Below are 144179 nucleotides of genomic sequence, written 5' to 3'. Positions count from 1 at the left end.
AAACTGCACTATGCCTCAGGGACCTACAGTCTATCCCACCCCTACCTTTTCCACTCTTGCTTCCTTAGCATTACCACCTACTAACATATTGTGGTATTTACTCATCTCTTACATTTGATGTTTTTCTGTGTGTCCCCCTTAGAGAATGTATGAGTTCCACAGGAACATCAGCGGTCCTTCTCTTGTTCACTAACATATTCCAGATATATAGAATAGTGCCTAGGACATAGTAGAAGCTAAATAATTATCTGCTGAATGAAGAATTCAATGAATGAATGAATCTGTATTTTATTTGTGAAGCAGCTGAGGCACTCCAGGATAAAAAATTTGACAAGCTGTAAACAAGCAGACCCCCTTCCTTTGGTACACATTTCCCACTGTCTCCGGAAGGCATATCCTGTGAAACTTGTTGGTAGAGATGCTGAATTCTGAATTGATGAATCTCAGAAGTTAGAAAAACCACCATTTCAGAATGATTAAATTTTAAAGACAGGTAGATAATCAGAAATGGAGACTAATCCACAGTCATGTTGATGGCATCCAAAATAAGGGCAGAAAGGAGTTGCCGTCATGGCGCAGCGGAAACGAATCAGACTAGGAATCATGAGGTTGCAGGTTCCATCCCTGGCCTCGCTCAGTGGGTTAAGGATCCAGCGTTGCTGTGGCTGTGGCGTAGGTCACAGACTCGGCTCAGATCTGGCTTTGCTGTGGCTGTGGCTCTGGTGTAGGCAGGTGGCTACAGCTCCAATTGGACCTCTAGCCTGGGAACCTCCATATGCCGTGTGTGCAGCCCTAAAAAGACAAAAGACAAAAATAAATAAATAAATAAAATAAGGGCAGAAACTTAAGGAAAAAGAATATAATTACTTCTGTGTTTCCTAATCAAATTTCTTTACATAGACTATCATTTATTAATCATAAACTTAAGATGTATTCAAATCATGTTGCTCATTTGCATTGTATTATCAAGTTTCCTTTTTAATCTTATAAAGACTTTTTTTAACTTCTCTATCAACTAATATTCATTTACTTTTATTCCAGGTTCATTTTGTTATTTTTCTCTTTCCCTGTTTTCTACAACTTGCACTTCATTTTCATTAGTTTTTCAATTATACTTTTTTAAATCGTTTTACTCTTTCATATATTTTATGTGGTATTTGCCATAGTTTATCCTTTTGTTCAATGGGCTTAACTCTTTATTTAGCCAATTAGATGTTTTTTTCTACATTTCTCAACTTCTTAGTGCCTATATATTTATATATTGCTTTTCTTGACTGTACTTTTTTGTAATAACTACTCCTTTACATTGAGCTGTTTATTTTATTTTATTTTATTTTAATTTAATTTAATTTTATTTTATTTGTATTTTTGCCATTTTCTTGGGCCACTTCCACGGCCTATGGAGGTTCCCAGGCTAGGGACTGAATCGGAGCTAGAGCTGCTGGCCTGCACCAGAGCCACAGCGACGCAGGATCCGAGCCGCGTCTGCAACCTACACCACAGCTCACAGCAACGCTGGATCCTTAACCCACTGAGCAAGGCCAGGGATCAAACCCACAACCTCACGGTTCCTAGTCAGATTCGTTAGCCACTGAGCCACGATGGGAACTCCGACATTGAGCTGTTTAGAAACAGTTCCATATAATTTGGGAATTGATTCTACTGATAATTCTCCTTTTATTTTAAGACGAAATTTTTGACTGAGATTGTATCCCATTTTTTGTTTATATTTGATAATTCCATGTAAGTAAATATTAATTTTCTTTCCAATCTATATATCTTTTATCTCTTCTTCCTTTATTCCTCTGGTTAAAACTCCTAGTACTATGTCAACTAAGAGTGGGAAGAGGGACATCTTTGTCTTGTTCTTGATTTTAGGGAGAAAGTATCGTATTTTACCATTAATTATAATGGTAGTTATAGGGTTTTTTTGTAGAGTATATCAAGGGAAGGAAGTTTTCCTCTATTCTTCATTTTCTAAGAGTTTTTATTATGACTGGGTATTGGATTTTGTGAGGTTTTTCTGCACCAATAGGATAATATGATTTTTCCTCTTTAGACTGTTGATGTGGGAGATTACACTGATTGGCTTTTTAAGGTATAATTAACTTATAATATAATTCACACATTTAAAGAATAAAATTTCATGGATTTTACCACAAAGTTTTGAATCATCACCACTAACTGCAACACATATTATTTACTCCAAAAATAAACTCTATGCCTTTCAACATTCGCATACTTTCTCCTCACTCCCTAGTCCCTGGAAGCCCCTAATCTGCTTTTCTGATTCTATGTATTTGCCTATTCTGGATATTAATATAAATAGAATTATATAATATGTGGCTTTTTGTGACTGACTTCTTTAGCTTAGCATGGTATTTTCAAGGTTCATCTGTGTTGTAGCATATCTCAGTATGTCATTCTTTTTTATGGCTGACTTGTATGGATATACCACATTTTGTTTATCCATCCATCACTTGATAATTTGGGTTGTTTGAACTATTTGGCCATTATGAATAATGCTGCAACAAACATTCCTGTCCAAGTTTTTGTATGAACATATGCTTACCATTCATGGACTTCTAAGTATTGGGACAGCCTTAAATATATAAAAGAAACACCACTTGGTGGTGGTGTGTGATTCTTATCACATGTTGCTAAATTTGATCTGATAGTATTTTGAGGTTTTTTTAATGTATGTTCATGAGAGATTTTGTAGTTTTGTTTTCTTTGTATTGTCTTTGTTTGGTTTTAGCATTTCTACTGGCCTCATAAAATGACTGCAAGTATTCCCTCCTCTTCTATTTTCTGGAGGACATTGTATAATATTGGTCTTAAATTCTTCTTTAAATATTTAGGGGAATTGCTAAACATCAGTGAAACCATCAGGTCCTAGAGATTTCTTTTTCAGGAGCCTTTCCTTTCCCTTTCAGGAGTTCAATTCCTTAATCATTATAGGACTATTTAGATTGTCTTGGTTGAATTTTAGTAGTTAGTGGGTTCTAAGGAACTGGTTCACTTCTAAGTGGTAAAATTTATGAACATGAAGTTGTTTGTAGTATTCTCCTCTTATCCTTTTAATGGGTGCAGGGTTTGTAGTGCTATTGCCATTGGTGACAGTGGTGATGTGTGTCTTCTATCACATTTGTCAAAGATTTATCAATTTTATTATTTTTGGAAAAATCAGGTTCTTGCATTGTTTTTCTCTTTTTGCATTGATTTCCTCTTTTCAATGTCACTGATTTCTCCTATTTATTAGTTCCTTCCTTCTGCTTTCTTTGGGTTAATTTTGCCCTTCTCTCTCTCCCTCTCTCTCTGAGATAGGAATTTAGATTATTGATATGAGACTTTTCCTCTTTTCTAATATATAGCACAATAAATTACTGTCTTAGTTCTACTTTAGCTGTGTCCCACAAATTCTGGTATGTTATATTTTCATTTTCATTCAGTTCAACAAATTTTTTTATTTCCCTTGAAACTTCCTCATTGACCTATGAATTATTTAGAAGTCTACTGCATAATTTCCAGATATTTTGATATTTTCTAATTTTCCTTCTGTTATTGAATTCTAGTTGATTCTGTTATGGTCAGAGAGCATACTGTGATAGGATTTCAATTCTTGTAAATCTGCTGAAATTGATTTTATACCCAGGATATGGTCTATGTATGTGAATGTTGCATGGCACTTGAAAAGAATGTGTATTTTGTTGTTAAGTGGATCAATCTATAAAAATCAATTAGATCCTGCTGGCTGATGGTATTACGCAGTCCTTCTATATTTTTGCTGATTTTCTGTCTAACAACTCTATCAGTTGCTGGTAAGGGATATTGAAGGGCCCAACTGTAATTATGAATTTGGCTATTTCTCCTTTCAGCTTTATCGGGCTTTTTGGTTTTGTTTTCCTTATATTTTGAAGCTCTGTGGTTTACTACATACACATTTAGAATTGCCATGCCATCTTGATGGATTAATCCTAGTGGAAATAAATATTATCAAGCTCTATGCTACAAATTGGGATAGTTCCAGGCATTTTGCGATCAGAGCAAATGAGCAGTTCAAACAAATTATAAATGTGTAAAATATTGATATATTTTTGTTTTTTCCCCTTAAATAGATTTCACTTTTAAAAATAAGTTTTAAAAATAAGTTTCCAGTAGTGGCTCAGTGGTTAATGAACCTGACTAGTATCCATGAGGACGGTGGTTCGATCCCTGGCCTCACTCAGTAGGTCGGGGGTCCGGTGTTGTCACAAGCTGTGGTGTAGGTTGCAGACGTTACTCAAATACTGTGTTGCTGTGCCTGTGGTGTAGGCTGGCAGCTGTAGCTCTAGGTAGATCCCTAGCCTGGGAACTTCCATGTGCCATGGGTATAGCCCTAAAAAAACAAATAATAATAATAATAATAAAATAAAAAATAAAAATAAGTTTTAAGTTCACAGCAAAACTAAGCAGAAGGTACAAAGAGTTCCATACATGCCCTGGCTTCACACAGCACAGACTCCCCACTATCAACAACCTGTACTAGAATGAGACGTTTGTTACAATCTACAGCCTACATTGATACATCATCATCAACCAAAGCCACTAGTTTACAACAGCTTGTTTCTTGGTACTGTATATTTTATGAATCTTGACAAAAGTATTATGACATGTATCCACCATTATAATGACCTACAGAATGATTTCACTGCCTTAAAAATCCTCTGAGCTCCATTTACTTATCCCTGCTTCCCTCTTAACCCTTAACTGCTGATTGTTTTACTGTTTCCTTGAAAACCAGAGTTTTTTAACCTAGCACTGCAGGGGGCGGGGGGGGGGGGAGTGGCACCCATGTTACCATGGAAGTTCCCAGGCCAGGGAATGAACGAGTGACATAGCAGTGACCCAAGCCATAGCAATGGCAATACTGAATCCTTGCCAGGCCACCAGGGAATTTCTAACCCAGCATTTTATATTAGTTAAGTAAGATAGGTTAACTGACGTTAACATTCAGAAAATATATAATACTACAAACTCATTAAAAATATTTGTTTTTTCATATAAAGTCTAAAACAGCTATAACTAATTGGAGGGCATCTCTTCCATGCGGTGATGCACCTTTCATCTAATGGTTCTGCCTTTTTTTTTTTTTACTTTTGCTTTTGCTTTTTAGGGCCACACCTGCGGCATGTGGAGGTTCCCAGGCTAGGGATCAAATCGGAGCTACAGCTGCCAGCCTATACCACAGCCACAGCAAAGCAGGATCCGAGTCACAGCTGCAACCTGCACCACAGCTCATGACAACACTGGATCCTTAACCCACTGAGCGAGGCCAGGGATGGAACCCGCAACCTCATGGTTCCTAGTCAGATTTATTTCCGCTGTGCCATGACGGGAACTCCTGGCTCTGCCTTTTTTAACATGTGGTCCTCATATTCATCTACATCACAGAGGGGGAAAGAATGTGGAAGATAATGTGTGAAAGATTTTTCAGGGCTAGGTCTCAATTGTTGTACACTTGGTAAAACTCAGTCTATGATTGCTTCCAGCTGCAGTCGAGGCCAGGAAATGTAGTCTGGTTGTGTGCTCAGGAAGAGAAGGAAATAGGTTAGTAAACATCTAGCCAGTGTGAGTCACAGGTCTATGGATCCTGAAAAGATCCATGGATAGACTTTAAAGGGGGTTGTTTAAACATTTAGAAGATACATATTAAATGTTGCCTTCATGTGCATTTTACCGGAATGAGAGAGAGAAGGACTGGCCCTGATTAAAAATATGTTGAAAGGAGTCAGATTTAAGCTGAGACCTTAACACAGGTAGAGGTGAGGAGGGGTGGGTATAGAAGGTGAGGGCAATCTGGGCAAAGGCCCTAAAGATGGGAGGTTGCAATACCTGCTTGCATAATGGTCAAAAGCTCAGACTAGTTCAAGTTTTGAGTTTATTTGGAAGAATACTCAAGTAGTCAGAAAGCACATACTGACCCCTCTTACATGCCAGGGACTATAGTAGGCACTGGCTGAAAACAGAGGAAGAGGGACAATTTTTAAAAGTATGTAGAGTGTGGCTAGGGACAGGCAGGATGCAATTGGAACCTACTACAAGGCCACCAAACCTTACCTAGAAGCTTAGAGGAGACATCCTAGAGTAAGTGATATATAAACTGAGTTCTGAAAGACAAGCAGAAGTTAGCTAAGCTAAGAACAGACAGAGGAGGGTCATATTCCAGGCCTGGAGGCATAAGAGGAATATGGAGATTCTAAGAACTGCTGCTAGAAGGTCACTATGGCTGAGGCCTTTGCATTCCCCTTGAATGCAAGAGGAAGACAGGCATGAAAGTAGACTAAAAGAAGAAAACAGGGCCCAGATGCAGAAGACCTTATAAGTAATGTTAAACTGGAGTATTATTCTCAGGACAACAACAGAGGTTTTAAGCAGGGAAGAAGAAGGGGTAAACTTGAATTAAGATCACTCCACAGAATTCCCGTTGTGGTGCAGTGGTCAACGAATCTGACTAGGAACCATGAGGTTGCGGGTTAGATCCCTGGCCTTGCTCAGTGGGTTAAGGACCCGGCGTTGCCATGAGCTGTGGTGTAGGTTGCAGACACAGCTCAGATCCCGAGTTGCTGTGGCTCTGGTGTAGGCCTGCGGCTACAGCTCCGATTCAACCCTTAGTCTAGGAACCTCCATATGCCATGGGCACGGCCCAAGAAATGACAAAAAGACAAAAAAAAAAAAAAAAACACTCCAGTTGCAGTGCAGAAAATGGATTGGAGGAAAGCAAGACTGGATGTAAGAATACTGTCCAGGGGCTATTGTAATAGTTCATGGCCTAAATGATAGTGGCCTAGGCCATGATCATGGTGGTAAAGACAGAGAAACTAGATAGATTTGAGAATTGAGAGGAATGAGCATCAGGATTTGGTCTTTACTGGCTATGGAGATTGAAGGAGAAGTCAAGAATGGCTACCTGGCTCACAGCCAGAAAAACTGAGTAGAAGAGTAGTGCTATCTAATACTGAGCTAAAAAGCAGATTTTAGCTGAGATTTCAGTTTGGGAAGCTGAGAGGTTGAATTTTAATTACCAAGTGGAGACTTCCATAAAACAGTGGGGTTCATGGGTCTGGCACTCAATGGAGGGATCAGGAACCACGATAGAGATTTGGGAACTGTCAACAAGGTAGCAGAAATCTTAGGAAAAGATGAGATGTTTAGGTGCAGAGTATGGAGTAAGTAGAAAGCAGGCCCAAGACAAATCCTTGAACATCTCAAGAGTGATAGGGACACTGAGCATGCAAAGGAGACTGAGGCATGACTATGAAGCAGAAGGAAAGTGGAAGGAAGATGGTGCTTTGAGGAGCAGTCATAGGTGCCAAATCCTACCATGGAAAAGTGGAATAAGGATAAAAAGTGCTCCTTCGGTACAATGATGAAAATGAGGACAATTTCAATGAAGAAAGAGAGCCTACAGGGTCTCTGCAATGTGCACTAAAGAACAGACAACTATTGGAGAAGTTGATGTGGAGTAGAAAAGAAAGAGCAGTCACAAAATGTCGATGCACCATCAAGGAAGCATTTCTGTGTGTTAATTCAGGAGTGATTTGAGTCTGTTGGTGAAACAATTTCATGCACTTGGAAGAATGTACCAGAGTGTGGAAGGCCTGGAATTCCAGGTAGGAGACTTTGTTCTTAGACAACTGGGAACCATAGCAAGCAGGAGAATGACTTGTTCCTTGAAAAAGACTGATCATGGAACTGGGTGTTGCTGCTCCCAGGGGACACCCTAACCTAAAGAAACTCACCCTGCCTTAAAACAAAGCAGATGTTTCCTTTGGGGTTCTAGGTGAGGGTGTCAGCCAAAGCTTTCACCATGCTTTGGTGGCTGTCTTTGCAGCATTGCTTCAAAGTTATTATCTAACTATCTTAGTTTTCATACTAGGACAAACATCTTTGTTAAGGTCTGTTTAGTTTGCAATGGTTCCAACCTTAATATCATTACAAATAGATTTTTTTTTTTTGTCTTTTTCTAGAGACACATGGAGGTTCCCAGGCTAGGGGTCGAATTGGAGCTGTAGCTGCAGGCCTACACCACAGCCACAGCAACGCAGGATCTGAGCTGTGTCTGCAACCTACACCACAGCTCAGGGCAACGTCAGGTCCTTAACCCACTGAGCAAGGCCAGCGATCGAACCCACAACCTCATGGTTCCTAGTCGGATTCGTTGACCACTGAGCCATGACAGGAACTCCACAAATAGACAGATTTTTAAGCTAGCAGTCAGCTTGCCTGGTGATAAAATGTAGCCAACTCTTAAGTTTTCTTTTTGTCCTAAGACCCTTAAAGCAACTCTTCTGCCCCAGTGTATCAAGTTAGGCAATAAACAAGAGAAGAATGAAAGAGAAACTTTATTCAGGTGCAAATTAATGTATTCTGTGGCTGGGTGAGGGTGGAGGTGATTACTGAGTTTAGAGGATTTAAAGGAACAATCCCAGACATATATTTAGAGCAAAAGCCTATCTTAAATTTGCTTCATAAATGAGATTTAATACAAGACAATAAATTTAGACCCAAACAGGGAGGTCTCTGAGCTTCAATAACTCCTGCCTTGTTCATAAATCACAATATTGATCAAATATAAATTACTGCATGAATGTACACGCTTGTGTAGGGGAACTTATGAAACTTCATTTACTATATGAGAAAGAAGCAGAAAGCAATTTCTATATTATGAAAACTTAAACCATTTAGCATTTTTTTAAAAACTTAGCTGAATCAATCTTATCCACACAAATCAATTCTTTACATCTTCCTCTCTCAAAAGAAAAATATATGGGGAACTCTCATTCTGCTAGTTTTTGCTTTGAGTCCTTGGGAAGAGAACTTTAAGACCAAGGAGTGAGCATTAAACGATACTCTTGAAAAGAGGTGGAGAAAAGAACTTCCAAATTTAAGTTGTTATTCTGTTATGCATCTTCTCCCAAAGATGAAAATATCCTGGGAGTGGCTACTACATGTTTAATTTCACTTTCTCCCTTGATGAGATTTGCTTTGCTAGAAAATCGATCCTTCCAATAATGGTTATTGTTTACTTGGAAATATCAGACAGCAAGTATTTGCATATCCTGTAAGTAAATGTCTACTTATATAAGCTATTCACTAGTTTAAAAAAAAAATGTTTTTAGAAAGAGAGATTCAGTACCTTTATTAAGATGCTGTGAAATATTCTGTCCTTGGGATATATCACCAAAAGGATGTAAACATAATAAATCAGTGAAAATTGTATACCTAATTGGGAAAGTAGGGGAGGAAAAGTCACTTTTGAGTAAACAGTAAAATTCCTTCTGTAAATCCCAAACTCACACCTTGGATCAGTGTTCTCAACTCTGGCTGAGCTGTGCAGTGTTCCCATTCCAGATCTACTTAATCCCAATCCCAATATCCAGAGTTTGTCTTCTCCTGCTCTGCATGTACCTTTTTTTTTTTGCTTTTTACAGCCTTACTCTTAAATATAGAAGTTCTGGATACTTCACCCATTGAGCAAAGCCAGGGATCAAATCTAAATCCTCACGGATACTAGTAGGTTTTGTTACCACTGAGCCACTACAGGAACTCCTGAATTTACCATTTTTTAAAGCCTTTATTTTTTTATTTTTTTATTTTTAGGGCCGAATCCATGGCATATGGAGGTTCCCAGGCTAGTGGTTGAATCCAAGCTACAGCTGCTGGCCCCCACCAGAACCACAGCAACGCAGGATCCCCAGCCCACTGATCAAGGCCAGGGATCATAACCGCAACCTCATGGATACCTGCCGGATTCGTTTCTACTGTGCCACAATGGGAACTCCTAAATACATTCTTGACTTTTGATGTACATACAGCCAGGGTTGAAATCACTGCTCCAGGTAGTTCCCATTGTGGCTCAGTGGAAATGAGCCCGAATAGCATCTGTAAGGATTTGGGTTCAATCCCTGGCCTTGCTCAGTGGGTTAAGGGTCCAGCGTTGCTACAAGCTGTAGTATGGGTTGCAGAGGCAGCTCCAATCCCACCTTGCTGTGGCGTAAGCCAGCAGCTACAGCTCTGATTATTCAACTCCTAGTCTGATAACTTCCATATGTTGAGGATGCAGCCCTAAAAAGCAAAAAACAACAACAAAAAATCACTGCTCCAGAGGCTACTGCTACAAGTGAGTTGTTGGAAAAGTAATTTACAGGCTTATAGGAGGACTAGGGAAACACTGGAGTAACAGAAAAGTTTAGTATTCGCTACAATTCTCTATGCCTTTGAAGTAGGATTGTGCACATGGCAGTAAAGGCACAAAATAAAGAAACAAAAGACATAGTTCAGCTTTCCTTGGGACTATTGTCTTGTAACATCTTAGACAATTCAGAAAAGCAGGCGCTCATTCAAGTTCAAACATAAGAAACGAGTTTCAGGGAGCAAGATATAAGATATCCAGTACAGAAAGGATCCCAAGTTATACTTCAAAAATCAAGAACTTCTAGTAGTTATTCTGTACTTGAAATATGGCTACTGCGAAGTGAACATATAGAGCTATCCTAGTGTAAAATACACACTATTTTCAAAGATAGCATAAAAAACTATAAAGCATATCAATAATTGTATGTTAATTTCATGTTTAAATGGTATTTTGAATCTATTGAACTCAGTATACTTATTAAAACTGTTTCTTCTTACTTTCTGTAATGGGGACACTAGAAACCTTAAAATTACACATTCTATCTCCATGAGACAACGCAGGTGATTAAGACTATCCTGGGGAGGCTACTGGTACTAAAGGGGTGGAGGGAGGGGGGAAGCAAGGGAAAGGTGTGTGTGACAGTAGTCTTAGCCCAAGATGAGGGAAAGCGATAAGGCTTTCTTTCTGACAAGTCATTTAAAAATCTGACAATACTGTGGGAAGAACGTCTTGAAAGAGGAAACGATGATTTAATTTCCTTGAAAAGCCCCGAAGAACTCAAGTTCAGCATTTAAGGCTCCTGATGTAACCGACCGGCCACGCACTGGGAGCCGGGCCAGCTGGGCGTGGGAGGGCTCTGCCCCGCGGGAGGAGCCTGCCCGAGTTGTGCAGGGAAGGCCCAGGAGCCACGCGGTTCAGGAAACCACCCCCGCGGCTGGAGAGGGGAACACTTCACTGGCCCCTCCTTCGATGACTCTCCCTAGGCCCTTACCCTGAAAGAGGGAAATCTCTTCAACAACGCTTTCCCGGCCCAAGCCTACGCTTCACTCCAAGGCCTCTCCCTCTGTGTGCTAACAGACCCCACCCAGGTGGGCCAGAGGGATGCGGAGAACCAGAGAAAACCAGGTGTGTGCTTCCACTGCGTGCGCCTGCGCAAAAACCCCAATTCTGGCCCTAGCTTCAGCCTCTGCTGCCACGCCTTCGTCCCGCCTCCCTTCCCGCCCCCACCTGGGTACGTCACAAAGAGTGACATGTAAAGCGAACAATCACAGTCCCTCTCCTCGTGAGCCAGTAGGGAAAGGGGTGGGAGGGTGGGGGGAGGGCAGAGGACGGAAGGAGAAGGCTTGGGGGACTGGCTCGTCCTGGTCACCCAATCAGAGAGCTCTGGGGAAAAGCGGGGCGGGGCCCAAAAAGAGGGTGGGGGGTGGGGCTAGGGAAAAGAGTTAGAAGGCTGAGGGGAGGAGAGGGCGGGCTCCCAGGGATTAAAAGCGGCCAATCAGAGCCCGCCGGCTTCATTCGGAGAGCGGCGTGGGGCGTCGCCGCCGCCGCCGCGCGCGCCGGGGGCTGGTTAAGGCCATGAAACAAAAGAAACCCTGAGAGGGGAGCCGCTGCCACCGCCACCAGCCCGCCCCGCCGCCGTCCCCACCCACCCACCTAGTTACCTACCTCTGCCTCCTTCCCCTGCCCCTCCACCCCGCCCTCTCCGGTCTCCAGGGGCCCTGGCGCTCCTCGGCCCGGGTCGCCAGCCCCGCCGCCTCTCCAGAGGAAAGGTGTTTGCGCGCTGAGCAGGGCCGGGGCCCTGTCCGCCATGGGGCTCGCCGCCCGCCGCGCCTGACCCGGCCGCCGCCGCCGCCGCCGCCATTGACAGCGCGCCGCCGCGATGCCGAGCGGCAGCTCCGCGGCCCTGGCCCTGGCGGCGGCCCCGGCCCCCCTGCCGCAGCCGCCCCCGCCGCCGCCGCCGCCGCCACTGCCGCCGCCCGCGGCTGGCCCGGAGCTCGAGGGGGACGGGCTCCTGCTGAGGGAGCGCCTGGCCGCGCTAGGCCTCGACGACCCCAGCCCAGCGGAGCCCGGCGCCCCGGCTCTCCGGGCCGCGGCAGCGCAGAGCCAGGCCCGGCGGGCGGCTGGGCTGTCTCCGGAGGAGCGGGCTCCGCCCGGCCGGCCCGGGGTTTCGGAGTCGGCCGAGCTGGAGCTGGAGGAGGACGAGGAGGAAGGGGAGGAAGCGGAGCTGGACGGAGAGCTGCTGGAGGAGGAAGAGCTGGAGGAGGCAGAAGAGGAGGACCGGCCGTCTCTGCTACTGCTGTCGCCGCCCGCGGCCGCCGCCTCCCAGACCCAGCCGATCCCAGGCGGGTCCCTGGGGTCAGTGCTGCTGCCCGCCGCCGGCTTCGATGCTCGGGAAGCGGCCGCGGCGGCTGCGGCGGCTGGAGTACTTTACGGAGGGGACGATGCCCAGGGCATGATGGCGGCGATGCTGTCCCACGCCTACGGCCCCGGCGGCTGCGGGGCGGCGGCAGCCGCCCTGAACGGAGAGCAGGCGGCCCTGCTCCGGAGAAAGAGCGTCAACACCACCGAGTGCGTCCCGGTGCCCAGCTCTGAGCATGTCGCCGAGATTGTCGGTCGCCAGGGTGAGTACGGGTTGGGGGTAGTCCAGCTGGGCATGGCCCGGGGCGTGGGTGGGAAGACGAAAGAAACGAGCTTGGGGCAGAAAAGACGAGCCCGGCGAGTTCCCCCACGTCTACCGCGACGGGGTTTGGGAGGAGCCGAGGAAATGAGAAGATGGGTCACCTTGCGAAAATCCCACGGTGTTCGGCTCCTATTCTATTGCCTGACAAAAGGTGGTAAGTTTCTCGAGCCACCCAGTCCGGCGGTGTTCACTCTACTCGGGTTGAATTCCTGGAACATCCGGCTGGCGTGGCACCAAAAACCTCAGTGAGGTGGTAAAAGGTCGGGTCGGTTGTGGATTCGGTGTTGTGCACGGAAAGCTACGAGATGACAAGTTTGCGCAGCCCACTGTCTTGTGAAAAGGGCATGGCTTCCCTTACAAGCAGATTGTTCGGATGAAGAAATTGACAGAAATGAAGGCTTGTAGAAAGAGCTTGAGGGGGAAGGGGATGCTCATGCGGTCGTTCCAACCGCCACCCCCCTCCACCCCTCCGCTATTCAGAAATTTAGTTTTTGAAGAACAGCCTAACTCTCTGTGGATCTTAGTGTATTCCTTTTGATACATTCTAACTCTCGAAAAGGCACATTGATTACCTTTTTGAACACTTTAGGGTACACGATGGAGAAAAATTGAACAGTAAAATAATTGAGTTAAGGAACTTTATGTGTTTATACAGTTTTCAGTAAATACTCTTCTTCATTTGCCAGCACACTAGTACTGCAGACAGACTCCTCCCACATTGTTCAGACAAAGGACCTATGTCTCAGATTCCAGGAGTAGATTTGTGAAGGTGGGGGAAGGGGATGCCCAGAGTACCTCTGTATCCGGCATTTTTAGAGAACGTCCTATGCTCTTTTAGTGTAGCTTCCCCCTCCCCCCCCATAAAGGAGTAAATATTACCTGCAGCTGACTTACTACAATATGATTTAACCTGGTTGATGCATGTCTCTTTACTGTTAGGTTGAGAGCATTGCTGGGGTCAAATAAAGAGAAATGATGGCGCTGCTGCTTAAATGATCTCATCTTTCCCAAGTGGTCTAAAGTACACATAAATAAGAGGTCTGTCGAAATGGTGGTTTCAAATATCAGAGTTGGCTCATTTCTTAGGTCTAGGATTTTAATGAGAAAAGTCCCTCGGAAATCTGGATAGAGAAGATAGCTTATTTCAGAGACTGCCTGATGATTGGTACTTAGAGGTGGTGTTCAAAGCTGATGCCATTCCATTAAGAGTTTATTCCTATGTTTGGTAAATAATTTTGCATGCCTTTTTTGGTTTGGGGATTGTTGTTTTGTTTTTGCAATACTGAAGATACTAATTCAGGACAGAAATGTTTTCACCTCACACAGGATAAAATTATAACATCTCAAATTATAGATCCAGAGTTGGTTGGGAATTCAGTTAACAGTATCAAGGAATTGCTATATCAAGCTTTATTTTTGCCAGGCATTGGGTTTATGGTAGTTGGGAATGTGAGGTTGATTCAGACTAACTTGTTGCCTTTAGGAAGCTAACAGTCTAATAAACAGTGGAATGGCGCTAATCTAATCTGTAGTTAATGGCATGAACTATAGGGTATGACAAAGTCATACATAAAAGAAAAAGAACTTCCACCCTGGAAGGCCTTGGAAAATGGATAGGACTTTAACAAACAGAGATGGAAGAAAGGCTGAGGGACAGTGTGAGGAAAGGTATGGAGAAATAATCTCTAGATATGATTGGAAAGTTGTGTTTTTTGTTTTTGTTTTTTTTGTTTTGGGTCTGATACTTAGGGGGTTGGTGAAAGGAGGCTGGGAAGGTGTGTTCAGGCCCGACTAGGATGCCACTTCCTCAGCCCAAGTTGCTTCATTGTGCTCATCGTGACAGTTTAGGATAACAAAGGAAAAGAACATGTACAGGCCAGTTTTACTAAGAGAAAAGATACTGGTATCTTTTGTATACTTACTTTAATACAAAATTTTGACCTCTGTATTATACACTTTGAAGCATGGAAAAATGGTCCTTAATTATGCAGGCTGTTACCTTTATATAGTTCCATTATTTAAAAGTAAACTTAATTCATTTTAAGTTTTTATTTTGTACCAGATTACAGCAATAAAATTCCTTAGTTTTTCTTTTTAGGTCTGATCTTACTGGTTAATAAGGAAATGTAAACCTATTTATGTCTTAGGACATAGAGACAAAATTGCTGACTATTCCTTTTGCACTTAATAGTTTCCCAGAGTTGATAGTACTGTTAAAAGTATGTCATCATCCTCTACCTTAAGAGCAGAAAGTCTTACCCCTTTCCTGTTCTGAGATATACAACTAGTGGATCATTGACCCATTTACCACCCCCACCCCTCATCAGCACCATAATAAAACCTTTGAGTTATTTTCCCACTTGCACAGAAAATCAGGCAGCTTCTAATGTTTGCATCCTTTTATAGTGTGATAATTTCCCTTTTCTCTTAAGTGAATAAACAGAACAAATGATTTAATTTACTTTTTGCTTTGGATGAACTAAATTTTCCTCCTTAAGAATTATCTATTCCTGCTATTTTATTCACTACCTGAAGTCATAATTTTCTGTTTGATATCTCTTAATTGGTTTTGGAAGTAATTATGTCACAGATGGAGACATCTGTGACTTTAGCTCTGAAGCAAAGAGTAGGACAAATGGAATTCTGAGTCATATAGACTAGCAACTCATGTAGATGGCCTCTAGTTGCAGTGTCTTTCAAAATACAAACCACTGTTTTTGTTAGTGATGAAAGTTGGCAGATTGTTGAGCTCATATTTATACTCCCCAGTAGTATATGGTCATTTGCAAATGTTAATGTGGCCCCCTTTTTAAGCTTTGCATCTCATTTTGAAACCAACAATATTGTAAAATAAAGCTAGGAACTAAAGAGGATTATTTATAATCAAAGAAGATTTAGAATATAGATATAAAAAGTAAACCTGACAACAGATTTGAGACCTAACTTTTATTAAGTGTAGTACCAGCAAGACACATTCATAATGCTTAACAAGATGTTTTAAGTCATTCCAATTTATACAGTCGTTGATAACCAGTTAGACTAAAAAGTGAATTAAAGTAGAAGTCTGTGCCCGTTTTTAACCGTGTTATAAATAAATATTGAATGTCATAAATTCAGTTGTTTTAAAGACTTAAAACCCAAGGTTTTATATTATTGTTTAAGATTGAATGTACATCTTTAACTATTTTCATTAGTGAGTTATTTAATGGTATATGTGTGTCCTCTAGCCTCATAGTTGAGAAAAGCTATTTCTAGCCTTTTTGTATTGTATATTCTGTCTAAAAAAAAAAATCTTTAAGCTTTTACACTTATCTGAACATTTATGAATAATACATGTGCTGATATACATTATAGAACATGTAAATAGTTTCTAAAGGATGAGATAAAAATGGAAATTGAGTGTTTGAATATTTTCTTCCCCCTGCACTCCAGTGGATTTTCTTGCACCCTACTTTGGTTATCACTGAGCTAGACCTTTCTTAGAAATTTCTTTCTTTTCTTTTCTTTTTTTTTTTTAAAGGCAGCGATTGCAACACATGGAGGTTCCTGGGCTAGAGGTTGAATTGGAGCTGTAGCCAATGACCTACACCACAGCCACACCAGATCTGAACCACATCTGCGATCTATACCACAGCTCAGGCCAACGCCAGATCCTTAACCAACTGAGCAAGGCCAGGGGTCAAACCTATGTCCTCATGGATACTAGTCAGATACGTTTCCACTGAGCCACAACAGGAACCCCAGAAATTTTTTTCTTCTTTTTTGAGCTCCACTGATGCCTAGTAGTTATGTATAAAATTGCCACTTTTTAAACAATTAATATGTTATATTGCCTCAGTTTGTCTTAAATACATCCTTGTGAAAAGTTTTCCGGGTTTCTTTGAGTGGAACAACTCTTCAAGTTCTAAAAAAGAGAAAGCTTGTTCTTGTACTTAATTTCCCTGGTTAGGAAGAATTTCATGAGGAGAAATAGTTTCTGAATAATGCTAAAGCACACTGTCTTTTTTCCTTTTGTAGAGGAAGGGGGATTGTTGGCGTTCTCTTTCTGTCGGGTACTGTATTACCTACTATTTAACTCTGCTAAGTCATTATATCCATTTTACAAGTGTAGAAAAACTGAAGTTTTGGTAGGTAAGTTACTCAGATAGTGGAACTTGGATTTAGACCAGTTTGTAAAGCCCTCACTTTACATTCCCACCTCAGTATTAAAGCATCCTGCTCAGGAAGGTTAATCATATCTTGAGTTAATTTCTTCCCTAATCATGAGTTGAGATACTTTATTTCTAATATATGTAACTTATAATATCACTATCCAAAATAATTTATGTTGTAAAATTTTGGGATCCCTGTTACCCAGAAGTCATGAGTCTCATAGTCTAGTTCTAATGTGTCTAACTAGAAACTCACCATCATTAGTAATTTACAAGGTTATTTTGTGTTTATATATATGCTAGCTTTAAAAAGCAAATATTGTTGTTATTCTAGGCTTTAATATCTAAATAAGATTATTAGCTCTGGGATCATTGGGGAAGGTTCAGTTATTATAATTGTTTTGCAAACGGATGGGGAGATATACTGCATTTTCTTAGTGAACCATTTTGATTCACTAAGGAGCAAATGGAAAATAAGTGGTATTTTCTGCCCTGCCCCCTGCCCCCCCCCCCCCCCCCCCCCCCCCCGTAGAAGTATCAGCAACCTAAAAATGATCCAGGGAGTCAAGTATTTGGGAACTGTTAACTCTGCTAGAGATTTATATTGAAAAATTTCCTTCCAGGAGTTCCCATCATGGCTCAGTGGTTAGCAAATCTGACTAGGAACCATGAGGTTGCAGGTTCGATCCCTGGCATTGCTCAGTGGGTTAAGGATCCAGGCGTTGCCGTGAGCTGTGGTATAGGTCGCAGACACAGCTTGAATCCTGCGTTGCTGTGACTCTGGTGTAGGCCAGCAGCTCCAGCTCCGATTGGACCCCTAGCCTGGGGACCTCCATATGCCCTAGAAAAAAAAAAGGCAAAAAGACAAAAAAAAAATTCCTTCCAGCAATATCTGTACGTTCTAGGTTCTTAACATGTTAAGTTTTCAAGGAAATGTAGCAGATATTGCTTAATATTTTGTAGATTTGGTTTTGAATATAGTATTTGTACACATTTTAAGAAGTCAGTGCTTTTGTCTTAAACTGAATGCGAAAATGTTTTAGAGTGTATGTCTTAATATAAAAATATATATTGAAAACTGTCCCAAATTGCCTTTAGCAGTCTCTGCTCAACTGTGGTATATTGGAAGGAGCCAGCAATCAGAAATTAAAATTCCTAAATTCCGATTACTCTGTGCCAGTAACTCACTTTGTGGTTTTACACAAATCACTTAAACTCCCTAGGCTTCAGATTCCTCTTCTTCAGCTTGGTATAATCCTATCTACAGTATCTCTACAGGGATTGTGAATTAGACACAAATAGATCGACATATATGAAACTAAGTGATAGGCACATACTACTCTTGTTAAGTTAAATCTGAAATTAATTTGAACCACTGTTTAATCTCATTCACCTTTTCTTAGCTTTAGCAGTGTCACACATTACTGTAATGTGATAGAACTAGAACCAACTGATGTCTGAAAGCCTGTTAGATACATAGCACTTCTATCCAGATAGGCTTAAATGATGCTGTGATAACAAAGAATCCCAGCATCTCAATATCATCAAAACAATGGTTTGTTTCTTATTCACAGAGGCGCTGATTATTTTAGTCTTTCAGGGACATAGGTCAGGAAAGCAGCCACCATCTCAGTGTGTTGGCTGGTCTTCCCCTGTGCCAGAGGGATGAGAGACAGTGGTATAGCACACATTGGTCTTTAACTGTTAGACCCAGAAGTAACAGTGATCACATCCACTCCTATTTCATTAATCAGAGTTAAGTCATCTGGCCACACCTAACTTCAAGTGGGCGAGAAATTGCATTACAATCCTGTGTCCGTAGGAGAGAGCCAAAATATTCATAAACAGCTGTGGTGACTACATGGTATTAATTTTAAAATCTACAGGATTGTTACAGAATTTTTTAAAATGTTATTTACGCCTTGTAGAATTTGTAATTTAACTCAAAGTAGGGAAAAAAATAGATGATAATGTTCATAAGATACTAAATAGATAAAAACTCTTTTAGGAAACTCCAAATATGGATGATCTATTTTAAAATCCCATTGAACTTCAGGTGATTCTAAAGTGACATTTATTAAACTGCGTCTTAATCCTTCCCAAATGGCTTGTACACCATAATGCATGTTTACTTTTACCTTTTTTCCCACATGCTACCAGTTAGGCACCATATAGACATTTATAAGGATTATATATGATATTTAAGCTTTTAAAATGATACTCCAATATTAGTAATACCAAGCCCAACTATACTAAATTAAATATGCACAGCTTAATGCTATTTGAATATTTTGAGTCTTTATTCCATAACTGACTTTGAGAATTTTAAGTTATACTGCATAATTAGAGCACTTCTTTCATGCTAGTGTTTGGGATTTAAGAACGATTCAGGTAGGCATGGTTTGTTGCCTTTGTCCAGTAAACAAAAACTGCAGTTCATTGTATACTGGGAAGCCTGTTTTGACCACAAGTTGTATCATGAAACAGTAAAACTAGGCCTTGATAAAATTATTTAATGAACTGAAGATGTAGTTGAAGATAAGCATAAAGTCATTTTAAATGTAGCTAGAGGAGAGTGAGGAGGGAATATTCCAAACTACTAGAAAATCTCCTCAAAAGGTTAGCACTGTGAAGTGTTTGCCCTTTGGGCTGACCTTATTACCATCCCCCTTTCTGTACTGCTCTCTCTTCTCCTTGGGCTTATCTACTGCCTTTCCACCAGTACCTGCAGGAAAGGACATTGAACTTTGAGTTAGAAAACTCGTTAAAGACCTGGTTTTACCATTTGTTGCCTGTGACCGTAGACAAATCACCTCACTGAGTCTCAGTTTCCTCTTTTGGAGGAAAAAAACTTGTTCCATCCACTTGTTGTTCCTGGCCCCTTCCCTATCCCCATTTGTTGTGAGGATCAAGTTTGAGAACGCATCATTAGTACAAATTAACTGTACAATTGAAAGCATAGAGGTAATAAATTATATATGAGATAGGGTAAGGTTATAATTTTTTTTTTTTACTGCTAGATTTGGTTTAGTTGAAACCAAAAATTATCATTTTAGTAAGTTTTTCCTAGGGTATATAGTATAGCACTAGTTCGTGATACACATGATTTTTTTTTTCAAGTTTACAGTATGTCTTAAAAGTTATTTGAAATCAGAACTTTTGAAATGTATTACCTGGTAAAGACCTAAGCTACTCTGTAGTCTGGAAAAGAATCATTTACAAATGAACCTGATTCCATTATATGGTACCCAAATAGAGGTAATTCTGAGGTTTCTATTAACATCCTCTAAACGACATGAACCCAATTTTAAAATCCCCTGCTAGCAAAATTGTTCATCCTTTCATCTCTAATTTACACCCTTGTCTGTGTATCACAGCTTTAGTGAAAGGCCAAATATGAGCCTTAAAAAAAAATTTTTTTTTCGATCCTCGTGTCTAAACTAAGTGAAAAGGGGGGGGGTTATACATTTAACCTCTATTTTTAAAAATACCTTATATATACACAGGGAATTCTCCACTTTTAAGAGTCAACTAGGAAAATAAGGCAAGTGGAAAGAAGGGTGTATTTAGGGAATGGGATACTTAGGAGTCATTAGTTTGTAACTTTGGGCAATTCTCACCTTCAGTTTTCTTCACGTATTATTAGAACTAGATTATTTCTTGTAGCTCTTATATTCTGAGTTTTGTCTAAAAAGAGTTCCTAAAATCATGTTAAAAGTAAACCAGGTTTCAAATTACCAGTTAGATTGGCTTCAACATATCTTCTCCCAGTTTTGTAAAGTTTATAATATTTCAACATGCTTTTCATAGTCTAAATATAAATTTTATTTTTAGGATAAAGATTTTAAATTTTGTTTATGGCCTTGGTGTGCAGGAGCTTGATGTGGGATCTCAGTTCTCAGGCCAGGGATTGAATCCAGGCTATAGCAGTGAAAGTGCTAAGTCCTAACCAATAGACCACCAGGAAACTCCATAATTATTTCCACCATACAGATAAGGAAATAGATCTGAGGAAATATTAGGAGCTTAGCCAAGGTCTCAAGCTAATAGAATAGAGCCTTCAGTCTCAGTAGACCTCCTATCTTAGTAGCTGGTAAACAAGCAGACAAAGCAACAAGGCTATACCATCACCAGCCAATGATATAAGAAAAGAAAATGACAGATCAATATCTGTACATGAACACATGTAGACACTAAATCCTTTTGGTGCTTGAAGTTTGATACAAGTCAGTGAGGGCAGAATGAATCTCAGTCAGCTCTGCTTCCTTAATTTCGGTTTCAGTTACCTGAAAGAGGAGTTCTCATTGTGGCTCAGGAGGTTAAGGACCCAATGTTGTCTCTGTGAGGATGGGGATTTGATTCCTGGACTTGCTCAGTGGTTTAAGGATCCCCACAAGCTGCATGATGTGGCTCAATCTGGCATTGCTGTGGTTGTGGTGTAGGCCTACAGCTGCAGCTCTAATTCAGCCCTTGCCCTGGGAACTTCATTTGCTACAGGTGTGGCAGTAAAAAAATAAAAAAAGTACCTGAAACAAAGCAGATGCTTGCTCTTTATTTTATTGAACTGAATTGTTGGATTAGAAACTTACCACTTTATTATTGTTTTAGTTTTCATATTGTGGTAACTTGGGTTTTCTTTTCTCTGTGCCATTATCCCTAACCCTTTACCTGAAGAGCTAGTCAACCTAAAGTTGTTTGGATCTGTTTGATATAGATGCTACATTAGATGGCTCTATGAATACTGGTAATAAAAACTAAAATCACATAAATGAAGCTGTTTAAGTGTCATCATAATGATGCCTAAAGTAAAAGTATTCTTACAGAAAATTTCAGAAAATTTTGTAAGCTATAAGGAGGAGCCTTGAACCCTGGAAAGGAAAGTTATTTCTACCGTGTGTTTTTAGGAATCCACCGCATTGCTGATCTGAACATTTTATTTAAATATTGGATTAAGTTGTATGCATAAGAAACACTCTTACTGGGATTTAGCTGAATGATATTCCTCAGTCTTTGAAGCTAATACTGAAGAACTGGGTTCTTGTAAAATTAAAGGAGCTTTTGAATAGTCTGTCTAGACTATTCCAAGAGGAAAGGGATCTTATCTATATGTAAAATCATTAAATAATATGACCCCGCATTCTAATATATCATGCACTATACATATAAAATAAGGTGTTTTCTCTAATGTGTTTAGAGAAAGATAGTATGAGTAATGAGAGGAGTGTGGAATTATTAGACAACTTCTGAGATCTGACTTTCCAGCTGGGAAATCTAAGCTCTTTACTATCATTCCTAAAATACTCTTATGATGATGATTAAATGAAAATATAGGAGAGTTTGGAAAACTGAAAAGTGCGCTACAAATTTTCATTATTTCAAAGCCAAGCCTGTTGGCTCAGTTAAGTCGTGAAATACTTGAGGGGTTGGGGGAGTTGGCCTAAAAAGCTATCCCTTTACTGAGCACTTACTTGAGTAACAGGCATTGTAATAAGTATTTTGAACATTATTTCACTTAATCCTTGCAACAACCAAGTAAGAAAATTCTATGAATATGTTATTAATTATAGTTCCTCACCCATGAAGGAGAGGTAGAGGTTTAGTGACCTGTTAGAGCTCACAGAGCTGGTTGGTGATGTTCTGTCCAAAATCTTGTGTTCCCCACTATTATTCAACCTACTTTTCATAAGGAAAGGAAGACTAGATATATGTATGTGAGATATGGTAGTATCTGATTGTCATCCCAAGTGCTCTTTAGACTTAAAGAAAGAGGAAGTGATTTTGTATTTTCTAGGAGAAGAGGATCTTGGTCAAAAAATAAAAGCATTGGAAAGGACCTAGAGGTTGAATGATCTAACATAAAAACCACAAGCAAACTGGTTGTAGATTAGAGAGCCTAGTCCTGCAGATAATCAGATTTTTATTCCTTACATTGTTTCCTTTAAACTGGACCTTGGAAGATTAACAAGTGGTAGCTGTGATAGTAAGAGTCATAGCTATACTTGTATTATTCTTGAGTTCACAGAGGCTTTCATATATACAGTCTCATCTTTTCCAAAGGGCCATGATTGTTACTCAGGAGAGTTTGTTATTCAGAAGATTGAGGGTGGGGTGAGGGGGTATTAGGAAGATTTTCCAGCTTATTTAGGAAAATATCTGAGCAGAGTTAGAAGAGGAACAGGGCATGTGTAGGAGATGGTGAAGACTGGCAGAAGGTAGGTAATGGCCACTTAATTGGGAGAAGGATGGGGTAGGAGGTAGGGGTGATTTTAATATAAAACCAGGAGTTCTAATTTTCTTGAAGGTTAAAAGACCTACTTAAGGAGCTTCACTTCCTCTCCTTATTTTTATTAAAGTGTTGTATGTACATGTGTGTATACTGATTTCCCTTTTAAAATTAAATCTCTTAGAATTTGTGAAGAAAGGTATACCCCAAGGATGACCCAAAGTAAAAGTACACATAGTTTTAGTGTGTGTTATTAAAGTTTTAGCTTGCTTAAATCACCTTATATATGTAGTTAATTTATGAGATGATTGGAAAATATAATTAATTTCTGGGAAACAAAAACCTCTCAAAAAATCACCAACACCTCACATAACATTTGGGGCTTCTTTTTTTTTTTTGGTCTTTTTGCCTCTTCTGGGGCCACTCCCACGGCATCTGGAGGTTTCCAGGCTAGGAGTCTAATTGGAGCTGAATGAAGCCTCTGGCTTACACCACACACACAGCAATGCAAGATCTGAGCCATGTCTGCAATCTACACCACAGCTCACGGCAATGCTGGATCCTTAACCCACTGAGCAAGGCCAGAGATCGAACCCACAACCTCATGGTTCCTAGTCGGATTCATTAACCACTGAGCCAAGACGGGAACTCTCTGGGGCTTCTTTCTTTAAAAAACAAATTCTTTTGCATCTACAAGATAAGAGTTTAAACGCCCTTGCTTGACATTGATACTAATCATCTCCCATCTAGCCTGCTCCCCTGACATTCTACTCTCCAGACACTTAAAGCTCCCACAATACTGAGCCAGATATGGTCTCCCGGCTGCCATCTTGTGCTGTTGATTCCTTCTTTGGCACTTGTATTTCCCTCTGCTCTCCTTCCCACTTGACAAAACCACTTCAAGCCTAAGTTCAAATGCCTTTGAAGCCTTCTTTCATTTACTGTAAGCAGTAAAGTTCTCTCCTTTTCTATGCCCTCGAGTTTCTTTGTATGTCTGTTTTCCTTGAAGCAATTATATCTGTAATGTTTGCATGACTATTTCTTTATTCTATACTGTGAGCTCCTTAAGAGCAGAAAAGATGATAGGACTTGGAAGAATGGGCAGATATTTGGAGGAAGGGCAAATGATAATGCAGTAGGCATTATCTTCCCCCGAAGATGCCTATAACCTACATCCCTGGAAACTGAATGTTTATGGAGTATGGACCTTGAGAAGATCATCTGGGTGGGCCCATTGTAATGAGTCCTTAAGAGCAGAAAAACTTCCCCAGCTGGGTCAGATAAGAGGAGGGATAAGAGATAAGAGATTTGAAACGTGAGAAAGATTTAACCTCCATTGCTGGCTCAAAAGTTGGAAGGACAGGGTGGTAAGCCATGTTGGTGGCTTATAGGAGCTGGGAATGGCCTTCAACAGATAGTTAGCAAGGAAGCAGGAAGCTCAGTCCTATGACTGTAAGCAACTAAATCCTGCCAATAACCTGGATGAGCAACTAGATAGATTCTCTCCTGGAGCTTCCAAAAAGGAACACAGCCCTGCAAACACGTTGATTTTAGCCATGTTGACCCATGTTAGACTTCTGACTCCAAGAACTGTAAAATAAAAAACTTGTGACATTGAAGCCATTGTGTGGTTTAAGTTGTCATTAGAAAACTAAAGTAGGTAATAAGCAAAATCAAAGAAAAGGATTTCTGGATTGAGGACTCTGTTTTCTTTTTAGCTCTCAGCTCCTAGAGGCTGCCTGCAGTTCCCTGCCATGAGGTCTCCATGGGCAGGTCAAGCATAGATTATTGGCTTTCTTCCAGTCTAGCCAGAGCACATCTGACTACTTCTGAGACCAGCTGGAGAAAACTCTTTTAAAGGACTCGTGATTAGGTCAGGCCCACCCAGATAATCTGGATAAGCTTCCTATTTTAAGGTGAATTGATTTGGACTGTAATTATATCTACATTGCAGTCTGTAATTCTACATCTGGTTCTTTTAAGTATATCATTCCACATGTTTCATGGAATTAAAAAGTGGCCTTAAAGATCTAGTCTAAGCTTTTCCGACCGTGACACCACCGTCCCCCAGCAAAAGAACATTTTACATTGCAGCCCATTGTATACATACTTCACTGAAACATTTGGAACCTATTAAATTGATACTGCAAATCATGGTTTGAGAAACACTGAAGATACCTTTCAATTCCTTTGCTTCAACTCCTCTCCAAGCAGCAGAGGACCTCTCCCTCTTAATTGCTCAGGTGGCTTGTGGGAGAGGCTCTCTTTACCCTGTAAGAAAGAGATCAAACCTTCTATACCAGGGAGTGAGAGGTCCAGAATTCTGGCTGCAGCTAAAGGGTTTTAAGGTGAAACACAGCCCCAGCCACCGTGATAAAGAAAGGGGAAATGAGTTCGTAAAGGAGGTAGGAGACCTTTTTTTGGCCATGCCTGCAGCATGTGAAAGTTCCCAGGCCAGGGATTGAACCCATACCACAGCAGCTGCTGCAGTGACAGTGATGGGTCCTTAACCCACTGTGCCACAAGGAAACTCCTTAAGAAACTTTTTATTTGGGCTATTTACTTCCAAATCAAAATTACAGCTATGAAAGTCATTAGTGCTATCCTAGTTCTTAATCTCTATACAGTGTATACACAAGCTGTGTACTGTTCAACATATGTTGGTTTTTATTTGTAGCTATAGGAAAAAACTGTTAGTTCTTTGAACTTAAAAAGCATTCAGCTTTGAGGTTATCAAATCATTTACCCAGCTGTTTATAGTTAAAAAAAAAATCTTAGAACTAGCTAAAAGTCTGACTGATATGCTAAGTCTAGTAAAATGTATCATTTCCTCATGTTTAATTTAAAAATTTTTCTAATTTAATCATTTATTGGGGGGAAAAAACTAATGCACTACTTTGTTTCAAAATTAATAAAGGAGTTCCCATGGTGGTGTAGTGGAAACGAATTCGACTAGGAACCATGAGGTTGCAGGTTCGATCCCTGGCCCTGCACAGGGGGTTAAGGATCTGGCGTTGCCTGAACTGTGGTGTAGGTCACAGGTGCAGCTCGGATCCTGCATTGCTATGGCTGTGGTGTTGGCCTGCAACTATAGCTCTGATTCGACCCGTAGTCTGGGAACCTCCACATGCTGCAAGTGCAGTCTTAAAAAGAAAAAAAAAATTATAAAAATAAAGTGTACAAGAAAAATTAGTCTCCCTTCTACTCTGTCCTCAAGTTAACCAGTGTTAGACTGCAGTGTTCCCTTATATAGTTGTACCAGCCTCACACTAATACTAACGGTAATATAACACAAAGGTCATTTTCACCTGTGCAGGTATTCCTGCAGACACAATTCTAAAAGTGGGGTTGTAGGGGCTTTGGATACATGGGGTTATAATTTTGATGGATATTGTGGAACTGCCTTCAAGCAGATTATACTCTCAGCAGCTGAAATGAGGGTCCTTTTCCCCATTCTTACTAGCACTGGTTTTGGTATTTGACAATCTTATAGGTAGAAAACAATACCTCTCTGTTCATATAAAAATGGGAGCTTTGATGTTCAGAGCCATTTATACATTTCCTTTTCTGTGAGCTAGTTCTTTTACCTATTTTTTCTGTGGGGTTTTGATATATAGAGCAGGTGTATAGGTACATGTGTAAGAGAAATCAGCCATTTGTGATGTGAGTTGTAAGCAATTTTTTTACCTTGTTTATATAGTTTTGACATGTAAAAATTCTTTTAAAAGTTCAGTCTAGTTTATCAGTATCTTTATGCCTTCTAAATTTTGTGCCAGTCTGAGATTATAAATTTTTCCATGGTTTTTTAAAATATCTTTGCACTTTCAAATAAAAACTCAATCTAAAATATTTCAAAAAGCGGAGTTCCTTCGTGGCTCAGCGGAAACAAATCTGACTAGCGTCCATGAGGATGCAGGTTCGATCCCTGGCTTTGTTCAGTGGGTTAAGGATCCGGTGTTGCTGTGAGCTGTGGATGGTGTAGGTCACAAATGCGGCTCGGATCTGGCATTGCTGTGGCTGTGGTGTAGGCTGTAGCTCCAGTTCCACTCCTAGCCTGGGAACCTCCATATGCCATGGTTGCAGCCCTAAAAAAATAAATATTCCAAAAGCTTTTTACCTCCTCAACCTGCAAAATAATAAAACAAGTTTGTTTTTTACTCGTTTAGTTTGTGTCATCTGTTCAAAACTCTGCCTATTCAAATTATCCCCAACTTTATACATTATGATTGATGAGACTTCTTATAGTGCTAACCTGAGTTTAGACTACTGTGTTAATTAAAACTGTCTTATAAAATTTAGGAGCAAAAAAGAAATACTTCTGGAGTTCCCATCGTGGCAAAGCAGCGGAAACGAATCCGGCTAGGAACCATGAGGTTGTGGGTTCATCCCTGGCATCGCTTAGTGGGTTAAGGATCTGGCATTGCTGTGAGCTATGGTGTAGGTCACAGACACAGCTCAGATATGGCATTGCTGTGGCTGTGGCGAAGGCCAGCAGCTGTAGCTCTGATTAGACCCCTAGCCTGGGAACTTCCATATGCAGTGGGTATGGCCCTAAAAAAAGATGAAAAAAAAATATTTCCATTGGCAGTGGTATAAAAGGGGTTGGCTTTGCCATTTTCCTGTTACTTCCTTCCCCTGATCTGCAAATTCTAAGCACATGACTCTTTTGGGGAGGGTAGGCCTTTTTTACACCCCTATCTTAGAGGTATTCCATGCTCCAGCCTTTTTGTCTTATGTCTTTCTTATAAGCCATGTATTAAACACTGATTTATTAGTGCCATAGGCTGGATAGTGTCTGTGTACCTTGAGGCATATTTTCTTAGTTACTAATATACCTACTAGGTGTTAAATAAAAAGTACTCTACAGAGGTACAACTGACGGTTGCTTGTAGTCTCAGAAGCATTTGGATAAGGTTTTTGTTCTTGTTTTTTGCCTTTTTAGGGCCGCACACATGGCATATGGAGGTTCCCAGGCTAGGGGCCAAATTGGAGCTGTAGCTGCCAGCCTACACCATAGCCACAGCCACACTAGATCTGAGCCATGTCTGTGACCCACACCACAGCTCACGGCAACACCAGATCCTTAACCTGCTGAGCGAGGCCAGGGATCAAACCTGCCTCCTCATGGATGCTGGACAGATTCGTTTCCACTGAGCCACGAAAAGAATTCCTGTAGAAGTTTCTTAAATCAGTTTTCTAATGTTCACTGTAGTAAGGGAGGGGATCAGCCAACCCTAGACCCTTAGGCTAACTCTCCCTTTGTCTTTAAAAGAAGTTGCCCAGTGTTTTTCTCCAGGACCCTCTTTGTTAGAAATGTTTGGTCTAGAAGACTGCCTTCTTGTTAAGTTGTAGCCCAGAGTATAAATTCATATCCAGATAATGACGGTAACTCCCTTGAGTGTACAGTATGAACAAGTCGCTCACACCACCCCAGTCAGACTTTCTTAGGCATCTCTCCATCAGTCACACATTAGCCAATGGAAAGTGATTGCAGGTCTCAGCCTCAAGCAACACCTACTCTACTGAATGAGGGTGTTTCCTAGAGATTCACTCTGTTTAAATAGGTAGATATGGAAGTTTTATTGTTCTGGTCTTCCAATTCACTTTCTATTTGGAACAAAAGCAGATATAGATTTTTCCTATACTCAGACATTACACTATCAGTTTAGTTTTATAGTTCATGGTAGATAGAAACTTAATGCAGCACTCTAAAACTTTCATGTTTTACAGTAGCATAAATTTGACTCATCTTTAGTTTCCTTGATAGCACCTAAGCCACCTCCTCCACTTGGCTCTTCTTATCTCATCCAGTTACTGCACTAAGTGCTTTCCTTGCAATTTTGCTTTTAGGCTGCAACCCCCCCTCCCCCCCCCCACACACACAAGGTCTTCCCAGATATAATTTTCAGGCTAGAGTAAATCTGACTCTAAAAATCTTTTCATGATAGATACCTACGATCCAGCAGTGAGAAAGCAGCCATTTCTTAAGTTCTGCAGTTGGTGAGAAGGGGGAAGAGGCTCTTCATTTGCAGTTTAGATCCACAAGTTCAGTGGCACATTGAGTAAAGCTGTATTGAATATGCTATAATTGAAATTAACATCATCAGTTCCTTTCAACAAGGTTAGATTAGCAGTATGGGACCAGAATATGAAAGCCCAGGAAAGCTCAGGAAAAACAAACAAAACAAAACAAAAACCCTAGGTGCAAAGCAATATGACATATATATAAGAAAGGCCCAGTGTTCTTACATAGAAAAAGTGATCTTTATTTCAAAAAATTTCATATGGCCACCCAGTGGCATATACTTACAGCCACTCAGCACTTGGAGAATGCTTAGGAAGGGCACACAAACCAGTCCTGAGAGAAAGGAAGCTTCATTGAGGGTGAAGCATCTAAACTAAAAACTGAAGGGCTAGGGGAGTTAAGCAGAGCTGGTAGTAAAGGGGCAAGGACAAAGGGACATTCTGATCATGGAAGCAAGGGAGCAAGGATTGGAGTTTAATATGGTGGAAGCACCCTGCACAGTTAAAGAAGTGAGGAAGGGGAAAGGGCAGTGGTCTAGAGATAAGGCTAGAGAGAGGTAATCAGGCACCAGGGAAAGAGGGACCTTGTGTGTGCCATTGTTAAGACCGTATCTTTATGGCAGCACTTTAGCAAAGACCTAACCATGTGATCCGTGCTTTATTCAGAAAGCATCATCTGATAGACTGGATTGGAGTGAGGCAAGCTTGGAGTTAAGGAGACCTATTTGGTTGGGGGTAGAAGGTACTGTTGCGATTAGGCATGTTAGAAATGTCTAGAAATAATTAGTTTTTGTACAATTATGAATTTGTTGAGGGCCAAAAAGGAAAATTAAGAAAAAGATCTGCCCAGATTGTAACATGTGTCTTCACTAGCACCTAGCTTCTTTATTTTGAGGAACGAGGAATGGCATGATATATTCATGAGAAGAAATCTATTCTGGCAGGCTTCATGTTGAGATCTTTGAAAAGTATAACCTCAGAGTTGTATGCCTTAGTTATATGGTTGACATTTTTAAGTTATATTTTGAAACCCTCTAATCTTACACACTTGGCACTGGTAATGGGTGATTACTTCAAAAAGTTATGCATATGTGTCTTCGATATTTTAACTTAAATGTACATAGAATTTAGAGCCCAAGCCTTTTATTTGAGAATGGGGCTGCCAGCCAGCGTGGTCCTTCAATAAAACCATGTCCAACGGCCATATTCTGTAGTTTCCAGTATGTTTCTTTTGAATTTCACAAGAACTTTACAGTGAGTGCAGAGTTATTCTGTGTTAGTTTTTTTACCCTAGGATTTTACAGTTGTCCCATCCAACAGCATCTTTTTTCTTTCTTTACTCATCCTTTATTGAAATTTCTAAAAATAATTTTCATACTAGTTCAGTGTCTTTTTGCATTCATGTTACTGGTTAATGTAATAATTTAGCACATGAGTACAGTTAGTATAAACAGATATGGGGAGAAAGAGCTTATTTTTAATAAGCCAGAAATCCAGCTGATGGAACAGAAGTGAGACAATCTACTAGCCTTGAGCACTTTGCTCTTATCATCAGTTGAACTGTACAGAGGGAAAGGTAATGATAAGGTAAAATGATAAGACAATTAAGTGGGAATCAGTTGAAGAACTTTTATCATATAGTGTAGTTGTGTGAAATTGGAGGTTCTTGAACTAACAAAACACTATAACTTTTAAAGTCAGACTAGATTTAACTCTGGATGTGCCTCTTACTAGCTGTGTGAACTTGGACAAGTTATATACATTTTTTTCTGTACTTCATTTTCCTTAGCAATAAAAGGAGTGCAGTAGTCTCATTCTTAGGGTTGTTGTGTAGGTTAAATAAGACAATAGATATTAAATGTCTCACATACACGTTACTGGTTTTTCTTTGCCACCAACACCCTGCAAGGTAGTAAAACTGTTAGTATTCTGAAAGTCAGCCCACTCATAGTGTAGCTATCCTATATAGAGTATTCCTGCATCATTTGCAATGGTTAATAACGAGAGAGAGAAAACAATAATCCTCTTAGTTTAAAACCTCGAGTAGAGGGATCCCCAGAAGGGTGTAGTTCAGGATCTAGGAGTCTTAGTGAAGTTAGGAAAGTTTTATTATATAGTGATAAGTTTTTCTAATAAAGAAAAAAAACTCTAAAAGGGGGAAAACTGCAGACACTTAGGTTAAAAGGATCTCTCTCTGATTTGCCTTTATCAATATTGTTGAAGTAGGTGTTGATTCTAATGAAATCTTTTCTTTCTAACAGGTTGTAAAATTAAAGCGCTGAGAGCCAAGACGAACACGTACATCAAGACGCCTGTTCGTGGTGAAGAGCCCATTTTTGTTGTCACTGGGCGGAAAGAAGATGTTGCCATGGCCAAAAGAGAAATCCTCTCAGCTGCAGAACACTTCTCCATGATTCGTGCATCTCGAAACAAAAATGGCCCAGCCCTGGGAGGGTTGTCATGTAGTCCTAATCTGCCCGGTCAAACCACCGTTCAAGTCAGGGTCCCCTATCGTGTGGTAGGATTAGTAGTTGGACCCAAAGGAGCAACTATTAAAAGAATTCAGCAGCAGACCCACACATACATAGTAACTCCGAGCAGAGATAAGGAACCTGTCTTTGAAGTGACAGGGATGCCCGAGAATGTTGACCGAGCACGAGAAGAAATAGAAATGCATATTGCCATGCGTACAGGAAACTACATTGAGCTCAATGAAGAGAATGATTTCCATTATAACGGTACTGATGTAAGCTTTGAAGGTGGCACTCTTGGCTCTGCATGGCTTTCCTCCAATCCAGTTCCTCCCAGCCGTGCCAGAATGATATCCAATTATCGAAACGATAGTTCCAGTTCTCTGGGAAGTGGTTCCACAGATTCCTACTTTGGAAGCAATAGGCTGGCTGACTTTAGTCCAACAAGCCCATTTAGCACAGGAAACTTTTGGTTTGGAGATACACTACCTTCTGTAGGCTCAGAAGATCTCGCGGTTGATTCTCCTGCCTTTGACTCTTTACCAACACCCACTCAAACTATCTGGACTCCGTTTGAACCAGTTAATCCACTCTCTGGCTTTGGGAGTGATCCTCCTGGTAACATGAAGACTCAGCGTAGAGGAAGTCAGCCATCAACTCCTCGTCTGTCTCCTACATTTCCTGAGAGCATTGAACACCCACTTGCTCGGAGGGTTAGGAGCGACCCACCTAGTACAGGCAACCATGTTGGCCTTCCAATATACATCCCTGCTTTTTCTAATGGTACCAATAGTTACTCCTCTTCCAATGGTGGCTCCACCTCTAGCTCACCTCCAGAATCAAGACGAAAGCACGACTGTGTGATTTGCTTTGAGAATGAAGTTATTGCTGCCCTAGTTCCATGTGGCCACAACCTCTTCTGCATGGAATGTGCCAACAAGATCTGTGAAAAGAGAACGCCATCATGTCCAGTTTGCCAGACAGCTGTTACTCAGGCAATCCAAATTCACTCTTAACTATATATATATACATAAATACTATATCTATATGGACTCGTAAAGGCATGGGTATAATGGTACCCCCAGTAAACTTCCTAATGAATTCTTATGACTGTTATCAGGCTTTATTGGGATTAGGCTAAAGTTGTTAGTAAACTTATAAAAGGCTGCTATGGTAACACTAAACCTAAGTGGTCTCTTGTCTATTAGTTTGGTTTGAATTATTAATACTATCTTGTAGACGCAGAGACATAGCTTGTGTAAGAATTGCTAAAGCTGACGTTCAACTCGGCTGAGTGAAGATAATCATAGGTTGTGTGACCCTATGAGAAAAGTGTATACGTCTAAGATTTCAAAACGATGGGTCCCAAAGCCTAACCACATTAAGAGTTTATGGAGGGTACTTGGCATTACAGATGATTCAGACACTTCCAGTGCTGCCTTCTTTACACTGCCAGTTTTGACAAAACAGGTTTGTTTGTTTTTTATTTTACAACAACTTATGCCTAATTCTGCAGGATTGCAAGTAACTTTTTAATGCATTGTGATTAATTATTGGTAATAATAGGGCTGATGGCAGTTTACTCGATCACTGGTTATAATTTGGGACAAAAACTGCTACATTGACCTTCATCTCGCCCAGAGTGCTCACGGCTGGTGTGATCAGTGGATCAGGAATGCAATTGTGTCGATTGTGAATTCCTACCCATTGCCTCCCTCGGTGAATATGGAAATGGCCACCTGGGTTTTTCCATTGCAGGAAGGGCTTTGGGATGCACCTATATTGGCTAATCGAGGATGTGAACATTCCATTCATTAGTCTGATCAAGCTATTGATTAATTTTTAGACTCTAGATCAAAATGTGAAACATTTTATGTTCAATCCATATTTGTCTTGCACATTATAAATATATTTTTATTTTTTAGTAATTTTGGGGAGGGGGGAGAGAGGGGTAATAATGCCCTTAGCATAATTCACAAAAGCAGCTGTGACGACCTCCAATCAGTTTACTTCATTTCAAAACTATTTCCAATCACAGGAAAGATTTATTTAAGATACACTTTTACATTTCACCTGTGGATGTCTGTGACTTCATCCTCAGTATGTTCCCAAATCTGTGCTGGCATTGAATGGACAAAACATTGTACTGGTGGGTTTTTCTACTAATTATTTTTTGAAGCGTTATTTTCCCAACACAAAAGAGCTTTTTTTCTCAGTATAACAAAAATTGAAATCCTATGTGTATTGAATAGTAAATAGACAAATTTTATTTTTTATTTCCACTTGAAGAGTTACATTTCGTATAAAAGTTTACAAATAACGGTTTTTATTTTGATTTTTTCAGTATAAAAAATTGCCTTGATGGCATATTATGATGTAATGCTAATTGCTAGTAGGATAGTTAAATGTCAGTATTGAAACCTAATCTTTAGCTGCCGTCTTGTAGATACAAACGAATGTTCACCAAGCATGTATTTTGTATTTTGTTGCATTGTACACTGCAACTAATAAGCCAAGGAATCAACATATATTAGGTGCGTGTACTGTTTCTAAAAACCACAAACTAAGAATGATAAATTATCAATATAGTTTAGTATTTGCTAATTTTACTACACTCTTTTGTTATGTATATGTAGGGAAGTCATAGGGATTATAAATTCAATTTGAGTAAAGTTTAAAACCATATATTTTATGATAAAGGGCCTTTAACTTAAGATGGCCAAAGCACTGATATTATATATTTGCTGTAAAGAGAATTATAAGAGTTTTATTTTTCTGATATTAAAAGTTACTTAATAAAGACTTGTTTCCATTAACTTGAATGTATTCTCCTTGGTGTTTTTCATGTAATCACTAATTTAGCCTGGAAGATTGCTTATTTGCCAGAATTGAAAATTTACTTTTACAAAGTTTCCCTCTCCCCAGACAGTGACCCGTGTTCGTTCTTTTAGAGATTTTTTTTTTTAGTGTTTTTAGTGTTGAAGGTGTTGTCTCTGCTCCTATCCAGATGTAGCTTTTTTCTTTACATAAGAGTCATATTATAGCAAAATTAGAGATTTGGCTGGTTTTAGATGGTGTAGTTACATGTCTATAGAGTCGACCACAAATAAGTCACTGTTAACCTAATTGTAAATAAAAGAATGAATGACTTTATACGTGTTAATGTTAACTAAAATCCCAAATCCAGCTTAGACTCTACAGTTTCCATCCTTTGTTACGGATTTTTATCATTTTATCACAAAGTCTACTAATTTTACTAAACTATTGACAATATTTAGACTGATTTTTGTCTAATTTTCTAATATAAAGGTACAAGTTTTTAGCTTTTAGTTGCTAAGTACCTCCTGAAAGGTTCTGTGGTTGATAAAAAAAATATTACTCTAGTAATGAAATTGACTTGATGCTTACTGGGATAAATTGTTTCCATTTGTTAAAAAGCAAGAATAAAGACATTTCTAGATTATTTTAATAAAACCAAAATTCTATTTTTAATACTTACAGGTATTACGCAACCATAGTAAATCTTTTCATTGTAGGCTTTGGATCAATTCTCCGGCTGTGCTAGAAGACTCTGGACTATAATGATTTAATGATGGGCAAGCTATTGCCCTATAGAATTATTGTGCTAGTTTTAGGATTAACCTTCAGAAATATAAAAGTAAAATTGAGTGTGTATTTATTTATACAGTTCCTGCATAGATTGAGTGAACAGTGAATATGAATTTCTTAACTTTACCTAATAAAAAGTCAAGATCTTTCAGAGGACCTTGAAAATAATCTACTTTGGAGGTTTTCCTTGCCAGAAGAAGCCAAAACTTTGTCTGAAACTAATGTTAGTAAAACTGATAAGCACTAATACAAGGTCTCCAACTGAATCTGCCTTTCCTCACATACCTTCATTAATTTTCTTATTTATAAAAGGACAGGAGAGAGGCTCCAGGAACCCCATGGTCCTATGTTACCAGGGAATTTCTGCACCACACCAGACAACCTGCAGAGTGAATAATCAAGAATTAGGCAAACCTACTGAGAAAGACTTGACATTATTCCATTTATATAACCTTGGAGGCTAAACTGAAAACATTTGGATTGACGAGCAGCATAGTTCTTTCTATAAAGGAATTTATCAAAAGAATCTCCTTGCAAAGTAGGTTTTTAGCAAGAGTGAGAAAGACTAGAATTAGGTTTAGAAAATAGGTACAGAAGTGTTGTTACACTTGAAATTATTCTTACTAGTGGATCTGTTAGCATAAAAACATTCTCAATCTACTACCAACCTTCCCTCAAACTTCTATTCATTCCAAAATTTTTTATAAATAACATAGGTAAGGGATATTATAATACAGGCATACCTCAGAAATATTGTGAATTTATTAAAGACCATGGCATATAAAAGTTATGTTTACCCTATACTGTGCTCTATTAAGAGTGCAATAACATGCCTAAAAAAAACCAATGAGCACACCTTAATTTGCAAATACTTTGTTAAAAAAAAAAGCTAACCATCAACTTCAAGTTAGTATCTTTGCTGATGGAGCATCTTGCCTGATGGGGACAGCTGTTGTGACCAATCAAGGTAGTGACTGCTGAAGGGTGGGGTGGCTGTGCAATTTTTTAACATAAGACAACGGTGAAGTTTGCTGCATCAACTGACTCTTCCTTTCATGAATGGTTCCTCTGTAACATGCAGTGCTGTTTTGATAGCATTTACGCACAGGAGAACTTGTTTCAAAGTTGGAGTCGGTCCTCTCAAACCCCATGCTGCTTTATCAACTAAGTTTATTTCATCTTCTAATTCCTTTGTTGTCATCTTAGCAGCCTTCACAGCATCTTTACCAGCAGTAGATTCCATCTTAAGAAATCACTTTTGCTCATCCATGAGAAGCACCTCCTCACCCATTCAAGTTTTATCATGAGATGGCAGCAATTCATGCTCCACTCTTAGTTCTAGTTCTCTTGCTTTTTCCACATCTGCCAGTTATTTCCTTCACTGAAGTTTTGAACCCCTCAAAAGTCATCCATGAGAGTTAGAATCAACTTCTTCCAAACTCCTATTAAAGTTGATATTTTGACCTCTTTCCATGAATCATGAATGTTTTTTAATGGCATCTAAAATGGTGAGCGCTGTCCAGAAGGTTTTCAATTGACTTTGCCCAGATCCATTAGAGGAATCACTATCCATGGCAGCAATAGCCTTGAAATGTTTCTTAAAAAGTAGGGAGTTCTCTTGTGTCACAGTGGATTAAGGATCTGGCATTGTCACTGCAGTGGCTTGGGTTTGATCCTTGACCCAGGAACTTCCATATGCCATGGGCATGGCCAAAAAAAGTAAGACTTGAAAGCTGAAACTACTTGATCCATGGGTTGCAGAACAGATGCTGTGTTAATCTCATGGTACATCTCTATCAGAGACTGGGTGACCTGGTACATTGTCAATGAGCAATAATATTTTGAAAGGAATCTTTTCCTGGTTTAAAATATTAAACCATGTTGTAAATAGACATGCTGTCAGATACGCTTTGTTGTTCCATTTATTGAGCAGATTTACATAATTCTCTGCTGTATGCAGCAACTGGGATCTCAATTCCCAGACCAGGGACTGAATTGGTCTTAGGCCTTAGAGGTGAAAGTGCTGAATCCTGAATGCTAGACCACCAGGAAACTTCTGATTTAGCATAACTCTTATTAAGGGCCCAGAATGGAGAATGAGCACTGGCTTCAAGTCACTGGCTGCGTCCACCCCTAAGAGTCAGCCTCAAAAGGCATTGCCCTCTCCTCTGTAATGAAAGTCCTAGGTGGCATCTTCTTCCAATTTAGGGCTGTTTCATCTACATGGAAAATCTGTCATTTAGTATAACCACCTGCATTAGCTATCTTAGAATTTCTGGATAATCTGGCAGCAGCTTCTACATCAGCCCTCGCTGCTTCACCTTGCACTTTGATGTCATCGAGATGGCTTTCCTTAAACTTCAACCTCTGCTAGCTTCAAACTTTTCTTCTGTAGCTTCCTTACCTCTCTCAGCCTACATAGAATTGAAGAAAGTCAGGGCCTTGCTCTGGATTAGGCTTTGGCTCATGGGTATGTTCTGGCTGGTTAGATTTCCTTCAAGAAATTTTCCCTCGAATTCATGACTTGGCTAACAGCCCTAAGAGGTCTAGCTTTCAGTCTCTGTCGGCTTTCAACAGGCCTTCTTCACTAAGTTTCATCATTTCTAGCTTTTGATTGAAAGTGAGACACGTGACTTCCTCTCACTTGAACACTTAGAGGCCACTGCGGGGGTTATTAAGTGGTCTAATTTCAACATTGTTTTATCAGAACAGGGAGGCTCAAGAAATGGGAGGAAGATGGGGGAACAGCCTGTTGGTGGGAGCAGTCAGAACACACATTGATGAATTAAGTCTGCTATCTTGTATGGGCACAGTTAATGACACCCCAGAACAACCACAATAATAACATCAAGGATCACGGATGACCATAACAAATATAATGAAAAAGTTGGAAATACTGCAAGAATTACTAAAATGTGACACAAAGTGAGCAAATGCTGTTGGAAAAATGGTGCCGATAGGCCTGCTCAACCCCGGCCTCAATTTGTAAAAAGTACAATAAAGCAAAGCCCAATAAAGCAAGGTATGCCTGTATATTGTGAACATCTTTTTCCTGTCAGTGTACTTCCTCCCATATTTTAGTGGTTGCAGTAATATTCTGTCTTATGGCTATTCCGTACTTAACCATTTTCCATTAATGATTAAATAACTAGCCATTGAAAGCACTCATGAAATAGGGAAGGACATGGAGAAATCTAATAAAGAGGTTCCCTTTTAATAAAGATTAAGCATAGCTGTTCTCTTTAAACTGCCATCCCTTCCTACTTGAGTATCTCAGAGTAGTTATCCCTATAAGTGTCTTCAGCTGAGCATGTGAACGAAATTATGAATGTTAAGTTTCCTTGCCAATTGGGGATGTTTCTAGGCTGCATCCTCATTAATGTTTATGTGGTTTTATATTTTAAAAATCGCATTCCTCTGCCAGTGCAATAAAGCTTCTGTAGGGAGGGTAAGAAGTTAGCTTTCTTAAACGGTGAATAGTATTCAGTGATCAGAAACGGGTTGGAAGGCAAAAGAGGGAAAAAGCTGGAGAGAAACCACATCTCTTGGCCCTTGGGGTGTGTTTTAGAGGTCTCATGGGAAATGGAGATGTTTGTCACCTGATGCCTAAATGAGTTCCTGCTGCCTTTGTGTTTACAATTATGAATCATTTGTTTGCTTTATATAAGTGATAACACACAGTATGTGTCTTTTTCTGACTTGTTTTACAAAGTATAATACCCTCCAGGTCCTTCCATGTTGTTTTGCCTTCATTTATATAAGATAGAAATACATCTTATATTTGAAAGGGGCTTTATGAGTTCCTCGTTTTTTGCTTTTTAATAAATTTTATTATAGTTGACTTACAAAGTTGTATTGGTTTCAGGGGTACAACAAAGTAAACCAGTTGTACATATACATAAATCCATTCCTTTTCGGATTATTGTCCCATATAGGTTATTACACACTATTGAATAGTTTATCTTATGCCATACAGTAGATCCTTGTTACCTATCTATTTTATATATAGTAGTGTGTATATGTCATTCCCAGCCCCCTAATTTATTCTGCCCCACACATGCCATGTTTCCCCTTTGGTAACCATGAATTTAGTTTCAAAAACAAAACAGAAACAGACTTAAAGAGAACAAACTAGTGGTTACTAGTGGGAAGAGGAGCAAGACAAAGGATTAAGAGATATAAATTACTATGTATAAAATAAATAAGCTATAAGGATATATTGTACGGCACAGAGAATATAGCTACTGTCTTATAATAACTTTAGAGGGAACATAATCTAAAAATTATTGAATCACTATGTTGTACACTTGAAACTAATATATTGTAAATGAACAAATTTTAATTAACAAATATTTTGAAAAGAAATTATGATGAGTTAATATTACTGTATCTCCTAACCTCCATATTTAGCCTATGAATCTGCTTTATAAATTCTATATTTATCAGTCTTTCAAGAGAAAGCTAATTTTTAATAATTTGAATTCAAAGGCAAAAATGGCAAGCAACCTTCAAAAAGGGTGCTATGCTTTTATATAATGCTTCTAATAAATTCCAGAGAGCAACTGTTTTTGCAAGTCAACTATGATAGCTCAGCTTTCTCCCCTTTATTTACCACTTCAAGTGACATATAATCGAATGAAAATGTCAAGTGTATATACTTGACAGTGTTTACATTCTTTTTTGACAGTTTTTATTCCTTTTTTTTTTTTTTTTATGGCTACACCTAGTGGCATATGGAAGTTCCTGGGCCAGGGATCGAACCCAAGCCTTCACAGTGACCCAAGCCACTGCAGTAAGATTCTTAACCCACTGTGATACAGCAGGAACTCCCACTCTGATTTTTAAATTAAGTATAGCTCAAATAGTTCAGAGTATTTGTCAGAGGTCCTATTGTACAGCACAGGGAATATAGTCAATATTTTATAATAACTATAAATGGGGAATAATCCTTAAAAATTGTGAATCACTACGTTGTACACCTGGAACATATAATTTGTAAATCAACTAAAACTCAGTAAAAACATAAAAATTTTAAATAAAAGTAAATGTAAATATAAAAATTATAAATCTTCAGTCTTTGTAAGAGCTTACGCAAAAATACCTATTTAAATATGAAAGTCTGGGAGTTCCCTTCGTGGCTCAGTGGTTAACGAACCCAACTAGTATCCATGAAGATGAAGATTTGATCCCTGGCCTCACTCAGTGGGTTAAGGATCCAGCATTGCTGTGAGCTGTAGTGTGGATCACAGATGTGGATTCAGATCTGGCGTTGCTGTGGCTGTGGTATAGGCCGGCAGCTGCAGCTCTGATTTGACCCATACACAGCCTGGGAATTTCCATATGCTGCTGGTGTGGCCCTAAAAAGCAAAAAAAAATAAAATAAAATAAAAATTAAAACATGTAAAAATAAATATGAAAGTCTTATGAAGGAGCTACAATATTCAGCTGAATACACAATAGAAAACTGAAAAAAAACTGGCTTAGTAATGAGCTTGCTCATTTAAGAAGAGATAGTATATTAACACAACACTGTAAATCAACTATACTTCAATAGAGACAGTAAATGAGGGACAAGATTATATAAATCTTGGTTCAGTGCCTAAAGCAACATTTCAGTGTTTACTAAAGACACTGGCTGTGTCATGCATAATTTACTGTGTCTATTAATTTTAAACACCAAGCTAGGAAAAATCAGTTTCACCAACTGAAAGGCTGTATAAAACCTCAAATACAGAGATCACCAGAAACAAATACAGGTTCTGTTACATTGGAATATTCTTGGATAAGTCAACAATAGCTAGCTTCTATTCAAACTGAAAATTTGAGGGATTTTTTAAATTATGTGATCCTGGAACTATCAGAATGTAATGGTTATCTAAAATGAAAATAAATTATAGGTATTTCTCTATTTTAAAAAGAACCAAGGCTCTAATCTATTCCATGACATTACAGTGGAATTTTTTTTGCATGACCTGTTGCTGCAATTTCAAGGGAATTACCAAGGCATTTTAACAAAAGATTTACACAGGGTAGTGGTTTCAAGTCTACTTGAGTCATAGTTGTAAAATGCTAAAGATGGAAACAAGGCCTTGTACTTGAAAGACCAATCTAAAACCAGAGAGCTAAGATTTCCACAAGGATTGAGGGAGTACTTGATAGCTTGTGGGTTTTGCTAATGCTAAATATGTATAAATCATCTAGATTAAAATCTCTGAGGTTCACTATTAGGTGGCAAGTAAAAGAATATGATAATCAGGTTTATAAGAAATAACCAAGCCCACTACTATTAAGGAAGACTACTAAACTACAGAGAAAAACTGGAGAGATGGGCCAGTTCATTTCTTCCTCACTGGTGGAATCCACAGAAGAACTTGCTGGAAATTTTAAGAACTGTGTATGTGTGAAAGTAATTATGTGAGTTTCTCTTAAAGTTACATAAAACAGCCTAAACTACCTTCGATTAAGGACATTTTTTTCCCTTTATCACTAAAAACCAAGAATGGACTATGAATGAACACTGGGTTGTATTTGGATTAAATAGCAACTTTCCTTGTTATTCTGCACATGGCTGAATGTGAACTTCTTGGAAACTGCACATTTTTTAAAGTCACCCAGTGGTATTGTTTAGGATGTTTCTTTTTAATTCTGGTAGTTCCAGTTATCTAGAGTCTAACAGAGCTTTCTATGTTTGTCTTTTCAGCACACAGATGATGGTTCTCAGAAATTACGTTCTTAGAGCCACCATCTCATTGGAAGTTAAAAGAACAAACCCCTAATGGGTCTAATTTTCCTGGCCTGTTCCCAGTGGCTTTTCTTGAGCCACATGAAAACCAGTGAGATCTTATTCTCCTACCCAGCAGCTTGTGAGGACTCTTGAGTCAGTCTCATATTTTATATTTCCTCTATCCAAGCAGGTGATAATTAGCACTTTTTGGAAAATATACTTTCATATCAAAGATTCTGTGATCAAGAAATACAGAGATGGTCTCCTACTCTTATTTTCCTTACTTGCAAACAAGTCTTTCTGAATGTTCTACTCCATTTTTTGAAGCTTCTCAGTGGCCTCCCTTCAGTTGTCATCCTTATCTTTTTTTTTTTTTTTTTTTAACTTTCCCCAGGAACAGCAGCATCTTTTAGTAATCCCTTCCACCAGACTGGTCATTTGGGCACCTTAGGTCAACCCTTCTAGATAAAATATGGAATCACCTGGACTGTCCCCGAGATCTTTAAATCCAGGTAGGGCACTGAAGGGAACTGGGTGTACCACCTTTTAGAGTACTTCTGATTTCTCAGTCATTTCCCGTGTTTTCCTGGTTATTTAGTCTCTGAAACCACTCCTGGGCTAGGCCTACAAAGCTTCTTCCCCAGCCTCCCCCGCCCGCCGCCTCCCTCCGCCCCCACTAGCTTTGGACTGTATTTCAAGTTCCCTTATTTTCTGGCTTCCATAAAGGGCATCTAATGCCATACTTTGCAAATGATGTACTGGGAAGCTCATTTTCCTTATGTGTAAAATGGAAATGATCACCTACATGAAATTCCAGTAAGAAACTAAGACCTGGAGATGCTGTGAAACAATCTGCCTTCCTCGGCAGCAGCCCTCTTGTTCTGGTTCTTTGCAAAACCCAGCGTGACGCTGAAAGAAAATGTTGAGGTGCTGCTGAGAGCAACGACAAGTAAAAGTAAAAAGCTTTCCAATTTTAGAGTACGACCTTTAGTTTAGTTGGGTGACCCAGGTAGTGCAACGTGAATTCAGGTGCGTAATTTTATTTCATCTTTCCCACAGCCCTAGGGGTAGAGGGACTATTATCTCCATTTTGCAGAGAGAAAAAGCTGAGGCTTAAGAGTTTAAGTGACTGGCTTAAGGTAACGATAAAAATCCCCCAATCGAAAAGCATTTTCAGGAAGATTTCATAGAAAATGTCAAGAAAGTTGCTTACAACTGAGGGGGTGAGCATTTTTCATAGAATGCAGTGGTTTCCTAATTCCTGGACATGCCAATCAAAAGATTTCAGCAGCACTTCCCAATAACATAGGGTTCATTAGTATTCTCAAATTATCATGACCATAAGGGACTGAGGCTAGACTAAGGCACCAAGTTTTGTTTCAAAATTGATTTGTGGGCTCAAACTGGGCACTTAGAGTACTCTGAGAAGCAAACGAAATGTCAAAACTGGTTGAAACTGCGGTCAAATCAGGATTTTGACATAGGTTTTTAACTTCATCTTTGAGGCCATATCATAAGAAGATACTGGCCCAGGCAGATAACTGTTAACTTTTTGGGGAATCGGTCTTTCCAGAATCATGGAAACTTTACCAATAGTCTCTTAGTATGTAATTTGCTTTCTCTTAGAAAAGAAAAAATGAGAGATGGGCCTCATCTATTTTACTACTGTGTTACTATGTGATGCCTTTTCCTTTTCCTAAACCACATTTCACCCTCCAGCTGCTTTCCTGGTCTGATCCTCTTATTGCTACTGCTTTTTCTCATCTTTCCAAAATGGTTTAAATCAGTCCACTGACTTATAATGAGTCTTAATTCTGAATCCAGTTTCTCTAACTTAACCCTGTGAGAGATAACTGCTGAAGGTGTCCAAATTGAGAAAAAAAAATTCCTCTTCCAGGATGTGTGTAGTTTTCATTTGCTGCCAGATCCCAGATTTATAATAAGCCTGTTTGCTTCTCCCATCCCAACCCCTCCATCTCCTTATCTGAGGGGGCTGACCTCAGCTTCTCCCTTTACACAAGGGGCTTTCAGCCTCAGCACTGGGGCTGGAGGGAGGCACTGTCCTGTGCCTTGTTCAGTGGCATCTCTGTCCTCCACATACTAGACCTCAGTTGTACACACACACACAGTTGTGACGATCCAAAATGCCTTCACATGCTGCCAATTGTACCCTGGGGGGCAAAACTGCCCCCAGTTAAGAACTGGTGCTTTAGAAAAACATTTGGGTTTATTTAGATAAACATTCCACCGAGCCCTCATTTAGCCAACTTGAGCGAGTTCAACATAGTAGATGTTCTATGGGCAACTGACAGAAAAACATTTTTTTTCCCTTTTATGGAAGTTCCCAGGCTAGCGGTAGAATTGGAGCTACAGCTGCCGGCCTACACCACAGCCACAGCAACATGGGATCCAAGCCACATCTGCATCCTAGACCACAGCTCACAGCAACACCAGATCCTTAACCCATTGAGCGAGGCCATGGATCGAACATGAAACCTCATGGTTCCTAGTCAGATTTGTTTCCACTGCACCACAATGGGAACTCCCAGAAAAACATTTTTAAATGGCTAAAATAACCACCATTTATGAGTACCCGAGTTAAACATGCGACTAAATGTTTTATGTACAATCACATTTATATATTTTGTGTGTCTTCTTTTGTCTTTTTAGGGCCGCACCTGCGGCATATGGAGGATCCCAGGCTAGGGGTCTAATCAGGGCTGTAGCCGCTGACCTACACCACAGCCACAGCAACAGCAACGCCAGATCCAAGCCGAGTCTGTGATCTACACCACAGCTCACGGCAACGCCAGATCCTTAACCCACCGAGCAAGGCCAGGGATCAAACCCGAAACCTCATGGTTCCTAATCAGATTTGTTTCCATTGTGCCACGACAGGAACTCCTATATACGGTCACATTTAATTCTTAACTCTGTGACAAGTAAGAGGTCCTCTTACAGACAAGAGGACCACCCCAAATGAATGAACCTGGCAAGGGTCACACAGTGAGGGGCAGAACTGGCATTCAGCCCAGGTTGGCGGGATTCTCACACGCCTGCTCTGTTGTTTTCTTGGCCTCGGGCAGCTTATATGTTGATGCAGATGCCAAAGTCTGTACTCCTGAGCATTGGGCCCCCCTCCAAAAACTGTCTCTCACACTTTTCAGGTCCCCTAGAGATCCTGCTGCTGCCAGGCCCAGACCACTGCTCCCCAAGGGCTGGTTTTATAGATTCCTAGGCCTTCCCTCTACTGCACCCACCACCTGGGACACACTGTCCATCACCTGGCAGTTCCATCAGGTTGCCTCAGAATCTGTTTGGTAAAAGATGCTGTGCTGTTTGCAGCACGATGAAGAACAAAGCTGCCTAAACATCCATGTTCTGGATGCCGAGATTTTATTTGAAAACACAGGAGGACATCTGCCCCTCTCTAAGAAATCTCATTTTTATGTGCTTTCCCCATCTGACCCTGGTTCCATGAAGGAAGCATGACCTCCAGGCCTCAGGAGGGGTTGGGAGAGGCTGTCTTTACAGGGCTTAGAGCATTTGCTCCGCATTCTCAAAAGATGGGAAAAGTCACCTACATGTGAGACCTTGGTCCTCCCTGGCAGATCTGCAACCATGCTGTGCGGCACCAGGCCTTCCTGGAACTAACACCCAGGGACTTCTGAATCTTCTAGGATAGGATACGAACTGGTTTGATCCAGCAAAGTTCCCCACCAGATCTGTCACTGTATCATTTAGACTTTCAAAAAATCACGAGCTAATCTACAGAGACCAGAAACCAGCATGCTCCAGACCTCTCTACCACCTAACCTAAGCTTCGAGAACAAACGCCCTTGAGTTGGCGAGGCTAATTTTACCCGAACATTAGAGTCACCTGGGAGCCCTTTGAGCCTCACTGGTGCTGGACCTCACCCACAAGGCCTGATTCAGTTGGTGTGGGTGGGCCAGGCGAGGCTCTATGGAGGGGTGGCAGTGGTGGTGTCACACTCTCTAAAGCCAGCCTTGTTAAAAACCGCAAGCCCAAAATCTCTTGATTACCCTTGATCAATGAACAACACGCATTTTCCAAACATCCATCTTTGGTATTAAAATACCTTAAATTACTAAACTTCCCACATACACCTCCAAGAGTAAAATCAACGAGCCTGGGAGACATTAATCACGTATCACATACCCCTTGGGGTTACTGCTTTCATTTGAGGCAGGTGGGATCTCGGTCGTTAAGAGCCCTTCACGCTCTCACTGTCTGCAAAGCTACGTCAGGAGAGAAATCCGCCAGCTTCACATGCGTTGGTCATTTTCCTTGTGCTTCTGGGAAGTCCTTTCTCATTTGAGCCAGTGCCTGGACTTCCCCACGGCCAGGTTCTTGAGGGCTTCAGAGGCTGCACAGTTGCAGCTGCCTCCAAGCACAGGTAAAAGAGGAACAAGAAGTTCTGCGTGAATAACAAACATCGTCTTTTGACCAGGGAAGATGACACAAAGAGGGGAAACTCTGACAGTTACAGCTGTGGATGCTGAGGCCCAAGCCAGGGAGAAGGCTTCTTACTCCAGAGTCCACACCCTGGGGGGCTCCCAACGCTCTTTCTTAAATGCCTTTCTTTTCATTTATTCCAGAATTCCCTTTATGATGATGTTTGACCCTTCCTTGGGTCTTAGAGGCAGGGCGGTTACGACGTTTGCAGAGGAGGGGGAAGTGAGACTCAGTGAGGCTGCTAGAACTGGAGACCAGGAAGCTCTGAGGCCAGAGCAAGGCTTGGGGAAGCTGAGCTGCCCATTTGGCTGGAAACAACCTCCCATGGTGCCCACCTGGAGCCTTCCTTTCCTCAGAAAAAAAAAACAGTAGCTTTTTTTTTTTTTTTTAATTTGTTTTTGTCTTTTTAAAGGCCTGCGCCTGCGGCAAATGGCAGTTCCAAGGCTAGGGGTCCAATTGGAACTGCAGCTGCCAGCCTACACCCACAGCCACAGCAACACCAGATCTGAGCCAGGTCTGTGACCTACACCACAGTTCACAGCAAGGCCAGATCCCTAATCCACTGAGTGAGGCCAGGGATTGAATCCACATCCTCATGGATAACTAGTCAGGTTCGTTACTGCTGAGCCACAATGGGAGCTCCCTTTTGTAGTGTTCAAAGCTTTCTGGATGCACAGCTCCTATTAATTATGGTAAATCACAGTCCTTGGATGGGAATTTCTATTCATAAAAAACAAACCAAAAAAAAAAAAAAAACCACCTGTCGGGGAGTTCCCTGGTAGTCTAGCAGTCAGGACTTGGCACTTGCAACACCATGGCCCAGGTTCAATCCCTGGTCTGGGAAATGAGCTCTTACATCAAGGTGCTGCATGCTACAGCCAAACAAACAAAAAAAACCTGTCTACTTGGCTGTGTTCATCATACGCAGACTCTCCAGGACAACCATGCATCTCCTACTCCATGTTACTGAGTTCCCAGCCCTCAGGGAAGGGGTGGGTTGCACACGGCATCCTGTTGTCTGCAACATCTGAAGGGCCGGGCTGGCCCCCTTTGCAGGCACGAGCCACATGGGGCCTCTCTTAGGTGGACTCCATCCCACATTGCTGCCCCCCCACCCCCCCCGCCCGCCGCAACAAGACACCGTGTTTGGACATCCTGGAGGCCCCCCATCCGGTCTGGGGGCATCAGGACCGGCCTAAAGACAGCATTGATTCTAGTTGGGAGGCAGGCTGGCGATGGAGTCCTCACCTCCCAGAATGAAGCCAGCCAGGGGGCTGGCCCCAGGGGTGGGGGTGTTAGCGCACAGGGCATCCAGCCCAAACCCTGAGTGTAGAGCAGATCCACGTGCCATTTCACTAAAGGGGAGGTGACGAGGAGAGGAAAAAACATGCATTCTGAGACTCCCAGAGAAAAAGGTGAGCTTCAGCCCAGCAGTCCAGATGCTTGAGGGATGGAGTGTCCAATAAAGACAGCAGCTGGGTTCCATAAAGCTTCTGGCCCCAGAAAGAAGTTCTGGTCCCGCCTGCTTCCCGTTTGTGCTGGCACCCTTTGGACCCATCCCCCGCTGCGGGGATGGCAGTGGAAAACTGGGCCAGAACAAATCTTCAGGAAGTGCTTCCAGCACCTCCCCTTGCCCTTCCCTCTCCCAGACCTCTCCTCCCTACCCAGCTCCCATCCAGAGCTCCCTCCCACTAACATCTGTCTACTGGGCACAGCTCTCCGCCTGGCCTGGAGGGAGAGACCCAGGAAATGGGCTCTGTTCTGCTAGCCAGGTCTTCCCCTCCTGCTGAGATCTCCACTAGAGTTTAGGAAATAGGACTTCAGTGCATCTTTCTAATGCTAATTGAATTCCTTCCTTCTGGGCAGGTTTGTTTGCCCTTGGCCCAAATGAGAAAAGGACCAGGAAGGGTTTAAAATATCATGGGACTGACCAACATGCACCGCCAACAAGGGCTAGCTATTACCAACAAAAAAATCCAGGGGATGCAATTTGGTGCAACTGCCTGGCACGGATTTAGATGTGGGGTGCATCTGGTTGCGATACAGACTGCAGTGCACGTTGGTGTCCAAGTAAGATAAGATGTGGCTGTGGTCCATTCCAGGCCTCAGGCCACACAGGGGATACATGGTCATTGGGTGCCACTGGAATCAGTGGTTTCTAGCAACCGGAAAGTTAGACTGCCACAAAAGGAAGCCACTTCCTGGGGTGGTTCATAAAGGCATGTTGGACAGCTTCAAGAAAAGGCTGTTCCATGCCAGTCTCCTGACTGCAAATAAACAATCTACTGGAAACCCGAGTTCCTCATGGAGAGTCTCTCCTGAACTTTTGAGAGGGCCAATGTTAGGAACACAGAGCAGTTATTTACAAAGAACATTTTAAATCACTTTATTAGTTACTACGTCTGTTATAATGAGAATGGTGAGTCAGCTCTGACAAGCATGCTGGACCATGCATGAGATTCCCTTGGCAGGGAGGGAGGGATTCAGATCTGTGCCTCCACAACCCGGCAGGTACACCAGTCAGGGACCTTCTGGGTGGCCTAAGAATGGCTAAAATGTCCATAATACAAAAACTTTAAGAGTCTTATCAAACCAAGTTCTCAACCAGGGATGAGAACAAGGTGGCTGTACCTGCAGACACCTTTGTGTCCCTTGACTTGGAAGGAAGAAATGCAGCTTCTCAGGAGTCAGTGGAATTGACCCGTCTTTGTATTTGAGTGATGCTTTGGGTATCAAAACATTTCACAGGTATCACCTTCCTGTTTGAGGTAAAGAGGGCAGATTTTGGGTGGATGAAAAAAGCAGCAGGGTGTGAAAAGAAAAGCCATTTTTCTCAAAATCACATTAATCATTGGTTAGTTGTAGCTGGAATTAGAAACTCCAGTCTTGCATTTGACATCCTGTGGCCTTTGTGTCTGTCCCTTTGTTACCTGGCTCTAATTTCCCTCATAGCCTCCCCTGTCCAGTTCAGCCAAAGGAAGCCACCTGCTGTAAATAGATGCTTAAATTCCACCATTAGAGTCTCATTTCCTTTGCTTAAAGCATACGTGTGAATCAAAGTGCAAATGATTCTGGAAAGGAGGTTTCTCTAAGCCAGAGATCATCAAACATTTTCTGCAAGGGGCCAGATAGTAAATATTTTCAGTCACAACTACTCAACTCCAGTAGCGCAGAAAGCAGACGTAGAATACATCACAAAGAAACAAATGACTATTTATCAACACTGACATTTGAGTTTCATATGATTGTCACACGTCACAGAATATTGTTCTTCTTTTGAGAATTTTGCACCATTTAAAAGTGTGAAAACCATGCTTAGCTTATAAGCATAGAAAAACAGCACCAGACCCATGCTCTAAGGTGTCCCCTGGTCAGGGAGGGCTGTGCTTTGTGAGTTGAGGCACTGCTAGAAGGGTTGGGGAAGAACAGTGAGCAGGAGACCAGTGAGTCCCCCAGGCAGACAGGTGGCTGCCATGTGTAGTCTACTGGGCCCACTAGAAGGGGACGGCCACCCACCAGCCTGTCTGAGCAGCCTCTGCATCTGGAGCACCACTGGAGCTGCTGGGGCCTCTTGAGAGCTGTCTTGCTGGCCATGGAGGGGGAGCCCCAACAGCTGCACCAATAAGAGTTCTTTTCTCTCCCCACATCCATCTGTGCAGCTCTGTGCCCACCATAAGGAGGCTGAAAGGTCAGATTGCTCCATGCTGCAATTACGTTCACTTCTGTGACGGCTTTGTTGTTTGTGAAATAGAAGAGCCCATCAGAGGACGAGATGGCTGCTGTGCGCTGACACTTGGATTGGCCACACAGCAGATGTGGGGTGTGAGATGCTGTCATCCTGAAAGTGCTTCCTCTTACAACCCCATTTGGTTTTCATGAGCAGAGGGTATAAGGAGACGTCATTCTCACCATTTTACAGATGGAAAAACTGAGGCTCAGACCACTAAACTGACTTTCCCCGGGGTAGAGCAGGGGAGCAGCGTCTGCATCCAGGTCTGAGTCCAAAGCCATGACTCGGAAGCTCTCAGGATTGGAGCGGGTATGTGTGTAGACCAACAGCCTCGCCCCCACCCAGATCAAGGCAGAGACCAGGCCAGCCCCCCACCTTGGCCTACCTCTGTCTCACCTGGGCCCTTAGGCCTAGCAGCCCCTCTGTGGTTCTGCTGCTGCTTTGCCTCCAGGAGGAAATGGGACAGTGCCTGCTGTTTGCCCCACCCCACTCCACCCAACAGCATAGTCCCCAGGGAGGCTCAGCAGAGCCCTAAGCCCCTTCTGATGAATAGCCCTTTCACTACATTTTCTTCTTATACATTCATTAGTTTATGGTCTGACAAGCAGCCGGCACTTAATATTTACGTGTGTGTGGATGAAAGAACGAGTTAATGCCCCAGGAACACCAGGATGAGAGTCTCCTGGTTAGTTCTCAGGAAAATGATCCATGGGGGATATTTGGGAATTTAGGCAAATTGGATCAGCACAAAATAAGGAGGATGCAAGGGAGCAGCCAAAAGGCCGGCACTTCACACACTTCACTTCATCCTAGGGACCATGTGCTGCCAGCACCCTCTTCACCCCATTTCACGGATCAAGGAACTGAGGCTCAGTGCAGGGCCCGGGGATCTGGACCCAGATCTCACTGATTGTCTTCACACTGGCCCCTTTTGGGCACTAAGTTATAGGGAAAGGAGGCTCCTTAATTCACCCTAAAGACAAAGCTTGGGGCCCTGGACGAGGAAGGCTGGAGAAGGAAAGAGCTCAGGGTCCTCTCAGCACCGGCAGAGCAGCACCAGCACAGGGAGCTGTGGGCTGGGCAGGAGCCATGCAGCCTGTTCCCTTTTCCCTGGAGGCTGCGTGCCTGGGGCTGGGATCCTAATGTTTTCCTTGACAGCCAATGAATGCAGGTGCAGAAAAGCCATAATACAGCGGGCCTTCCCTTGGAAGGATATGGCATGTAGGTATGTGGAGGCGATTGGGGTCTGATATAAAAGACATTAACCCTTTACTGCCTAGTCTGGGCTGGAAATTCTGCCTTGATGTGTTTCTGCTTCTGGCTTTCAAGCATCTCCTAGGAAAATGCATACAAGGAGTTCCGGTCATGGCACAGCAGAAACAAATCCGACTAGGAACCCTGAGGTTGCGGGTTTGATCCCTGGCCTCGTTCAGTGAGTTAAGGATCCGGCATTGCCATGAGCTGTGGTGTAGGTAGCAGATGCCGTTTGGATCTGGCGTTGCTGCGGCTGTGGTGTAGGCTGGCAGCTGTAGCTCTGATTAGACCCCTAGCCTAGGAACCTCCATATGCTGTGGGTGTGGCCCTAAAAAGACAAAAAAAAAAAAAAAAGAAAAAGAAAGAAAAGTATAAAAAAAATAAGATAGAAAAAAGAAAAGTGGATGTGACAATGGATGGGAGGGAGCTGCAGGGGAGAGGGAGCCACAAAGGCTCCACGCTGTGGCCAGGCCTTGCCACCAGATATGGGTGCTGGACTCTGCCTCCTGGCCCTGCTCTAAGGATGTGGAGGGGACAGAGCAGCAGTGTGTGGCCGCCCCCAGGGCTCACAGCCCCCTTCGCATGTCTCCCCTGTGCTGGGAGCCTCCTCTTTCCCTCTGCCACCACTGCTTCCCTCGCAGGGCAGCTTAGCTCACCCTCTCTCGGCTCACAGACCTCCTCCCCTCCCCCAATGCACAGAGGCAGCAACCAGAGCTTTCAGGCAGCAAGACCTACCCTTCATAGAAGGCAGCAGGAGGAGAAATAATAGAATTTTTTTGGCCCCACTGAACCGACGTTATCTTACTGATGGTTTGAGGTTAGCAGCAATAGCCGTGGCCACAAAGGGAATCCATCAGACCCTCTGCCATCACAGCCTGAGCATTTCTGAGCCACAGCAGTGACAACACCAGATCCTTAACCTGCAGCCACCAGGGAACTCCCTGTGTCCCCTTAGACTGTGGTCATTTCTATAGACCAGGGGGCCCCCAACCAGTTGCACCACCTGGGAACCTACAAATTCTCACGTCCTACCCCAGACCTCCTGAACCAGACCCTCTGGGGTGGACTCAGAGACCTGTGATTCTGAGGCTTCTGAAGTTTGAGATCAGGCAGCCTCCAGCCTGTGTGTGGCCCACCCTGCCCTGGAGGCGAAAAGCTCTTCATGTAGCCACGTATTTATCTTACTTTATAAATGATATCTAGGTTTGTTTGTTTCTTTTTTTTTTTTTGTCTTTTTTAGGGCCGTACCTGCGGTATATGGAAGTTCCCAGGCTAGGGGTCAAATCAGAGCTACAGCTGCCAATCTACGCCACAGCCACTGCAACGTGGGATCTGAACCATGTCTGTGACCTACACCACAGCTCACAGCAGTGCCAGATCCTTAACCCACTGCACAGGGCCAGGGATTGAACCTGCATCCTCATGGATACTAGCAAGGTTGGTTACCGCTGAGCCACAACAGGAACTCCCAGTATCTAGGTACTATTAACATACCACGTACTAGGAGTTCCCATTGCGGCTCAGTGGGTTAAGAACCCAACTAGTATCCATGAAGATGTGGGTGCAATCCCTGGCCTTGCTCAATGGGTTAAAGGATCTGGCGTTGCCACAAGCTGTGGCGTAGGTCACAGATCCAGCTCGGATCCCACGCTGCTGTCTGTGGCTGTGGCGCAGGCCAGCAGGTGCAGCTCTGATTCAACCCCTAGCCTGGGAACTTCCATATGCCACAGGTGCGGCCCTAAAAAAAAAAAAAAAAAAATGTACAAAGTAAAGTATCCAAAAAAGATTTTGAAAGACGAGATAAAGATAAAATTAATATTCTCTTGTGGTGAAACATACACTTCAGGAAACATTCCACATGAATGACTGCAGATGTAATTTCTGTCAGGGCTGCTTAAAGCATGGGGCTGACAGTGAGCTCAGGAGAGGGTCAGCGCTGCCCCTTGGCGCTGCCCCTGAGATTTCCATGTTAATGTTATCTTCCACCCAAGGTTCCTTTCAATAATCATTTAAAGCCACTTGTCCTTTTCATGAGCATTTACTTCAAAAGAGATTAACAGTATCTCTCAGGTCCCCTTGGTGGGGACATGAAGTTGCAAAGTGCTAAGATCCCCTCTCCCTTCTCCTACACAACCTCTCCCTTTCCCAGGGCCACACACACACACGCAGTCTTTCAGTCTTACAGAACTCAGCATTGATAACGTTCATTGCCTAGCTTTCTCTTTCATTTTTGAAATAAACCACTCATCCAAATAGATGGGCTCTTATTTTCTTTCCTCCGCCCCATGGATCACCCTCCACATCTTCTGTGAAGCACACACCCCACCGTGGAGACAGTAGACTGAACACAGCGCCACCCCACCTCCCCTAAAGAGACTGCCAGGAGCTGCCCAGGCCACCAAGGGAAGGTGGCTCTGGGTGGTCTCTGGGACCAGCCCGGCAGGACCCGCTGCTGGACAGCACCAGCCTGGGCAGCCACCACGCTTTCCCTGGGGATGGGCCCAGCTGGCGGCCAAAGATGGAGGAAATATGAGGGAGGGGCAGCTGCCTGCCTCCCCCAGCCTCACTGTGGCATTTCTGAAATCTCATTTCCTGTCACAATTCGAAGGCAGGTGTTTCTGTTTTTAAATCCGTCTCCAGCTGCTATTCCGGTCCTGTGAGTTGCTAGTTTTTTCCAAAGACCCAAGTGCTATTTTTTCCTCTGGGGGAGGCACAGTGAGCAGCCAGTCCTCCCCTCCCCCTGCAGGGTCCGCTTGTGGCAGAGGCCCCTCCCAGAGACCTGGGGACACTCCAGGGACAGCTGGGGGCCCAGCCCAGTGGGGATGATCCCTAGGGCCACTGAAGAGTCCTTTGTGTTTTGGTTGAATTGCAGATGTGCCAGGGCCTGGCTCCACCCAGGGAAGCATAACAAAAACAAGGCGGACCTGGCACCTTTGGGGGAACCTCAGCCCCGCAGGGCCCGGAGAGTAGCTGGAGCCAACAAAGAGCTCCTCCCGTGACAGCCAGAACCTCAAACCCAGGGGTTTTAAGACAGGGATCTGCAAACACCCCGTGAAGCACCCATCCCACGCAGGAAGCCCATGACCCCTCATGGGAATCTGAACTTTCATTTGGATGAAAATCTTGAAAAAATTAATGTTAAACCTGTTCCGTATCACATGAAACATCATCTCATAATTGTTTCTGGAGATTGCAGGGCCACATAGGATTTTTGAAAAAGAATAAAGGAAAGGGTTTCATTCATCCCCTTCAAGGTGTCCCATACAAGGGAAAGGTGTGCAGTGTCCCCAGGGAAGACAGGAAGGAACAGGGTCATTGCGCCCCCTAGGGGCCGTCACTGAGCCCAGGGATTAGTGTTGGGCTCAGAAAATTACCATCAGGTCACATTAAAGTAAGTGAGCTAAGTGGAGGTTTGATGGTCTAGGGACTTTGTATATTTCTTTTTCTTTTTTCAGGGGCCACGCCTATGGCATGTGAAAAATTCCAGGCCAGAGGTCGAACCCACACCACAGCAGCGACCTGAGCTGCTACAGTGACAACACCAGATTCTTAACCCGCTGCATCACAAAGGAACTCTGGAACTTTCTGTATTTCGTTTGTACACTGGTTTCGGTTTTAGAGTTCTATAAGAGATATTAAGGATACAGAGTTTTGGGGGGTGGGAGTATGTCCTGGGGGTTTGGGATGGAAATGCTATAAAATTGGGTTGTGATGATCACTGTACAACTATAAATGTAATAAATTCATTGAGTAATATAAAAATAAAGATTAAAAAAAGGATACAGAGTTTAAATAATTTGGCGTCCAGACTTATTTAAGTAATATCATAAGCAAAATCAGTTAAACCAGTCCTGGGGGAGGATAAGACTTGCGGTTTCCTTCATTTAAGAGGTTTGTACATGACTCAGATTTAAGAATCACTACTTCAGTGTTTGAATGGGAAATCCACAACTACCTAGACTGAAGGTTTATGCGGAGAGAACTACAGTCTCCGAGGGTTTGGGACCAGCAGAGAGGAGGAGCCTGTGGGAGGTATGTTATCACTGGCGTGCTCCTAGGAATTTAAGCAGGGGCTGTTTATCACCAGCATCATTACTTGGACTCGAAATCTTAGTTTCTCGTGCTTTGTGGTCAATTAGTAAAAAGTGAATTTCATGTCCGTGCAGCTGCCTAATGAAGCACATGAGATGTGATGTGAACACTCACGGCCTCCCGGGAGCAGCTGCAGGCAGGTGAGGTCACTGCCCCAGGTGAGGCCGGCACTCCTCTCTGGGGACTGAAGTTTCAAGGGCTCACTGGCTCCACTGATGCTGGGTTAAGGGTCACTGGGATTGGTCAGGGTTGTCACGTCCACGAGGGCAAGGGCCACAGGTCATTCTCAGGCTTCCCAAGAGCACCAGGGTCCACAGGACCGAAAAAAAGAAACGCTAGAGGTCTCCTGTGGTGCAGCAGGTTAAGGATCCGGTGCTGTCACTGCAGTAGCTCGGGTTACTGCTGTGGCTGGGGTTTGATCCCTGGTTTGGGAACTTCCACATGCTGCAGCCATGCACTCCCACCCCCCAAAAAAAAACCTCTTAAGAAACAAAGCAGTGCAGGTGGTAAAGTCTGAAATGGTACATTTTTGAACAAGCCCATGGGGCAGCTAAGTGTCACTGTCACTGTGGTGTGGGGACCTGGGAGCAAGTCCAAACCACAGTCCTATTGTGCCCCCAGCACAGCCGGGAACTCAAGCGCCAGGTCCCCTGGGGACAGAAACCCCAGCCATCTGGGCTCTCAGCCTCTGAGGCAGCAATCTGCTAGATTCTTCTCACTGGGAAGCGGGTGAGGAAGACAAAATGAGCCCGGTGAACAGACCCAGACACAAATAGAGGGAACAAAGCCCAAGACCCCAGGACCAGGTAGGGTGGGGGTGTTTCCCAGGAGGACAGAGTTCCCACCATCACCTTCCCGTCAACTGAGAGAGGGTCTGACCCCAAGTACATTCGTTTGCCAGCGCTTCCATGTCCAAGTACCACAGCAGGAAGGGAGGGGGGCCCTCAAGCAGCAGGAATGCATTTTCTCACAGCCAAGATCTTGTGAAGAACAGAAACTCAGGTAGGAAAGGTAGGAGTCCAGAGCTTGGCTGCATTTTCTCACAGTCTGGAGGCTGCAAGTCCCAGATCAAGGTGTCAGCAGGGTTTTTTCTTCTGAGGCCTCTCTCCTTGGCTTGCAGGTGGCTGCCTGCTTGCTGTGTCCTCACCTGGCCTTTCTTCCATGCATCTGCATTTCTGGTATCTCTCCCTCTTATAAAGATACCAGGCTTGTTGGATTTGGGGCCCCCTCATGACCTCATTAACTAAATCACTTTTTTTTTTTTTTTATGGCGACACTCACAGCATATGGAAGTTCCTGGGCCAGAGGTCAAATCAGAGCTGCAGCTGCTGGCCACAGCAACGACAGATCCGAGCTGTGTCTGAGATCTACACCCCAGTTCACAGCAATGCCAGATCATTAACCCACTAAGCAAGGCCAGGGATCAAACCCACATCCTCACAGACACTATGCTGGCTCCTTAGCCTGCTAAGCGACAACAGGAATGCCTACTAAATTACTTCTTTAAAGGCTCTGTCTTCAAATACAGTCACATTCTGAGGCATTGGGGGTAAGGACTCCAACATATGAATTTGGGGGCACATAATTCAGTCCCTAACACTAAGGAAGTAGCAGTATGTGAGGCGTGGAGGAAGACCCAAGCTGCACTCTGGCCAGTGAGGGTCATGCAGAGTCCCCACCTGCAATGGCAGTTTCATTCGGAGTCACAAGCAGACAAGGCAGCAGCTGCAGGGATGGCAGGTCTCTCACCTTTCCTTGGCCCCTGGCAAGGATGGGCTGACTCTGACCACTGGCCCGGGTCTTTGAACCTGCACTGAGCACTTGCTGTGTCCATCTTTGTGAAAGTGGAACAAAGAGTCTGTTTTCACATTGAGCTATAGAGGCCAGGGAGGCCTCCATGGCACGGGGCCCAGGCACTGATCCAGAATCTGCTCAGGGCAGCACAGGCCACATCGGGTGCCCTTTTGGATTGTGTTTATTCAGGCAGATAAGCAATATGTGCCGGTCCTGAGGCTGGCTGCCACATACCCCCACCCCAGAATAGTATCACCTGCTGGGTCGGTGGGTCCCCTTTCCCAGAGACCACAGACACTAAAGGGCTCTGGGATGTGGACAGCTCTATTAGTAGCAATACCTGCCCCACATCTGTTCAATTGCCTTCATCCAGTAGAATAACAGTCAATAGTACCAGACCTCCACTGACATCAATGACAGAATAGGTAAATAGGACCAATTGTAACACCAAAGATAGCTAGAAAAGCTAGACTAAATATAAAAATCATTGACGGTACCAGAGAGCTAACAGGAGAGTGAAAACTCATTACTGGGCCAAGATCTTGTGAAGAACAGAAACTCAGGTAGGAAAGGTAGGAGTCCAGAGCTTGGCTGCATTTGCTGATCCACAGAGAGCAGATAAAAGACAGAGCACTACTTTTTAAAGCTTCATAGGCTACAGGGCAGGGGGCCATAACAATAGTCTATACATCAGAAATGGAGTAAGTGGAGTTAAAATTTTTCTAAGTTACTCACATTGTCTAAGAAGAGATACAAGCACTAGTTTCTTTTAGAACTTGATAGCTCCAAAAAATAGTTGTAATCTCTAAGTTTGACAATAAAAATCACATTTAAAAAAAAGTTTAGGAATTCCTGTAGTGGCGCAGCAGAAACGAATCCAACTAGTAACCATGAGGTTGCAGGTTCGATCCCTAGTCTCGCTCAGTGGGTTAAGGATCTGGCGTTGCCGTGAGCTGTGGTGTAGGTCACAGATGCAGCTCAGATCCCGCACTGCTGTGGCTGTGGCCTGCAGCCATAACTGCAATTTAACCCCTAGCCTGGGAATTTCCATATGCTGAGTGTGCAGCCCTAAAGAGCAAAACAAACAAACCATACTTTTGTAAAAATACTGGACTTTAAAAATAAAAGGAGGAAAAAAGAGGGAGTAAAATATGTATTAACTATATGCTCCATAAGAAGAGGAGGAGGAGGTTGAATGGGGTGAGAATATACACACAAAGTAATCTTCTTAACTGCGTTCAGCAGCCAGATTTTGACAGTAGGGTTCTATTTCCCCCTGAAAGAAATAAGAGCTTCAGGGAGAAATGTCTGGGACAAGAAATGAATGATGAGCCTAGAGTATCCTCATCATAAGGGATAGAAAAGAAGCTACCAAAGATTCAGGAGCCAAGGAGAATCCCAATTGGCCAAATATGGGATAATGTGAGTATTAGAGATAATTAATGGATGAAACACATCAACCAGCTTTTGTTCTCTGGGTAGGACTAATATATATATATGCAAATGAGCAGTCCCCAGATTTGGGGAAGTCTTGGTGAGCAGGTCCACAGGAGGCACCTGTGAGGAAGTTTTTGGAAACAGAAACCTTACCGCATACCCCAAAGCGCTGTTTGTGGGGGAAGGGGTGGGAGGTAGTAGGAAGGATTAGGAGATCTAAGGATAAGATCCTACCCAGGGACAAGATACACTTTCTGGGTTTGGGGTTTTTTTGCTTCCTTTGGTGTTTGTTTGATAATATATTGAGTTGATTCAGAGGGTTTAGGTTCCAGTTGAGGAGATGCCATTTATTTATGAATAAAAATCTGAGAATTCATCACTGATGGATGCATCTTAAAGATGTCACTGGCTGTAGAGTTAAAGAGGGAGTGGAAAGACTTTGGACTCATAACAGAAAGTCTGGGCTCACATTGGCTCTGGGTGACCTTGGGGAAGCCCATTCCATCCTTCTGTGTCCTCATCAACAAGGAGGCACAGGAAGCCTTTGAGGCTTGCCCTGAAGCTCTTTGTTAACAGGAAAGCCTTATGGGCCCCTGGGTTAAGATAGCCAAGTTTCCCAGCAGGCTGGTGGAGGGCAGGGGAGGGGGCAGAGGCCAAGGAGACATAGCAACAGAAGGGGAGAAAGGCAAAAAAAAAAAAAAAAAAAACCCTAGGAGAACTCTGAGAAACCAGACAGGAGCAGGAAGGGCTTATTGCCCTGGGCTCCCATTGGCCATGTGGGGTCAAGATGATGCAATGGCTGGCAAGTCATGCCCCCCTCTCCACCCCACCTGCCTCCCCACTTAGACCTTCCTCAGCCTTTAAGGAAGGAGGTGCAATGAATTCTATGTCCCTGTGATGGATCTGGTCCTCCGAGAAAATTCAAGTTTAATTAGTCCAAAATCATCATCCAGCCTGGCATTGTCCATATTTATTGAAATCTGGACCCGGAAGCCTGCTCATCCAGACGTATGCTTGCACAGCCTGGTGAGTCCAGATATAATGCTGCCCTCATTTTCCAAGGTGACTGACAATAAAGGATTTGGTTTACTCATCAGTGTGAAGGATGGGAGGAGGGAGGGAAGGGATATGCGCTTAGCAAGAAAGCAGAAGAACTGGGCTTGAGAGAAATCCTCAAGACACCCAGGGTGGTTGTACAGAATCCCAGCAGGCTGGCATCTCTTTTCCCTTTCCTTTTTTTTTTTAATTGGAAAATCTAAATTTTTTTTTTTTTTTTGTCCTTTTAGGGCCACCCCCATGGCATGTGGAAGTTCCCAGGCTAGGGGTTGAATCGGAGCTGCAGCTGCTGGCCTACACCACAGCCACAGCAATGCAGGATCCAAGTCACATCTGTGACCTACACCACAGCTCAGAGCAACACCAGACCCTTAACCCACTGAGCAAGGCCAGGCATCGAAACTGTGTCATCATGGATACTAGTCAGATTTGTTTCTGCTGAGCCACAATGGGAACTCCGGAAAAATCTAATTTTGAATTTGTGATTTGAGCCCTGGCTGAGCTGCCAAGCAGTAGATCTGGCTGCCACAGGCAGGCTTCCTTTTCCTAATGCCTGCAGCTCGAGTCTGAAAGGGCTGCCGCTGTATTATGGACAGAGAAGCAGGACAATGTAAGGAAAGCATTTTGTGAACTAACTCAAAAGTGCCAGACGCTCTTATTTCATATCTCCAATGGCCTCTGCAGGACCAATGAAGGAAGGATGTGCTTAGATGAACGAAGGATGCAGCCACCTGGTCAGGGCAGTGGGAAGCAGCTAGAAAACCTGGAAAACCATTTTCTTGAACTTCGGAAGAAACATTTGACTTCATCACAAAGTATTCTTTTTTTTTTTTTTTTTGCTTTTTAGGGCCGAATCCATGGCATATGGAGATTCCCAGGCTAGGGGTCTAATTGGAGCTACAGCTGCCAGCCTACACCACAGCCACAGCAACACAGCATCTGAGCTCCATCTGCAACCTACACCACACAGCTCACAGCAATGCTGGATCCTTAACCCACTGAGCAAAGCCAGGGATCAAACCCGCATCCTCATTGATTCTAGTTGGGTTTGTTAACCGCTGAGCCATGAAGGGAACTCCCATGAATTATTCTTAATCAGTTCTTCTCCCAGGTCACCCAAGAACCCCTGCTTGGCAGGGTCACTGTCACTGTGCAGGTATTGGAATGTCCCATTAGAAATACGATGCCATTGGCCTCTTTGGGGACCTCTGCTGGGAGTCCCACCCAGCACTTTTTGATTTGTCTGTGTGATAAGCTGGGTTTCCCGACACTCCTTGGGAGGCGGGACCCACAGTGGTTGCTGGGCCATCTGGTCAGTCCTGGCTTCCTGTGTGTCCTTAAGAGAGTCTCTTAGCAGAAATCTCTGGGAGCTCCTGTTTCTCATCTACACAGCAAGGAAGTGATACTCCCCTCTTTATAGCATCGCTGTGCAGATTAAATCATTCACACAAAGCACTGGACAACGCCTAACACTCAGGAAACCTTTACCAAAGTATTAGTTATCACACTCAGAACAAAACCCAAGCTCTAAGTAAACAGCTTGTTTCTCAGAGAGACAGAGAGGCCCATGGAGGCCCCAGTTGTGGGTTTCAGGGACAGATGCTCCAAATGGAGGGACCTTCATGCACCGTGCTGCTCACTATACATGTGTGGAGGTTTACATACAATTCAACATTTCACCAAGTGTCCCACAGCACTTGAGCCAACTCCACCCCACCCCCGCCCCTGCCATGGCCGCCCCACCCCAAACAGGATTCAGGGTTTGAGCTTATTGATGGGAGACCATGAGTTCATCTCAAAACATCAAATGCTCCTTGGGTCCCTGCTGTGCTCAATATCTTCATTGAGGTTGTCCTTCTGGTCCCCAAGGGCCTCTGCACTTCAGAAACATCATCTGACTATCTGTCATGAGGAGCTACTGTGTCACCAAACCACCCAAAAAAGTCAGGGAGCCCAGGCCCCTAGGGCAAGCACTGGGGGGGGAATCTCAGCCAGAAGGGACATCCCCAAGACCAGGGAAACTGATGACTGGAGGATGAAAACCTATAAATTCACCACCCAGAAAAAAATAACTGGTGCATTGGACAAGTGGATCCCATGGATATGCCCAGAAAATAATTTTCTTATTTTACAATTTTTGCCCACAGGCTGGCTTGCTTTCTTCTTTCTTTCTTTCTTACAGCTGCACCCACAGCACATTGATGTTCCCCAGGCTAGAAGTTGAATCAGAGCTGCAGCTGCCAGCCCCCTGAGACAGCCACAGCAACACCAGATCCTTAACCCACAGAGTGAGGCCAGGGATCTAGCCCGCATCCTCATGGACACTATGTCGGGTTCTTAACATGCTGAATCACAACAGGAATGCCTGCCCACAATTTTTCAATTTTATCTGCTCTCATCCCGTGGGTTCTGTGCCCGTCCTGTTCACTCCCAATTTCAAAAAGTCCTCTAGTCACTGTCTAAAAATTTATATTATGGAAATTTTCACACACTGCCAGAAATAAGTAAAATGGTAATAATGAACCCCCACATACCCCATCACCCAGCTTCAGCAATTATCAACAGTCCTGCTTGTTTTTATCAATTCCTATTTCCCTCCTCATCCGTCCCCCAACAGACACACTTTGTCTTTGCTCGAATATTTGAAGCAAATCCTCTGATCACTTTCAGAAACAAAAATAGCCTTGGTTTAGGAATGGGTACCCAGCCCAGTGGAACAATCTAGGACTTCAAAACTTCAAGTTAAAGCTCACTCTCCCACCCAGGGCTGCTGTAGACGGAGAGTCTGCCTTGGGAAAGGAGGCATAGTGGGGGTCTTCTCTGCTCCACACCTCAAGTTCCTTCTCCCATTCATAGGCACCTCTGGCTCTTTTAGGGGTGGCAGTGGTGGGTAAGGGCTGGAGGGGGATGCCTTCACTGGCTCAGAACTGTTCCCGGAACTGACAGACAGTGAAAACAGACACCTGCCGGGGTTGGAGAGCAGTGCATGCTGGTAAACTGAAGGTGGTGTATGCATCAGTCACTGTGAAGACAAAACCTGGTGGGAGGAGGGAAGGATAGGCACCCACTTCACTCACTACCTTAGGTGACCTGGCATCTCAGTTGAGAGTGTGGGAAAAGTTGGCACTTCCTGCCTTTGCAGTTGTGCTGTCCAACATGGCAGCAGCACGTGACTCCTGAGCACGCAAGATGCACTGTTAAGTATGAAATACCTACTGAGACTTGGTATGAAAAATAATGTGAAATATTTCATTAATAGTCTTCACGTTGATTACATATTGAATGGAAAATATTTTAATACACTGCATTAAATATAATGAAAACTAACTTCGATTTTTTTGAAAATTCTTTAACATAGCAACAAGGAATTTTTAAATTTTATCTGGGGCTCAAATCCTATTTATATTGGACAGTATGGGATTAAAGACCCAGGTAAAGCCATGGGTAAAATGGTTACATTTTAATTTCATTGTATGAAAACTCCTTCCCCTCCCATCAAAAAAAAAAAAAAAATGCGGAGTTCCCGTCACGGCGCAGTGGTTAATGAATCCAACTAGGAACCATGAGGTTGTGGGTTCGATCCCTGCCCTTGCTCAGTGGATTGACGATCCGGCGTTGCCGTGAGCTCTGGTGTGGGTTGCAGACGCGGCTCGGATCCCGCGTTGCTGTGGCTCTGGTGTAGGCTGGTGGCTACAGCTCCGATTCGACCCCTAGCCTGGGAACCTCCATATGCCGTGAGAGCAGCCCAATAAAATGGCAAAAAGACCAAAAAAAAAAAAAAATGCTCTTAAAGCCAACAAACATTGAACTAGATGAGTATCTAACTGGACTCCATTTTACAGATGATGAAACTGAGGCCTAGAGAGAAGTCACGGGCCTGGCTCAAGGTCCCTGAGTGTCACTGCAGAGCCCATGAGCCATTTCAGGTTGCTCCTGCAAAACACTGGGAAAGATGGGTGCCAGACTTCCAGAAAATCTTTCATACATGTAAGCCTCAAAATGCAGTATTTCATAAGTCAGAGCAAGACAAATATTGTATGATATCACTTAAATATGGAATCTAAAAATACAACCTTGGAGTTCCCATTGTGGTGCAGCGGAAACGAATCCGACTAGGAACCATGAGGTTGCAGGTTCAATCCCTGGCCTTGCTCAGTGGGTTAAGGTTGCAGCATTGCCATGAGCTGCGGAGTAGGCTGCAGATGCAGCTCGGATCCAGTGTTGCTGTGGCTCTGGCGTAGGCCAGCGGAGACAGCTCTGATTCGCCCCCTAGCCTGGGAACCTCCATATGTCAGCAGTGTGGCACTTAAAAGAGAGGAAGAGGAAGAGGAAGAAGAAGAGGAATACAACAACCTAGAGAATATAACCAAAAAGAAGTAGACTCACAGATACAGAGAACAAACTAGTGGTTACCAGTGGGGACAGGGAGGGGGAGGGGCAAGCTAGGGGTGAGGGATTAAGAGGTTCAAATTAATACATATCAAGTAAGCTACAAGGACACATTGTACAAATGCAGGGAACACAGCCAGGATTTTACCATGACTATAAATGGAGTATAACCTTTGAAAACTGTGAATCACTCTGTTGGACACCTGTAACTTAAACAACACTGTACAGTAACTATATTTCAATTTAAAAATACATAGATAAAATGCAGTACTTCAGTGTCTAGTGGCTGAATGACAGCTCAGATGGGGGAGGGTAAGTCCGCAGGCCTTTCCCGCTGCCAGAGGGGCTGGCTGGGTGCCTGCCAGCAGACAGCTCAGGGCCTGAAGAGGGCTGGGTGTGAGGTCAACAAACTGGCAGCCTGAGGCCTACATCTGGCCCTCAGATTTGTTATGATTGGCCTGCAATGTTGGACAATTTTTTTTTAAATCATTTGCCAACATTCCCACTTCAGGAAACTTCGATAGAAAAGCAGGTTCCAACTTCTCCTGAAAAATTATGGCAATACAGGGCTTGTTGTCCTGCCTGGCAGCAGCCTGCCAGCCCCAACGGCTGCCACCCCGGACCCCATAGCCCTCCCCTGGCCTTGCCCTTCCCTCCAAGAGGCCCAGGGGTGGTTGACAGCCATAATCAGCTAGAGCTCTACTTTTCCTTAGGGCAGAGGTAAGAGGAAAGTGAAGTCATTTTCATATCGTCAAACAGTAAAGAAATAAAAGCTAGGCTAAAAGGGCACCATCTTTCAGAGGGGATAAATTTTTCTTTTTTTTTTTAGGGCCACATCTGTGACATATGGAATTTCCCAGGGTAGGGGTCAAATTGGAACTACAGCTGCCAGCAACATCCACAGCAGCTTAGAATCTGAGCCACCTCCATGACCTACAAGGCAGCTTGTAGCAACGCTGGATCCTTAACCACTGAGCAGGACCAGGGATCGAGCACATGTTCTCATGGATACTAGTCAGGTTCATTACCACTGAGCCACAATGGGAACTCAGAAAAAAAACTTTAATTTTAATTTTTTTAATTTTATTTTATTTTTTGCTGTTTTAGGGCTACACCCATGGCATGTGCAGGTTCCCAGGCTAGGGGTCGAATCAGAGCTGCAGCTGCCAGCCTACGCCATAGCTACAGCAATATAGGATCCAAGCCACATCTGCGACTTATACCACAGCTCATGGCAACACCAGATCCTTAACCCACTGAGCGAGGCCAGGGATCAAACCCATGTCCTTATGGATCCTAGTTGGGTTTGTTAACCACTGAGCCACAAAGGGAACTCCTGAAAAAATAAACCTTTTTTTAACCAGCTGCTCCACCCATTATCCATCACCTCCCTCCTTAGCACAGACACTGGAGTTTGCCATATGATCTGATTTGTTTCTCCTGCCTCCCACGACATAAGGGAAGGTGGTCATTTTACCCAAGTTCCATGAGGAAACAGAGGCACCCAGAGGTTTCCATCCACTGAGTCCAAGGAGCTGCCTCTGGAGCTCCAGCCCTGAGGCCCAGGGCGTCCCACCGTCTGAGGCTTCCTTCCAGCTCACCAACATTCCAGGACCAAGTCCCCAGAATTTGTTGGCCAGGGTGGCAGGTGTTTCTGCCCTGAGGACAGATAATGTACTTCTGGGGGCAAAATTCCCCAAAGTCAGCCTCCCCAGGGTTTTCTCCCAAGAGCCACATCCAGACTCAGGAAAGGGAAAGACTCAGATGTGTTGAGAGCAGCGAAGGTCAGAAGGGCCATCCCCGCTGGCATTGCTGCCCCTTTTCCTGATGTCAGGCCCTCCTCTGTCCCTAACGGCATCCTACACTCGGAGCCTAGTCCTCCACCGGCCACCCAGACACCTCCGGCTTTCAGAGCCTGGTCCCAGACAAGGCCTGCCCTGTGGGGTTGGCACCCTGCCCAGAACAGGGCAGCCCCGGGGGCCCCAGGGGGCCCTCTCACCTCCCCCACAGAAGGGCTTGGAAGCTCTTACTTGTCCCAGGAGACCTACAGATCGGGGACTGTTTCTTGTAGCCAAAGGAACAGGCAGGAGAGGGCAGGCTGCCTTGTTAGGGCAGGAAAAGGGACAGAAGTGGGTTCTAGTTATAATTAAGGCTGCCTGTATGGCAAAATTATTTACTTTGGTGGGGGGGTTACTGAGTGGCCAGGGCACAGCAGGTGTTTTTTTCCCATTTTTTCTGTATTTCTGATGCTTTGACATTTGGGTCCTTGCTGACCCTGACAAGACTGTCCCTCCCAGGGCTAGCCAGTTCCTAGAGATAATAAAGCAGTGTGCTTTTCACATGCAAATTAACCAGTCAGAGCCCACACCCCTCCACAGCCTCCTTCATTGGCTCTTACACTTGGGGTCACTCTCCCCCTGCCCTAATCACCCCTGGGCCAGGTGTCAGCCAGCCAGGGACAGCCCCTCTACCCCAGAGCCCAGTGAAATTTTTCAAAATAGCCAATCCTTGCTCTTCTGGCTTACCTAACTCACCCAGTCCTTCCCGCCAACACCAGAATAAAGGCTCCTTTCCTGCTGTGCCCTCTGCCTCCTGATGGACCCTCAGTACTTCTCCATGTGGCCCTGCATAGCACCATGCACTCCTCTTGGGAACTGTGAGAAACAAACTAACTTTTCAATGGCCATTGTCTCTAATCTGTTGGCGTCCCCATATCAAATAGTAAAACCTCCAATTTTAAAGTGAGGACAAGGTGAGCTTAGAGTTGCAGGTGGTGGCCCTTATCCCTGAAGAGAAGAGCCTACCTGAGGATGAAGCCCACCTACAGAAACACAAAGGAGAGACACTGTCCTGATAGGATCACTTCAGGCCCCAGATCCACCTGGGCCTGAAAGCATCCTAGACATTCTAGTACAGCAGCAATTACCTTTTTTTGTTAACCCCTTAAACTATTTTGAGCTGGGTTGTCCATGCCAAGCACCCTGACTGATGCACAGATATGCCATGGTGACCCTGCCCATGTGCTGTGCTATGGCAAGACCCAGACCCCCAAGAGCGCTATGGAAACAGCCCTGACAACTTGACAAAGAAGGAGCTTTGTGGGGAACAGGAGGTGCCAGCATCTGCTCAAGGGCTATGGGGAGAGCAGCTCTCTGGGCTCAGATGCCTCATTGGTAAGAGAAACAGGCCGGGTGTCCCCATGGACCCCTCTTGCTCATGCTCTCCAAATCTCTAAGTTTTCATTTCAAAGGAAAAATAACACCACTTAGTGCCCACTGAGCACTCACCACACGTCAGACACTGTGCTGAGTGATTCGGAAACGCAAATTCATATCATCCCTGTAACAGCCCTCCGAGAGGTATGACTATCCCCATTCTACAGATGAGGAAACTGAGGTGCAGATGGACGAAGGCTAAGCTCTTAAGTGCAAGAGCTGGAATGATACAAGCAGTCTGGCTTCAGAGTTCTTGCTGATGATCACCCTCAGCTTCCCTCTCCGGGGCTTCCATCTGCAGGAAAGTCTCCTGTTTTTGACTTGAATTCACAGTCTCTTTCTTCAGTTCTTTCTAGTCTCTTCCTTCCCAGCCTTAATCACCTAACTTTTCAGATGTCCCTCAAAAGTATTAGCTGCTATTAAATTTTTCTTTTCTCTCTAAATGGCCTCCCACCCCCCCACCCCCATTTGAGCCCATATGGGTTGGCAGGGGGTGCTTCGTTCTGGGACCAGGTCAGACAAACGCCTACAGCAATGGTGGGAATGGCACAGCACAGAGAGTGTCTGAGGCCAAGCAAAGGCCCTGGAGACCAGATGGCACGGGGGGAGGTGGGCCTTGAGGGGGGCAGAACCTAAAATCTTGTCAGGGAACACACCACTAAAAAATTGGGTACCTGGATTGCCTCTGTCTCCCGTCTGTGAAACTCCCACCATGGGTGTTCTTTCCATTTTTCTACATCTCATAATATAGTTTTCATTCCCCACTATCACCACTGCCACTATTTACAGATGTGGAAACTTGCCTTGATATTTTAGGTGATAAATGGTGTTAAGCTCAGATTAACAACCAAGTCTGACTTCAAAGCCCATGTTCTTTCTACTATATTATTAAACATTTTCTTGCTTGCTTGCTTGCTTTATCTTTTTAGGGATACACCCAAGGCATATGGAAATTCCCAGGCTAGGGGTCCAATCAGAGCTGCAGCTGCCAGACTACACCACAGCCACAGCAATGCCAGATCCAAGCCGCATCTGTGACCTATGGCGCAACTTGCAGCATCGTCAAATCCTTAACCCACTGAGCAAGGCCAGGGATCGAACCCACATCCTCACAGAGACAACTCAGGTCCTTAACAAACTGAGTCACAACAAGAACTCCTATATCATTAAACGTTTTAAAACACCACCAGTGTTTGACAAGCATTGTTTATGGCTCCCAGGGAGGGTGGGGACTGGCCCCAAACAAAGGCAGCTTCTTTCTTTGAAAAGAAGTTGAAGCCAACTTGTGGTGGGTGAGAACCACACCAAGGAGTGTGGGAGTGTGCTCCCAACCATTCGAGCAGCAGCATGAGATAGGATGCTTGTACCCTGGAGCTGACAATTGTACTGGGGGGCTGAACCGTTCTGTGACATTAGCCTCGAATGTCCCTGCATCTTACTATGGGGGTATGTCATTCTTAAGGACAAATGGACCCAATAGCTATTTGAGGACCCAAAACGGTGGTGTGAGGACTCTTGTGATAGTGCTCCCACAGCCACAGCCACAGCCACACCCAAGGCAGCAGCTGGTGGCGGTTTGAGATTTAACTGCAGAGGCAGTTCTGAAACAGGGCCAGCACCCTCCTCCAGCTACCGCAGGGATGGCCCCCACCCCCGCACCAGAAAATATCTGATGAGCTCATTTGTCCTGGGGCATTAGATTCCCCCCACCCCCCGACCCGTGGAACCAGGGCTCTGAGTCTGGGAAGACGTTAATGGGAGGCAGGCCTTGTCTCAGCACCAGGAAGAGTTTTCTAAATTTAAATGAGGGCCAAATTAGGACCCAGCCTTGTGCCACGACCTCTTCTCTCTGGTGATGGAATTTCTGACACTGTTAGCAGCTCAGGGACTGCTGTGGAGCTTCAAGCCACTGCTTACTAGCCCCCTCCAGTTCCACCTCTGCCAAGTGGCTCACAGGTCACAAATGCCCACACAGCCTCTGTCTAGCGGCCACTCAATGAGTGATTAGTTGGGACAGTGACTCAATGACTGTTCCTTCAAGTTTCATGTCTAGTGGCCAACCTGACCCTTTCCTACTACACTGAGAAGCTCCCACACTGAGGGCAAAAATGGGTATTTTCATCAACAGTCTGGGACCGCATCCTTTCCAGGATTGATCTCCAAGAAACTTTGCCAAGGCGGCGGTCTTGCCCTCCCTTCCCACCAGGGGGCGCTTTAAGAGAAAAATTCACGGCCATTCTCGCCCAGGTTCTTCAGTGATTTTACTAAGGCAATGGCCCCGCTGCAGCACATCCAGAAAACACATGCGCCTGGTCTCACCGCTATTCCTTGCCATTTTCTCACGATGAATTGGCTGCTATTTCAGTTAAACAATTTATGACTAACCTGGTGGGGCACTTTCCTTAGAAAGTGTTGAATTTTCAGGAAACTGAGACCCAGAGAGATTTAAGATCTCTGTGCTTCACTTTCCCCACCTGTAACACAGTGATAATATTCCCTCATAAAATGTGTGTGAGGATTTAAGTGAGTAATTACAGGTAATGAGCTCAGAACAGTGCCTGTCACATAGTGCCTGCTTACTTGGTGTTAACCATTGATATTATTACTGTTGTCGTCGTTGTTATTTTCATGCTTCCTGGGCTCGGCCCTATAATTTCCTCTTTGGCCTGTGCTTTCCAGGGCTCAGGGGGGCTCCCCCCGCCTTTCAGTAACAGGGGCTCTTGGGTGGGGGTGGTACTGGTGAGTACGAACTTTTCTTCCGATGCTCCTAGAACAAGCCATTAGCACCAGGGGGAGGCTTCCAACTGGGCCCAGGAGGCCGGCCCGACCTCCAAGGTGGCCAATGCCCCGCCAGCTCAGACCCCAGATTCTGGGCCAATGAGAGTCTAGCTCCTCCACAACACCGAAGTTTTTGCGGACAAAAACGATACTGGTCCTAGGCGACTTCCCGGAGTCCTTGCAAAATTAAATTAAAGATCCCTGACATCCGAAATCTAGAGGCAGGAGCACTGGGGTTAGTCCGGTTCCCCACGCCGGGGACAGCGGCCGGGCACGCTTGGGTACCAGGGAGAGGGACTGGGACCCAGCGCGCCCTCCTCGCAGGCTCGCGGCTCAGGCGGGAGGAGCCGGGAGCAGCCGGGCGGAGGGAAGGGGGCCCGGAGGACGGCCCTGCGCGGGGCGATGGCGACCCCCGGCGGTAAGCGTGGGAAGCGGAAAGCCCGAGCGCGCCTCCCGCTCCAACGCCCTCGTCTTGCGCGGTTCTCCCGGGTCTTCCGCGGCTCCCCACGGCTTCGCTCCTCCTCCGCGCTGCTTTCCCCGACGACGCGTGCCCTGCTCCCTCCGCCCCTCCTGGTCCGGGTCCCAGCCGCCCGCGGGCCCCTATTCGCTGCACCTCTGGCCCCAGTTAGACCCCAATCCCCCCCAGCCCAAGGATTGCTGTCCCCGGCTACCTATCAGCTCCCCGGTGCATGCGACTCCCGGTGGCAGTTCCGCAGGAACTCAGAGAGGTGCTGAAGGAGAGCCTCTCCCTGGCTTCAGCCGTCACCTGGTCGAGGGCTTCCTCGGGCCTGAAATCCGGCCGCTGGCGCCTAGAGTGTGGACTGGGAGCCCTGACCAGGCGGGGTCGGGGACTCCTGGGACACCTAGAAGGGGCGGGGCGTGCGTGGGGGAGGGCGGGAGGCCCCCTGCACCCAATGAGGAACTCCAGCAGCCCTCCTCCCCCAAGCATGTCAGGTCAGGCCCGCGCATTTCACTGGCACCTGGCAGCCCCCAAACACACTGGTTTTCCATTAAGGCGAGGATGATGATGAAATGGTGATGGCGGCTAAGCTTATCAACCGCTTCCTAGTAGCAGGCACATTTTAAAATAGGTCACATACATTTTTCTCAATTTATCCTCACATCAATCCAAGGACGTTAAGTAAGCCTGCGTTTTACAGATAGAGACTGAAGCGGAAAGAAGTTATCGAAGTTGCCTGCGGTTAATGAGTAACCGCAGGTCTGAGGATGCTGAGGCCCTCGAATCACGACCGCCAGGCCTCCAGGTGTCTGCCAGTCACAGGTGCAGAGGTTACCACTGCAGTAGTGATTTCACCCTCGGTGGGAGGTTTTGCACATCACCCCCTTCCTGTCTGAGTAGTCCTGTTTGACCGTCCTCATCTCGTTGTGCCACAGCTGGAACTCCTCATCATGTCTTTTTGGAAGATGCAATTCAATCCGTAACAACTGTTAAGGGCATTTTGCTGGTAGTCTGATTTTCAATTAAAACTGAAGCTCTGAGGGCTTGTCTTGTCATAACAAGCAAAAGGTTGGCAGTGTTTATGAGGTGGTGCTGCCTTGGGAACTGCAAAGACGTATTTGTTTTGCCCATGACTCCTTTCCTTTTTATTAGTCCATCAGTGATGCTTTTGTGGTCAGGGTATGACTGTGTTTACTCCAGGCTTAAAAGTGCCTCTGTTTCACTATCAAATTAGGTGTTAAAATGGAATATTAACTTGGAACATAGCCTCTCTTTCCCAGGCAGTAGCAAGAAGCATTCTAATGTCAAAATAAATCAAGCTGACCTCGAATACTCACTGAAGTCTACACTCCTCTGCCTGGTCCTTAAAGCCTCATCACAGTCCGGCCCTGACTCTCCGTTCCTGCTGTTGCTCCTCTGTTCATGAACTTGTGGGGTTCCCTGTACATTGCTACTTGCCCTTCCCAGAAATGTCCCTCTGGGCTCCCACTTCCATGCCTTTGCTGTGTCATTCCTGGAATCTCTTTCCCATATGCAGCCCTTCTATTGACATTCTCCCGTCTTCAAGGCCAAATTTAAAGGCTACCTCCTCCAGGAAGCTTTCCTGACCCTCCAGCTTCCTCCTCAGAAGCATGGAGACCCCGGTTGGTCAGTGGTTAAAGCACTGACCATGTGCTGCTTTGACCTAAAGCAAATTTATGTCTCCCCTTCATTCCTGTTTTATTAGATTACATGTTTCCAGTAGTTGAAAATAGTATTGTATTTTCAGTGTCCACATGTTCACTGCTTATAATAAAACTACAGCTGCCTTTTGCATGTAAATCTTGTATTCAGTGACCTCACTGGACTTATTAGTTCTAGGAGTTTGATACATTCCTTGGGATTTTCTACATAGACAATCATGTTATCTACAAGTGAGAACTGTTTTACTTCTTCCTTTCCAATCTGTATGCCTTTTATCCTTTTCTTGCTTTATTACACTGGTGAAAACTTTTGGCACTGGGTTGAGTAGTGAGAGTAAACATTTTTGACTGGTTCCTGATCTTAGATGGGAAGCATTGTTTTTCAACATTATTATGTTAGATGTAGGCTTTTTGTAGATGTGCTTTATTAAGGAATTAATTCCTATTTTCTATCATGTTTTTTATCGTGAATGGATGTTGGATTTTGTCACATGCCTTGTCTTCATCAATTGCTAGAATGATGGGATTTCTTTTTTTAACTTTATTAGAGTTCCCGACGTGGTGCAGCGGAAATGAATCCGACTAGGAACCATGAGGTTGTGGGTTCGATCCCTGGTTTCACTCAGTGGGTTAAGGATTTGGCGTTGCCCAGCAGCTGTAGCTGATTAGACCCCTAGCCTGGAAACCTCTATATGCTGCAGGTGCAGCCCTACAAAGGCAAAAAGACAAAAAAAAAATTATTGAAGTATAGTTGATTCACAAAATTGTTTCTACTGAGAATGATGAGATTTTTTTCTTCTTTTAGTCCGATGATGTGGTTGTTAGATTGACTGATTTTCAAACACTGAACCAGCCTGGCACTCCTAGAATAAACTCCACTTGGTCATGGTATGTAATTTCTTATGTTGTCGAATTCCATTTGCTAATATTTTATTAAGTATTTTACATATAGTCCATAAGAGATATTGGTCTGTTGTTTTTTGTTTTTTGGGTTTTTTTGTATTGTCTTTGGTTTTGTATCAGGATAATAGTAGCTTCATAAAATGAATTGGGACATGTTCTCTTCTATTTTCTGCTAAGATTGTATTACTGGTATTAAATTTTCTTTGGTAGAATCTCCAGTGAAACCATCTAAGGACTGGAGATTTCTTTTGGGGTATTTTAAATTAATTTGATTTCCTTAATAGCTATAGAGCTATTCAAATAATCTATTTCATATTGGGTGAGTTCTGATAATTTGTATTTTTCAACAACTTGGTCAATTTTATCTAAGTTGTCAAACTTATGTGTAAAGCTGTTTGTACTATTCCCTTATAATCCTTTCAATGTCTATAGTGGTGGCAATGATAATTCATTTTATCCCCCATAGTGGAAATTTGTGTCTTTTTTATCTTGCTAGAGGTTTGTTGATTTTACTGATCTTTCCAAACAACAAGCTCTTTGTTTCATTTTCTCTCTTGGTTTTGTTTCAATTTTATTGATTTCTGTTCCAGCTTTTATTTCCTTCCTTGTGTTTGTTTGGGGTTTTTCTAGGTGTTTCAAGTGGAAGTTTTAGAGTATTGATTTTTTTTTCTTCTTCTGAATGTTTGCATTTAGTACTATAAATTTCCCTCTCAACACTGTTTTAACTGAATCCCAGATATTGTTTTTACCTCTCATTCATTTTAGTGTTATTTGGGAAAAAAAAAAAAATCCCTTGAGAAATTTTAACCCATGGTTTAGAAATATATTATTTAGTTTCTAAGTGCTTAGAGATTTTTCCTGTTATCTACTATCGATTTTTTTTTTTCTTTTTTAAAGGCCACACCTGTGGCATATGTAAGTTCCCCGGCCAGGGGTTGAATTGGAGCTGCAGCTGCAGGCCTATGCCCTAGCCACAGCAACAGTGGATCAAGCCACATCTGCAACCTATACTGCAGCTTGTGGCAAAATCAGATTCTTAACCCACCAAGCAAGGCTAGGGATTGACTCTGCATCCTCATAGGGACAATGTTGGGTTCTTCGCCCACCAAGCCACAATGGGAACTCCTATTACTGATTTCTAGTTTAATTCCATTGGGGTTGGAGAATGCTCTACATTATTTCAGTTCTTTTAAAATTGTTGAATTTTGAGTCTTTTCAGGATATGATCTATCTTGGTATGTGTTGTGTTTGCACTTGAAAATCGTTACTATTTTGCTGTTGTTGGATGACTTGTTCTATAAATGTCAATTAGATCATATTGGTTGACGGTGTTGTTGAGTTCTATGTTCTCAATTTTAGTTTATTTTTTATTTATTTTTGCCTTTTTTAGGGCTGCACCTGCAGCATATGAAAGCACCTGAGGGCTAGGGGTTGAATCAGAGCTGCTGCTGCTGGCCTACACCACAGCCACAGCCACACGGGATCCGAGGAGGGTCTGTGACCCATGCCACAGCTCACAGCAATGCCAGATCCTCAACCCACTGAGCAAAATCAGAGATTGAACCCACATCCTCATGGATACTAGTCAGGTTTGTAACCCACTGAGCCGCAGTGGGAACTCCTTAAGCATTTTATGTTTAGTTGTTCTATCAATTTTTTAAAAATCTATGTTGAAGACCCCAACTATGGCTGTGGATTTATTTCTCTATTCAGTTCTATCATTTTTTTCTTCCTATCTTTTATTCTGGTGTTTGGTGTATACACATTTAGGACTAACTCTGTCTTCAAGAATTAACCTTTTTTTTATCATTATATAATATCCTTGTCTATCTCTGGCATTTTTCTTTGCTCTGAAATCTACTTTATCTGATATTAACATAGTCCTACTTTCCTTTGATTGTTTACCTAATATATATTTTCTCATATTTTTTCTTTCAGATTGCCTATATTATTATACTTGATGTAGTTGCTTCTAGACAGTATAGAGTTGGGTCATGTTTCTTAATACATTCTTTTTTCTCACTGTCTCTCTCTTTTTACAGCTGCACCTGCAGCATATGGAAGTTTTCAGGCCAGGGGTCAAATGGGAACTGCAGCTGCCAGCCTATGCCAGAGCCGCAATGCTGGATCCAAGCTGCATCTGCCACAGCTTGTGGCAACAATGGATCCTCAACCCAATGGGTGAGGCCAGGATTGGACCCAAATCCTCCTGCACACTATGTCAGGTTCTTAACCCACTGAACCACAAGGGGAACTCCCTCAATACATTCTACCAATATCTGCCTTTTAACTGGTATACTTAGACCATTTACATTTAATGTAATTATTGATATGTTAACACAAAGTTTAAGTCTGGTGTTTTAGTCTTTGTTCTGTTTTTTGCTTTTATTTTTTCACCAACCTCACTGTGCATTACTTGAACAGGTTTTAGAACTCCATTTTGACTTACCTATAGTATTTCTGAGTTTATCTCTTTGGATAGCTTTAGTAGCTTGAAATATTTATGAACTCTGTATATATTTAGAATCACCACAGGTAATGTTCTAAGTTTTGCTTCAACTATCAAACATAATTTAGAAAACTCAAGATGAGATTTATGTATTTATCCATATTTTTGATTACCACATTTTAAATTTTTTCTTGATAGTCCCACTTTCTTTTATCATTTCTTTTCTGTTTAGAGAAACTCCTGTAACCATTCTTTTAGGTTAGGTCTGTTGCTGGCAAATTCCCTAAACCCATCTTGTCCATCTCTCTGAGACCAAATGGCCCAAAAGACTACATCAAAATATAGAAGTGGATACTACCCCCAAAGGAGGGCCAGAACTAAAAGAATTGCTCTTTTATAACAGAAAGGCTTGAGGGTAAAGGGTATTGCAATTTATCACAGTGAGAAGACAGGGTGAGAAGGGTTTGAAGAGGAGTTGGGACATTTTAGGTTGTCATTTGTGGGAGCTGTGATATGGCAGGAGATGGAATACAGCACAAAGACTCAGTGGTCAAAAGCAGAGGGCAGAAAAAGGTGAAGCATACATAAAACTGCCCTTTCTCCTGAAGTGCTCCACAAAGGAATTTTTTCCCCCTAATGGAATGTCAGTCGACAATCCTCTTCAAGTTCTAGCATAAAATATTATAAACTTTAGGTGAGGTGAAAGAGTTTCTCAGCCCAATTAACATCTCCAGAACTCATGTCAGCAAGATCAGAAAGAAAATATTGATTTTGCCATGTTTTACAAGCCATCGCCAAAGAAGCACCTTACCTGACCACCCCCTGCCCCCAAATGACCCCTCAATTCAGAGGAGGCAGCTATGAGGAAAGAGCTTCCCTTAATACCTAGATGGGCAATGGTAGCATCTCTAAATTTCCAATTTCTGTCTCTCATCTTGGTTCTCATAAATCCCTAGCACCTACCTCTTCTCCAACCACCATCACTCCACCCTCTCCTTTTAGAAATGAGAAAAGAATGGGGACTGTTCTCCCATGGTCATATCTGAAACACTGTATTTTCCATTTCATTGGTCACAAAACAATGAAGGAAAGTGTCATCCTCAAGTCTTAGAATTCTCTAAATGATTAGGAACTATTTCCAGATCTAAAACATCCACAAGCTTAAGAAAAAGAATGAGCACATAATGATTTAATTGGCTTCCTCTTTTAATCGAAAAACATATTTTGTTACAGAATTCTCAGGAAAGGTTCAATTCTTCTTTAGCCACAGACTTCAACCAGGCAAAAGTATACAGAAAGCCACAAAGGAACTACCAGAGCTTTAGCTGACCAGTTTTCCCCAAAGCAGAAGCTAAGTGTGGCTCTTCTCTGAGTTTTGGCATAGCTGCATTCCTCTGACTTCAGGGGAAAAAACAAAGGGGAGGTGACCCTTAGTCACCTCCTCAAAATGGTTCTGCAGCCCACCAGGTCTTCATCATCTACAAACTTCCACAAGTTTGGCCAGAACCTAATACTTGGAAGAAGTTTGCAACTCCATGTTTAGCCTTTAAACCAATCCAAGCCCATGAGTCCTTCTATCAATGACAAGCAACCATAGCAAGAGCAACTGGTTTCCTCCCTTTCTTTCCAGCTATCACAGAGCTGGCCTCTACCAGGACTCCACAACCCCCCTACTCTTGACCTCCCCCTAAGAAGGCTCTCAAGGTCCTTGAAAAAGCCAAGTCCATTAATTATACTCATTCAAGGATAGGCTGGAAGAGAACTCTGAAAGGAATGCTCCAGCCAAAAGTCTTCTAATCAAAATGGACCTAAAAAGAGCCAAAAATAAAGTGAATAATCATCCACTGGTATTTTTTTTTTTTTCTTGAGTTATATAAACCATTTTAATTGATAGAGTCCAAGGGAATTTCCCTGTTTTGAGCACGGAAGAGTTAAGAAACCAAAGACCCAAAGCAATGACCTCTAATATCATTAGGTATTTACAGTAAGTTTTCAGTCCATTTTAGTTAGAAAAAAATTTACCAGCACACAGCACTTAAGAGGATGGTGTCACACACATACCAACCCAAAAGGGAGAATATCATGACTCAAAAAAAGCCTTAATACACCTTGAATAGAGACAATAAGAAAATAAAATGAAGGCTTTTTAAAAATTTTTTCTTTAAAGTATTTATTGCAGCCCCCAAGGTGGTGCTAGGCCTTTGGCTGAATTTACCTCTTAAGGATATATTATGTAACTTCTTGTCCACAGAAGACTAATAAAATATCAAGCCCGGCCTCATTTGAATAATGCAGAAGTAAGTAAAAAGCCCCCTCAAACAGCAGACCAAAGGTAAGGAAGAAATAAAAAACTGCTGCAAGGTAGGCAAGGTCACTTAAACTTCAGAGCTAGAAGAACTCATCTAGTCCAGCTCCTTCACTTTGCACATGAGGCAACTGAGGCCCAAAGAAGGTAAATGACTTGCCCAAGGTCACGTATCAAATTAGTGGCAGAGCACAAACTAGAGAGTACATCTGTCTGGCCCCAGCCCAGAGCCACTAATGTCAGACTGAACAAGTACACTGGTTCTGGAAGTTCTCTCTATTAATGGTACAGTGGGTTAGGAATCCTGACTGCAGTAGCTCAGGTCACTGTGGAGGCCAGGGTTCACAGGGTTCAATCCCCCTGCCCAGCACAGTGGGTTAAAGTATCTAGTGTTGCCGCAGCTGTGGTTCAGATTCAATCCCTGGCCCAGGGACTTGCATATGTCATGGGTGCGGCCATAAGCAAACAAACAAACAAAAAAACACTGGCTCTGGAGTTCCCGTCGTGGCTCAGTGGTTAACGACTCCGACTAGGAATGCTGAGGCTGCAGGTTTGATCCCTGGCCTTGCTCAGTGGGCTAAGGATCCGGTGTTGCCGTGAGCTGTGGTGTAGGTCACAGACTTGGCTCGGATCCCACGTTGCTGTGGCTCTGGTGTAGGCTAGCAGCTACAGCTCTGATTAGACCCCTAGCCTGGGAACCTCCATATGACATGGGAGCAGCAGAAGAAATGGCAAAAAGACAAAAAAACAAAAACAAAAACACTGGTTCTGTGACCTAGTGAGAAAGCATTTGAAATAAACTGTAAAAACTATATCAATAAAGAGAAATGATTGTCTTCAATGGAGTTTTCTCCTTAGCTCTTCCTACATTAAAAAAAAATGATGAAAGAGAAGAAAAAAAGATTCATTCACTCATTCAAGTCTGATGTCAAAATCCCTGAAAACATCAGCAATTACTTTAGCTACTCCTTGGGGCAGGATATCAGACCCTCAATTTTAATAAAGGCACCTATAGGTTAAAAATATAGGTCAAAAATATCCGTAGAGGAGGAAAGCCAGAAGATAAGACTCAAAAAGGGGACACCAAAACAAAACAAAAAATGACCCTTTCATTTTCCAAGGGTTTTTGTTTTTTTTGCAGTTGTTCTTTTTTTGTGTGTGCTGGTGTCCTCTAGGCAATGGGATGGCCTCTAGCTACTGACGCGAATTTAGTAACCAACCTTTGTAACCCCAGTTTTTATTTGAGCAGCATTCAGGTAGGAGCAACAAAACCTTTCAAAGGGGGAAAAATATGAATATGACTCATTTCACGCTATCTCAACTAAGTGAAACTCAGCAAGAATCAGGAAGCACATTAAGCAGTCAAACTGAGATCAAATGATAAAGCATTGAGGTCTTTTTCAATATTTTACAGGGAAGTTTATTGGGTCCTGTCCCAGTTTGCCCTTGTATTTTAAAGAAAGTTCTAATAAGTATGGTTATCTGGTTTCCTTGCCCAAGCAGTTGGGAAAATGAATGAGAAAGGAAAGAAGAAACTAAGAAGAGGTATGCTAATAACATAGGAAGTGGTTGCTGTCATTAAGGGGGTGTGTGTGTGTGTGTGTGTGTGTGTGTGTGTGTGTAACAAATTCAGATATTCCAAACCATTACAGTCTGTGACCATTTAGTGAAGACAAAACAGTCCCACCTGTCTTAGCCCCTGAAGTCTATAAGACAGGAGGCATAAAAGAAAGTGTATCTAGTACATTCTGTACACATATTAAATAACTCCATCCCCAAAAATGGCCAATGTAAAAAAAGTTTTGCTGCTTAAATAAGGCAAGTTTGGATTATGCAGAAAAGTCGATTCCACAGTGATACCAGATAAATACGATAAACAACCTAGCAACACTAGGACAAGTGCTTAAAAACAAGACTGGGCCTGAGGATGCTCTGAGTAAGGCCACTAACTTTTTACATCCTTCCTGATATATCTTAGGAGAAAAGAAATTATCTAGTTGTCATGGAAAAAAAATGAAAAGGTTGCACACAAGATTCTCATATCCTATTTTCTATAATCTTGCAAAGGACGATTTAGGCTATTATTTACAGATAGCTATCTGCAACAAGATGGGTTCTGCCTTTAGTAAGGAATAAAAAAAAGCATTTCTTCATGCTATTATCTGCTAGTCTTAGCCAAACACACCTATGAAAGAGCTGTTAACTGACTTTACCAGTAATTGCTTTCATATACTCATTTACCTCAGCAACCTATAAAACTCACCATTTTCCCAATCTGCTATCATTAAACAAAATGCCAGTAAAATCACTCAATGATGGAGGGAGCAAACTATAGAAAAAAGGATTCTGTCTTAGAATAAAACTGCTTCTTCCAAAAGGCTCTCAAAAGGGTTCTGAACTAATCTAATTTTGTATAATAGTTAGTAACTATTAACTAGTTACCATCAAATCAGGAATAGAAATACTTCACCATATAGTCCTTAACCTCCACATATACTTAAGGAGTACCATGGGAAAACATAAAAATTCCCTTCTCCAGATGGGCATGTCAAAAAGACAACTACAATAACTTTTAAAGTAAGATAAGTATCATCTGGAAGACAGGACATTTTGCCTTCAAATGTTCTTTTACAAATAGCCCCTCTTTACACCACACCCTTCTTCATAAAAGTCGATTTTTAACTTTAAATACACCTAATATATGTTCAGTTTATTTGAATATTTTGAGTATGGTTTTCCCTAAGCCAGGCCATCCAACTTATAAACCTACAATGTTCACAGGAGGAATGGGACAGACAACCTATTTAGTGCTTAGGTCAATAGAAATGAGCCATGCTTCTGGAAAAACAAGGTTATATGGCAGTGATTTATTATCATTATCTTTGTATACCAGGGGTAGTATACTATAAAAAATGAGATATACAGTATCCCACAAAAGAATCTACTCCCTGGAAAAGAAAGGCAACATTATTTTGGATTAAAGGATTTCCCTTTGATAATGCACTGAAAGGCACTAGACAAAAGTGGAATGGGCCTCATACTGGATCATCTCTTATTCAGCTTTCACTGAAATTCAAATTTTTGGGTCTCTGAGATATGAACTAGCTAGAGAAAAGCCAATGAAAACCATATCCTCACAATCAGATTCTAAGAACTGCAGAAATCATACTACCCTTAAAATAGCCATACAACCTTAAACCTAGTGGTTCTTTTAGTCTTACTGATCAAAGATTACTACCTCTAAGAAATGGAAGTACTGTTTAACAACTAAATCCTCAAAAGTAACAGATTATATACTAGATGTTTTCTCAAAAGCATGTGACTGAACCCAGGCACAAATACAAGGTAATTAATAACTAGAAGTACTTCTATGTACTTGTAGTATTTTTATGGCTCTTTGTAGAAAGAAACCAAGGCGAGTAGCTTGGCCTCAAAGACAAAACTTCTTAGTAAATATTTTCCACAATACTTTCCCCAGATGATTAAACATGTAAACCTTCCTTAAAGTAGAAAAGGAGGCAATGGATTATAGCATAGCATGCTTATGGTTCTAATCAAATAACCTGGATTTTAAAAATCTGTTATTCTATAACTCTCTCCTCTCAATCCTATTCTTCATTCATTGTAAAATGAACCTAAATTCAAAAATTTCTAGAGAATGAAGATATCTTTTAAAAAAAAAGTCAATAAAACTTAGAATCACCAAATTTGTACCAATAAAAATTAAGTCTTTAACAGAAGAATTTGTAAGTACTCAAAGAATATAAATGAGTTGGTAGATGTGTTATTTTAAAAAACCAAAGACATGTAGCCTGGATCAAGATCTGTTTAAATCACAGCAATAAGCAAATTCAGTGGTTTCTAGAATGGTCTTATTACTAAGACCTAAGCAAGGCAGTAGATTTGTTCACTTAAGTCGATATAAGGATGACTATCATGCATTAAGTGTTTCTCATTTCTCAAACTTGTAACACATCTGAAATAATCTTACTACACTTAGAAAGGCCCACCACGAAAAAAGAAAAAACATGTGAAAGATAATCCTTGATTTTATTTCATACTATTTATCCTGTAGACAAACTATCTTATAATCAGGCCTAGTTTTGCTACATTAACATAAAAGTTAAAAAACAAAACAAAAAAAAAAAAAACCAACCCTATACTTGATACGTAATGTCCATAGGGAAGTCCTGGTAGAGTGGGAGAAAAAAAAAACCAATGCTGCCCAATAGTACTGGCTGTTGCCTGTCATTTAGTAGAAGGTGTCTCACCACTGAGGTTGGACTCAAAAGTGCAAAAGAAAAAAAAAACTTAAAAATCAAACCTAGAATTCAACTTTGCATGTTGAGATTCAGTTTTATTTATGCTACTAGCTAAGTAAAAAGCATACATATTGTGTCTGTGGTACAGTCAATACACTTGCAATTTTTCTACTTATATTTTCTATACAAAGTCACTGCCAATTGATATGATCATTGATGGCAAAGGGCTTAGAATAACCAAAAGGTATAAAAAAGTTTGCAGTCTTGCCCCAAGATACAAAAACTGAATTTTAAACGATGTCATAACATACATGATTTAAACAGTATATGAAAAAAAAAGTCACACATCAAATCAAGTACAAAAATATCCAAACTACCTATTACGAATGGTAATGTTTCCATTATTCTGCACAGTATTTAACATAGAATTTAGCAGTTTCCAAAATACTCATTATTTAGATTAAGCATTGCCACCTTTGCAGAATGGTAAGATATCAGGTGGAGTGACACTGCTTTTAGTGTTTTTAAAAATACAAAACCTTTCCCTATGTTAATGAAGGAAAGAAATTCTTCTTCTAGGCTTTTTAGTAACCAACCTTGTGCCTAGAAATACAGAATACACCTATTGTTTAATAGGGCAAAAGTATATTTCTTGATAAATAGTTATCCAACAAAGATAACAAATGTAATTTTAAATGATATTCCTTTGTCTGATAATTTTTAAGGAATTCTCAATATACACAAATTAGTGTTTTGCCTTGGCAAAAATAAAACTGAAGTTGCGAGACAATCTGAATTGAAATCATCTTCACTAGTTTAACTTGCAAAAAAATATTTTGGATAAAAGGTTATAATACATTACTATCTTATTTTTTAAACACAGAGTAAAGTTGCTCTTGGTAAAATTAACTCACCCACATGGCACAATATTTTGGAATAAAGTATGTTCAACAATAACAACTCACACACAAGATAACATAGGTGAATTAACTTTGAGAACTTCTCTGCCTTTAAAATCAGTAATATTGAATTTATTCTGTAGAATAACACACATATCGATGTTCTGCATATAAATGGCTCTAAGACATTTTAAAGGGCTAAATTTTCCAGCACTGGAATGATTCCTTCATACATTACTGGTGAAGATTTAGTGACAATGTGTTTTTCCTGATCTTCAAGCTATGAGCCATGCCCAAAAAGTTCTAAATAGGGAAAAAAAAATTGTCTTAATCCAGTTTCTGTCTGCTAGGAGCAAGGCAGCAAACACATTTTTTTAACCCTTTATGAAAAGATTAAGCAGAACAAAAGTGAAATATATCTTCAGATTACAAACAGGATTGTATTTTATAGTCCACCATCCTGATAATGTTAAGGCCCCACCAGTTAAAAGACCTCAGTCTAAAGGCTGTGGGTCAGCAATAGGCATGGTATGAAGTACTTCATCTAGGAGCTGGAGGGCCCGGTGTAAGTGAATCTCAATCCAGCAAGGTGTTTCCTTGATGCTCTGCCTTGGGTAATCAGGTCCCCAGCCTTTCACAAAACTCATCCTGAGTATGCATAAGCGACGAAGGTCATCAACACCGATTCCAGCAGCAGCAGATAAACCTAACAGAAAAGATGTGGACGACGTCAGAAGAACAGGCGGATCTCTTCCCATCCTCCCTGAATCTTACATTAATAAGGTGAGCAGCTTTCTTTACTTCATTCTCCCCAGCATATAACTTTTCTGTCAAAGTGCCAAGAAGTAAGTATAGATCTATAATTTATCAACAAGGACTGAAAACTTTTGGTTAAAACAATCTACATTCCACATGGGTCTTCTAGCTACCATCCATTACAAACGACCACAGTCCACCAACACCCCACCTGTTTTTCTCTTTAGAAGTGGGGGTGAAGGGATAAGAAACAACTTGGTTTCAAGAGGTAGTACACATCTACAGGCTGGTTCTAAGAACCCTACTGTCTGTCTATAAACAGTGTAGTTCAGAGTAAGACAATAATGAGACAGTTAATAGTCCTAGTTTCACTATGACTTCTTGGATGACCCAGATGATGTCTGTCTCTCAATTTGACAAAGTAACAGAGATAATACATAATTATTCAATGGGGGGCAGTAGATGAGAATGAGAAATTTAATAGTAGTTCTGGATTCCTTAGTAAAATCATGTTTATGACATCAAAACTAGCAAAGTAATGGTTTAGATACCCAAATTTAAAAAAAAAAAAATCAAATTCTCTAAATAAGTATGCCTTATCTACCTCTATATTGTAAACTCCTGAACATAAGTCACAATGGAGACTCTGCATCTAATTTTCCAGTCAGAACATACAGTCATATAGTCAATCTGCATTCATCAATATTACAATGAAACTAATGGGAGGAATTTGCATGTACTGTAGAGAAACCTGCAGGGCCACTGCAGTTTTCTTAGCCAGTGTGATTTGCTTACCACACTGAAGAGGTTAAGAACAGGGGTTGAATGAATCACTAGTTATGCCTTCAGACGTGGAAGATGGGTGCCACGTGTTTCCATCATAAAAGTCTATAGTCAGGAGTTTAACTCTGCAGTAAAAAATTCCCCATCAGTGTGAACCCTGGCACACAGTTCAATTTTACCCTAAAATTAAAAAAAAGTCTACAAGTTATCAAAATACCACCCTCACTTAGTTTTCTCTCCATGCTTAGCATACGTTAAAAAAAAAAAAAAAATTGGAGAAGTGCCTAATTCTGAAATTGAAATATGCTTTCCTTCTAGAATAAAGCAAAGCACATTGGTGATTACAACCCACCCTGGCTGGTGAGGCAAGAATTAAGAGAATCAACAAAAAAAGGGGAGATCAATATCATATAACAATAAGCCCCTTTCTCCTTTATCCCATACTCCCTTTTTTGATACAAAAAGAATGAATACAGGGTCCTAAACAAAGGGAAACTATTACAGAGAACAGTTTTTTGTTTTTGTTTTTTTTTTTTACAAATTAAAAAATGTTATCCCAGTAAAAAAAAACATTTAATTTCTATTATTGCTTAAATTAACTAATGAACTGAGTCAATTAAGATAAAACACCAACTATCACACTTAAAAAAAAAAAAATCAAAAGCATACTTACTGATAGCTGGGGCTATTCCACCTACTGATCCTGGGCCAGGGATGTTTCCTGCCACGGCTGCTGCCTGGGCAGCTGCTGCAGCTTGTGCAGTAGCCGCCTGCTGCTGCATCTGACGATGACACTGACGCAAATCAAAGACCTTTAAAAAAAGTATATGTCTCATGCAATGAGTCCATCAGAAAATATTCCATATATCAATAACTAATGCACAATTTATTTAAAACTAAAAGCTTTATTTTGCTCTCATAAGAAAAGAATCACCTCAAAATTTTAATTCTTTTTTTTTTTTTTTGGCTGCACCCATGGCATGTGGAAGTTCTCTACCCAGGGACTGAACTCATGCCACAGCAGCAACCTAAGCTGCTGTACTGACAATGCCAGATCCTTAACCCACTGTGCTACAAGAAAACTCCCAAAGTTTTAATTCTTTATGTAGATTGTAATCGGTAGTTCTTAGGAAGGGTGGCTTGAAGTTCATCAAGAGGCACATTTCATTTCAGGACAGCTTTGGTTGCCACAGGACTATGTATCCTTTAACTAGAGTTCTTTGTGGGTCAGCCATTATTGTCTTTGTGAAAAACTATCCATTTGAATAAAATAAAGTTAAGAAATCACCCTACCCTTTCATAACCAAGTTGCTGAGAGTTTTCTTTAGGCTGAATAGATGGCCTAGGTCATAAGGTCAACTTCTTTTTATCACTCTATTTGGAGGAGTGATTAAAAGGCATTATCACTATATAAGAAAACTTCATTTCTCAGAGATGCCTACTTTAATCCACAGAAGCAAAATAAAATGATATTTAGGGCTTGTTTTAAAATATTTTAGAAAAAGGGAATAGAACAAATCAAACAAATGTAAAATCATTTTAACTACTAAATCTTGGTGTCAAATATACAGGATTTAATTAAGTAGTTTATGCTTGTGATTTAAAAAAAAAACACTAAGCACTGAATCCTATCAGGGATATCTGCTACTTAACATGGGTTAAATTTCTTAACATCTCTGGAGCATCAATTTTCTTATCTATAAAATGGGAATGAATACTAAGTGTGTATGCTTTTTTTCACAGGGTTGTTGTAAACTTGGCATAGTACACAATACACTGTCAATAAATGTTATTTATTATTTTGTTTCTGGCCTCCCATGTAGCCATTTGCCTTTCAGGATGAGTTAAGGCGTTCATAAGTAATTTCAGTGTTCCTTTTCAGCCATGCCAAGTAAGGGAGGGGTTGTTAGTTTTATCCTTATCCTCATGAAAGTACTAAAATGTTCCTTCAATAAGCAACAAAATAGGGATGGCAAATCACCTTTTTTCTAGGGAAAAAAAAAAAAACTTCCTAAAATAATGTATTTGCTGATATCTGCCTGTAAAAAAAACACTGGAAGATTACATAAGCAGAGTGATCATCTTGAGAAGTTTTAGGAAAGGAAGACAGGACAGAGTAGAGGCAAGACTGCTCAATACACTTTTTTATATCACTTCAATTTCTGAACCATGTGATTATACTCCTTGATAGAGTAAATAAACTTTTAAAAAAATCAGTATGCACAAAACCCAAATTTGAGCAATTATAATTATCCTTGGCAATAAAAGAAATCAAAGAATGCATAACATCATACTTTATCAGATAAACAAGTTTGAAATCCAAACCATTAGTTTTCAGATACCTAAAAAAATTCTGATTGTCATGGTATTTACATGAACCTTAAGAGCATACAACAATAAACAAAACAACCCTCTACAAACAGCAAATCCTATTCCTATTTACTTACTTCTCTACTCAATGCCTGTCTTCTAGCAGGCGCTGAGTAGAGACAAAGCTTAGACCACCCCATTCTCTGAAGAGATAAGAATTTGTTCAAATACAGATTCCTGTAATACCTAGCCAAACCATCAGTCCTAAAAGACTTTAGGACAGAAAGCACGGCAAAGTCAGGTCTGGAAATCAGAAATCCCACAATGCCCAGAAAAAAAAAAACAAAAAAACAGAAACCAACCAAAAAAAACCCACTATTTTTTCAAGATTTCCCAAGAGTCCATTACATTCCAAACTTTTCCAATGGACCAGTCTGACCTCTTGGAAGGCATTACCCAGTAGAATACAAGGCAGATACTCAACTATTTGAAAAGCCAAATAGTTCTATAACCACTTCCTTTTTTTGTTTTGTTTTGTTTTGCCACCCTGTGGCATATGGAGTTCCCCGACTGGGGCAAGGATCAGATCTGAGCCACAGTTGTGACTTACACTGCACCTGTGGCAACACCAGATCCTTAACCCACTATGCCCAGCCGGGGACCAAACCTGCATCCCAGTGCTCCAGAGATACCATCAATACTGTTGCACCACAGCGGGAACTCCTATAACTACTTTTTTAAAAGAAGGAAATCAATGAACTTTATTTTTCAAAGCAATTTTAGGTTCATGATAAAATTGAGTAAAAAAAGTAAGAGTTCCCTATCCCCACTCAAGTTTGACATCCTACAACACAGTGGTACACTTAGAGATGATGGACATACACTGATAGTATTATCATCAAAAGTCATAGTTTACATTGGGTTCCACTCTAGGTTTTATAAACCCTATGGGTTTAGACAAATGTATCCAACACTGCAGTACCACAGAGTATTTTCACTCTGCCCCAAATCCTCTGTTCACTGCCTATGCATTCTTCCCTCCTCTACCCCTGGAAACCACTGATTATCTTACTATCTCCATAGTGTAAGCTTTTCCAGAATGTCACAGGGTTGTAATCATATAGCATGTAGCCTTTCAGATTGGCTTCTTTCACTGAGCATTATGCATTAAAGATTCCTCCATGTCTTTTCATGATTTAGTAGCTCATCTCTTTTTAGTGCTGAATAATATTCCACTGTATGGATGTACCAGTTTATTTATTCATTCACCTACTGAAGGACAGACATCGTGGTTGCTTCTAAATTTTGGCAGTTGCAAATAAAGTTGCTATAGATATCTGTGTTCAGGTTTTTGCGCAGACATAAGTTTTCATTCCATTTGGATCAATATCAATGGTGGCTGTACCATTTCGCATTCCCACTAGTAATGAATGAGAGTTCCTGTTGTTTCTACATCCTGGTCAGCATTTGCTGTTGTCACTGTTTTGGATTTGGCCATTCTACTGGTATGCAGTGGTATCTGATTGTTTTAATTCCCTAATGACATATGACCTTGAACTCTATTCATATGCTTACTTGATATCAACATACCCTATTTAGTGAAGTATCTGTTCAGTAGATAATATATCAATATCTATCTACATACCAATATATCTATTAATCTATTCTTTTGCCCATTTTTTAATCAGGCTTTTTTTTATTGTTGCATTTTAAGCGTTTACTATATTTTCAATAACAGTCTTTCATAAGATGTATATTTTGTAAATGTATTCTTCTTATCTGTAGTTAATCTTTTCATTCTCTTGACACTTTAATAGAGCAGATGTTTTTCATTTTAATGAAGTCCAGCCTATCAACTGTTTCTTTCATGGATCACACCTTTGACATTGTATCTAAAAATGTCATTGCCAGAGTTCCCGCTGTGGGTCAGTGAGTTAAGAATCCGACTAGTATCCATGAGGATAGGAGTTCAATCCCTGGCCTCATTCACTGGGTTAAGGGATCTGGCGTTGCCAAGAGCTGCAGTGCAGGTCACAGACCAGCAGCTGCAGCTCCAATTCAACCACTAGACTGGGAACTTCTTTAGGCTGCAAGTGCAGCCATAAAAAGACAAAAGACAAAAAAAAAAAAAGTCACTGCCATACCTGAAGACATTTAGGTTTTCTCCTTTGTTATCCTCTAGGAGTTATATGTTTATATCTAGGTCTTCACAAATACTCTAAAAAAAATTTTTAGGAGTCCCATTGTGGTGGAGTGGGTTAAGGATCCAAATGGACTGGCTCAGGTCTCTGAGAAGATTTGGGTTTAATCCCTCGGGTTTCCTGCCCTGGGAACTTCCATATGCCATGGGCGTGGCCAAAAAAATTTTTTAACCATCATAAACCAGGTATGGCCTATACTCAATCTTATCATCTGAGAGGAGGAAATAAAACTTACTTATAAATTCCCAGGGTTCAAACATATTCTCAAATACCCCCATGAGTCATTAAAAATAATCAACAGGGAGTTCCCATCATGGCTCACCAGAAACGAATCCAACTAGGAAACATGAGGTTTCGGGTTCAATCCCTGGCCCCACTCAGTGGGTTAAGGACCACTCAGTGGTGTAGGCCGCAGACATGGCTTGGATCTGGCATTGCTGTGGCTGTGGCATAGGCCTGCAGCTACAGCTCTGATTAGACCCCTAACCTGGGAATCTCCATATGCCATGGAAGTGGCCCTAGAAAAGGCAGAAAGACAAAATAATAATAATAATAATAATAACCAAAAGATCTTCACACATAAGTTCTTTACAGTGTTATAAACAATCACAATTATGGCTGTCTTAGCCTAGATCTATGCTAACATCAGAAGTAAATATTACAGGAGTTCCTGTCATGGCGCAGTGGTTAACGAATCCGACTAAGAACCATGAGACTGCAGGTTCGATCCCTGCCCTTGTTCAGTGGGTTAACAATCTGGCGTTGCCTGTGAGCTGTGGTGTAGGTCGCAGACGCAGCTTGGATCCCGAGTTGCTGTGGGTCTGGTATAGGCCGGCGGCTTCAGCTCTGATTAGGCCCCTAGCCTGGGAATCTCCATATGCCACAGGAGTGGCCCAAGAAATGGCAAAAAAACAAAAGAACAAACAAACAAACAAAAAAAAGGAGTTCCCATCGTGGCACAGTGGTTAACGAATCCGACTAGGAACCATGAGGTTGCGGGTTCGGTCCCTGCCCTTGCTCAGTGGGTTAACGATCCGGCGTTGCCTGTGAGCTGTGGTGTAGGTCGCAGACACAGCTTGGATCCCGAGTTGCTGTGGGTCTGGTATAGGCCGGCGGCTTCAGCTCTGATTAGGCCCCTAGCCTGGGAATCTCCATATGCCACAGGAGTGGCCCAAGAAATGGCAAAAAAACAAAAAAACAAACAAACAAACAAAAAAAAGGAGTTCCCATCGTGGCGCAGTGGTTAACGAATCCGACTAGGAACCATGAGGTTGCGGGTTCGGTCCCTGCCCTTGCTCAGTGGGTTAACGATCCGGCGTTGCCTGTGAGCTGTGGTGTAGGTTGCAGACGCGGCTCAGATCCCGCGTTGCTGTGCCTCTGGCGTAGGCCGGTGGCTACAGCTCCGATTCAACCCCTAGCCTGGGAACTTCCATATGCCGCGGGAGCGGCCCAAGAAATAGCAACAACAACAACAAAAAATAGACAAAAAAAAAAGAAGTAAATATTACAGTTAAACGCAAAGATGAAATTTTAAAACATTATGACTTTTATCTGCAGATGTAGTAAAAATGATTCATTAAGCACCTTGGCAAATCTTCCTTCCACATGGGTTATTTATGTAATTATAGCACTCACCAAAAGACATAATTACTGACTACACTGATAACTGAAACCTGGACTGCCTCCTCATTGTACACTCTGTCTACACCGTAATAGATTTCATCTGTTACAATGGATGGTAAAATTAAGGCTTTCGTTGAAAACCATCCTCCTTTCAGAATTTGAGTTAATGAAGACAATTCAAAGTAACCAGAGATTTTAAATATTCTTTTTGGCTCAGATCAAAGGATATTTCTGACAACCTACAAACTGGGAGAAAATATCTGCAAATGAAATGAGCAATAAGGACTTAATTTCCAAAATACACAAATGACTTACACAATTGAATAACAAAAACCCCCAAATGATCATAAAATGAGCAGAAGACCTAAACAGAAATTTCTCCAAAGAAGGCATATAGATGGCCAAAAACCACACGAAAAGATGCTCATCATTGTTAGTTATTAGAGAAATGCAAGTCAAAACTATAATAAGGTACCACCTCACACCGGTCAGAATGGCCATTTACAAGTCTACAAATAACAAATGCAGGGTGTGCAGAAAAGGGAACCCTCCTACACTGTTGGCAAGAATGTAAATTAATGTAGCCACTATGGAAAACAGTATGGAGGTTCTTCAAAAAACTAAAAATGGAGTTGCCATATGATCCAGCAATCCCACTCCTGAGCATATATCCATATTTGAAATTATAATTCAAAAAGGTACATGCCACCCTATGTTCACAGCAGAACTATTAACAACAGCCAAGACATGGAACCAATCTAAATGCCCATCAACAGATGAATGGATAAAGGAGAAATGGTGTGTGTGTGTGATAGACGTGTGCGATATATACAATATTCCATATATTTAATGGAATATTATTCAGCCATAAAATGAAAAATATCATACAATATCACTTACATATGGAATCTAAAATATGACACAAATGAACATATCTATGAAACAGAAACGGACTCACAGATATAGAGAACAGACCTGTGGCTGCCAAGATGGAGAAGGGGTGAAAGTAAGAAGGATTGAGAGTATATGATTAGCATATACAAACTATTATATATATATAAAATGGATAAACAACAAGGTCCTACTGTATAACACAGAAAACTATATTCAATATCCTAAGATAAACTATGATAGAAAAGACTATGAAAAAGAATATATATGTCTATATAAACGACTTTGCTGTAGAGCAGACATTAACACAACATTGAAATCAACTATATGTCAAAAAATTTTTCTAACTTAAAAAAAAGGAGTTTCCGTTATGGCTCAGCAGTAACAAACCCAACTAGAATCCATGAGGACACAGGTTCAACCCCTGGCCCTGCTTGGTGGGTTAAAGTTCCAGTGTTGCTGTAGTATAGGTCTCAGGTGTGGCTTGGATCCCTTGTTGCTGTGGCTACGGTGTAGGCCGGCAGCTACAGCTCCAATTTGACCCCCAGCTTGGAAACTTTCATATGCCAAAGATATGGCCCTAAAAAGACAAAAAAATAAATAAATAAATAAAAAGAAGCTATTTCTGATCATCATCCCTTGAGCTATTCAACAATTTACCTCTGCTTTCATTTAACTGTATTTCCTGTGGTTACTCTCACATAAGTTTATTACAAATGTATTACTTAATGATAGTGAGTGTTTTATAAAGACCACTGTCAACATCTTCAGGATATTCTCTTTTAACCTGGAGTCAAATTTTGGCAGTTTTCTTTTGTAAGGCTTTATTATAGCATTCTGAATCAAAACCAAGAAATAGTAACCTGGAAAGGGAAATAGATGATTGTGTTGGTATACTGGGCAAGACTGCATTAAGGACTTGCTACTGACCTGGAGGTAAAAATCATGCTATATAGTAATTGGGAATACATTTAAGTGGGGATCGTAATAGCCTTCAACCCAGCACAACTGTGGTTTAGAAGCCCTGACTGCCCCATCTCTAACATATAAGTATTCAAAACAAACCTGACTCAACATCATCAAAGAAATGCAAATCAAAACCCACCACAATGAGATGCCACTTCATACCCACGAGGATGGTTAAAATGGAAAAGACAGGAGTTCCCATCGTGGCTCAGTGGTTAACGAATCTGATTAGGAACCATGAGGTTGTGGGTTCGATCCCTGGCCTTGCTCAGTGGGTTAAGGCTCCAGCGTTGCTGTGAGCTGTGGTGTAGGCTGCAGACGTGGCTCGGATCCCGCGTTGCTGTGCCTCTGGCATAGGCCGGCAGCTATAGCTCCAATTCGACCCCTAGCCTGGGAACCTCCATATGCCACGGGAGTGGCCCTAGAAAAGGCAAAAAGACAAAAAAAATTTTAGAAAAAAGGAAAAAGATAATAAACACTCATGGGCCTGTAGAGAAGTCAGAACCGTCATACAGTGCTACCGGTAATATAAAATGGTACAGCCACTGTGGAAAAGTTTGGTTGTCATTTAAAAAGTTACACGTAGAGTTACTTTATAATCCTGCAGTTCCACTCCTGGGTATACATTCCAGAGAAATGAAGACATGTGTTCACATAAAAACTTGTACAAGAACATTTACAGAGTATTATTCACAACATGGCCAAAAAGCAGAAATATGTATGTCCATCAACTAATGAACAGATAAACAAAATGTGATATATGGAATATCATTCAGCCCTAAAAGGAAGTAGATATACGCTCTATGGATGAAGCTTGAAAGCACTATGTTTAGTGAAAGAAGCAACAGAAAGACCACATGATATGATTCCATTTATACAAATTGTGATAAGTAGGCAAATCTAGAGAGAGAAAAAGCAGATTAGTGGTTGTCTAGGGCTCGGGGAAATGGGGGTTTGGAGAATAATAGCTAAAGTGTACGAGGTTTCTTTCTAGATGATGAAAATGTTCTAAAATTGATTGTGGTGATGCTTGCACAACTCTAAACATACTAAAAAAACCCACTAAATTGTACCCTTTTATGGGTGATTTATATCTCAGTATCTCAATAAAGCTGTTAAAAAACTTGTGTCTAGGGGCTTAAGCAACAAAAAAAAGATTTTATTTGTGAAAGCAAAGAGCAATGCCACTTAGAATTCAAATATTTGCTTCACTTAAAGTTTGTAAAATGCATGATTTTCTTTAAATATAAGATGACCGCTATGTCATGAGAACAGCAGGGGGGAAAAAAAACATTATTGGAGAATAAAAAAAAATTTAGTCCTAGCTTCTTGATTTACAAAATTAAAGAATGGCTCTCCAAGCCTATGTTTTCCTCATTTTAATTAAAAAGGGAAAAACGTGTTTGTGTGTATGTATGTGCGTTGAGCGTTGGAGTATATTCCTTCATGTGGATTTCCCAACGTATGGGCATTCCTTCCAGGGGTTCATATTATCTGCACACAATATACCCTAGGAATGACATCTCTGGTGAGAATCTATATGGTAATCTAAATAGGAATACACAGATCTTTAGTTACTGCTGCCCAAAAAATTAGTAAATGAAGAAAATGCCAATGGTTAGATATAGGATATACTTGCAACTCTTTCTGCATAATAGGTAGACTTTTGAAGAATAACATACTTAGTAAACAGAAATAATTATTTTTAAATCTGAGTTAATACAACAAAAAACAGGATGTTTTTTACTTCACTAAAATGTCAGACAAGACAGTTATTTATTGTTCATGGCAAAAGTCTGAAGATTACTATGAAAATCTACTCATGATGGTGGCTTATCAAGTGATGACAAGACTCATACCATAGGGACTTTTTAAGAACCATTTGTACTAAAATAGAGAAAGTACATTATTTGACAATTCTCAAAATTAATCATATAAGATCTCACATTTTTTTAAGCTGAAATATTTTAAATAATACCCCATATCTGGAAATTTTAAATCTACAGTCTGGCACAAAGTATATATTCAACACTGAAGTCCTCTGTCCATTCACTTCAAATTGCACAAGAGACTTCCAGTCAAGATGGATATGTGTATAATCACCTTCTCTCTCCTCTCCAAACACATGCAAAGGCTAGAAAAAACTATTAAAAGCACGTATCTTCCAAGCCAATCATAAAATTTATGTGGAAACCCAAGGGGCTAGGAATAGCCAAAATAATCCTGAAAAATAACTATGCTGGAGAGCTCATACTCTCCAATTTCAAAACTTCTATAGGAAGCTACAGTAATCAAGACAGGGTAGTACTGTCACAAGGACAGATATATAGATCAACAAAACAGAACCAATGGTCAAAAAATAAACCTTTACCATTTAAAGGCAACTAAATTTCAACAAGAGTGTCAAGATAATTCAAGAAGGGAAAGAACAGTCTTTTGAACAAATGGTTGCTGGAACAACTGGTTATGCAAAAGAACAAAAAGGATCCTTTCCTTATACCATATACAAAAATTAACTTAAAATAGACCTAAATGTAAGAGCAAAAACTATAAAATCCTTAGAAAAATACACAGGAGTAAATCTTCATAGCCTCAGATAAGGCAATGGTTTCTTAGATATGATACCAAAAGCACAAGCAACCAAATAGACTACATCAAAATTAAAAACTTTGGAGCTGTAAATCACTATAATGAAAAAAGTGAAAGACAAGCCAAAGAATGGAAGAAAATATTTGCAAATCATGTATCTGATAAAGGACTGACATATAACGAAGTCTTACAACAATAAAAAGACAAAAAAAACCCAATTAAAAACATGGGCAAAAGGTCTGAATAGACATTTCTCCAAAGATATACAAATGGCCAGTAAACACATGAAAAGAAGTTAAACATTATTCACCATTAGGGAAATGCAAATCAAACCCACAATGAGATAGATTACCACTTCATTTCCACAAGACGGACAAAAAAGCAAGTGCTGATGAGAATATAGAAAAATTAGGAGTTCCCATTGTGGCGCAGTGGTTAACAAATCCGACTAGGAACCATGAGGTTGCGGGTTCGATCCCTGCCCTTGCTCAGAGGGTTAAGGATCCGGCGTTGCCGTGAGCTGTGGTGTAGGTTGCAGACGTGGCTCGGATCCCGTGTTGCTGTGGCTCTGGTGTAGGCCGGAGGCTACAGCTCCAATTTGACCCCTAGCCTGGGAACCTCCATATGCCACGAGAGCGGCCCAAGAAACAGCAAAAAGACAAAAAAAAAAAAAGAAAAATTAAAACACCCTCTCTCTATATATATCTATGTATATGTGTGTGTGTATATGTGTTGTAGCAATATATGTATATATATACCTGGTAGAAATATAAAATGGAACTGCCATTTTGGAAAACAGTCTGGCAGTCCCTCAAAAAGTTAAACATAGCATTATCTTATGATCCAGCAACTCCACTCCTAGGTATATATCCAGAAAATGAAAAAAATACATCTACCTAAAAACTTGTACATGAATGTTTATAGCAGCATTTTTCATAATAGCCAAAAAGTAGAAACAACCCAGATGTCCATCAACTGATGATGGATAAACAAAATCCATAGTGGAGAGCAGGGACTAAAGACAGAAGGTACTTGGGGTGCCAACACCAAAAAGTTAAGGTATAGAGAACAGGAATTTGACTTCTCAGGGTTGATATGGAAAGAGGGAATGGACAGGCTCTCTGAGGGCTACACCCACCCATGAGTCAAGTGCTGGCAAAACAGTTTGACAATTCAGAAATGCATCTAAGAATAAAATTCTTGTCCATGGGACAGGTAAGCATCAGAGAAATCTATGCGAAAGGAATTAAGCCTTGAGCATACCTGGGGATTGGATCTCAATTTCCTCTAGGGACAAAATTCCTCTACCTCCTAAACATAAGAATGTGGCTCCTAAGGTGCCAGACTAAGGCAAAACCGGCCTTAGTTACAGGGAGAAGCAATGACAGGGAGGAAAAAATAAAAAATAAAATGAATTCTCTTGAGACAAACTTGCCAAGAAGTGTACGCAGCATATAAGGAAACCCAGCACCATTTAAAAATAATAACAAAGCACAAACAACTAAAATTCCTTGTGGAAAAATTGGAAAACACAAATAAAGACAGTTGTATTTGTGTGCTAAGCAATTTCCTGGGCACAAGTGATGAGGTAAAGCTAATTCCATTAACAGTAGTTAACAATAAAGATATTTAGGATGACTGTGAAAAATCCAAAATTAGAGGACTTCCTTGGTGGCACAGTGGGTTAAGGATCCAGCATCCGGTTACTACTGTGGTGTTTTGACCCCTGGCCTAGGAACTTCTGCAGGTCATGGGTATGGCCAACAACAAAAAAAGAGGCAATTCTGTGGCCCTTATTATTAAAAAACAAAACAACACTGAAATTAGAAATACATTTAGGCTAATTACAACTATCTCTTTCAAAAATGTTGTATGTTTTAAACTAAAACTGAAATAGGCTGAACATATAATTAATGAAAAATACCTCAGGCTTAATTTGCAAAATGATATAGTAAATAAAACTCATTTAATGTACAAAATAATCTTTAAAAGCCTGGTGATGGAGAATTTTTCATTTCTCAGTTCTTAATTTGAAAAGCTATTACTTTTAGAATTCCCTTCCATAAAATTCTGAAGATTGGCTAAGATGAAATTCCAGACCCTAATTTTTACATATTTTATATCAAAGGAATACAAGTTTGGAATTCACTCAATATTCTCAAGAGCCCGTATGTTACTCTAAAACATTTAACAAATTTCCCAATAAAACAACAGGGATAAATGCAACCACAAAATTAGGTAATCAATCATGCCAATATAAGTTCGCAGTAAATATATTTTCTATACAAACATAATTTCTGATCATTTAATACCCAAAAAACTATTTTTACACTCTTGCCCACCTCCATTTCACATCTTTAAACAACAAATAGAGCTTCCCAAGTCTAAAATAAAATTGCAACTAACCTTTATATATGCACTTGGATAAATCTTATGAACAGCATCTCCAGGTGCACGCCCAGCTTCTCTGTCTAAGTAGTAGCTCTGTACAAAGACTGCATGGTCACTAAGGCACCTGACCCAAACATCACCTTCACCTTTACATTCCAACTGCACACCTTTGCCTATGTGCAACCTTAGAAAGGAAAAAGGAATCACATTTCATTTTGATAAGTACTTTAAAAATAAATTTTGGCTCAGATTATATAGTATATCCAATAGTGAAAAATTTTAAAGCATAAATGACATTATATAATACCAAAACCAAAAGACAGCCACTGTTAATATTTTTATGTTTCTTTTTAAAAATATCTTATTTATATATATAATAATGATAAGCATGCATATAATGCTCATTATGCGTCAGGAACATGTAACATACATTCTCACTTACCCCTCACAATTCAATTAAAATTGATTTAAAAATTCAGTTAAAAAAACTTGTAAAAAAAATTCAGTTAATCACATGAACCAAATTTGAAGTGCTCAATAGCTACATGTGGCTAATAGCTATTATACTGGACAGCACAGATATAAATCATTTCCTTCACTGCAGATAATTCTATTAGATAGCACTGGCTTGGAGAGTACATAATTTGCCAATGTCACACAGCTAGTGATAGAGCCAAGATTATGTGTGTATGCATACACATACATTTCCTTAAAGAGATGAGATGACATAGTACCTAAAATTGTGTATATTTTCCTGTAATACTTCATCTTAAGTTTATATTTGATTATATAAAATTTAATTTTTTAATGACTGTGAAAAATGAAAGTTTAAGATTTATGTAACTATTTCCCTTTTATTATCAGTCTTCCATTATAAATAATACTTGCAGAAACATGTCTTTATGTTATTTGAATAAATTTGTAGAAATATACAGAGGAAACAAAAACTATTCAAAACACAGAAAACTCATTAACTTAAAAAAAGACCATATTTCATCATATTCTAAATAATAAACATCTACAATTAAAATGCTTACAAATTCTGAATTTTCAAGATAATCTTTTTTCAATCTATATTTAAAACATAATTTACATTGAAAAATATAACTCTGAATAAAAGATAATGTACTATGTTCAATTTTTAAAATAACTAATGACTGTCCAATCAATACCTTGCTCTCTCAATGGCTTCTGTCCTGTGGACATTGGAGAGTTGACCCAAGCAAAAGCGATCTCCTCCAGAAGGGTCTACATATCCATCGACAGTAACAATAGGACAGCTTGAAGGAACCTTAAACGTCTCTCCTACTTGAACATCCATTTCAAAGTAGGCAATGGAACACCAATACTCAGGAGCTATAGGAGATAAATGGGAGAGACAGCCACTCATGTGAGAAAGACATAAGCCTTTCACTTTCATTCCATATGGCAAAGGTTCTCCTAAAGACTGAAGGTAAAGGAAAGCACCCAAAAAAATTTTATTAAAATGACAATGCATTATAAAGTAGGCATTTCCCTGTATTCTATTCTTCAGCTTAGTATGTAGCTTTTTGGGGGGTGGGGGGTGGCGCTACACCAGCAGCATATGGAAGTTCCCGGGCCAGGGATTAAATCTGAGCTGCAGCTGCAACCTACACTAGCAGCAACATCAGATCCTTAATCCACTGTGCCACAGCAGGAACTCCAGTATCTAGCATTCTTGAAACTCTAATGTCATTTTGAAAATCTGGAATTTGGCTTTTACCTGAAAAGTACCCAATCAACAGGGAATTTAAGGAACACAAGTATGTTACATTCCCATTTTTTAAGAGGAAAAAAACATACTTTTGGTTACAACGTATGGAGATTTACTGCCATATTTATATGTTGAATCAAAATATTTTATATTAACAGAAAAGCATGTCTGAAGTAAAATCTTATGCATTTTCAACACCTGTAAACTATAAATCAGAATATTAAATATTTACTATAAAGAAAATATGACCATAGCCCTTTTTGATACACTTATTAATAATGACTCTTAATCAGGTTTGTCATAAGTTTGACATGCACAGCGTCTTAGAAAAATACTGTTTAACCTGAACACCTTTTTAAAAAATGCCTACTTGATTTATATGTATCTAAAGGATGTTAGGTAATTATATTTGGAAAACTTTTTTTTGCTTTTTAAGGCCACACTCGCAGCATAGGGGTTGAATCACAGCTGTAGCCACCAGCCACAGCCACAGCCATGTAGGATGTGAGTGTGTCTGTGACCTACATGACAGCTCACAGCAACACCAGATTCTTAACCCACTGATCGAGGCCAGAGACTGAACCTGAATCCTCATGGATACTAGTCAGATTCATTTCCACTGCACCACAATAGGAACTCCTGGAAAACATTTAATGCATTAATCTTAAACTGAAAACTCAGGTAGACAGTCTTACAAAAAAAGACATTGCTTTATGTTATAGCAACAGCTTTGGTCCCATCTTTAATTGAAAAATATTTATCTGTATAAAACACATTTTTGGATAAATAAATATATCTATATTTGTATCTCTACAGAAAAGCTCTAAAAAACATTTGAATAAAATTTCTGGTTCCCTTTTCTATAATTATCCTTTAAAATATTTATAGTTCTATTTGGGTTTTTGTTGTCTTTACAGAATGTGTATGACTCCTTTTTTGAGGTTCATATCTTGCTCCCCACTTCTTACTTTGTCACGAGCTAATGTTTGCACCATTTCTACTATAAAAGTTGCAGACCTAGTACGTCTGCAGTTTAGTAAGTTACCATCCTGGTAGAAAGCTGTACTTTCTGTTTTCAGCTGTTTACCTACTTCTTGGAAAAAGTAGTAGCTCTCTGTAGCATCATGGAGTTTCAATGGAACCAAATCTCTGCCATTAAAAACTGGCATTATATTGAACTACACATTGAGAAATCAATCAGAATAAAATTTTTACTTTCAAAAAAAAAGAACACAAGTAATTAGAATAATTTTACCAGGCTGTTTCATCTGATTGCTCATAGTATTATCTATGTAGTTTGAACATTTTTTTTTTTAGAACACAATGATTCTAATACACATTCCAGGAAACTGTTTATATTTTTTTAATATGCATAAAAGTATTTTTTTTCCTTTTTTTGGGGGGGGGGGTCTTTTTAGAGCTGAATCCTCAGCACACAGAGGTTTCCAGGCTAGGGGTTGAATCAGACCTGCAGCTGCTGGCCTGCGCCACAGCCACAGCAACATGGGATCTGAGCTGCGTCTGCAACCTACTACACCACAGCCACCACAGTTCATGGCCAACACCAGATCCTTAACCCACTGAGAGAGGCCAGGGACGAACCCGCAACCTCATAGTTACTAGCTGGATTTGTTTCTGCTGCGCCACAACAGGAACTCCTAAGAAGTATTAATAAGACAGACCATATTAAGACTGGGTGGTTCAAAAACTTAAATATTTTGCCACACAGAACAATTAACTAATAACAAAACTTCTTTAAATATTTTTTATTATTACAGAAACTAATGATATACTAGTCTTCTTAAAATGCTAGTTTTGAAATATTTATGAAGCTGTTCCTTACAGTAAAATTCTTTATTAAAGGCATCACATGCTACGGAAAAGAAGCTTCAGCAAACGTAACAGGCAGGTATACTGGTTGAAATTAAAACTAAAGCGGCTGTCCAAGACAACAATTACCCAATGTTTTGGCAGTAAAAAACAGTAACAGCACTTTTTTTTTTTAAGCTCACCACATTTATTAATGAATGTAGTTTATTTTTAATTTTTTTTTTGTCTTTTGTCTTAGGGACACACTCATGGCATGTGGAGGTTCCCAGGCTAGGGGTTGAATCAGAGCTTTAGCTGCCGGCCTACACCACAGCCACAGCAACTCGGGATCCGAGCTATATCTTCGACCTATACCACAGGTCATGGCAACGCCGGATCCTTAACCCAGTGAACGAGGCCAGGGATTGAACCTGCATCCTCATGTATACTAGTCAGGTTCGTTAACCACTGAGCCACTATGGGAACTCTAGTAACAGCACTTTTAAAAATGCTCTTTAATACCCTAAAGTCATGAATTTTTTTTTCTTTTTTCTTTTTTTTTTGTCTTTTTGTCTTTTAGGGCCGCACCTGCGGCATGTGGAAGTTCCCAGGTTAGGAGTCTATTCAGAGCTGTAGCCTCTGGCCTACGCCACAGCCACAGCAACGTGGGATCGGAGCCATGTCTGCGACCCACACCACAGCTCACGGCAACGCTGGATCCTGAATCCACGGAGCGAGGCCAGGGATCGAACCTACAACCTTATGGTTCCTAGTCATATTCGTTTCTGCTGCGCCACAAAGGGAACTCCTGAATGTTTTCAATGCTGGTTAAAAAAAAATGAGGTCTAGGTACATACATTTCCTAGTTCATAGTGGAAAACACTAGAAGTAAAGTTCAATGGCAAGCAATCTTTTATCCATGAGAATCAACTGAGGGGGAAAAGGGAGTTGATAATATTCATGTTTAAATAAGAAAAATATACTTTTATCATTATAAACTACAACATCACAACTACACTTAACCTTACTTTATTATTTCCCAGTCACCAAAGAGGTTTTTTGGGTTTTTTTTTTTAGGGCCATACTCATGGCATACAGAGATTTCCAGGCTAGGGGCTGAATCAGAGCTGCAGCTGCCAGACTACGCCACAGCCACAGCAATACCAGATCCAAGCCGAGTCTGCAACCTACACCACAGCTCATGGCAATGCCAGATCCTTAACCCACTGAGGGAGGCCAGGGATCAAACCTGTGTCCTCAGGGATACTGGTCAGATTCGTTTCTGCTGAGCCACGATGGGAACTCCCACCAAAGAGGTTTTTGTTTGCCTAATATTTCAGACAGCATATAACAATGATGGTTACATAAAGCTGCATCTCTGCAGCTTCGAAAATTAAAACTGGCATCAGAGCTGCACCACAGACCAGAGATGAAAAACAACCATCGAATTAACGATTAATAAGGCCCAGGAAAGCAGGAGGAAGAGGGTTACTATCTGTGAGGAAAGAGGGGGCTAGAGGTAACCTAAGAGGTAATCCAGAGAATTTGGTGGTATTGGGATACAAAATACCACATGAAAAACTTTTCTAGTCCATTCTGAGTCTGCTATATGGCCAGGAGGGAACATTCTTATTTTTAAAACAGAAGATAATAGGAAACACTCACTAAGCCTTTGTGGATCTCTCTTTGCTCTTTTGCTCCAACGACTATATGCCATATAAGTGACCAGTCTGCAGCTTCTCCAAACCAGCATCAACAGCAAGACAGATCAGTTACAAGAGAGCTTTTTTAATGTCTCAATTTATTGGAAAAGGAATAGGATTGTTTTTGCTGACACTGCTATTTTTAGTTTCTTGTTCTTTAAATTAGTGAGGTTGAATTGGTCTCATGAAATCTATGGGCTGCTCATCACTGACCAAAGGAAAGATTTTAAATGAGTTAACAACATGAATCTTTTTTAAGAATGTAAAAACTCAGCTAAGTATTTTTTGTGTTGGGGAAATGTATTACAAAACAGCTTTATCAAAAAACTTGTTCTATTATATTAGAAATATAAGTCTCCGAGATATTATCTTTAATTTGTGAAACAAAGTCATTCAAGAAAAGTTAAAAATTTGGCAATATATCTAAATGACTCATTACAAATTATTTATTTTATTATTTAGATCTGAATGAGATGCCCTATGAAAATATTTTATGAACACCTAAAGGAACTCTCTTAAATGGTGGATAGTTCAAAAGGACCACAACACAACCTGAGTCACTGAGAAAACTCTTCACTTGAATTTTCAATCAGGGATCAAACCCAAATCCTCATGGATACTAGTCGGGTTCTTAACCTCCTGAGCCACAAAAGGAACTCTGTATACTGATTATTTTCATTTCCAACAAATTATATTACCTATATTTCCTGGGGCATATACGCAACTATATTAAAAAATACTTCCTCAAAATAGATATATATTATTGATGACTTCTAGTTATTAAAAGTTTTACATACTCATAGGAATTCCCATCCTGGCTCAGTGGTTAACGAATCTGACTAGGAACCATGAGGTTGTGGGTTTGATCCCTGGACTTGCTCAGAGGGTTAAGGATCCAGCGTTGCCATGAGCTGTGGTGTAGGCTGCAGACGCAGCTCAGATCCCACGTTGCTGTGGCTGTGGCACAGGCCGGCAGCTACAGTTTTGATTAGACCCCTAGCCTGGGAACCTCCATGTGCAATGACTGAAGCTGTAGAAAAGACAAAAAAAAAATTTACATACTCATAGATATATGCATATATCCTGTCTAAAATAGTCCTAGGTCAGTAGCAGAGTATTTTAGTTAACTCTTTTTTTTTTTTTATTTGGCTATGCCTGTGGCCAGCACAAGTTCCCTAGTCAGGAATTGAATTTGAGCCACAGCAGTGACAAGTCCTTAACTGCTAGGCCACCAGGGAACTCCAGCATTTCTTAATCAAACCTTAAGGGGCTGCATTAACCACACACCTAATACAAAGTATTTTTACTTTGGTTTCCTCTTCTATTCATTCATAAAGCAAGGATAGCAAATATGTAAACAACTAACTAGGATTTATATAGGAGAGGACACAAGGGATTAGGAAAGGCTTTACCACAGTAGTATACTTGGGATGGATTGTAAAAAGAGGATAGGGGTGGAAGGTATGGGCATCAGGCCCCAAAGATTCTCACCTCCTCATATTCACATTCGTGTACGGTCTCCTCTCCATAAAATAGGATTTTGCAAAAATAAAGATGTGACTTAAGATGTTAAGTCTTAAAAGACCCCAGGGCTCTGTCTTGCTTTCTCCTCATCACTCAACTTTGGAGAAAGCAAGCTTCATATGAAGACACTCAAAAAACTCTACTAGGAGGTCCATGCAGAGAGAACTGGCGCTTCCTGCCAATAATAACACTAAGTTGACAGGTATGTGGATAAGCCATCCTCAAAGTGAATTCTCCAATCCCAGAAAAGCTTTCAGATGATAGCAGCCTGAGCCAACAACTTGATTGCAATCTCATGAAACTTAGAGCCTGAAGAAACAGATAAGTAATACAGAGCATGTGACACATCTGGCAGAAAATACCATGTGCCAAAAAAAAAAAAAGCAGAAAGTGATGCTATAGTTGAACAGGCTTGGGTAGGCAGTTTAAGATGGTTAAAGAATGAAGAGATGAGGCTAGAGGAATATGCAGGGTCCAGGATTAGACTCTTTTCTGCTCAGCTGAGGAATTCGAACTTTAACCAAATAGACTAAACAAAAGTATGGAAATCAATGCAAGTTCTTTAACAGAAAAATAACATAACTATATTTAAATTTTAGAAGAAATACTGAGGAGCAGCAGAGAATAAAAGGTGGGAAGCAGGGCACCATGACTGGAAGCTGTCCTATTAGGGAGTTCAGTTAGAACATACTCTTAACTGTACAAGAGAAGAAATGAAGAACAGTCGTGAGGTAAAACTCCTGGGGCCCATCAGTATTAACAGCCAGAATTCACATCCATCTGGGTTCCAAAAAGCTGACTCTGTTAAAGGTATATGCACAGAGCTGATCCCCTCCTACAGTCACTTGGACAAAGGTCTCCAGCATTAAATCACTTCCCATTCTACTCAAAGACAAAGGCTTTAATGTCAATGCAAAGTGCTACAGATACTTATCCTCATAATTAGTTAATGCTACTCCCTAACCAGGAGGAGCTATTAAGTATCAACATCAGTTCTACCACAAGAAAAAAGTAAATCCAAACTTGAGTCCAAATAATTAGCTAAATGCCACCATTCCCAAACCCACTCCACCAATTCATCCAGGTTAGGACTCCCTTCTGAGCCCTGATTATTCTCACTCCTGTAGACCACCTTCTACCAAACCAGAAGAACACTGAGACAGCCCCACCTCGAATTTGCCAGGGGCCCCTACTGACTCTCAATGATGCTGCCTTGAAGCCAATAAAATTCATTCTTAAGACTCTAAGATTTCCCCCATCACAATATTTATTAACAGAAATTAAGATTGTGATAACAATTTCATTTATATAATTTCAAAAAACAATAAAACCAAACTACTAAACTGATTGTTTCGGATGTACTCATCATTTTCAAAGAACAAAACAACAAAATCCATAAAAAGCAAGATAGTGGTTACCTCTGAGGGAGGAGAGGAAAAGTTTTTGATTGGGACAAAATACATGGAGTTGAAAAGTTTCCAGGGATGCTGCAAAGTTTTAATTATAAGTCTGAATGGTGGTTATGCAGGTGTTGGCTTTGATGTTATTGATTATATTGTATGTATACTTGTTTTATGTACTTTCAGTTTATTACATTACTCAGCAAGACCCACAAAAAATGTTTAAAACCACAAAAATATGCAAATAACATACAGAAAATCCCCTAAAAAGAATAATTTAACTCATATACACGTATGGTAAAAACAAAATGTTTCTGTCCCACAGAATCATTTTTCTCCTTATCAAAACAAATACTTGCCTCCCAAATCAGCAAAAGTTAAAGTACCATATATACTACTGGTGAGCATGGTGAAACCGGTTCTCACACTCTGATACGATCACTAAAGCAATCTGGCCTAAGCTGAAATATGAGAATTACTGTAAGCATAAAGATCTTACCCTCGATGCTTTTTTATTTTTTTTATTTTTTCCTTTTTGGGGCCCCACCTGTGGCATATGAAGTTCCCAGGCTAGGGGTCAAATCAGAGCTACAGCTGCCAACCTACGCCACAGTCATAGCAATGCGGGATCCAAACCACGTCTGTGACCTACACCACAGCTCACGGCAATGCCAGATCCTTGACCTACTGAGCAAGCCCAGGGATCAAACCCACAACCTCATGGTTTCTAGTCGGTTCCGCTGTGCCACAACGGGAACTCCAACAATTTTTTTAATTGGGGGGCTATTAAAGTGATGAATTGAAATTATATGTTTACATATTTTTAAGCTAAGAAAAACAGATATAAAAGGATGGTGGGAAGAAAAATAAGTCAAAATCCTATGTTTCTGTTGAGAAACCTTCAATATTTTCTTTTATTTCCAAATTTTGTTTTATTACTTCTATAGTTTAAATCCACCTAGCTATTTAATCTGCTCTTTGAACATAATGCAAATAGTTTCTCAATTCCAGTTAACCAGAGATTCCTGAATCTATCTTCTAAGACAGATACAGTGAATTATTTTTCTGTTCCGCATCTACTTCAGATTCTTCTCCAGCTTTTTAAGCTAAAGTTTTACAGCTATTCTATCTTGAAAGCTAGTTTTCATCTACTGCATATTTATGTATTAAAAGAGTTTAAAACCGGCATATTGGTGCTTTATATTTTAGCTGAAAATATAGTTCTTATCTTTTCTTTCAGAGACAATGAAAAAGAATCAAATATAGACAGTTTATGTGTGACTATATTGTTTACCTGTAAGCTATTAAGTAATGTCATAATGAATATTATACTTATCTGAAAAGTTAAATTACCCTGCAATTGTATTAAAACTTCTGTGTGTATGTATGTTTCAATTACCACAAAGAAAAGTTATATACAGGGAATATATTTTGAAATGTACTTACCAGGATGATTAGAAATTGGAGGCTGGAATGCAAGCTCATTGTGAACTGGCCCTAAAGAAAAGACAATAAAAATCCATTTTTATTTATTAAAAGTTTTCCAATGCTAAAACTTTTAATAAATCTTAATCATACTGTAGAAATTGTTTAGATCAAGCTTATGCAATGTTCAAAAACATAACAGCTTAATATACTTTATAATTATAAAAAGCAAATACTCTTGAATTACTTTTCAGACAGTTAACAGCTAACATTACAGTGCTATATGCCAAGTGCTGTTAAACAATTTACAACAGTTGCATGTGCAAAACTTAATGTAAATTATAAGTGAATTATTTACTTAACATGTAATATAACATAATGTAATATATAATACTAATTCAAACTGTTAGGTCCACTTTAAAATAAGTATTCATGAGTTACCAAATTAGGAATATTTACATAATGGAACAGTAGCTAACATAACTGAGAGATTATTATCTGTTAAGACATTGTGCTCAACACTTCACATGAATTATTACATTTACTTCATACAGCATCCCTTGAGATAGATACTACTATTATTACCCTTAAGGCTTAGGAAGGTTAAATAACTTGCTAATTGTCACATAGCCAGTTAAGGGTCCAAACTCAGCACCCTTAACAACTATGCTGGCCCAGGCAGCCATTAAAAATTACATTCTCTCAGACATGGAAAAATAGTAACATAACTGTAAAATAGCAGGATACAACAACATATACACAATATGATCTCTTCTTCCCCCCAAATTTATATATACCCATTTATATGACTGGAAGGAAAATGTGAAAAAAATACTGGAAGTGGCTATCTCTGGGTACTAGAATTCTGGGTAACTTTTATTTTGTTTACTATTTTGTGTATTTTCCAAGTTTCCCTTGGTGCTATTATTCTTACAATGGAGGAAAAGGAATTTAATATATATGAAAGATTTACACTCTTCATTTTACTAAGCCAAATGAACAATGTTCCTATTCTGCTTGAAACTACAAGGTATACTTATCAGTAGGGCATCCCTCACAATCAAGCCTGCACAGAGGAGTAATGACAGATTCAACATCTGAGCGTCTATGGTATGCTGAATACTATGGCAAGGGAAACCTTGAGATCTTATTAACACTCAAGGAGTTTCAATCCAGTTAGGGTGGATGTACAGATAAACATGAGATCTAAGAATATACACAAAGCAAACAAACAAATGAATGGCAATCCATGTGGAGATAATGAAACATCAGCAAGCAAAGGAAAGTATTTCATAAACAGCAATTCTCTAAAACAAAGGTATGATAACATAATTATGAAAAATACTGTTTACAAAAAATACTGAAAAGCACTAATCATTTAACAAAACTAAATTGTAAGATGAATAAAAGATGTAAAAATATTAAAAAAAAAAAAAAGAAAGAAAACAAAGTTCTCAAAAAGAAAAGGCCCTTACAACAAAAACAAGAGCTTACAGTAATGTCCGGGATGGGGCGGCATAGGTGGGTGGTGCTGAAGATGGCCGTTTTGGTGGTGAGGCAAATTAGGTGGGTATGGTGCAGTCCTACTTCCAGTCCAGGTGGTAGTGCTGTCTAAAAATTAAGGCCCACATGGATTAATTTGCTTTTATAAAATCTGCCTATTTTTTTTCTTAACTACTTAAAAGACTTTAAAAAGCATGTACATACTATGGTGGTAAGTAGCTGGCTGACCAGTAAATCCATTCTGCTGCTGTCCTGGCTGAGGCCCTGAAGCTATCTGCAACAATCCTTCACTATGGCTGCCTGCTAGTATACTGGCAGGCTGACCTAGAGGAACAAGAAAACATTAATATGGTACATTTATAGATGCAATCCTATGGTTTTAGACAGGAAATGAAGGATCAGTTATATCTGATAGTCGTAATTATAAAGATGAGCAAAAAATGTAACTCACCCATGGCCTATCAAATAAAAAACCCTAAAGTTATCTATAAAAGCAAAACTTAACTTGAAGTAGTTCAAAATTATTCTATCTTTAAGTAATATTTAGCTAATTTTAATGGCCCATTTCCTCACAAATATTCTTCAAATGCCAGCAAAATCCCACTAAAGGTCTAACATATCATAATAGCTTCTTCAGAAGCTCATCAGCTCACCCTTGGACACTCCATCCAGAAAGCTCTGGACCTTTCTGATTAGGACTCCAAAAGTCCAGGCTCAAGAAAATGTTGAAAATGGGAAAGTTCATTATATATATCAGCCCTGATACTGGTAATGGCAGAATGCTAGGGTTTGGTAAAAGAAACACAGAGCAGGCAAATCTTTTAAATGGAATGTGATGAGTAAGGTGAGAAAGTTAAAAAAGAAAACAAGGGGAAAAAAAAAAAAAAAAGCTCCACTGTCCAGTAGCTCAAAAAAACCCAAACCAAAAAAATAAAAAATTTAAAAAAAACCTATCAGTCTAATTTTGAAATTATTTCAGGTACTTTAAAAAATCAACAATTTCTGGGAGTTCCCATCATGGTGCAGTGGAAACAAATCCAACTAGGAACCATGAGGTCGCAGGTTCAATCCCTGTTCTTGCTCATTGGGTTGAGGATCGCATTGCCGTAAGTTGTGGTGTAGGTCACAGACGTGGCTCGGAACTGGAATTGCTGCAGCTGTGGCATAGGCCAGCAGTTGTAGCTCCGATTAGACCCCTAGCCTCAGAACCTCAGAACCTCCATATGCTGCAGATGCAGCCCTTAAAAAAAGTGCAAAAATAAATAAATAAATAAATAAATATCAAAAATTGCCTCTAAGAACATATAATATTCCTGGATTTACAGGAAATCAGTTGCCCTGAATTTATAGGAAATTATTTGTATGTAATACACCAGGAGAACTAACTATTCCATTCAAAACCATTCTATGATATTGTTTACATTTTTAAGGCTTTACTTTTTGTGTGGAAAAGGCTTCATTTCTTCAAGTAGGTATTAATTAAGTCATCTGCTCAGCTCACTTGGAAAGCACTGGAATTCCATAATTGTTATATATTACTAGCATTACCTCAATCTTTTTTCATTTAAATGGGAGTATAATCAGACAGAATAAAGTAAATGACACCACTGCTCACATATGCAACAGACAGCTCAAAGTATCAAGGAAAAGGAACATTTTTTTCTCTACAAATCACATTTCCTTAAGGCTAAGAATATAAAAGTAAAAACTCAAGAGACTAATTTCAATACTCTCTAAATTATTTCTTTTTAAAGATGATGTTTAGGGCAAACTCCCATCCTACTCATTCCCCCCAAATTTTTGCAGGTTATCTTTAAAGATTAATTACATTTTTATTCTTGCTTTTAACAACTGTGCATACTACATACTCTTAGCTATCTCATAAAAATTGTCACTAAACAGGAGATATTATTTTAACTTACTACAGTATTTAGAAATAAACCCTGAAAATATTCAGGTGCCAAATGAACATAAAGCCCACTGCAGTTACCTGTCCTCAATTATTTCCATTACACAATTCCAAGTACATGAAATTAAACAACCAAATGAGCTCATGCAAAGCAGTCTTCCAATTTCCCTATTTTGGTCCAATTTCATTTCTTTCTTCTGATTTTATCAATATACTTTTTGAGATCTAAGGGAACATTCCACAACAAATTTTACAACTTATAGTAATCACAACTCATTGTGAACATATATCCAAAAAAAAACCAAGATAAAATTATCCTCATTTCATTCATACAGCATTTTCTGTCTTCAATCTCAACCCCAAGGAACATAACAGTTAAAATGAAGTCACTTTATGAGTTTCTGTCGTAGCGCAGTGGTTAACAACTCCGACTAGGAACCATGAGGTTGCGGGTTCGGTCCCTGGCCTTGCTCAGTGGGTTAAGGATCCGGCATTGCCATGAGCTGTGGTGTGGGCCGCAGACGCGGCTCGGATCCCGCATTGCTGTGGCTGTGGTGTAGGCCGGTGGCTACAGCTCCGACTGGACCCCGAGACTGGGAACCTCCATATGCCACGGGAGCAGCTCAAGAAAAGGCAAAAAGACAAAAAAAAAAAAACCAAAAAACAAAAAAATGAAGTCACTTTAGTAAGCAGCAACAGAGGCACACCAATTCAATCTCCAGGTAGTATCAACAGAGGTAAGTGGCACTATCCATGCTCATGTGGCTATAGTGCACCTTCTTTTTTAACTCTCCCTCTCCACCCACTGTTTGTCAACTACATTCCCACATTAGTAAATAAAGAATAGATAACAGAAACACCAAGTGGTTAAAGGTTCAGGTTCTAAAGTATGTGTTTAACCTACATGACCCACTTAGAATATGCTATCCATAGTCAGACTGTCAGCTCATGCTGTTTGAAGAGATAAAAGATATTATTTGCAGAGGTAAAATGAATTAAAGAGGGGAAAACTAAAAACTGAATTTTAGAAATCAGTCTTCCATTTATCCCAAAGATCAAATTTCTTTGTTGAATCTGACCTGATACTAAAGTAAAGAGAATGATGCTTCTTTTGATATCAACTAACAAAGTATCAGTCCAACAATTTACTGCTGACGTGGGCTTTGATAATCTCCTTAGCAACTAGGTGCAAATAACACCATACAAATGCCAAGATCCTTTTCTGTGATTAATTTAAAAAAAAAAAGAGGCTGAACCTAAGAGGCCTCTACCTCCATGACATGGCAGGGAAGGTGGGTATCTCTATAATGCGAAGAACCTTTTGAAAATAGACTTTTTTGCTGTTGTTGTTTTTAGGGCTGCAGGTACAGCATATGGAAGTTCCCAGGCTAGCTGCCAGTCTACACCACAGAGACAGCAATGCCAGATCTGAGCCATGTCTGCTACCTACACCTCAGCTCATGGCAAGGCAGATCCTTAACCCACTGAGCAGGGGCCAGGGATTGAACCCACATCCTCATGGATACCAGTCAGGTTCATTTCCACTGAGCCACGATGAGAACTCCTAAAAACAGACTTTTTGGTGTGGGGGGAGATAGGTAGAATTTGGCTTTATTTCAAAACTAATATATTTAACATCTATCTTGAGGGTTGTGTTTTATAAACAAATTTGTCCAGATCCCTTTTTCTAAGTTTGCACAATGAGAGACTGAGATGACTATAATAGTAATATTCTGTCAGATAAAGCAAAATAAAAACACTGATTAGAGGAAAGTTGCAATTCCATTAACACAGATTTTTATAAACATCTTGGTCCAAAACTACTTTTAACAACTTAAATATTTCTCTCCTAAAATGCATCTGAAAGCTCAAGAGACTTCTGCATATAATAAATAAAGTATTAATTAGACCATTAATTTAAATCATTATTTAAATTCCAAGTGACTACGCACCAGCATAAGAACATTTAAATGAATTATAAACACCATTTTTTCCTAGGACAACTGAAAAAACCTATTTAACACTTGTTTACCTATGAAAGCTATCAAAGTACTTTTAATTTACACTTACTTCCTCCAAGTGACTACCTATAAACACTCAATGGTTAGGAAAATTCATCTTGCTGACTACATGTGACTCTACAACTCACTTGTGGAAGCCACAGGAATGTTGGGAAAGTTGGTGCTGCTGGTTGCATTAGACTCAGATGGAGCTAACAGAGCTGGGGTGCTGTATGTCTCCGTCGATGCACGATTACTTGGTGGATGCTGGATGGTTTGAATTGAATGCCCTTCAGTGGCTAATGATGGCTGACCCTCAAAGTCATGAACATATTCATCCTTCACCAACATACCTGATGGAGCTATAACGGAAAAATAAACATATTTTAGTATCTTACAAATTTCTATTACAAAAGAAAAGTCTTTTAAGTAATATAACACATAAAATCAACTATAGTATAAATAAGTCTCAGAATTTTCTCAAACTATCTTAAAAGCATACTATTTTATCACAACAAAGTTATTTATCCAGAGATAATGGCATCAGATCAATCTGACAGATTCCTTGAAACATTGCCAACCTCCAGCAATGGTCCTGAAAAGGTATTCTTTAGTTTCTTGGTATTCTTATAATAATCTATAAGTAATAATCATCTTAAATGCATAATATAAAGTAGACAAGAATTAAATGGCTTTGGGAAAAGTTTACCTAGCTAAGATGACCAAATTGAGATAAAGTAATTACTCTTTATATTTTTGCTACTTGCAATATGAGTGGGCTCTGACAGCTATCCAATTCCGGGATCAACAATTATTAAGTAACATATTTTTGAATGTGAAGCATACTGAATGTCCCTTAAAACATTAGAACAGGAAAAATTCCAAAAGGTGAGTCAAAGTGAAATTTCTTTCTAGAAACTCAATCCAAATAACAGTGTTTGATAAAGCAGAGTGTGAAAAAACTCAGTAAAACATCTCTCACCTGTGTAGTTACACCTTAATAAGCAAAGCTAGACGCTAGCTGATATAATACCTTTCCTTGAACAAACCAGGGAACAATTAGTTGGTTTTGTCATGAGGAAAAAAAGAAAACTGAAACTGCATTTATAATATCAATGAGTCTCTGCCCATAACCTCCCCATTTCTTTTTAGGGTACAGTTTTGAGGTTTACAACCCTTTACTGTGTCTGAACTAACATTACCCCAGAATTTTACAAACCACTGAACTCTAATACTAGGTCCTCTTTTTAAAGCAATTAATAGACCACAAAAAGACTTTGTCTTTTCCATTAGCAATCAGCATATAGTGCCCCTTATAGTGCCCCGTAACTTTCCCTAGGTCAATCTTTGAAAAACTCTATTACACATAAATAAATGCCCGTTAGTTACAGGGCTATTTTTTTTTTTAATTAAACTGAGACTATTTCAAAGAGGTAAGAATAATCTGTTATTCAGATTTCTACATATAATCTCTTAAAGGACTTTTTCATGACTCAAAAGTAATGAAGATACTGATATTTTTAAGATCATAAATTCCACTCTAAAGAGTTTCTCTTTAGAAAATTCTATGGAAACCAAAGGTAACCAATAGGAGCTTAAGATATCATGTGTCAATAAAAAAAAGCTGGATCTATCTACTCAATCACTAATGTTGGCCAAGTTATAAAAATGCAAAGAAAAAATCATTTGGGACATAAAGTGAGTATGGCTGTATTTAATTTTTTTTAAATTATACTCTTCAATAAAGTCCTATGATTTTCTGCATATTGATCCTGACATCACTATTTAATTTCTGGAAATTTTAGGGTTTTTGTTGTTTATAGTGACTGGGATCTTTTTACCAAGACATTGGTATTTCTAGTACATAAGGAGAAAGTTATTGATTTGAGGATACAGATAGTCAACTTTTTTTTTTTTGGCCACACTTGCTGCATGTGTAAGTTCCTAAGTGCCAGGGACCAAACCTGTGCCATATAAGTGACAACACTAGATCCTTAACCTGCTGAGCCACCAGGGAACTCAATAGCTAGTCAACTTATTATACTCATGTTTTTGCTTTCCAGTTGACCCTGTGGCTTAATGTGTAATCATAACAACTGAATGAATTCTGCTTTTAAAGAGTTATGCCTCATAGGAGCTCCCGTCGTGGCACAGCAGAAACAAAGCTGACTGGTATCCATGAGGTTGTGGGTCTGATCCCTGGCCTCACTCAGTTGTTAAGGATCCGGTGTTGCCATGAGCTGTGGTGTAGGTCACAGACACGACTTGGATCTAGCATTGCTGTGGCTGTGGTGTAGGCCAGCAGCTATAGCTCTGATTAGACCCCTAGCCTGGGAAGCTCCATATGCTGTAGGTGTGGCCCTAAAAAGAGACAAAAAGACAAAAAATAAAGAGTTATGCCTCATAACTTTTTCTTGCCTAATTTACTGGCTAAACCTTCCCAAATGCAAGTTTGGGACTCCTACTAGTGTACAGGTCTCTTCAATCAAATAACTAAAATATACGTTTCTTAGGTAAAACGGAGTATCAACAAGGATAGATGTTTGCAATACATTTTTGCCAAGAGAAAAAAAGGTTACAAAACACTATTGTACACTAAGATCATATGCATGTTTAAAAAATCATATACTGAAAGTAAAAAAGCAAGGTCCAGAACAGTGCCCAATATGCTTTTTGTGTAAGAAAGAAGGGAAGTAATACATGTATTTCTGCATAAAGAAACCCTGGAAGGAAACACCAGAAACTAATAAAAGTGATTACCTGAGGTAGGGGGGAATGGGGGCAGGGGTGGGAGCACTTCTTTTCACTGTATACCTTTTTATAGTATTTTGATTTATGGACCATGTATTGCCTATTCAAAAAAATAAAATTAAAAAAACATATAGTATATATTTTTAAAGTCCAGAAAACAGATACCAACCTATTAAGTATTTCTCTTTATGGACTAGCATTCAACAAATTAATTCACTGAAAAAATATTTATTGAGCACCTATGTTCCAGGTACTGTTCTAGCACTTGGGATAAATCAATAAACAAAAGAAAAACCACTGCCCCCATGGAGTTTACAGTCTTTTATAATATTTGTCTATTGTTAAATATCTAACAGTGAGCACACATTACTCCAGTTCATCCTAGCTTTCTAATCTTGGACAAGTTCTTTGACCTCTCCAGACACCAGTCTCTACATCTGATAAAATGTGGATAATGCCACCTACCATGTAGGAGTATTATGAGAATGACAACATAATATTTATAAATCACTGACACAAAATGAGTACTTAGAAAGTGTTAGCTATTTTGATTTAACCTTTAGAGCAGTAATACATGTATGCAGTGATTGTAAAATGTTCTATGAGGAGTAAATGGGGACAGAAAAGCTGAAGACACTGAGCTCATCTCTTTATCACAACCAGCAAGCAGGTCACAGAGCTTGTCTGATGGCACTGTCACTGTCTTATTTACCTTTTCTTTCCTTCACTAGACTATGAGCTCCCTTGAGTAGAAAAAAAAACATACTTTATTTATCCTACTGTCACTGGAAACTAACACAGTACCAGGCAATACATGCTCATTAAATATTTGTTAAAATGAACACACAAGTCAATGTGGTCATGAAAAGTTTCATAAAGGAGGTGAGCCAGGCTGGAAATGATTACAACAAAGATTCCAACTCAAAAGTGAAGAAATGGTCCCATTTTCGTAACTTTTAGCTACCATATTTCTCTGTCCAAATCTAGAGGGGCATCTTGTGAGAACTACCTGTTTTCTGAAGAAAGAAGCCACTAAAGCCAGCTTTTACATAACTACCACTAGGGGGATCCATAAGGCTGAATACTGTTAGGCGCAAAGCAACTAAAAAGAGGCTATCAACCCACACAAGCCCATCAATAACAGGTACACCTAACAGTAGTACTTTAGGACAGAGAGCAATGTAAAAGAAAGAGTCTTCAGAACTGGATCCTGTCACAATCACCTCCAAGGGAGATTCTGATATAGTTATTACTACAGTCACCCAATCCCTAACACTCACTGAGCAAAAAGTTTTCATTCTCCAAAAACATATGGAGAATGGTGAAGATCTGAAGAGTTTTTACTTTCAAGGAAAAGAGGTGACATATCAATGTTCATGTGGTTGAAGAAGCTGGGCTTTACTCAATTAATCTTTTTTTTTTTTTTTTTTTGTTCAGGGCCAGGGAATTGAACCCATGCCAGAGCAGCAACTCAAACCACAGCAATGACAATGCAGGATCCTTAATCCCCTGAGCCACCATGGAACTTCCCAATTTTAAGGCCAATCTTAAAATTGGCCTTTGCAGACCAAACAGCTTCTACCACTAACCTCCTGTTCTCAGAAACCAATTAACCTTTAACAAGTATCAAAGGCACTAGAGTCTTCCTTTATTATTATTCACACAGAGGAGAAGTGGAGAATAAAAACAAGCAGACGTTCATGCTCTTCCTAAATCTTAAGGTTAGATGATATTTCTGACCCATTTCTAAGATTCTGCAACAAAAGAGGTGCTAAGCCACTAATTTCCCTCCAGAATAATGGCACACCTTTCTAAGACGATAGTGGCTGTTTTGTCAGAATTTCTCTGTGAGTTAATTAGTTCCTGAAGAAAATTTCATTAACATATTCTAAGAAAAAGCTAAAAGTTTTAACAGATTTCTGTTAAATATTCTCAAATATTATACAAAAACAAAACAAAAAACATCCCCTTCCCCCATTTATTCCATTTCCCCACCTCAAAACACTTAAAAATAGGATTAGAACATCTGTGATTGGCATATAAAGTAGCCTTGTTTTATTTACTCAAAATGTAACAAAACTGAAAAAAAAAATTAATACAGAATGCAGTCTTATGTCATTCGTAAAAACAAGTTAGGCTGAAATGAAGAAAAATTAGAATTTTGGTGTTTTTAAACATTACACATGATTCTAAATTATCAAACATAGGTTATATATATTTCAACAGGTTCTGTGAGATTTTCTTCCAAAATAGCCAGTTTTTAACCAATTTAAACATTATTCTTCCTGTTTATGTTTTATGTTCCCCTATCATATTGTTTAGGCTACTTTCAGTCATAAATAGCAGTTCAAATTCAAAGAGCCAACAGCCTATTTAATCCAGTTTTAAACGCTGGATACGTGCCCCCCACCAATAAATCTACATTTCCAAAGCTGTAAGTTTCTTCTTATAAGTGTTACCAGCACCCACACAAACCAGTTCTAGGGCAATAAAAAATAAAGAGGACAGGATTAAAGAAAAGAGAGAAAGTTACAAGAAACAGATTACCTACCATTACTCTGCAGTGTTAGTCCTGAGAGATCTTATATTTTTAAAGGAGAGAAGAAAATAAAATATTAATCATTATTATGAAAATAACTTTCTTTATATTTAAAATTACAGAATGTAAATTTAAGCCAGGGATTCAAAATTGCACGAACCATGTCAATTCAAGAACAGTAGTACAAATGCTATTCAACAATGTATAAACTAAGTATTCAATTCTATAATGCTTTCCATCTTATTTTTCGAGAACAATGTTCTAAATGGGCAAAATACCAACTATGTATACTTAGCTTCAACAGTCAAAATACAAATTTGTTCTGAATTCAAATTTAAATATTTAGGGAGTTCCCGTTGTGGCTGTGTGGTAACGAACCCAACTAGTATTCGTGAGGACTTGGATTCGATCCCTGGCCTTAAGGATCCAGCGTTGCTATGAGCTGTGGTATATAGGTTGCATATGCTGCTCAGATCTGGTGTTGCTGTGGCTGTGGTGTAGGCCAGCAGCTGCAGCTCCCATTCAATCCCTAGCCTGGGAACTTCCATATGCCTCAGTGCAGTCCTAGAAAGATACACACACAAAAAGTAAATACTTATATTTTGTTTAAAAGTCTGATTTTTTTAACTTTAGTTGAAGTACTAGGCTATCTCCAAATTTATAATTTAACTTAGAAAAATTAAAACAATGAAAAAAAAATTAAAACACTGTTGAGGTCTTTTCTCTTTGTGCTTCTAAGCATAAAAGAAAAGTCTACTTACCAATTCCTGGTGATACAACTCGTTCATAGTGATATGGATTCACACAAACACTATCACATTTTAAGTCAAATGCATACTGACAATATTTAACATGTTTTAATTCATTTTTGTGAAGATCAGGCCACCTCCAGAGACGAGCATAAATCACATGAGGAAATCCTTTCCGACCAGCCACCTAGGAAAAATTAATGACCATTTATTGAGCATCAGTTATGCACCACACATTATTCAAAGCACTTTATACATTCTCACTTAATCCTTACAGTCCTACAAAGTCAGTATTATAATCCCCATTTCTTAAATGAGAAGGCTAAAGCTCAAAATAACTCACTTGGCCACAGTCACAAAGCAGTGAACGTGGGTATGATTTCAAGATTTATGCTCAGGTTTTAAAAGACAGGGAAAAAAAGGTATGAGTTTGATGAAGAAACCATACCTAAAATCTAAAAATATTTTTTTTGTTTTTTTGGTCTTTTTAGGGCCGCACTTGTAGCTTATGAAAGTTCCCAGGCTAAGAGTCAAATTGGAGCTGCAGCTGCTGGCCACATCAACACCAGACCTGAGTCTCATCTATGACCTATACTGCAGCTTACGGCAACACTGGATCCTTAACCCACTGAGCAAGGCCAGGGATCAAACCTGAATCCTCATGGATACTAGTCAGGTTCTTTACCAGCTGAGCAACAATGACAACGGCCTAGAAATAAAATTTTTAAATCTAACAATATAAGCTTTCTATAAGTTTCTTTAAAAATATTAAACACAGGTGATATATTATGTAGTCTTATATGAAAAATCTGATCCGTGAAAAGATAATTTGTAAATATAAGCTTTTAGCTCAAGTTTTAAAAACATACTTGAAATCTTCTGGATTGTTTTTCATATAAAAATACCAAACACACAGTATCAGATTTCTATATTATCAAAGGACTGAGTATTAGCTTAGTTTTTTAAATGTGCATGTAACACCAAAAAAGAAAAAACGGCTACAAGGATGAATACCAAAGTGCTAAGATGTGGGTTTTCTTCTATTTTTATTTTTCAGATGTTCTACCCTGAACTTTTTTTTAGTCAAAACATTTTAAAACTTTTAAGATATATTCTTCCATATACTCCCATAATATGTATCGGTACAGGATGTACTACAATATCTAAAGAAATGGAGCAAGCATTAAATTTCCCATAGTAACTTAAGAGGAAACAAGAATTTTTAAAACTCTGCCACTACAGAAGATATTAAAAAAACTCAAGCACAAGACTAACCTGAAGCCTCCCATCCAATGTTCTCTGTATGGTAACACATTTGCTAGGGTGAGCTCCATTTGTGGTTATAGCTGTTATTAAAGAATCCAATTCATCTTTTTTCTCCTTCAGCTTCTTTACCAAACTTTCAATTGCTCTTTTTGCAAATGTTTCACTCTCTCCACCTTGTCTATGGCACATCAAACTATGTACAATGCTCAGACAGGCATCATTACTTGTTGGTGTATTTGTAATAGACATATTGTCCATTTGTTAAAGTTATTCTTTTAAATCAAATATGTCTCCAATTTTCAGAGCAATTTTGATCTTTTGGAGGCAGTGAAAAACAACGGCTAATGTTGCAAGGGAAATTGTTAAACATGTGGTATTCAGGATAACCTAAAAAAAATGAGACAAAGATATCAGAAATCATTTCACAAAGTAGATTAGATTACTTGGGAAAAGATGAAATTGCTTCGGTTAAGTCAAAGACTCAATGAATGTAATTAAAATGTGATGCTTAGAGTTTTAAATGACAAAATGCTGCTGTTTTTGACATTACAAAAATATTAAGCTTAGCCTTCTCATTATTAGAGAGGCATGTTCAATCAGTCAAGTCTTGTTGACTGTACCAAAAACCCTAAAGTAAAACCTTAGCAGAACTTTTTAAAAGGATTACTTATGAAGATCAGCACTTTAAAACATTCTTGATTAACAACTAGTTCATCCTAAAAGTCTAACATTAATACACATGAAAAATCCACCATCATTTGGTACCAGATGCTGTTTATCCGTTAACAACATCCAACTTTGTTATAAGAGACCACTAACAACAATAAAAAGATGAATAATTTTCAAATGGGCAAAGGATTCTAATACTCATTTCTCCAAAGAAGGGCCAAAAAGCACATAAAAGGTGCTCATTATCATTTGTCATTAGTGAATTGCAAATCAAAACTACAAAAAGATATCACTTCACACCCAGTAGATTAGATAAATCAAAAGGATAGATAGTAAGCACTGGAGAGAAAGTGGAAAAAATGGAAGCTTGATACACTGCTGGTGAGATTGCAAAACAGTACAGTCACCTTGGAAAGTAGTCTGACAATTTCTCAAAATGTTAAACAGAGTCACCATACAACCCAGCAATTCCATCCAAGATTATGGAAAAGCTATGTCCACACAAAAATATGTACATAAATGTTAACAGCAGTATCATTCATAATAGGTAAAAAGTAATACAACCCAAATGCCCATCAACTGATGAATGTATAAATGAGTATACCTATACAATGTAATATTATCTAGTCATAAAAGGAATAAAGTACTGAAGATACACACTACAACATGGATGAACCTGGAAGACATGAGGTGAAAGACACCGGTCACAAAATACCACATGTTGTATATTCCTATTTATATGACATATCCAGAGCAGAAAAATCACTGCAATAAAAAGTAGTGGATGTGTCAGAAACCGGTAATGGGAAGGGGAATGAGGACTGACTGATAATGGGTCTGGAGTTTCTTCAGGGGCAATGAAAATGTTCTAAAATTGATATGGTGATGGTTGCACAACTCTGTCACTATAGTGAAAACCATCAAATCATACACTTTTTTAAAAGGGTGAATTTTACACTATGTGTATTACCAGTAACATTATTGTTTTTAAAAAGAGACCACTGAATTCCTCAAAATATTTTACTCATAAGAGGATAAATTATTTTCCACAGAAATTAAACTCTAAAAAATAAGCATTAATTAAAACTTCTTTCAACACTGATAACACAAACTTACCTAACCCACACAGAATAAGACCATCAGCCTAAGAATAAATAAGATAAAGCAGGAGTGGAGGCTGAACTTCCTATGAGGGTTTGTTTTTTTTGTTTGTTTTTGTCTTTTTAGGGCCGCACCCACAGGATATGGAGGTTCCCAGGCTAGGGGTCAGACAATCGGAGCTGTAGCTGCCAGCCACAGCCACAGCCACAGCAACGTGGGATCCGAGCTGCGTCTGCAATCTACACCACAGCTCACAGCAATGCTGGATCCTTAACCCACTGAGCAAGGCCAGGGATCGAACCTGAGTTCTCATGGATACTAGTTGGTTCGTTAACCACTGAGCCAAGATAGGAACTCCTTGAGGGGTTGTTTTTCAATTGTTTGTTGATTTTGTTGCATTCCATGCTTACTTTGCTCTTACCTTCTTTGACCATTTACTTGAATCTTTAACAAGATACCTTCATCACCGTATTAATAAAACTAACTTATCAGTTTCTACCAAAATCTGTTCCTCTTCTGATGACCTTTACTTGTACAGCTTGAACTCCACTCAATTACCCAGCACTGGTAAGTCTGGTAAATTATCTTTGACTTACCTCTCACTTCGATTATCCCTACATTCTCTCACAAAGTTACATGATTCTTTACCTTAATCATTTCTACCAATTTCTATTCTACCAAACAGTGTTGTAGTTTGGGGCCACATTTAAATTCATATCACACAGTATTTAACACATATCCCCCTCAATTGTCACCAATTTTATATAAATGCCTGTCTCAACTACTATAAAACCCAGGGAGAGAAAAAGCAGTAGTTTTTCTTACACCTCTGAATACTTAACCACTTGCCCACATTCAGTAAATACATGCTAAACAAACACTTTCCAGATAACCAAAGATTACCTGTCTGGTGATTTTGGAGTTAGAGATCTGGATTAGAATCCCAGTTCTTAAACTAAGTAGTGGGACAAACTAAGTTACTTAAACTCTTTTTAAACCTGGACTGAAAGGAGTGTATACAGAGCTCAAAGTAGAAAGCTTACATGAAGCGCTTAGCACATAATGTTAAGTAAAAAGCAGCTAGCAGCTACTGTCTGAATACCAACATGGTTATCTTAATAGTTTTAAAAGGTGATTTTCCTGAAACACATTATGCATTTTTCTTCATTTTCTCCTATTAAAATTTGCCAATGAAAATTTGGGAGGGTAGGAATAGTAGTACACCACATCCAGGACTCACAACACAAAGGCATACAGGACTTGGGCAAATTATACAAATGAATAAAATGTGCCAGGTGTAAAGAAAAGTACTGAGGAGTACAAGTGCATGTCTATCTAAAGTGAGTAACAGTGGAATTCCCTCGTGGCGCAGTGAGTTAAGGATCTGGTATTGTCACTGCAGCAGCTTCAACTGCTGCTGTGGCATGGATTTGATCCCTGGCTGGTGCACTTCCGCATGCTACCACCGCAGATAAAGAGAAAAAAAAAAAGTAAGTAGCCGCCACTCACCGGCAGAAGTGGAATTTGAGCTGCCACATCTTCAATGCCCATTTGTAGTTAAAAGTAAGTATACGCAACTTATGGTGAAGGGAGGAAAAGGAGCAAGAAAAACCACAGTGTATGCCAAACAAAACACATCTTCAACTCAAAGCCGGCCCAAGAGAATCACCACCATGAAATCTCAGAATACCAATGTCATGAAAATTTTAATTCCTAGACTTTGAAAGCTCTCAGGGACAGGAACTAGTCCTTTTCATCATTACATGTTCAATTTCTAGGACATGTAAGTGCTCCTTATTGTTAAATGAATGCGTTTCTTTTTTTTCTTTTACTTTTTTTGTCTTTTTAGGCCAAACTCACAGCAGGCATATGGAGGTTCCCAGGCTAGGTGTTGAACTGGAGCTGTAGCTGCTGGCCTACACCACAGCCATGGCAATGCCAGATTCAAGCTGCATCTGCGACCTATACCACAGCTCGCACTGGATCCTTAACCCACTGATTGAGGCCAGGAATTGAACCTACATCGTCATGGATACTAGTCAGCTTTGTTTCTACTGAACCACGACGCGAACTCCAAATCAATGCATTTCTACATGTGCTTTCAGATTCATGCTGAGGTTATCCCGTCCCACTTTTGTCCACTTAGTAAAGTCCTAGCCATCCTTCAAAATACTTTTTTTTTTTTTTTTGGCAGTGCCTGTTCCCCAAGAGTTTCCCCTAAGACAGTGTCTCCTCTCCCCAAAATCCTGAGGAGAACTATTTCCCTGGTGTGTTTAGTGTGTGTTCTCTACTACGTTACTTGACCCCTCCCTCAAAAAACACACTCCAATTATAACCCAACACATTATATTACGGTTTCACACCCTGCTGCCACAAATTGAGAAGTTCAAGAAAACAGCAATACTTTCTCATCTTAGAAATTCCCAGAACCAGGAGTTCCTGTCGTGGCGCAGTGGTTAACAAATCCGACTGGGAACCATGAGGTTGCGGGTTTGATTCCTGGCCTTGCTCAGTGGGCTAAGGATCCGGCGTTGCCATGAGCTGTGGTGTAGGTTGCAGACGCGGCTTGGATCCGCTTGGATCCTGCGTTGCTGTGGCTCTTGTGTAGGCCGGTGGCTACAGCTCTGATTAGATCCCTAGACTGGAACCTCCATATGCCGCGGGAGTGGCCCTAGAAAAAAGACAAAAAAGACAAACAAAAAAAAGAAATTCCCAGTACCATGCACAGTTCCTGACAAATACCATGCAAATGTTAGCAGACTGACTACAGATCATTTTCCTGCAATGAATTTTGAAGAATGCAAATACTTATGCTGTTGAACTCATTTTCTAATATTACATTCCCAAAGATTTGTATAAGTTTATAATGTGATTAAAGTGTTTGAGTCTAACTATGTCATCATAATCTCACTGCCAGATGTTCACATCTCTAAATCTTATTTTTGGCCCCAACAGTATCTCAGAAACTGTTTTAACTGTACATTTCTTTGAAAACTAGTGGAAGTGTCCTTGCTTTCTTAAACACAGCTTTCTCACATTTTTGTCTTGGTTGTATTCCTATGACAAGTAACTGAACCACAATTTAAAAGTTCCTTGCATAAAAAAAATAATACCAACCAGGGTATATAGGTGTTTTTCTATACTGAGTAACTTTAGATTATAATTTTTAAAGAGTGGTATGGAATAATAGTAGACAAGAGCACTTGACTGGTATAAGCAAAATTATTTAATCAAAGCTCTAGCAGCATGACTGGGCAAGTTAACATCCCTTTCAATTCTTTCATATATAAAATGGGAACAATATCCGCCTTGCCAAGTTTATAGATTGGCTATGGTAATCAAATGCAACAGTATACATAAAAGCAATCTGGGAACCATAATCGATCAATCCTACAAATACTGCACCTGCTATTAGCAAAGCACTACAGATACAGAAAGAGCACAAAATCAGAAAGCAGTTCTCAACTCTACCATGAACATCCCATTTTTTGTAACAAAAAATTTATGTCACCCCATTAGCTATCCTTAAAGTTCTAACTTACATATAATTTTAAAATTTAACAATGCTCTAAGTATACAGGAGAAAAATATTAATATATAATAAAGCATGCATTTCAATAAAAATCCTCAGGGATATCAACAAAATAGGAAAGTATAATACAGAAGCTAGAGGGAGTTCCTGTTGTGGTCCAGTGGGTTGAGAACTCAACTAGTGGGACTAATGGAACCCGACTAAGAACCCATTGTGGCTCAGTGGAAACAAATCTGACTAGTATCCATGAGGGTGTGGATATACATAACGTTTGATCCCTGGCCCCATGCAGTGAGTTTAGGATCTGGAGGTGCTGCAAGCTGTGGTATAGGTCGCAAATGGGGCTTGGATCCCGCATTGCCATGACTGTGACGTAGGCCAGCAGTTGCAGCTCCAATTGGACCCCTACCCCCAGAACTTTTTCTATATGCCACAGGTGTGGCCCTAAATAGAAAAGGAAAAAAAGAAGCTAGCTGCTTGCACTAATATGTTGAATCACCATAGTACGATAGCTACAAATTCAGACCTTCCAAGTCAGGTGTGCTGTTTTGGCACAGTGGCACTGCAGCTGGTGGCATGAATTTTCCAAAATGGTTAACTCTTGATTAAGTTCCAAATTCAACAACTTCAAATAGGAAACTGTATTAGGAGAAAATTAATTTCCTCAAATTGAGCATACATTAAGATAGAGTTATGTTATAGGCTAATTATATGCTTTCCTCCTACAAGGCTTTTTGGGGGCATCTGAAAAGCGTTATGATATAGCAGAAACTGGCACAACATTGTAAATCAACTATAATTTTTAAAAAAAAGGAGTTCCCGTCGTGGCGCAGTGGTTAATGAATCCGACTAGGAACCATGAGGTTGCGGGTTCGATCCCTGCCCTTGCTCAGTGGGTTAACGATCCGGCGTTGCCGTGAGCTGTGGTGTAGGTTGCAGATGCGGCTCAGATCCCGCGTTGCTGTGGCTCTGGCGTAGGCCGGTGGCTACAGCTCCGATTCGACCCCTAGCCTGGGAACCTCCATATGCCGCGGGAGCGGCCCAAGAAATAGCAAAAAGACAAAAAAAAAAAAAAAAGTGTTGTGGGATGCAGAAAATCCTTCACAGTCTTTCATACTGCAGGATGGTTTCCCTGGCCCCAACCTACCAAAGCTCCTCCCACTAACTTCCACAACATCTCTTACCCCACTGACAACCACTGATCTAGAAAGTTCAAACATATCATTACACAAAGTAATAGATGCCTAAAAGATGTAGGTATTAAAATGGTTTGGAAATAAGAAAGCATGGTAAGTCTTAGCGTGATATATCAGTCAGGCTAGGTTAGTTTATGTCACAGTGACAACCAACCCCTCAAATATCACCAGTTTAAAACAATGGTTTGTTTTCTGCATAAACTATTTGTCAACCACAGATATATGCCCTAACAGCAATGTCTATCACTGCTCATTATCATCTCTCAGGGATTAGGCCCACAAAGGCTCCATCTCTAAATATGTCCTTAAACGGCAGAGAAGACAGGATAATACATGTACTGTCTTTTAAAGGCTATCATTTCTGCTCACATTGGATTGGCCAAGTCATATAGCTATGCCAGTAGTTCTCAATTAGGACAACTCTTTCCTCCTGGAACATCTGACAATGTCTAGAGACATTCTGGATTGCCACAACTGGAATGGGGAGATGGAAGCTGTCTAGTAGGTAAAGGCCAGAGCTGCTGCTTAAACATCCTGCAATGCACAGAACAGCCTCCCTCAACAAAAATTTATCCAGTCCAAAATATCAATGGTGCCAAAGCTGAAAAACCCAGCACCATGCCTAATTTCAAGATCGGGAAGAGAGACAGAGAAGTACACTATTACCATGTGCCAGAAGAGAGCCATCAGGATACTGGTGGAATAGTACTAATAACTACCACATGTGAGTAAGAATTTGCCAGGCTGAAGGAAAATCATAGGAAAAAGCAGAGGGACAAGAATGCAGATGTTTTGTCTAGAGTAGGTTTATGGTAGGAAAGAAAGAGAGGAATAACAGCATTAGGTATGCATTAGAAAGAAAACTATGGTAAGAATACTGAGAATAGCCTTGCAAAGGGGAACAGAAAACTACTTAGGAGACAGTGATCAGAAGAGTGACAGGGCCTAGATTAGGGACACAGGCAATGGAAAGAAAAGGGGGAAACAGTAACATGTTTCTAGGTAGAACAGACTAGACTTTTTTAGTCAACTAAGTATAAGGGGTGAAAAGACAGTCAAAAGATAGTTTTGACTAGATAAGTCAACTGAATGAAGAAAAAAGATTTCAAAAAGAGGGTAGATAACAAATTCAGCTGTAAATAAGCTGAGTTTGAAAAGAGCTCATTACAGAAGTTAAGCCTACTTGAAAGTCTCTAACATAGAGATATTACAGATCACCACAATAGAATAAACCATCACATAGTGATGGGGTAATAGGACAGGAAGTCAGCAGAAGGGACAGAGGTTTGTTCTTGTGTCTACTTATTTTGTGCTTTGTCTCTAGGCTTGCTGTTAAACCCAAGCTGACACTTGATGTTGATCATAGGAGTAAGGCAAATCCACGGATTACAAAGCCAGGTAAACCAAGATAATTAAAGTACTCTCTGAAATTAAAAAGGCTGAGTGCTGGTCTGAGAGGCTCTCATGGAAATTCATAAACTTTAGTTAATGAATGTTGACTTTTTTTTCTTAGCTGTCTGTTTACTTCTGGATTATTGACTATATTATGTATGTGAAACAAACAGGTATATTTTCTAGAAGCTACAGATAATTTTAGTTATTGATCAAATATGGGAATATTCGAGAAAGTGCGTATGGAAAAAAAAAAAAAAAAAAAGCCTGACCTGGGGAAGTATCACTAGGAAGAAATTCTAAGCATAGTAAGGCTTACGGCAGGGGAGGTGGAGGCGGGGGAAGGGGGGGTGTGAGGGCTTAGTTCAACTGCCCAGAGCACAAGTTACAGCCTAGATTCTAAACAGAGGAACATCTGAGAATTGAAGTTTGTTAAAATGAGGGCATCTGGAGAAGAACCTCCAAGAGCACGAAGGACTATATACACAGGTATTAATGATTATAAAGATCTGAGATGGGAAGAGTACAATCAAAGCAACAAAAAGAACATCTTTGTGATAACTTTAAGATGAACTACAAGGAACAAAATTTAGAAATACACTTCTTGTTTACTCATGGGGCTTAGACTTAAATGTCACATTAGTATACCGGTTTCACCTTAAATAATCTTATTTTGAAATTAACATTTTTCTGAATAAATGAGAGTCTGTTAAAAGGTGAATCATTAAGTCCTCTAGTTGACATCTGTTTTTGTCTGCCAACCTGTATTTCCCCTTCTAATTTTCCAAGGGGACTCTCCCCGTCTGGGCAGATGGGACAATCCTACTCCTGACTAACCAAAGCCACCTCCTACCCACGTTAGCCGTTTCAAAGATGGGAGAGGACCCAAGTCAGGCTAGTGACACAGCTCCAGGACTTCTGCTGGAACTACAGAAAAAAAATTTTTAAAAACTCTTTGCTGGGCTTGAACTTGAAGCTGGGAATAGTCAGCCTGGAGCCGACCTGATACTAAAACTCACAGAAAGGAAAGCGAAGCTAAGAGAAATAATCCTGATGATACTGGCTAGTTATGACCTGAATCCAGCAATCTAAGGCCAGTTCTGATTGCAGACCAAACCAAGGAATTAATTCCCTTTTTACTTAACTGCTACATGTTTCCTAGTATATACTAACTGAACAAAAACTGAGTTAATAACACCCTCAGAAACAGCAGCAATATAATACAAACTCACAAACAATGGAACCAATCAATAATCTTATCAATAATATAGATAAGTTATTTTTAAATAGTAATTGTCATATTCTCTAGTCTCTGGTCCACTTACATTAATTATTGAGAATTTCAAATAGGCCGTGTTTATGTGAGTTACATCTATTAACACCATCACACAAATTAAAATAAATGTTTATTCTATTAATCTAAAATAATAAACCCATTATATGTTAATTAACTGTGTTACGAAAAATACTATTTTCTAAAACAAACAGAATCAGTAATCAGCATGACATTGTTTTCCATTTTTACAAATTTCTTTACTTTTTTTTTTTTTTTTTTTTGCTTTTTAGGGCCGCACCTGCAGCACATCCAGGCTAGAGGTCTCGTCGGAGCTACAACTGCTGGCCTACAGCCACAGCCAAAGCAGCAGCAACGCAGGATCCGAGACACATCTGTGACCTACACCACAGCTCCTGGCAACGCCAGATCCTTAACCCACTGAGTGAGGCCAGGGATTGAACCCAAAACCTCATGGTTCCTAGTCGGATTCATTTCTGCTGTGTCACAACAGGAATTCCCCATTTTTACAAATTTCTTTAACATCCAGCTTAAAAGAAGACAGATGGATTCTCATATCTGCTTCTGCATTCAATCTATTGTGATGTGATGTTTAAGTATATGAAGAAAATGTGCCTTACAAAGATAATTGGAAAAGACAGGACTATTTCAATGGCCTTTTTAGATAATATGGATATTCATCTTTTATTCAACACCAAAGCAAAACACAAATGGCAATTCCAAAAGATTAGTTGCAATGTGGAATCTGAAACTATATCAATGAACTTCTTGGCGCTGTTATATGAAAATCCACTGGTCTATATTGTGCTTTGAATGGATCGATTACCCATGCATGATTTTGTAACATCATGAACTGGTCAGTTGGAAAAATATCAGTTAGTGAGTTACACAGACCTTCCAAATGTTGACACACTTTGTTTTACAATACATATATTTTTAAAAATCACAATTCCTAAACATCATCACCAATCTCATCAGAAAAATCTGTTAAATATTGGGAAGCTAGCCCCATAGAGGCAGATACAAATTTTCCAAAAATGTAATTTTCACTTGAAGATCAGATTTTATCATTGGCAGCAAATAGATACTTTCCTTGAGTGGCAGGCTTACTGTACTCATTTTAAAGAAATGTCTGCCAAATATCTAAGTCTATATAACTATGGTTTATCAATCACTCTTTTTTTTTTTTTTTGGCTGCTCAGGTAACATATGGAGGTTCCCAGGCGAGGGATCAAACTTACACCACAGCAGTGATAACAACTGATCCTTAACCTAAGGCACCAAGGAACTCCATATCAGTCATTCTTTTAAGTGAAAATAAAAGCAGTGTTTCGTTAAAAAAGCAGCTAGTTTAGTTTGCAAACCAATCATACAAGTGCTTTTGCTACAGACGAACACTGTATACTAACATGCATACTTTACACACTTGCATTTAATCACACTGAATATGGAAAAGAATGCACTCCAGAGTAGAGATTTTAAAACTAAAACTTCTTACTGCTTCACCAAGAATATTCTTAAATGAAACTGGCATTTTTTTCAAATGCTTAACGTGTGTGGCTCTGAAGAACACAATAAAAATTAATACAGTTTGCTGCCACTGCCTTGATTCATGCTAAGGTGCCAGAGGTTTACCCACCACTGCTTCCTCGCCATCAGTGCAAATGTCAACACAGTAAAAAAGCATGTAACAACTGCTTTATTATGAGAATAATTCTGATTTCATGAATCCCTAGAAGATAATGGTCATGGGCCCCCCCCGGAGTCTGTGGACCACACTTTGGAAAACACTGTTTTAAAATTTTGTAAAGTAGGATGAATTTTAATAGCTAATGACAGAAAAGTACACTTCATAAAATATTCTTTTTTTTTTTTTTTTTTGCTTTTTAGGGCCACACCCGTGGCATATGGAGATTCCCAGGCCAGGGGTGGAACTGGAACTGCAGCTGCTGGCCTACACCACAACAGGCAATGCAGGATCAGAGCCAAGTCTACTACCTACACCATAGCTCATGGCAATGCCAGATCCTCAACCCACTGATGGAGGCCAGGGATCAAACCCGCGTCCCCATCAATACTTGTGGGGTTCGTCAACCACTGACTCACGACAGGAACTCCTCCTCATAAAATATTCTAAACAAAAGAGATCATCAAGTTACCTAGCTTATTCTTTCAAAAGGAGCTGTATCAGAATTTCCCCTGCAGGTTAGCCCAGGCCTACTAAATATACATTGAGTGGGGCCCTACCTTTTAAAGCACTCTAGGAGTCTGAGGTACTATTTTATAAAACATTGATATAGTCCATGCTAGCCTACACACTTCACTTGACAAATGACCAAAAAGACACTGAAACGAACTGTAATGTCACAGATAAACGAAACTAACCAAAAAGACTAATTACACAGAAGTTATGTCATTTTTCTTACTATTAGTTAGCCACTTAATTTCAACATCTATATACGGAAAATTCTTTCTTCAATTAGTTTTTGTAGGAGATATCTATGACACAGACACATCTACCATGTTATGTTCAATAATTCCTGGTTTATCTCACCCTATTAAGCACTACTTCCAGTCATCCTTTTACCAGATGATTCAATTACTACAATGACTGCCCATCTACTAACAACAAATGTTTTAGAATTCATTAGTCAAACCACTAATAACCTTAATTCAGCCTTACATTTTGAAATGATTTTGACTTGAAAAAGACCTGAATTACATACATTCATTTACATTAAGATACAGAAATCATATCTTGGAGTTCCCGTCATGGCGCAGCAGAAACAAATCTGACTAGGAACCATGAGGTTGTGGGTTTGATCCCTGGCCTCACTCAGTGGGTTAAGGATCCAGTGTTGCCTCGACCTATGGTGCAGGTCAAAGACGAGGCTCAGATCTGGTGGAATATGGAGGTTCCCAGGCCAGGGGTAGAACTGGAACTTCCATCCATATGCCACAGGTGCGGCCCTTAAAAAAAAAGAAAAAGAAAAAAGAAAAGAAAAAGAAAAAGCTCAACCACTTCAGAACACTGATCTGCACTGAACCACAGTTTCTGAAGCTGGCATCCAGCCATCAGTATTTTGTAAAGCTCTCCGAGAGATTTCAAAGTGTAGAGGAGGTTGAGGACCACTGTCCTAAACTTTGGGAGTAAAAAAGCAATGAAACACCACACAGTTACAAGTTTTTCAAACTGAAACAATTCTCATTTAAAATATAAATTAAATATATATTCCTTAAGCTTAAAGGTATTTACAATTATCACCATTTTTCAATTAAGATGTAAAAGTACACTCTTTACAGGATGTATTAGCTATCTATCTGACCTATGATATAATTTGTAGTAGTAAATAAGCTGACTTTATAAAATTCTGAGGACCTATCATCTTAGTTTTATATATGTAAGTTTTTATCCCTAGTTTTTATCCACTCTCATGGCTAAAAAAATTTTTCCTGGATGCCAGTTACACCACGTAATAGTGTCAAGGTGACACAACCTAAAATATCTTGTTCCTGAGAAACTGGAATTTAGCCGCATTCCCTATCACCAAAATTACACATTTTAGAATGATAAAAAAATCCAAAATTTCTAAATCTTAGTCATTATTAAGCATTTTTTGGCATATTATTATGCAAAAAGTATCATACTAAAAGTTGTACAAATGAATACTATCTAAACATGTTTGAATTTCTCTTTAACACAAGTGAATCTTCATCAACTACAGAGAAAAACCCTCAAAATTTGATAATTTAACAAATGGTATTAAATTCTATGTTATGCTAATCTAACTCTTTTAGCTTTAGTGTAGAAAATAATGAAATAAGGCAGAGCTTCCTTGCCTGCCCGCTTGCATGTCTCACAAGCGTCCTAGCCTAATAAATCTGTTTCTTGCCTAAAAAAAGAAAAAAAAAGAAAAAAATGAAATCAATCACAACCACTTTAGTTGGGTTAGTTTTATACATGACTGTCACCTCAGAGTCACCTTTAATCATCTCTTAAGCAAAACAAAAGTTTCTAACTACACAATCTTCTAGGGGAAAAAAGGAAATCCAAATATGTACAATGAGCACTGAAATGGCTAACATGATGTTTAAAAAACCATTCACTCTAAAATCACTGAATAAAAAATGAAAAAAAAATTAGGCACAAGCTGGGGGGAACAAAACAACTGAAATAAGTAAAGTTTAAACATAAGAAAACAGGCAAATTTTAGACAAGCTTAAACACGCATTTTAAATATAAAGAATGAAGCAGATCCTGTAGGGTTAAGTGCCCTAGCGGAGGCCTCAGCAATTCACAGCTCAATTAGAATAGTGTCTAATGATGTTACTATAACACTGGCTCAATCAGAAAAAACAGCTCCAAGCCAGAGAGCTGGAGTGTGACCAGCAGCATAAATTAGTTTAGTACTTGCTCTTTGCTGCGGGGGCGGGGGGGAAGAATCTGAAGGGGAATTCAGAAAAATGAATTCACACACAAATGGTGAAACAGCTCAATTAAAATGTAGCTTAAGAAAGTGAGGCATAGGTTTGTTTGGTGGGGTTTTTTTGTTTGTTTTTTGTTTGTTTTTTTGAAGTGAAGCATAGGTTTTTAGAAATAAGATTTGCTGCTTCCTAGTAAAAGCAGAATTGCTTCAAGCAGCAAAGCCAATGGAAAAGGTCAATGATTCATACAAAACTTATTCCGAAGAATTTCAAAGTGACTTTCCCAGCACAAGTTTTCATTAAATCTGAAACCAATTTGCAGTTTTTCTAAGCTCAAGATATATACGGAGGAATTTAGCCAAACGCAGAAGTTTCTACTTAGGCATTCCCACTTCAGAAATAAAAAATTAAGATGCAATACTTCTTCAAAGTAACCTCACCCTAAAACCTGGAAAGCAAAGAAAAAGCCACTTCTATCAACAGACTCACAAAATGTTCTATCAATTTTCTCTAGAAAGTTTTAATTCCAACAACTAACACCTACATAATTCATCACCGCCCTTAGAACTAAATCTTAAATGTTTGGCCTACCTGTATTACATTCTGTAAACAAAACCATTTAAGAAAACAAAATCATGACATTGTGGAAGAAACATTAATTTTAAAATCATATTTTAAGATGTTAACTACATCAGTCATTTGCAAATTGAAATCTCATGTACTAACCATGTCAGAACTTTGCAAAAGAGAAAATAACTCTTAAGCAGAAAAAGAATAGTTACACACTAGAAAACCTCATGCATTTCAGATGAAATAAATTTAGTCTAAGTACAACACGGCAAAGATAATTTATGAAAAGTGCAATAAAAATTATTTAAATACAATGCTCTAAATCTAATTACTCTGTAAAATTGTGCATTTCTGTATTTTCTAGTAGGACTAGTTTCAGAAAAAAAATACTGAACCTCCTTTTTAAACACCCAAATAATCAAACGGCTCCTGAGACTAAAAGGATGCTCATTCTTAAAAAAGTCAAAGGTTGTTAAAAAATTAGCCAAGACTACATGCTTTTAGAAAGTCGATTCAGGATAAATAAAATTACTCTCCATTATCTTATATTTATTATTCCTAAATAACTGGCAGTTTCACCTTGAACTATGGTGCAGAAACTGAAGGCATTAAGAAACAAAATTAAAAATAAACTACTTAGGAATAAGTATATATTTAATCTTACTGGGATTTGGGGAAGGAAATAACTATCATTTTTCAATAGTTTTTTTAAACTCCTCTATACCCCCCCCAAAAAAACCACAATCTAGTTAACTACATCCATTTCTTTGAAAAAAATTTTTAAATCTAGTTTAAGAAATCGTAATAGTAGTTTGGGGTATGTGATGGAGCCACCGCCCTACACATCCTACACCAATTTGATGCTCAGTAACTGTAGTCCTAGCAATAACATAAACTATAGCTTTTAGTTTTTTATTAGGCTTGCGGGGGGAAGGCGGGTGTAAGGTGCTAAGAATGTTTCCTCCACACCGCTATCACCCACAATACTCAAAAAGTAAGTAAACAAATCAAAAGCAGAAATATAAACTGGAATAACACAACCAGGAAGAGAAAATATGAGACAAAGAGAAAACAAAATTTTGCCCAAGAAAAGAAATTAGGACACACCATTTACAACTTTCATTTAGACCTAAGGCAATACACTCACTCCAGCCGACCTGATACGCTCGACTGGGAGGGACAGTATTACTCCAAGAACAACAAAGAGGAGAGGCGGCCGCCGCTGGAGTCCCTGTCCGAGTTTAACTAGATTCTGCGACAACTGAGAGCGGAGTTCGGGGCCGGAGGACCCGCTCCGGAGCCCCAGGCACGCTAGGCACCCGGCTCTGGCCGACCTGCTCAGGGGCAGCCGGCTCGGCGGGCCCGTCAGGCGACCGCGCTGGGCCCGCTGGCCTCCCGCGCGCTCCCCGCCGCCACCGCCGGGAGCCCGCCCCGGGGCGGGGAAGCCGCGGGCGGGGTGCGCGGGCCGGGCCGGGCCGGGCGAAGGGGAGGGGACATGGCGCGTTACCTGGGCTCCAGCGACGGCGAGGGGCGTCCCTTCTCCCTCCGCAGCTCGTGAGCGGGAGCTCCAGGCCCGTCGCTCCCCCGGCGGCCCGGAGCGCTCCTCGGCCCCCGCCCCGGGGCGTCCGCGCCAGGCCGCCCCTCCTCGGCGCCGCGCCGCTGCCCGCGCGGGCCGGGCCGCCTCGAGCTCCCGCGCCGCCCCGCGGCAAGAGGCCTCTCTCGCTGGGCGGCCGGCTCCCCTCACCCGCACCGCCCCCTGGGCGGCCGCGGAGCCGAGGGGAGGGCGGGAAGGGCCTCCCGAGGAGAGCAGGCCGGAGCGAACGCGGGCTCCGCCACCCGAGCCGCTCCGTTACCGCAGCGGAGACGACGTCCACGGCCGTGTTGTTGCTGCCAACTTGTCGAGAAGACACTGAGCATGCGCGAGCGGAGACCACATCCGGGTAATTTCAGGGTTTGGCCCTTCTCCCCCGCAGCTTTCCTTTCTCTCCACTGCCCCCGCCTCCTGCCCCAGTGACGAGAGGGTCGCTCTGCGCAGGCGCCGGCGCAGCAGCATAGTCGGCGGGGAGTCCCAAGTCTCCGCCAGGTCTCCGGCCCTGGCGGAGGGTTCTGCCCTCAAGGGTGGGGGGAGAGGCTGCTTGGAGGGAGTGGTGATCTGACGAATGGGCACCCCTTTGTCAAAAAGTACCCGAGCAACGCAGGAGAGTTTGGCGTGTAGTGGGTGTCCAGTAAGTTTATAAAAAGCGATGAAGTGGGCCGTGTTTTTGAGGACCTGCGTGGGCATGAAAATTAACTTGCTCTAGGGAGTAGGGAGTTGTAGAGGTTTATTTTGAGAAGAAACTGGGATGGACTGCACCTTCCTTCCCTTTTCGCCAGCCCTGGGTCAACTAGATTTGAAGGTGTTTAAACTCTTAAGATGCCTTCCTGGGGTGAAGAGATGCGCAAAACAGTCATGGAACCATAGAATTGAGAGCCTGGACAGGTGTTAGGAAAAATGAATGGTTTCTGTTGGAAGACATTTAGGTGGAACCTCAGAGTTGGAAGGGACTTTAAAAAGTCCAACAATACACCTGTTAATTAAGTTACCTGTTGAGGAGTTCCCTTCGTGGCTCAGTGGTTAACGAATCCGACTAGGAACAATGAGATTGCGGTTCGGTCCCTGCCCTTGCTCAGTGGGTTAACGATCCGGCGTTGCCGGGAGCAGACGCGGCTTGGATCCCGCGTTGCTGTGGCTCTGGCATAGGCCGGTGACTACAGCTTCGATTAGACCCCTAGCCTGGGAACCTCCATATGCCGTGGGATCGGCCCTAGAAATAGCAAAAAAAAAAAAAAAAAAAGTTACCTGTTGGATAGGGAAATGCATAAACCCTGCTTTTGACTTTATACTTCCTTTATTTGAAAATTTGACAAGATGAATGCAATTATTTGACATTTTTAAGGTTTCGGAAAATACGACGTACTAATTCTTCTAACAAACCAGTAAAATACTTCTGTTGGGGGTCCCACCAAGACTAATTACTACTAGAAAATTCTAAAGTCTTTTCTTAAGTCTTGTCGCCCAGAAACTGTCCCACCTACTCTGTGCACACAGTGCCCTAACCCCATGCTGTGCTGGCTTGCCCAGTCTGGACACTTTTCTCTTCTGACAGCCTCTGCATCTGTCCTCTTCAAACTGGTGTCCCCTGGGGTTTATGAAGACTTTTCAAGACTAGCTTTAAGGGAATTCATTTCCAGATGCCTAAATGCCATGTATACTATAGTCTAAAATTGCCCAGCCTGAGAAAGTACCTGAGGACACAACCTCCCCTTTCAAAACTGTTCTTCCCCTACCTTACAGAACAAAGTGCAAATTCTCACCCATTACTAAGGTGCATCGATGTGAAAAACCTCGAGGACAATTCAGAAGAACAATTCAGAAATTTGTTGTCTGTGCTGAAAAAGTGAATCAAACGAATGAGTTATAAGCTATAAGTTATTTTGCAAGTTAGGTTGTTTTCAAGTCTTTGCTATCGACAAAGTTGAAGGAAAATCTAAGGAGGTGATTTTATAATAGATCAACATGTGATTCTTTGCAATATACCTCAGAAGGAATTAAAAGTATTGAGTAACATTGCTATATTTAAACTTCTTCCTTTCCTATCTGTAGTAGTTATCTATACACATACATCTGGTCATCTCTGCCATATCCTGTTGGCCAGAAACAAATCACAAATCCCACCTCCACTCAAGAGAGGAGACCACAAAAGGGCAAGAACATCAGAGGTGGGATCATAGGGGGCCACTTAGAGTCTATTTATTTATTTATGCAAAGGATAATTCCTATAAACTCTGCCTCTGCAGATTTCTTCACATTCCCTTTGCCTGCTTGCTTAAGGGAAACCTGACTTTCCCCTGGGGCACTGCTTACCCTCCCCTTCTCAAGTAGTGGGTACTGTATTTTCAACCATAAGCCTTGTAGACTGAGCCTGGAGGTGAGGTAGGTGTCCTCCCTGCTCCTCAACACTGCTTTCAGACTCTCTCTCTCTCTCTCTCTCTCTCTCTATCCCCCACTATTAACCTGCAGCTTTAAATCTTGCCAGCCAGTATCCCGCATCACTGCTCTTAGCCCCCTTCATTTTTCCATCATCTGCTTTTGTCAGCCTCTCCAATATCATTTCAGTCTTAATCCTAGGTGGTTATAATACATACTTAGATGATCATCCCCATTCCCTGACTTCTGCTCCAAGGACCTTTTCCTACCCTAACACAGCCATTTATTCCCCTGGCATAATCATGGGAGCCTTATCACACATGGCCACTTCAGCATCACAATTTCAAACACCCCACACTCTGAACACTACCTCATGTTTCCATATTGTCCTGTAGTACTCTAACTCCAACAATTCTGCAACCTGCTTATCCACTCTCTTAATCCAATGGCCAGTCATCACAATCACTCCCTTGCACACACTCTCAACCCCCTTCCCCTCTTCCTCCTTTGCCATGCTTACTGGGCAAAAGCACAAGCCAGTTCTCCATCTATTCCATGTCAGCTCCCATGCATAAGAATGTGGCTTAAAAAAAATACACAATCACACTGACTAGTTTCACATTAATAGCATCACTCTGAACCTCAGAGCTGCCCAGGAATCCCTTCTCCTTCTCTCCTCCATTCATCTAGATTTCATACTTTCTCTGTTCTCAAACCTATACCTCTTTCCTTCTCATCCTTATTGTTGATTCATAAACTTGCTTCCTATTCCATTGAGAAAGTTGAAGCAATAATATGAAAACTTCCTAGGAATCTCACCCTCTCATATACCCATAGCCACTTACCAGCATCTGTAACCTCTTCCCCACCCTCCCTTCTGTTACATAGGTGAGTTTTCCATGCTCCAAGCTAAAGCCAATCCATCTGCTAAGACAATAGACCAAAATATTGTCTTATTTAATCAAGATCATCACCATCGCTCCACTACTTATGCCCCCTCCTCTATCTTATCAAAGTTTCCTTTTCTCCTGGGTGATTCCCACAAGCGTACGAGCAGGTATTATTTCTCCAGTCCTATAAAATCTTCTCTTTGACTCACTGCCACTGGCAGCTACTGCCCGGTGTCTCTGTTTCCTTTGCAACAAAACTCCTAAAAGGGTTTTCTATGTTACTGTCTCGAGTTTGTCTCCCATTCTAGAGCACCAAAACACATACCATATGATATAGTTAATGTAAAATTCAAAAGCATGCCAAATAACAACACAATGAGATTACATATGTGGCATATACCTAAGTCTTCAGCTGAGAGGGTCTCCCTTTCTTAAATCTATTGTCATGCTTTTTGTGCTTTCATCCTTATCACTCTATCAAAACTGTTCTTGTCAAGGTCAACAATGAACTTGACATTGCTTAAGTCCAGTGACCTATTCTCAATTATATCACCTTAATTGACCTGTTTGTAATAGCTAATACAGCAAATCACTTCATTAGCTTTTTTTCCCCTTGGTTTCCCTCCTCATCACTTCATCAGGTCCCTCCTGCCCTAACTTCTTTCTTCTTTATGGATTCTATCTCTTCTCCCAGGCCTCTAAACCTTGCCATGGCCCAGGGCTCATTCCTTGGATTGCTTCTCTTTTCTGTCTCTACTCACATTTCGTTAGTGATCTAATCAAGTCTCCTGACTTCCAGTACCATCTAAGATGTATGATATCATCGCATATGATGACAACTCCCAAATTTATATCTTCATCTCAGAAGAACTCCAGATCATGATACCCAGCAGCCTGCTACACATCTTCTCCCACCAATCCGTTCAGCCAGACATCTTTCTCTTCCAGTTGATAAGTCCATTCTCTACCTTGTTTAGACCAAAAGCCCCAGAGTCACACTAGATTTCCCTCTTTCATATACATCTCATGTCCGGCCCAGAGTCAGAGTATCCCTCACCACCTCCACTGCTGCCGCTGGTCTGATCCACTAAAATAGCATGCTCAAGTGAGTCTTCTAAAAGCTCTCCCTGCTCTCATGCTTGTCCCTTAGAATCTATCCTCAACGTAACAGCCAGGGTGATTCTCCTAAAACATGTCAGTTCATGTTACTCTTCTGCTTAAATCCCTGCAATGGCTCCTCATTTCAGAGTAAAAGTGTATATCCTTACAGTAGGATACAGGGTGACCTATACCACCACCACACTCCTGATCATTAATCTAATCTCATTTCCGTTATGGTTCCCTTCCTAAATGACTCCGCTACAGCCTTACTAACCTCCAAGTTGACCCCAGAAGATACCAGCCGTGTTCCCAAGGTAGGACCTTTGCCTTGGCTCTTCCCTCTGCCTAGCACACATTTCCCCAGATATCTATGTTCTTAACTCCCTCACCTTCTTTAGTCAAATGTCCTTGTTCTCAACGAGGCCCACCCTGAGCTTTTTAAAATCCCAGACCATTCTGAACCCCCACTCTGCACCCTAGATTCCCCTCACTCTGCTCTGTCTTTCCCCATAGCCCTTCTAACATAGTCTAATTTACTTATGTGTTAGGCTTATTGTTGACTGAATGAACAAGGTGTTTCTTGCTTCTATCCGTAAAAGTGAAAACTAGGAATAGATAGGACTCTGAACCCTATTTTATTCTGGCAAAAATATTGTATACTTTAATTTTAATTGTTGATCAAAATTCACAATATGTAATTTAGATCAATTAGATATTCAAAAATTATATTGATAACACAATCAAGATAAGTATTTTAAACTTAGAGACTCAAAAAGTTTTTTTTTAATTTTTACAGGGAAATATGATAGGCTGATCAATAAAAGTCTTTCCAGCCTAAAATATTATCTTAAAATGTTCAAGGGCAAGTGAAATGGAAATACCAGATAAGGAGAAAAAGATGTCAAATTTCTTTTGAAGAAAAGCTTGTTCATGTATTTTTTAAATGGATGATAGATGCATTATGATATTTAGATTCCCTTGGATACACTCGAAGACTGATGTAACAATCTTATTTTAAAATGCCAATACCTATAATATGCCAGAAATAACAAACTTTGCCATTATTTAAACTTAAGATGAAACATTTTAGATGTGACCTTATAAGTACAAGAAGAAACATAGTTTCTCAAATTTCTTTTAAGGAGGTAAGCGAGAAATTTTGAAGACCACAGTGCCAAAGTTCCCATTAAAATGTCCTAATTCCCGGTATCCAGCTCTGTCCTGGGCAGGCAAAGGCTTGAAAGCTTTCTCTTCCTTTGTTTTCTTTGATGGCTCCACCTCCCCTGAGTTGGAGCTTCCTCGGGGGAGGAGAATATAGAGCTTTAACCTTTTCATCCCGGAGGTGGAGACAGACAGCTCTCACTTCCTGCATTGCCCACCTAGGAAGAAATAGACTAATACATTCTTGTGGAAATGATCTAGCAATTAACAGCTCCAGGCAAGAGTTAGTACATTAACCTTTTAGAGTTAATCTACTGTTTTTTAAAATTATCCGAGTTGCCTTTGAAGATCACTTAACATTGATTAACCTGAGCACTGTAAGTGTTTCTCACATTTCTAAAAGCACTGTGGTAAACTCCTTTGGCTTAAAGTGTGGGAAGTTATGTTTGAGGATGACTGATGTGTATCTGACTACCAAGTGATTTGTCCTTTTAGCTTTAGAGGAGGCCAAAGACTTGATGTGGAAGAGAAAAGATGGGTGGAACCAAGGCTCCATTCTCCCCCTTCCTTCTTTCCTTCCTTCCCTCCTTCTTTTCTTCTCTCCTTTCCTTCTTTCCTTCCTTGCTTCTTTCTCTTTCCTTCTTTCTTTCTCTCTCCCTTTTTCTTTCTCCCTCCCTTCCTTCCTTTCCTTTTTTCTTTCTCTCCCTTTGTCTCTTTCTCTCTCTCTCTCTTTCTTTCCTTAATAAATCACTGTAATAGTCAGATCCAGCAAGGGCCATTAGGGCAGCTGTGGACAGAAACCCTAGGGTGGAAAGGGGTGGAGGCAGGAAGGAAGGAATTAGGTGGGAAAGGAAGGGAAATGACAGCCCACCTTTGGTATCAGTCCTCTAAGTATTCATAGAGGCTGGGAGGCAGCTGAAAGTGAGAGACAGAAGCAATATGTCCCCTCTTTGTCAGCCCTAACCATTCATGTAGTGAATGTTTTAATATCTACGAGGTACCAGGATTCAAAGATAAATTTACTATAGCACATGCCCATGAGTAGCTCCCAGTCAAGTGTGGGAAGAGTGGAGTGGTAATAGACAGTTCAGTTTCTGTGGAAATGGAATATGTGACAGAAAAGAGAAGGAACAACCCAGTCCTGCCTGAGGGCGTTCAAAAGGCTCCACAAGAGTACCATTTGGGCTAGGTCTTGAGGTAAAGTAGGAGTTAACCAGTAGAAAAGGATTGAATGGGGACTTTTAAGGCAGAGAAAACAGTCTCGAAGTGTGGAAGTGGTTGGAGTGTTTGTGAAAGTTTAGAAAAAAGTCAATATTATGTAGCTTTTTTTTTTTTTTTTGGCCATATACAAAACGAAACATATGGTTACTTATCACATCATTGTTTGCCTTAACAGACTATTGGAAATAACTAAAATGCTTACCAAAAAGAGGCTGGATAGACAAATTAGAGCACATCCATACTAAGGAATACTATAATAATTGTTGAAGTGAAGTTTTTCGCTATATTTACATGGAAAGATCTCAAATGACAAATGACAAAGCAAGGTCCAGAACAATGTATTAATGCTATCTTTCTTTAAAAAGGAAGAAAAAAATAATAATGTCTTTTTTTTTTGTCTTTTTTAGGGCCACACCCAAGGCATATGGAGGTTCCTGGGCTAGAGGCTGAATCAGAGCTGCAGCTGCCAACCTACCCACAGCCAAAGCAATGCGGGATCCTTAACCCACTGAGCGAGGCCAGGGATGGAACCTGCATCCTCATGGATATTAGTCAGATTCATTTCCACTGAGCCATGCTGCTGGGAACTCCAAAGTAATGTCTATTTATGACAATTATGGTTGTATGGAAAGGAGTAGAAACTGGGTAGATGGGAGATGGGTGGGAGGAAATTTCGAATTATATACTTTTATTTATTTATTTATTTATTTATTTATTTATTTATTTATTTATTTATTTATTCATTTTTATTTTTGGCCACCCTGCAGCCTATGGAGTTCCCCGGGCCAGGGATCAATACAAGCCGCAGCTGCAACCCACACCGGATTCTTAACCCACACTTTCGGGCAGGGAAGTAAACCTGCGTCTCTGTGCTCCAGAGATGCTGCTGATCTGTTGTACCACAGTGGGAACTCCAACTTTCTTTTATTTTTGAGCCATGTATATGGATTCCCCATTCAAAAAATTAAACTGAGGGAGTTCCTATTGTGGCTCAGCATTAACAAACCTGACTAGTATCCATGAGGATGCAGTTCAGTCCCTGGCCTCACTCAGTGGGTTAAGGATCCAGTGTTGCCCTGAGCTGTGGCATAGGTTGCAGGTGTGGCTCGGATCCCGCGTTGCTGTGGCTGTGGTGTAGGCCAGTAGCTGCAGCTTCCCTTCGACCCCTAGCCTGGGAACTTCCATATGCCCCAGGTGCGGCCCTAAAAAAAAAAGTTTCCTCAGAATTTCTAAAAAGAAATAACATAAACTGAAACTTGATTGAAACCTGAAATTCAAAGGGACTGAAATGTATATTCCTCCTCCCCTCCTCCAAGACTCAGTGGTCCTCTAGGATCTCTGATGTTTGCCAGGGTTGGGCTCTCTTTCTTTGTGCTCCTAGACTAGTGTGAGTTCCCTGAGGACAGAGGTTCTCTTTCCTCACTCTCTCCAGAGTGCCTGACACTGAGCTGTGCCTAGAATCTTGGAATGTTTGTTGAATGAATGCATGGAGATAGGAAATGAGGCTGGGACTATAGATTTGGGGCCAGACTATAAAGGAAGACAGGCTGATAAGTTGAACTCCAATGGATGACAGATACTGGTTTTTTACAGTCT

The 144179-nt window shown here is 40.7% G+C and overlaps 2 protein-coding genes across 4 annotated transcripts; one reads left to right on the top strand and one right to left on the bottom strand.

Moving 5' to 3' along the window:
• The first annotated feature begins 11689 nt into the window (after nt 1-11689).
• On the top strand, nt 11690-34548 carry MEX3C (mex-3 RNA binding family member C). The gene is made up of 2 exons (XM_047765182.1): nt 11690-12798; nt 31517-34548. Exons 1-2 carry the CDS (start codon nt 12057-12059, stop codon nt 32740-32742), a joined length of 1968 nt encoding a protein of 655 aa, XP_047621138.1. The 5' UTR covers nt 11690-12056; the 3' UTR covers nt 32743-34548.
• Nucleotides 34549-76963: 42415 nt separating this feature from the next.
• SMAD4 (SMAD family member 4) lies at nt 76964-136153 on the bottom strand. 3 transcript variants are annotated; one of them, XR_007132842.1, is made up of 13 exons: nt 135751-136153; nt 120074-120451; nt 118811-118985; nt 118062-118091; nt 112909-113121; nt 109055-109174; nt 108842-108958; nt 107369-107419; nt 98924-99107; nt 97767-97935; nt 85454-85592; nt 84793-84905; nt 83820-83947 (listed from the first exon to the last, which is right to left on the bottom strand). XR_007132842.1 is itself a non-coding variant. In XM_047765134.1 (12 exons), exons 2-12 carry the CDS (start codon nt 120320-120322, stop codon nt 83736-83738), a joined length of 1659 nt encoding a protein of 552 aa, XP_047621090.1. In that variant the 5' UTR covers nt 120323-120451; nt 135751-136152; the 3' UTR covers nt 76964-83735. The 3 variants fall into 3 exon arrangements, 2 of the variants coding, with proteins under 2 accessions (XP_047621090.1, XP_047621105.1); XM_047765134.1 differs by lacking the exon at nt 84793-84905 and having other exon boundaries at nt 76964-83947; nt 135751-136152; XM_047765149.1 differs by lacking the exons at nt 83820-83947; nt 84793-84905 and adding an exon at nt 84938-84960.
• Nucleotides 136154-144179: the final 8026 nt, after the last annotated feature.

The sequence above is a fragment of the Phacochoerus africanus genome, chromosome 2, assembly GCF_016906955.1.
Source record: "Phacochoerus africanus isolate WHEZ1 chromosome 2, ROS_Pafr_v1, whole genome shotgun sequence".
NCBI lineage: Eukaryota > Metazoa > Chordata > Mammalia > Artiodactyla > Suidae > Phacochoerus > Phacochoerus africanus.
This window is presented reverse-complemented; position numbering and strand designations above follow the sequence as displayed.

Bases quoted from the DNA above. Each gene is read 5' to 3' on its own strand.
- MEX3C (XM_047765182.1), top strand. From the start codon at position 12,057: ATGCCGAGCGGCAGCTCCGCGGCCCTGGCCCTGGCGGCGGCCCCGGCC. The intron at 12,799-31,516 runs GTGAGTACGGGT...TCTTTCTAACAG, and splicing joins CGAGATTGTCGGTCGCCAGG to GTTGTAAAATTAAAGCGCTG.
- SMAD4 (XM_047765134.1), bottom strand. From the start codon at position 120,322: ATGGACAATATGTCTATTACAAATACACCAACAAGTAATGATGCCTGT. The intron at 85,593-97,766 runs GTTAGTTGCAAT...CTTTTTTTAAAG, and splicing joins ATCCAAGTGCATATATAAAG to GTCTTTGATTTGCGTCAGTG. The intron at 83,948-85,453 runs GTAAGTATGCTT...CTTTTCTGTTAG, and splicing joins TGGAATAGCCCCAGCTATCA to GTTTATCTGCTGCTGCTGGA.